The sequence below is a fragment of the Vulpes lagopus genome, chromosome 14, assembly GCF_018345385.1.
Source record: "Vulpes lagopus strain Blue_001 chromosome 14, ASM1834538v1, whole genome shotgun sequence".
NCBI classification, from domain to species: domain Eukaryota; kingdom Metazoa; phylum Chordata; class Mammalia; order Carnivora; family Canidae; genus Vulpes; species Vulpes lagopus.
In genome coordinates this window covers 14,309,045-14,452,306 of record NC_054837.1, presented here as the reverse complement: position 1 = coordinate 14,452,306, position 143,262 = coordinate 14,309,045, and the positions used below count along the sequence as shown (strand labels likewise).

The following is a 143,262-nucleotide window of genomic DNA, read 5'->3' as shown; positions in this document are numbered from 1 at the left end:
ACAACTGGAAACACTATATAAAGTATAAGCCCTTGTGGTCCATCCTCTCTCCCTCAGTTTCTTCTAGTGCTCAAAATGCTGTTACTTAAATAGTTAAGGGTGGTTGCCAGGGAGGTTGGAGAGTTGGTATTCAGTGGGGAGAGATTTTCAGGAAAAGATGAGAAAGTTCTGGAGGTGGATGGTGGTAACCGTTGCACAACTCCGTGAATGTACTTAATGCCACTGAACTGTACACTTAAGAATAGGTAAAATGGTGTTTTATATATATTTTCCCACAAGAAAGAACAAGTGGTATTACTTAAAGCATTACACAATATATGAAGTTTGATGGTGGCAGTATAGGTATAAGAAAAGGAAGCATTTCATTCCTAAAGTGATGGAGCCTAATCCCACTATGAGTGATGACCTCTTCTTCTGGGTCCTGGGAGAAAGCAAACCCTGCATCCCATAAGACATGTGATAGAGGATCCAGTACAGTGAGAAAAGAGACCAAATCCTCCTTTGTATACCAGGCTACCCCCAGGAAAATTTCTTTCAAAGAGCGACTCCTACAATAGAGAATTCAGGAAAAATTAATTTTTTAAGGAAAAATGGATTTATTTGTATTCTCTTTTCATGCCACAGCAGAAAGCACGAAAATGACATTCACTGTTTGAATTTCTTTACCAAATATTAAGTGGAACCTGATGTGTAATACAGTGATAGGCAGTAGTTGGTGCTTAATGGGCTAGGAATAATCCAGAAAGGAGACTGTCACCCCATGATGATGAATAGGCTTTGCCCAAGCTTGTTGCACACTGGGGCTTTTCTTTTCTGTGGGGGTTCCATAGAGATTCCCACAGATGATCCCACAAGACCAGAGCTATTTTCATAATAACACTGTCACTTGCTGAGTCATTCATTCCCTTACAAGTGTACGGTGGGATTCTCCAAGGCATCATTTTATGTGATGACTTCATTGTTCTGTCAGCTAATAGAACGTGTGCTCATATATTCTGTGCTTTAAGGATTTCTTAGTGTTGGGGCGCCTGACCTGGCTCAGTTGGTAAAGCATGCAACTCTTGATCTCAGGGTGGTAAGTTTGAGCCCCATGTTAGGTGAAGAGTTTACTTAAAAACAAATATTTCTCTGTTTTAATTCTTAAAATGGTAAATATTAACAGGTAAAACCCACAGAAACAGAAGTTCTCTGTGGTAGGCAGCTCTGGTGGCCCAGCCTCTTAGCGCCAAGGCGGCCCGGGGTGTGATCCTGGAGACCCCGGATCGAGTCCCACATCGGGCTCCCTGCATGGAGCCTGCTTCTCCCTCTGCCTGTGTCTCTGCACCCCCCGCCCCCGGTCTGCCATAAATAAATAAAAATCTTAAAAAAAAAAAAAAAAAAAGAAGTTCTCTAGGGTTCTTAAATTTTTGAGAATGTAAAAGGAGATCAGAGATTTGAGAACACTGAACTAGCATGACATCCCCACCATAAGATATCTCCTTGAGCTTCGCTGAGGGAAAAGTTAGCATCCAGGTGCCTGGGTGGCTCAGTCAGTTAAGTCTCTGACTCTTGACTTCAGCTCAGGTCATGATCTCAGGGTCATGAGATTGAGACCTAAGTTGCATTGGGCTCCTGAGAGCAAGAGCCGGGTATGGAGCCGCTTTGGAAATCTGTCTCCCATTTCCTTCTGCTCCTCCCTGCCCCCTGCTTATGTGTGTGCTCGTGCGCGCGCACACACACACACACACACACACACTCTCTCTCTCTCTCTCTCTCTCTCTCTCTCAATAAATAAATAAAGTTAGCAGAAATGAGCATAAACTAGAGGATCATGCAGAAATTAGAGGTGAATGTGTTGTCATGAAATTATTCTATAATATCAGTCAAAAAGAGTGTTGGTTCTGAAGTTCAAGTAATTTGAATAAAACGAATGGGTTGCTGTTGTCTATATTTAATAACAAATAATTGAACAATGAATTTAAAGAACTTAAGTAAAAAGGTCTGTCTCTCAGGCTTCCATTGCCATACCAACCTTCAGCCTTGACCTTCGATAACAGGACTTAATTAGGCCTTTGCTTAAGGCAAAAATGTGTGGGAACTTGGGTCAGGCTGCAGAGTTGTCTAAGAGCCTGTGGGTGTGTGTGGGGAGCTTATCTTTCAGCCTGTCCTTCTCATTGGGGTTTTTGGTCACAGACCTGCATTTCCTCAGGTACCTGAGTGCCCTGGTCCACGGGCCAAGCCCAGCTTAGCACTCTTGAGTAGGATATTCCTGTCTCCAGCAGGATGGTGGGACTGAAACCTGTGGTCTGACTCACTGTGGGAAAGGGGAGAAGGTGGCAGACTTAGCAGGGTCTCAGAGGCAGCTGCTCCCATCACAGGCATTGGCCTCCTCCAGTCAAGAAGTGCATAGGGCACTGTGACTACAGCACATTGCCAGGGTATCCCTGGGAGTCTCCTGTGCTTGGGGACACTTACTTGTGTCAGATCTTCTCAGAGCATGTTATCTGGGTCCACTTTTTTTTTTTTTTAAGATTTTATTTATTCATGAGAGACACACAGAGAGAGGCAGAGACACAGGCAGAGGGAGAAGCAGGCCCCCTACAGGGAGTTGGTCCCAGAACCCCAGGATCACCATCTCAGCCAAAGGCAGGGGCTCAACCACTGAGCCACCCAGGGGCCCCTGAGTCCACTTATTAGGTGGTTCTCAACTGGAGGTGTGCCTTCCCTCCCAGCCCTGGGGACACCGTGGCCAAATCTGGAGACATTTTTGTCTCCCTATCTCCCAGGAGGGATTGGGGGTAAGGGTTGGGGGTGCTTCTGACACTGAGTGGATAGAAGCCAAGGATGCTGCTCCACATCCTGCAATGCACAGGACAGCCCTCCCCCGCCCCCCCCCCCGCCCACACAGCAAAGAACTATCTGGTTCCGAATGTCAGTAGTGTCATAAATAAGCCACCCTGTCTTATAATGGACAAATATCTCCTGAAGAAGACCTTAAATTCCACTTCTTCCTCCTTCATTCCTTTCCCTGCCCCACTGCCCTCCAGTATAATGACAGGTTGACGGTAGCCTTTGTGGTATGTTCTGGTAAAGTGTGTGTTCCATGTTCGAGCATGTTTGTGTTTCCATGTGAGGAATGCAGAGAGCCTAGATCTGGAAGCTGTATGACCTAGGTGCAAATGGTACTTCTTCCACTCCGGTAGTAACAGGGTAACTTTGGGCCAGTTAATCTCTCTTTGCTTCCATTTCTCCATACCTCCCTCTGTCAATATAGTTGTGATGATTAAAAATAATGTGTGTCAAGTTTGGGGAATGTGTGAATTCTCCACTAAAATAATCAGTTTCCTTCCTTCTCTAAACTTGCTCCTACCAAGCGGATGGAAGTCCTTTTTCTAAGGTGAGCTGAGGTGGGTTTGTTGTTGGAGAGGAAGTTTGGAAGGCTCTTCAGATTTATTTTAGGGAATGCTTGGGTAAATACCTCCCATATTTGGTTAAAAAGGAAAGCAGGAAAGGAACTTAGTAAAAGAAATCAGATCAGGAGGAAAAGATTGGCATGATATGAATGGAAAAAGGAAAAACTCAGGGAATACCACTTTTCTTCTAAGGTCACGTGCCTGATGTGAAAATCACAAACTCTTAATTTGATGCTTTTCTTCTCTACCTAAGTCTTCCAGGAACCTCTTTGGTTAAAAGGCTATATTAAGCACAATACCTTTTTTTTTTTTTTTTTTTTTTTTAAAGTAGATCCATGACATTTTCAACTATAAAAGGCTAACCAAAGCCATTATTTGAAATCCACTGAGAGGCTTTAAAGGAATTTTGAAGATCGAGTAAGTGAATAGAACAAATAATGTGTCTGCCAGTCCAAGGAGCGCAAGGCTGCTGGCCACCTCCGTGGACTGGTGAGGAAGCCTGGCTCATGGACACTCCTCCTGGTCATTGTCCCCTCCAACTGAGCAAGGCTTTCAACTAAGCAAGGGCCACAAATGAGGCTGTCCTGGGAAAGTCGGGGTGGTGCTATAGGCCAGTGGAAAAGCCCATCAAAAATAGCTAATGTTCTTGTCAACTTTTGAGAGGCCATTTTAAAGTATCAAAAAATTAGAACCTAACATAATAAGTCATTATAATATGTCTAATCCCAGTCCCATGTCGGGTGACCTGAATCTCTCACACCTGATGGTAAGGCCCAAAGTCCCCTCTGCTCTCTATTCTCAGAGGGGTCTCGCACAGGCCTGGCCATATGTGTGAGTTAGCCCAAATAAGCGACAGACACTCAAATGTGTTTCTGGCCCTGTCCATGGGCATTTCACATTTTGGAGGCTGTCTTGATTGTAGCTGCATGTAATTGGTTTATTGCCCACTAAGCCCCTGGAAAGCCTGCACACCACGTTTGACCATTGCACATTATAGAGCACTTAGGTTGCACCTGCCCTGGAGAGTACCACAGGCCTAGGTAGAGATCCCCCATGGAGTGCAGAAGCAGGAGGAATTGGGGACATTGCGAAGTCCCAGCTGCTAATCTTGGTCACAAGACCATTGTAGGCTGCAGACAAATGCAGTTTATTTTCCTTAATCTGCCTCTTGTATTTGTTTTCTTACCATAAAGTACCATATTTTATTTGATGAAAGGTACCATTTCTGTACCATTTCTGTTTTGGTGATCTTGTTTTCCAAATCAGACATTGGGTTGTGTGTTCTGAGTAATGCTTTTTGTGCTCGGTCTTAAGTTTGAGGCAGTCTGAACAATCCTCCTGGGATACTGAAATACTTTAAATTCTGCATCATTTTTGCTAGTTATAAAAATAATAAGAGTTTCAACACATTCCAGTTCTAAACACTGCTGGATAAAATAAAAATCTAGTTAGTCTGAAGAACTCGGGCTATTTCTTGAGATGTATAAAGGCCCTGGGCTTTCACTGATACACATTAACCTAATGCTGACGGGTTTTCACAAATGTATCAACTCTTAAAATGAACCTCAGAGAAAAGAATGTGAAATATGCAAGGAACTTTTGTTACCTTGGCTTGATTTTTAGAAACTGAATTTTAAAGTCTTTAGCTTCAAAAGCTTTCTTTTTCATCTCTTTCATCTAGTAGTTTGGTTTTTAAAAGTGAGTTATTTTCTTAGTGTCTTTTCATTTTATTTTTCAGAGTTTCAATTGATAAAATCTTAAGTTTTTATAACCCCCTAATTTTAAAAGTATACCCCAAATTATACCACTCCCTCCCCCCCCCTTTTTTAGAGTGTAAGCAATGTAATCCTTTGACCACAATTTTTATATTCCTGGAGCGAAGAATAGTACCTAGCACATTTAGTAGTCACTCAGTAAATATTTGTTTCATGAAACAATTAATTGTGAGGAATTTGAAAAAAGAGAGGAAAAAAATCTTTGAGTATCTCCTTTAACACAGGTGATTGTGACTTTTAGTTTATTCCTTCCAGTGTTCTTCTCTGAGCCTGATTTCTAATGTAATTATTATGAAAGTACACACATCTCTTTGGCCTTTTGAAGTTAGTAATATATAGTAGTCATTTTACCAATTTGCTATTGTTTTCATAACCTATCATTTTAATGACTGCTTATTATGACAGTAGGACATACCATGATTTAGTTGACCATTTACCTCAGGATTCAATATTTAAATCTCTTCTGTTTTATTTTTAATCTCTACAGATAAGCCATACTGAAACCTTTATGTAGGATGAGCTTTTTTTTTTTTTCTTCTCTTTGAATTATTCCCTAAAGGTAATATTCGAGGAGGAGATTACAGATCAAAGGTTATGAACATTTTTTTATGACTCCTGATGCAAACAGTTACAAATTGCTTTCCAGGAAAGTTCCTCAGTTTACCTTGCTTAAAAAAAAAAAAAGGTGAATAATTTTTCACATAAACAATGCTAATAACATTGAATATTATCACTAATACTCTTTTTTAGTAATTTGAAAGGTAAAAATAGTATCTTACTGTTTTTATTGGCATATCCTTCATTATTGGCAAATATTAAACTCTAAGCACTTTTCCATCGACTAATTAAATTTCCTGTCTTGTGAATTTTCAGTTCCCATCCTTTGCTTATTTATAAGGATGGATTTTATGTAGATTTTTTTTATAGTGATGTATTCATTCCTTGTCATTTGGAGAATTTTTTTAACTGTCCTTCTGTTTTCTTATCTTTGTTTATTCGCTTAGCTTTCTTGGCGTGCAGTTTAAAAATTTTACATGATCGTGATTCCTTAATGATTTCTTCTCTTGCTGCTAAACTTAATTATCCTGTTCCCTCTCTGGCAAACTTAGAGAGTCATTTTTGCCTTTTCTACTTTTTCTGTGAGCACTGTTTTCCTTTTAACATATTATATCTTTACATCACTCAAAATTTATTTTGATGTATAATATCAGGAAATGTCTAAGTACAGTCTCTCAAAGTTCTTCTAACCCCTTTTAAGTCATTTCCTTCATTTTATATATCTTCCTCCTTAAAAAAAGTAATATACTCTGTTCTACTGAATTCTAGAGGAGGATCATATTCTGCATTATCTACTGTCGTCAAGCAAATGCTGTATCCCTTTTTGGGCCAGCACCATACTGTTTTAATTTTTGTTGTTTTAAAACAAATTTCCAGAGCTAAGTGAAATATGCCTATGTGAACTCACTGAGAAGAATTCATTGATAAATCACAAAGTAGAGGCCTGTTTATGCTATTCTTTAGACCAGGGAATCCTAATTAACCCTCATCCTCTCCCACCCGATACATCATATCCCTGCCCCAGCTCTATCAGTCTGGGGAGTTGCTTTCAGAATTTGTGTTCATGGGCAGCCCGGGTGGCTCAGCGGTTTAGTGCCTGCCTACAGCCTGGGGCCTGATCCTGGAGACCCGGGATGGAGTCCCGCGTCGGGCTCCCTGCGTTGAACCTGCATCTCCCTCTGCTTGTGTCTCTGCCTCTCTCTGTGTGTCTCTCATGAATAAATAAATAAAATCTAAAAAAAAAAGAATCTGTGTTCATTGTCATAATTGCCAGAATCAAGGTTCACTCCATTCCAGCATGCATACATAATTTTTATTTTATTTATTATTTTTGTTTTAAGATAGGCTCCACACTCAACGCAGGGCTTGAACTCAGGATCCCAAGATCAGGAGTTGCATGCTTTACCAACTGATTCAGCCAGATGCCCTAATGCACACATAATTTTTTTTTTTTTTTTAGGATTTTGTTTATTTATTCATGAGAGACACACAGAGAGAGAGGCAGAAACACAAGCAGAGGGAGAAGCAGGCTCCATGCAGGGAGCCCAATGTGGGACTCGATCCTAGGACCCCAGGATCACACCCTGGGCCGAAGGGGGCACCAAACCGCTGAGCCACCCGGGCTGCCCCAGACATTTCCTATCAGTAGAATCTTTGGTGTCAGGTATCTTTCACTCGTTGTTGTCAGGGTTCTTCCATGCCTCAGCAAGCATCAATATGTCATTTAAGTATATATATTTATTTATTTATTTATTTGAGAGAGAGAGAGCACACTTGCAAAAGTGAGCCCAGGCAGGGGGTGGGGCATTAGGAGAGGGAGAAGCAGACTCTCTGCTGAACAGGGAGCCCTAGGTGGCTGATCCCAGGACCCTGGGATCAGGACCCAAGCCGAAGGCACTCAGCCCACTGAGCTACCTAGATGCCCCCAGTACATAATTTTTTTAATTGCCAAATAATATTCCATTGTATGTTGTTTATCACTTGCTTATTTATCAGTGAATGGCCATTTAGATTGTTCCAACATTTTGATTATTAAGAACAATACTCTTGTGACCATTTGTTTACCAGACTTTGTGTAGGCATAGGTTTTTATTTCTTTGGGGTTAATAACTAGGAGTAGAATTCTGGGTCATATGGTAACTATGTTTAACCTTTTGAGGAACTGCCAGACTGTTTCCCAAAGTGGTCACACATTCTACATTACCACCAGCAGTGTACGATTTCTCCACATCCTAGCCAAGCCTTGTTATTATCTGTCTTTTTGATTACAGTCATCCTAGTGGGTATGAAGCGGTATCTCATTGTGGTTTTGACTTGTATTTCCCTCATGGTGAATGATGTTGAACGCATTTCATGTGCTTATTGAAAGTTTGTGTATCTTCTTTGGAGAAGTATCTATTCAGATCCTTTGCCCATTTTTTAAAAAAAAAAAATTGGTAATTTATCTATTGAGTTGTAAGAGTTCCTTATAGATCCTAGATACACATCCCTTATCAGATAAATGATTTGTAAATATTTCCTCCCATTCTGTGGGTTCTCTTTTTTACTTTCTTGATGGTGGCCTTTACTATGCAAAAAATTCTAAATTTTGACAAAGTCCATCTGATACATATTTTCTTTGGTTGCTTGTGCCTTTGGTGTCATACCTAAGAAACCATTAGAAGGCTCATGGTTTCACTGAGACCTCATAGTTGTCTTTACTGTGATATTCTACATGGTCATATACTTAAGGGTCTTCTGGGATTTGTAGTAAAGAATTTATTCTCTCTTTCCCTCTAGTAACTTAAAGTTAGCAGAGGGCCAGGAAGCATTGATCTCTCTTCATTGCTGGTCCTGCTTTCCTGGATACTTTGATTTTACCTGGGACATCTGAGCCACAATATCTCCACATATCCTATGGCAGGAGAAGGATAGACCAGTAGGCATGCCAGTGGTCAAGACTTCAGTTCCAGCTTAGTAGTTGAATGGCTGGGTTGAAAATACGGAAAGACAATGGAGCTACTGCCCAGCCTCCTCCTTTTTTTAGCTATTATAATAATGGTTCTGGAAGACATTGGCCTGCCACTTCCTAGAATCCCAGCAAGTGCCCATGAATGCAGATGCTCCTGCTGACCAGCCCTAGTGACCTGATTTCTTACGGCTTTAAGTTTATATTCCATCAGGTCTAAGTAGGGAAGACGAGACAGTCTATCAAAATAAAGGTAAAAGAGGTGCTGTTTTTGAAATGCTACAGAAAGGATGTAGGCGAGTGACAGCTGTCAGTAAGACACCCCCGCTGTGCTTTTGGTGCCTTTAAAAAGATAACAGCTCAAGGGGCCCGTTTTAGAATGTTCAATATCTAGCTAGTGTTTCCAAAATAATTTTTCTCGCAAAGGTCTGCTGATGAGCACCAGACTGAAAATAATTCCTCTAACTAACGGCTAGGCTCTTGTTCTCAGAAGGGGGCGGGCGTAGGTGCCTCTGGGGGTCACTGACCAGGATTCCATGCTCCTATAAACAGCGCCGACGGGCAGTGCAAGTCAGTCTTATGTTGGGTTCTACCCATAAACCACAGCCTGTCTGGAAGGTCTGACTTCAGGCCACTCAGCCTTGGCAAGTGTGTGCTTCACAGTGCCTGGCAGGGACGGGAGCTGATAGACAGGCGCACGTGGCAAGGGGAGATGGTTGTGCAGCCTCTTCACACTTACTGGAACTGAGACAGGTTTCCCAAGTTCTTTTTCATGATGCCAGAAGCACCAAGAAATTACCAAAAAAAAAAAAAAAAAAAAGCAGTTATTCTGGGTCATTCATATCATTCAAAATTCATCTAACACCCTGCAAATACTCTGTTGTTTGAGCATAGCATGTTTCCTGTCATACGGTCTATAGTTCTTCTGCCAGTATTATAGTACTGTGAGCTTGTATAACATGATTGTGATAAGAAATAATAATAATAAAAATAAGTTGAGTTGGCTACCATACAGATTTTTTAGTGGGCATGGAAATGGACTCTTCCCTAAAAGGTCAAAATAGAATCAGTTTGTTTCACAAAAGGATGACCTGTGGGATTGCTTTCAACTGTTAACACACTGCCCCACAAACTCCCCACCCCCACCAAAAGCCAAATGTGTTCTACACCCATCTCTTAAGAAGCAGTTGTATTATTTAAAGCTGCATCTCTAACCAGGCCCCACCCTCTTTATCCTCTGCACGCTTGTCATCTGTGCTCAGGTTGGGGCTCTCTTCTATGAATAAGAGAAAATAAGAAAATTGCCTGTTTTAAGCAATGCAGGTGTGTTTCAGAGATTTGGAGTTAAGAAGTCAAGTAAATATTTTGGCAGCCCAACAAAGGTAAGAAAGGGAGAGCGCACCTAATGGGCTTCTCAAATTACAGGCCTGTCCAAACACTGCCTTCCTCAAGAGACACTGGTCAGGGCCGGAGGCCACCTCACGGGGTGAGGGCAGCAAGGCGGGGCTGAGAAGCCCCTCACCCCAGCCCCTCCTGTCTCTGCTTCTGTCTCTGGTCCTGGCTGGCCCTAGGCCAGATGGGACAGTTGGCCTTTGATCCAATCCCACCCGATAGAAGAGATAGAGATACTCATCAGTAAATGGGAGATCTGTCCTCCTGCACAGATTCTAATCCTATCGCTTCCTCTTCCCAGGGAAGAATTCCCAGATAGCTTTTTTCCTCCCCCTTTTAAACCGGAACCCTGAAGAAACAAGGCACAGGGTCTCAGAAACCTGCTTCAGTGTAACTGCCTCCATCTCTGGGCCTGGGAGGCAGGCAGCTGTGAAAAGAGGGCCGGGAAACAGCACATCTTGGGGCCGCTGGTCTTTTGGGCTCAGAATCCGGGCATCCGTGTACAGCCCGAGCCTGGCAGTCTAGGTGGCTTCCCCGTTGCCTGATGTAAGAACACAGACATCCCAGAAGCAGGGAGCCCTGACCTGCTAGTGGTGTGTCTCCGTCAAGCTGTGCTTTGTGTCTCCTCTAACACAAGGGCAGACATAAAAGCTGCCTCTCTTCCTTGCCCTCCCCCAGTGGCTTCCACCGGATCACCTTGGCAGGGCCTCACCCGGGGAGGGCGAGCAGGCGGGCAGAGTGGAGGGAGGAGGGTGGCGGCTGCACTGGCGGCTCCTTTGATCACCTCCCGCCCGGTTCCAGGCCCTGCCGCCAGCAGGCCAGCCAAAGGCCTGGCTCTACTGATCTGATGAGGTGCTGAATAGGACCCGAGGGGCAATGACGGGAGCGAGAAGAAAGCCTCGAATGAAAAGGAAACCCCGTGAACCTGCTCGGCTTCATTGGCCAGATTTTCCTACCAGGGAGCCGCTCAGTTCCTGCCAGCCTGGGCTGCCCGCCCCTCACCCCCGGCCCCTCCTGTCTCTGCTTTTCAGACCCTGTGTGTGTTTTGTGTTTGAATCACGGCTGCTCTCCCTGGTTCTCAGGCTGGGAACCCACTGCGCCTGTTTCCATGGTCACTGGGAAGCTCTTAGCGCCATGTGCTTCAAAGAGAACCTTTCCCCTCCCAGCACTCGCTGCTGCCTGCCCCAGGCGGCCACACAATAAGCGGCTCCTTCGAGCCAGGCCTCTGACCCTTGCTTGCCAGGAGGAAAACCTTGCCTTTGCCGGCTGAGGCCATGTTACCTCACAGAAATACCCCTCAGCAGAGTGCGTGGATGTACACACACCCTGGCCCCTGGGTCTCATACACACCCTTGTAGGTTTTGATGGGATATGGAGATTATAGGTTGGTAAGGGCCTGGGAGCCTTTCTGAAATTAAAGACAAGAGCAAAGCCTAAGCCCCTTAAGAGATGGCCTCATCTGGGACAGAAGAGGGGAAAGAAGAGAAAGATTTAGAAGGGGACAGGAAGCGGGCCCAGACACCTTGTGGAACTTTTTCAGCTAGACACGGGTATTTAGGGCCCACAGAGAATGCAATCCAGGCAGGTGGCACTGGCTTCCTCACTCTGGAGCCAGGTGGTATGTGCTCACTCCTCCTGGGCTATAGATGCCTGAGCAGTGGCCCACCAGGTTTGAGGTTGGTTTTTGGTTGTTTATTGAACAGTGCTGAGGAATGAAGCCTCTCGCATCTGATTGGAGAGAATCAGTGGTTTCATGATCTTGCGGGGGCTGCTACATGATGATGCTGGAATTAAAAGGTGAATGTCCTGTGAAGAGCTTATATTTTAGATGCCAAGCCAGCTCCCCTCACTTGGAGCTCAGGGTGTTCATTTCTGCCTTGTTCTTACTGAACTACAGAGAGCATGTATGGAAAATCAGATGTTTCTAGAACTCTCTGCTTCCTACCATTCTTTACCTTTCGTAATACTTTGGTCATACCTCCTCTTTATCGTTTGCTCATTTTCCCCTTCTACAAATACTCTTTTCTTTTCTTTTCTCTTCTTTTCTTTTCTTTTCTTTCTTTTCTTTCTTCTTTTTCTTCTTTTGTAAAACTGTCTGAAATTGTACCTTTCTCACCTGTATACTCAGACAAGGAGGAAGGACAAATGAGGATGACACAATTACTCTAAATTAAAAAATGTTATCACCACCATATGCTGTTTGGTGGGCAGAGTTCATGCTCCACATCATATTCTTATTAGTGGGAGTTTAAGATCCTCAATGATTCAGAGACTGGCTAGGGCACCACAGCCATGTGTTGGCTGTGGAGTCAAGTTTGATGATCATGTGTGTTCTCCATGGAGTTGATGACTTCCTTCACTCCACGTTCTGAGCTAACTCCCCCAGATTTTTTACCTTAAACTTGACATGCAGAAATGAACAGTGGCATGATTTCGTTTGATTCTTTTAGGTGTCAGATGCATGTCTTAAAGAAATTAGGAAAGAAAGGTAAAGGGTCCAGATTCACTTGAACCTTTTGGGTTTTATATTTTTCCTTTCTCCCCAGTCAAGGCTATCTAACTTGGACATGGCTCTTCAAGGCTGAAGGAATGAGTACCCTTTTCTTTCTTTGTGTCCTTGGGACAGAGCTAAATGGGGAGGGACCGGGTACCACTGAGATCCTTGCAAGTGAAGAGTGCATTGATGATGACCCTAGATTTGAATGTAGTGACTCTTCAGAAGAAGGTTATTGGTTTTTCATCAGTCACACCAATGACTATTTTTTGGCAGCTTTACTAGAAGGATTAAGAAGTTGAATGTCCCTCACCACTTGCAATTGATTCCCCAGTTGAGTTCTGTAGCAGTGATAATCTAAGGGACCAATGTATCTTTTTTGTTAACCAAGAAGATTTATTTAGCTGTTGGGCTAGGCTTTGTAATTTAAAGGATGAATGCATGTAGGATGTTGAATTTACCTGATATTTCAAAACTACGGCTACCCAAACACTTCTTTGCCCTGGTTGCCCTGGTCCCTCAATGTTCAACAAGCAGCTCTGGAGTGTCCATGGTGGGCCATCATGGGGAGAGAACTGTCTTGGCTCAGACATCGTTTTCTCCTGGAATTCTCTCTGGACCAGTAGTGCATTAGCAAGGAAGGCTTTAACAAAGAGATGAAACTGAACTTTGAAGAATGGATGGGCTTGGGGGTAAGGAAAGGATGGAAGAGGAAATTACAGAAGCAGGGCCAGCAGGAGTAGAAATAATGCATGGTATATCCTAGAGCCAGTTAAGTTAGAAAGAGTGGCCTGATGGGGCTTCATGGTTTTATAAGGCAGAGAAGGCATTTCTAGGGAATCTTTCAAGACGTGTGCAGAATAGGAGTGTGAAGTGGAGCGGAGGGGAGCATGTTCCCAGCACCGGGAACAGGACGTGCTCAGGTCTAGAAATAGATTGCCAGTTTGGATATTTCTGTGATGTTGCCGTATATTGCTGTTCTATGGCAATTTAAGTAAAGGAGAGGGATAAAACAGTGTAATGTAAAATCCAAGAGAATTTTTACAGGAATGAGCTAAAGTGGTACTTGGTGGAACTTGCCCAGTCAACATAAAACATAAACAGGATTCCAGTTTTCCTTCTCCATATGCTAATTATTTTATCCTGCATCCTCCACTCCCCACAACAGTTCAGTATAAAATTGCAGTTCAGTATAGATAACTAAAAGTTACCATTTTAACCATTTTTAAGAATTACAATTCGATGGCATTAAGTACATTCACGTTGTTGTGCAACCATCACCACCACCCATCTCCTGAATCTTTCATCTCCTCCACTTGAAACTGTCCCATTAAACACTAACTCCCCATTTCCCCTCCCCTAGTCCCTGGCACCTTCCATTCTACTTTTTGTCTCTTTGAATTTGACTACTCTAGGTATCTCATATAAGTGGGATTATATAAAATTTGTCCTTCTGTATGCTTTCCGTTTAGCATGATGTCTTCATGGTTTGTCCACATTATAGCATGTATTAGAATTTCCTTCCTTTTTTATGGTTGAATAATGGTCCGTTGTATGTATATACCACATTTGTTTATGAGTCCCTTTGTCAACGGACATTTGGGTTGTTTCCACCTTTAGGCTGTTGGGATTGTGGACACAGATATCCAAATGTCTCTTGAAGACCCTACTTTCTTCTCTCTCTCTTTTTTTTAAGGATTTATATATTTATTTTAGAGAGAGAGAGTGAGCACAAGTCAGGGGAGGGACAGAGGGAGAGGGTCCTCAAGCGGACTCCCTGCTGAGTGCTGAGCCAACACGGGACTCAGTCTCATGATCCATGAGATCATGACCTGAGCCAAAACCAAGAGCCAGACATTCAGCTGGACTGAGCTACCCAGGCACCCCAAGAATTTCAATTCCTTTGGATATATATACCCAGAAATGGAATTGGTAGGTCATATGGTATTCCATGCTTAATTCTTTGAGGAATCACCATACCATTTTCCACAATAGTGGAATTCTCACCAGCAATCTATAAGGATTTCAGTTTCTTCACATCCTGTCAGCACTTACTGTCTGATAAGGTTGTTTTCTGGTTTTGTTTTTATTTGCAATAATAGCCATCTTAAGGGGTATGAAGTGGTTTCTCATTAGTTTGATTTGCATATTCCTGATGACTAATGTCGTTGAGCATCTTTTTGTGTGCTTATTGGCTATTTGTATATCTTCTTCAGAAGAATATCCAAACCCTTAGCCCATTTTTAAATCAAGTTGGTTTTTTGTTGTTGAATTGTAGGGGTTCTTTATATATTCTAGATTTTTTTTTTAAGATTTTATTTATTTATTCATGAGAGACACAAGAGAATGGCAGAGACACAGGCAGAGGGAGAAGCAGGCTCCATGCAGGGGGCCCAATGAGGGACTCAATCCTAGGACCCCAGGATCACACCCCAGGCTGAAGGCAAGCACTTAACTGTTGAACCACCCAGGCATCCCTATATTCTAGATATTATATTAACCCCTTCTCCAGTATATTATTTGCAGAATTTTCTTCTATTTTGTAGGTCCCTTTTCACTCTGTTGATAGTATCCTTTGATTAAACCAAAAGTTTTTAATCTTGATGAAATCCACTTTTTTCTGTTTTTTTTTTTCTTTTATTGCCTGTGCTTTTGGTCTCCTTTTTTGTGCTTGCTGATTAATTTGTCTTCACATAACTTTTTTTTTTTTTTTACACTTAGAAGGTTATACAAACATATCTTACTACCCAGCCTTGATTTGTGATTTATTCTTGTCCTGAAAATTCCAAAAAGGAAGAACAATCTTGCTTCTTGGGCCAGGCTCTTGATATGTTAGAAGATGTGCAGCTCTGGATACAGAGAATGATAGGAACTGTACAGAAGGTGCCCTAGGCTGGCCACAGGGGTCCAGCAAGCTGGCTACACTATTCTGTGGTGAACCTCTTGCAAATGGGGATCTCCTGTCTGCCTCCATGGCCAGCTGCCACTAGCCCCACGGTGTGAATGGCAAGGAAGTGGGGGCTGGCGGCTGGCTGGACTCCAGGATGCAGCCTTTGCTGGCGGAGAATCAAGGCGGAGGGGGAAAAACACTCTTGTGTATGAGAGAAATAATGCTAGCTCCAAAACCTATAATTCCCAAGTTTAAAAAAAAAAAAGAAAAAGAAAAAGAAAGAAAAAAGATTTTCAACCAAACTGTGCTTTTATCTTTGGATTCTGAATGGGAGATTGTTCACACAGCTAAGCTGGCTGCAGAAGCCAGGCCAGTTAAAACAATATGCAGGCAGCTCTACTCCAAGTAACCAGAAACTGTTGGCTGGAAGGAGCCTGAACCGAGGAACCAACCTGCTGGGAGAGGTTTTCCAAGTAACTCCAAGCAACGGCCTGAATGTAAATCCTCCTGCTGGGGAATGGCACTTTGGCAAATGAAGACCCTAATTAGAGATGGAAGGGTTTCTATTTTGTTTTTCTTTAATCCTTACCCTGGGGCCTTTGCAGGGCCGCCATGTCTCTGCTTGTGTGCAAAGAAATTTCCAGCTTCTCTTTGTAACAAGATCCTCTTTTGGGAAAGAAGCAACAAGCCGACAATGTGGGCCCACCACAGCCGGGGGACCCTGCCACCAGCTTAACCCAAAACAAAGAGCTTGGTCTGGGCCCGAGAGGCTGGGTCACCTGGATTGGCCGGGCGTTTGAAGTACTTGGCCAAGTTGGATCTTACACTGTACCCCACCCCCTACCCGCTGAGACACTTAAATCCATGCTTAGACTGCACATGAAATTTCTTAAGGCCCAAAGGAGAACAGAAGTGTGAACAAAATGTAAGTTAAGGGAGAACTGCACCTCTGGGGTTCCAAGGCCAAGGTCAGATTTGAAATGGGTGGCAGGGCCCTCTTACCTCTTCAGCCTTCCATGTGATTCTTTGTCTGTTCGACCTAGGCTGTGAAGTGGAGGGGCTGTGCTCCCTTTCCAGCTGATCACCTGTTAGTTCCCTAGATACCCACAAGTATCACATATGTGGAGAACCTGCATGCACCGGTTCCGTTTAGTTTAGCTTTGCTGTGAGTATATCATTGACTCACCCAGGTCTGCTCAAGGGCTTAGAACTGACTGTCTCTCTTTCTAATTTCTCTTTGGTCCTGGAAAGGCAAATGAGCAGTGTTCTCTGGGTCCAGAGTATCAGGCTGTCCATAAGTTATAGAACTAGTTTTAGGCAATTCTGGATTAAAAAAAAAAAATGAGTTTGAAGGGCCTTCTCAGCCTTTTAAGACAGTTATTCCTCAAGACTGCCATTATCCTTCACTTTGGTAAGTGTGGGAAGGGTGCGTGAGAATTTTGCGTGCCCGCGTATTTTACGCATCAACAGAGGGCTGTTAACTTCTTTGTCATTGAGTTTGCTACTGCTTACAGGATGCTTGTGCCCAAATGACTTCAAAAATTTGTGAGGGGAAATTACACACGTTTGAGTCACATATAGGAAGGATGCTTCTCCTGAGCAGCTGCTCCAGGCTGGGCTTGTCCACAAAGAGTTTCTTTTACTATTCACAAGTCTGTGAGTGGGTCAATACTCTACTTTAGAATGAATGCATGGAGTCTCAGGGGAAGAGACTTTAGCTGCAGCCACCACACATGGCTCCATCCAGGCCCCAGGGTAACTTCAGACCAGCTCTTTCTGGGCCACCTCTTTTCTTCTTTGCACATCAGTTCTGTCCTTTGAATTTAGAAATTGAGCCGAAAGATGGTAGTTGTTCCACTTTTGCATTGGTAAAAGGACAGATTCCTAACCAGTAGTCTACACCTGCCACCCCACCCACCCAACCACCGCTACTGCCTATTGGTAGGGAGCCCAGTGCTGCCAAAGAGCCACCCATTCCTGGTTGTCATGTGCTGGACGGATGTGTCCACTACATTTATTTCCCAGAAGTCCTCAGCTTGCTCATACTGCCTAAAGTTAGGTTTCAGGGAATCCCAGGATGTTTCTTTTTCAGCTCTATGCTTGTGGTTAGGCCACTACAGCTTTTTGGAGAAAAATGGCCCAATCTGTTTGCTGCCTGGGAAAACAAGGACCTTGAAGTGCTGTGACCTCAGTGCTAGTAACTGTCCCTGTTCCAGCTTCTCCTTGGTTTAATTTTCAGTGGTGTTTGTAGAAACTACTTAAAGTCATTGGAACACAGGTAGGTTGAGATATAAAAAAAACAGTGAGTTCCTAAAGAACAGTCTGGATCATTCCCTGTTAAACTTGTAATGACTGTGGGTTTGAAAAGGGACTCAGATGTCAAGAGGTGAAATCTGTTGCAGATTATTGGATTGCTTGTGTAGGCCATAAACATGATGACATAGGGTAAACTGAATAATACTAGATGTATCACATTGCTTCTTTACTATAGTAGCATGAGGACCTGGCAGGGTGGGGGTGAGTGGATCTGAGGGGCCTGGGTTAGACCCCACACCAATCTCTTCTGCAAGCAACCACGGGCATTGTGGAATATTGGTGGTAGTCCTTACCAGAACAGCTTAGCATTGTTAATAATGTTAAGAATCTCCCCATGCTCAGAAAAAGACAGTGCAAAAGTCTTAACTTTTTGTTACCTAAACATCTTTTCCCTGTATTTTTCCTTCTGTGGTCATTTCCATGTTGCTGTAAAGTCTTATATGACTTTATATGTCTATAGACACCCCAAGTGTTGCTGTGACAACACTGAGGACCCTAGCCCAAATCTTGCCCCCAGGAAGAGCTGAGAAATGCACTCTAATGACCAGTTTTTTTCTTTCTTTTGGATTATGGCCCCCCCCCCTCCTTCTTTTTAAAATCCTTTGTTTTTGTTTTTGTTTTTTTGAACAAGGCAATTAAAGGACACCTGGATGGCTCAGCTGGTTAAGTGTCTGCCTTAGTTCGAGTCAGTCAGGTCATGATTCCAGGGTCCTGGGAGTTGGGCTCCCTGCTGGGTAGGGAGCCTGCTTTTCCTTCTCCCTCTCCTGCTCCCCTTGCTTGTGTTCTTCCCCCCTCCTCAAATAAATAAATCTAAGAAAAATAATAATTGAAAACATGAACAAGGCAATTAACACTAGTAGCATATTTGATGTTACTCAATTATCTGAAGTCATTTGCTAATGCTCTGCGTTCTCTCAGCAGTTTCCCTCAGTAGCAGTAGCCCCTGGCCTGCTTGAGCATAAGGCCGGCTGAGGTGATATGATTGCTCATGTATATGGGATCCCTTAGCCACAGGCAGTTCAGCAGCAATACTGCCCAGAACTTCCGGGGGGGGGGGGCGGTTTGAGAGCTCACAAACCATCTTATGGCACCCCTCTCATTTGACAAAAAGCAGAGATACCCCCAGGCAACCAGCTATGCTGAAAGAGTACAATGAGCTTGACTCTAAGTGGACCCCTTTTGTAGCTCAGTGTAGAAGAACAGAATACATCTTTGGAATTCACTAACATGTTCATTAAGTACCTCCTGTATCCCAGGCCGTATGCTAGATGCTGCTGATACAGTGGTGACACTAATAGATAGGTTCGTGGCCTTGTGGGGCACACGGTCAGTAGAAGGGATGCAGAGGCGACCAGCAAGTGTATACATACCACCACATCCCAGGCAAGCTGCAGATTATGATTATGGTCCCTGCATCTTGAGACCAATAAACAAGAGTGAGAGGGTAAGTTGGGGAGTCTCTCTTTTTTTCTGCATGGGCTACCCAGAGTCAAGGTTCCTGGAAGAAAAGAGGGGAGACATTTCCATACACTTTACCACATCAGAACCTGCTTACCTGCCTCTACCAACTGTCATCTGGTCTTTAGTACATCTGCTTCATGAGATGTGCTCTCTCATTTCCTATTACGCCTCTCATTTTCCATCACACAGCACTTTGCTACCATATAAGTCCTATCTTTTAAGTAATAAAGCGGGGGCACTCAGTCTTACATAAAGTTAAATGCCTATTTTAGGTATCTTGTTAAATATTTCCTACTTGACTATTTTGTGACAAATTCTTTTAAACCCTCTGAAAGTTATGTAATATGCTGTGTGATGTAAAAAGATGTACATGCAAAACCTTTATTCTAATAATTGCCTAAAAGTTGCCATTTGATTTTTTTAATGCTTAATTATAGCCTAAGAAGTCCAAAGTGTAATTGAAAAAAAAAAAAGAAGAAGAAAAGAACATGTAATTGCAATCAGATTTTGAAGTATCGCTTTGGGTTGATACCCTTTCTTCAAGACGAGAAGGAAGGAAAAGGGGGAAAAAACGGATTAAAGCTAGAACAGGCTTGGCTGATAAGGGGTTGTATCTTATACTCCGAACTAAATAATGTTGCAAGAGGTCAACTGATCGTTACTAAATGATGTTTCTGTACTGGCAAAGGTCATTGTCACAGTTCATGCAGAGCTTCGCAGTGCATTGACCTCATGTTTGCATGAAAATCTAGACACTAAACTGACGAAGTGTCCTCCCAGCCTATGACAGGTGCATTTGAGCCTGTGAAGTGGTATTTGACCACCTAAGGAAGATGAACATGTGGAGACAGGTTGTAATGCGTTACTGAACTTTCTCTTTAGAAAAAAAGTGAATGAGAAAACAAGGGTTTGCTAGGGCAAGGGGTGGGAGCTCTAGCAAATAAAAGGTTATACCAGAACCCACTTCCTTTGTTTGTTCTACTAAGTAAAGTCTTGGTAACACTGAATAATTACAGTAGGAAAAGCCTTAATGAGGCCATCCTTTCACTTGTTCAATGAAGGTTAATTTAAGGGACTTAAATTTAAGAGTTAATTTAATGAGATTTGAGATACAGCTTGAATTTAGGGATTTTTGCAAATTACCTGTTAGAGGCGATAGAAACAGAAGTGTATTTGTTCCTTAATATGAGAGTGACCTCTTAGTATTTAAGAGTGATTACTGATTAACCAGGGAGTTTCAAATGAGATGTTTACATATTCTGATTTAAAGAACTTGCCCCAGCTGAGTGAGTGCTGGCTTAGGTTGGGGTGAGCTGTGAGCAGAGTGGGGCTGCTATATCAGAACATTGTAACTTTAGCTGGAGAAACTTCTGGTGAAGCTCCCCAGAGCATCCTAGGGGTTGTGCTCAGTGAGGGGTGGTAGAGCCACCTCTGCCACACATTTTCATCTAAGAGACTTGAAATGGGAAAGAAAACTAATACCTAGAAAGGAAGATTGTCTGCACCGTGTATTCTAAATAAACCTAGACAGTGGCTACAAATAATCTTTGCTGCCCAGCTGATAAGTGGCAGAGACAGACTCAGCCTACCTCTGAAGCCCACTCCTTTATTTCCATTCCTGAAGGTGGGATGTTTTCCAGGCAGAGATCTGTGGGTTTGCTAAAGGCCAAAGATGTGAGCCATTGGCCACTCAGGGTACACCTGCTCAGTGTTCTAAGTATAAATCAGTTGCCAACACTTCAGTTGGAAGATTTAAAAATCTACATTTCTACCTTCTCTTGGAAAATCAGAAGTTCTGGCAATACTGGTGCCTCACCCCTCTGGTAAAGATAACCTGAAGTGTATGGAAGCTGCTCCCATCAGACAGGTGTGCACTGTCTCATCTGCCACAGACCCCACCACACTGCTGTTTTTCTCACACTATGGCAGCAGTCTCACACTTGGCCCCTGGGGCTGCAGTTTGTGATCTCCATGGTATGATCTTAAACTGCTGGGGGAATACCATCAAAGTTGTCTGTAGAAGATTGAGTGAATCAAGTGTGAACATAAATCAATGCTCTGTGACAATAAATATGAAGAATCATCCAAGATGGGTTGGGTTAGCAGACCTTTATGCCTCTGATTTATGTCAATCACTGTAAGACCAATGTAGGGTAACCATATTATTTATTTGTCATTCAAGCTAGGACATGTTTGAGAATGGAAAGGGGATGCTATCATTTTTTCATTATGGTGGGGAAACAAGTGTAGAGCAGGGCTGTCCTGGCCATGCTAGGCATGGGACATATGGCCATCGTAGGCCTATGGGACATGAAAACAGGATGCTTATATAATCTTATCAACCAGGGTGAGTGAAGCAAGGATTCATAAGAGGGGCTCACATGGAGGCTATAGGGATATAGAGATGGTTCTGGAAAAATTGGGCTAGGCTTTCAGAGAAAGACTTTTAGGTGGGTCCTTGAGCATGAATAGAGCTTTGAAAGATAAAGAAAGATCCAGGAGAGCAGTTAAGGTAAAAGGCATAACCTAAGGCAAGGATGTTAGTGTCTTAATTGTTCAGAAATGGGCAACTGTGTGGCTAGAGCACACTCAGTGGCAGACAGTGGGAGAGGTGGTAGGCCAGGTAGACCTCATCCAAACTAAGTTGAGTCTTGAACATCAAAGTAGAGGAGTTGGAACTTGACTCGGAACAGGGCAAGAAGATAACTCTTAGCATTATTGTGTATGGGTTGGACCAGAACAAAAGGGTAGAGACAGGGAGGCGAAAGGAGAGAGCCTGCTTGAGAGTGACCCACTCTGGAGGTGGAACTGAGCAACCTGGGTGTGGAGAGAGGAGGAAGAAGACGGGTCTAGGCTCCCATCATGGCAGCGCCATTAATCTGAGGCAAGCAGCGCATGTTTGAGAAAAACTTGGTGACTGCTTTTGGTTGTGCTGAATTGGGGCCCTGGAAATCAAGAAAAGGGTCAGAGCTGGAGATGAAGTTTGGGAAGCCACTGGGTGGGAGTGTGGGTTCAAACCAAGAGTCTGAATGGGCTTGTTGAAGAGAGTGTGGACTAGGAAGAGAATGACTTCAAGGAAGACATGGAGCCAGGGACGAGGAGGAAAGTCAAGAAAAGAGACTGAGGAGGAGTTGAGGAGAGAGATGTACATTATAAACAGGACATTAGAGTCTGGGAATTTCCAGAGGCAAGCAGGGACCATGAAAGAGTCAGCAAAGGGAACCTGGTTATAGAGGAGAGAGGCAGGCTCCCGAGCACAAAGCCGCATGAATAGGGTTATGGAACGGCAAGGAGAACAACCCAGGCGAGGTGGCATGACCTCGTGGTGCTTTCATTTCACACAGGTGTATTGTTTGGGTTTTGCTGCCTAACAAGCTGTCCTGAAACTTAGAATCTTAAAAGCAGCAATCATTTTCATTTGTTCTTGATTCTGTGGGTCTGCTGAGCAGTTCTGGGCTGAGCCAGCATGGTTGATCTCTGGTCTGTGTTGGTGGTTCCTTGGGGCTTCACTTGGAACAGGTGTGCCCTCTTGACACAGAGACATGTGGTCTCTCCTCACCCAGGGGTAGCCCAGGCCTCTTCACATGGCAGTCTAAGAGTTTCCAGCAGCAAAAGAGGACCAGCCTTAGGCCAAGCACTTACCAAGCCTCTGCATGGTGTTTGCTAGTGAACCATTGGCCAAAGCAGATCATGTGACCAAACCCAGCTTCAAGGGTCATAGAAATAAGCTCCATCTCTCTCTTTTTAAATTTTATTTATTTATTCATGAGAGGCACAGAGAGAGGCAGAGACATAGCCAGAGGGAGAAGCAGGCTCCCCACAGGGAGCCTGATGCAGGACTCGATCCCAAAATCCTGGAATCAGGACCTGAGCCAAAGGCAGACGCTCAACCACTGAGCCACCCAGGTGCCGCTAAGCTCTACCTCTTGATAGAAGCATTGTGGCTGATTTTTTCAAGTCTACTCTAACAGGTGTGAATTTCTTGTAACACTTGGCAGGAGGAGCTATCGGTAACTCTCAATTGAGCCAGGAAGGATTGAAGATCACAGTGGAGCAGTTTACATTCTGATGACCTAATTATAGAGGAGATTGTCTCAGTTCTGCTCCAAATGAGAGACCAAGTGTAGGGGAAAACAATGACACTTGTATTCATGACATCAAGCTAAAGCGATTACTAAAGACATTGATATGCCCAGTTCAAAACTCAAATGTGAGGTCCTTCTCTCAGAGCAGTTTTGTCTGACTTGCAACAATCAACACCTCCTAGTGCTGTTACTCATTTAGGTCTAGATCAATGAGCAGTAATCACAGCTGCCATTAATTGCCACCTACCTCGTGCCCAAACTATGCCAAGCACTTTACATCCATGAACTATTTGAGCCCCTCAGCAACTTAGTGAAGTCCTATCACTGTCCCAGTTCTACAGAGGAGGAAACTGAGGACCAGATATGAAGTGACTTGCCTAAGGGCATCAATTTAGTAAGAGAACCAGGAATAAAAAAAAAAAAAGTCAGGCCAGTGGCTCCCCTGACTCTGAGCAGGGGAGTCAAGGCAGTAACAAGTGCAGAAACACCTGTGTGCACACCTCACCCCCTCCCCCACCCCGACATAGTCCCAGTCATCTTTATGTTGAGGTAATATATTCTCATGTGTACTGACCTACAATCTGCCTGCTTCCCAGAGTCCACACGGGCACTGTGCTACAGCTTTCCCTAGCCATTCACCCAGGTTCATTGAGAGTGGATTTGTTTTAGGATACTGAAGACAGTTTAAGAGCCTCAAAAGGAGGTATTACCTGGCTTAGTCTGGATAATTTTTTTAGACTGGCTTTAGAATTTACCCATATTGGCTAAAATTACCAGCATCACATGATAAAGAGTTCTTGGTGTCAGAATTTTGCTTTTAAGAAATTAGAGGAATAACAGAAAAATATTTGTGGATTCTCCCCATCTGTTTAAGTTCTATATTGAAGTATAATAGACATAGAATAAGCAGAACATATTTAAAGTATACAATGTGATACGTTTTCTCACACACCCACATCTCTCATGAAACCATCACTATAATCAATGAACTTTTCTGTCATTCCAAAAAGTTCCCTCATGCTCTTTTGAAGGTACTCCCACCCCACCCCTCTGTTCCTCACCAGTCCCCAGATGACCATTATTTGCTTTCTTGTCCTATAGATTAGTTGGAATTTTACAGTTTTATATGAATGAAATCCTACAAATATGTACTCTTTAACCTTCTTTCACTCAGCATAACTGTTTTGAGATTTATCTGTGTTGGTTGTGTGTATCCGTTTATTCCTTTTCTTCACTTAATAAATTTTTAATGAGAAAAGGGAATGCTGCTATTTTTTTTCCACTCTGAACTTGGGCCAGGACTCTTGTAGTTACCTACCAAATTGTACATTAACCAACCAATGCTAGTGATGAGTTAATCTGTAACTTCATCTGTTAGCTGTTAACATGACCCCCAAACCTAACCTCCTCTTGACTGTTAGGCCCTGATCCTGGGCACACTTCCTCTCCAGGCTAGAACCCAAGAGGGGTTTGGGGGGCGCCCAGGGAGCCCGGTATTTCTGAGTCTTGGCTAATCCCTGCCCATCATCTTACCTTAATGTAGCCTGTCTTCAAGATATCACAAGAATGGGGCTATGTGAGCCCCACAGCGTGAGCAGCACAATAGTTGGGGCTGGGTGCTCTGTGCAGCTCTGTGTTTCAGAAGTTTGAGTTATGCAAAAGGATGCACTTTGATAATGAACTCAATCAGTGCATTTGAAATTATCTTAATTTACACTTCTTTTCAAGATTCCACCTCCTTTCTAACTAATGTACACCTGTCTGCTAGCAAGTCCATTATAGTCAGCCTTCTTCCTTTCACAGGTCAGTTTTTTAAACAATTCTCTCCTTAAGTGCTGAGCTTTAGATCTCCCAGTACAGGAATGTTTGAGTAACAGCTGCTTAAAATAATACCCAAAATATTTATGTTCTTAGTAATGGGTGCTAGTTAAATATATTTTTCCATTATTTTTGGAAAACTAACATTGGATTCTCCTCTAAGTTTTGATTTTCCCCCCAAAAGAAAAACTTGGACGTGACAAAACTTAATGGACTCTAAAGAAGTATGGGGCAGGGTTGACAGGATGCAGTCAGCTCTGAGTTGAACGCCCTCCCCTGCTGCCAGCATTCTCTGACCTCGGGAAGTCACTTTATTTTTTGCAAATCTAGGATGTGGGACTAGGTGCTCTTTAATCCCATTCCAGGATTGAGAGGCACTTAATCGATTTAGATGGACCATAGTCAAGGTCACTGTTGCCTAACAGGCCCCCTCTGTCCCTCTGCATGAGGACTGCAGTGACTCTTTAGGTGGGCCTCATCCATCTCACTCTCTCTCTGGATTTGGTTCACTGGCCCTTTCAAATGTCCCAGGTACCTGGAGGGTACACAATTGGACTTGGTTATCCTCAGAATGATACCAGCCAGTTTCCCCGGCCTATCATAGCTGGGTGCCTGTTGAGCCAATATTGGAATGTTCTGCAACTATCTGCTTGTTTGGTGGTGGGGGCAGGGGGTTACATAGCACTTGCTATTTTAGCTCTCTCCACTTACCCACAAACCAGACTGCCAAACTCCTAGATCATAAAACAAAGCATAAGCACCTGGATCATGACCCAGCTCTTTTCCTGTTCTTCTTTTGAGACTTCCCCAACAGGAAAGGCTCTGGGTAATTGATAGAGATTATCCCTGATTCCCTTAATGTAACCTTTTTACTCTTTCCTTTTCCTGGGATTAAGCTGTTCCTTTGCAAGAAGTCCTTTTCTTAATGACATAGTCATAGACCTGTTATTGACCAAAGGAAGTGATCCAGCCCAACTCCACCTTCTGTGGCTCCTGGTCCCTTTGGTCTCTTTCATCCTAAGGACTTTTAAAGTCATTAACTGGGTTTTTCAATTTTCTGCACTGTTAAAGGTTATCAAACTATACTTTAAAATTAATCTGCCTTCTTGAAATAATAATTGCACATACATTTATAGTTGGATATGAGTGTCTATGCGGAGTAGATGCTCTAGCATTTGCTAAGTGAGTGTTCCAAGGCAGCATGCCCACACTGCTGAGGTGTGCCATCCATAGAGTGATGAGTGAGGTCTGACATAAAGTGGAGACATGAGGACCCTGTCAGCAGGCATCTTTTTTCCTCCTCCTCCTCCTCCTCCTCCTCCTCCTCCTCCTCCTCCTCCTCCTCTCTTTTCCTTCATTCAAGGAATATTTCTTGCTGTGCATGCAGGTCCCTACCATGACTACTAGTACTCCTTGAAAAGAAAGACTAGATCTATGATGAGTCTTTTTAGCATACAATTTTCCCATCATGATAGGTGTCAACAAATATGTGTTAAATTAATAAAGCCTAAGAAAGACTGCCAAATTAGGTGTTTGGCCTGGAAGTACATAACCACTCAAATGAATCTTATTGTGGGAGTCAGGGAACCCCCTTCTAGAGAAAGTGAAATTTTGGTCAGTGATCTAAATATGTCAGTAAACCATAGGGGCTGTGCGTAGATGCTGTGTTGTGTACCAGAAAGTAACCTGTGGGCATGCTGATTGCCACCAAGGGAAAGATTGGTTAATAAAAACAGTGGTCAGTGTTTATAGATGGCCTTGTGAGTGGACTGTGATGTGCAGTCTCCATGTAACCAAGCATTGCCTTTTGTGAACCTCTTCACTTTGTGGTGCTTGTTGTGCCTGCAGGGTCTGCAGCCTCAGCTAGCACCTTGTGTGCCCAGGTCCTGGCCAGCCTTCCCTTCTTCCACATTTGGGTAGCTTTGTCTCCATGAAGCCCTTCCTGACCACACCAGTCCATAACATACACAACCCCATCCAAGCTCATCTATTCCAGATTTGACTTGAGCACCCTTCAAGGCAGCCCCACACAGCCGAGCTCTGGATTCATTTGTTTCCCTTGCTTGAAATGGTCTTAACTCCATTTCTCTAAGTCAATAGATTGGTGGCTCTGCATGGGCACGGATGCACCCCCCGCCAAACCCCTTTTGTTCTGCAGCCCAAACACAGGGATGTGGATGGGACTACAAATCTAGGAGTAAGAGTACTATAGCTGCTGCTCCTGGTGGGGATGCCCAAAAGCATCCTTTCCCTTCACCTCTTGTCCTTTCTTGGCTCAAGGAAGGCCACCTTGATGCCTAGTCAGCTTTTCTCCTTCCCCTTCCATCATCACCACCGTTGTGATGACTATTGAGCATTAAGACTAGAATGCATTTGGAAGAAATGAGAGTTTTAACCTGGCTTTCAGCTTGCTGACCTATAGAAATGGGATTATAGGACTTGTTCTTTTAGTTAGACCTTAAAATGAGGCCTTTCTGGGTTTAACTCCTATTATGTTTTACAGCCTAACGCATGATCTCCACTGTTACATCTGGTGTCCCTTCTCCACCACACCCCCAGGCTCTGTCACTAGAATTGTTCCTAATGGCAGAAGCTATCATGACTTATTGGCAGAGAAGGGGATATTAGTTGACAATTAGCATCCAAGTACTGTGACTTGGTTAACTTCATTCAGAGTGTGTTTGAGGGCTTACTTGAAGAAAGCATGTGTTTCGTGAAGAATAGGACTTAAAATTGAAAATGGGGTCCTCGGGATTCAGGTCTTTTAGAACTTGTATCATTCTGTTATCACAGAAGACACTTCTATAATTTGCATTCTGTTGCTCTGTCTTGCCAGAGGGTAGAGGTCCATGTCTGAGGCCCTAGGACACCTGTGGAGTACAAGCCAAAGGGGAGGACCTCTACTGTGAACCCCAAAAGCTTGCCCCATATGGGATAGAGAATTGCTCTTGTGCCCACAGCCCTTGCCCCAGCATCTGTACCTCCACGGCATTTGCTGCCTTCTGGGTTCCAGGCTGGTCTAGGGGCTGGTGACCAAGGGTGCTTGGGATAGTCACTGCTCCCAAGACCTTTGATTGTGAAGGACCTAGGTTCCTGCTCTGGGGGAAGGCGGTATCATTCTCATAGCCAGAAATCACAAGGAGCTAAATTGTTTATTGCCTTGAAGTGTATTCTTCTTAACGAGAACTTTCCTGACATCTGAGTTAAAATGGCATAAATGGGTTTCTAGAAACCAAATAGTGTAACTGAGAAAGGAATCTGGCAATTCTGGAAGGGGAGGCACAAGAGAATGAGGAGTATGGTTAAGAAGCACACTCCCTGCCACCTTCTCTCCTCTGACCTCCTTAGGATCTTAGTCTCTGCGGTTATCTTGGCTGTGCCTAAGAATCAACCCAGAGAGCTTTCAGATTTTTTTTTTAAGATTTATTTTTTTAAGATTTATTTTATTTATTTATTTATGATAGACAGAGAGAGAAAGAGAGAGAGAGAGAGAGAAGAGAGGCGCAGAGACACAGGCAGAGGGAGAAGCAGGCTCCATGCCAGGAGCCCGACGTGGAACTCGATCCCGGGACTCCAGGATCGCGCCCTGGGCCAAAGGCGCAGGCACGCGAAACCACCACTAAGCCACCCAGGGATCCCCCCAGAGAGCTTTCAAACCTGCAGAGCCAGGTTCATCTCCAGCCCATTGCCCCTCAGTCTCTAGGGAGGGGTCTGCCGCTGTAGTTCTAAAAAGCTCCCCAGGCTGGGCTGACAGCCACTGTCTGCCTTCTGCCTGTTTTATGCCATGGCATTATTTCTTGCCCTAAACTGTGATGTTCCTGTGTGTATGATATGCACATCAGCTTCCAGAACCCTTCAGAAGGTAGAGTCACTGACTTTTGAGTGCCTGCTGCTCCATGGGGGAACTGGGCCTGCAGGAGGATCAAGCAGGGCATTTAGGCTCTCTTTCCTGGAGAAGAGAAGAATCTTGTATGCAGATAGTCAAGGGAAGGGCAGGTGCCCAGAAGAGATGCACATAGCATATGTGTCATGTCCAAGGAGGGAGATGGGGCCTAAATATGCTGGGCATGTTCTTATCTAGTCTCCTAACATCTCTCAACATCTGTGAAAATGTGTCCTCTTAGCATTATCCCCATTGAGCACATGGAGGCACAGAAAGACTATCAGGTCTGCTTACAGTCACAGAGATGGCAAGGTGAGCCAGGATTTCAGCTCAAGCTGTATGAAGTGACAGCTCCTCCCCCTCTCCTTGCTCCTTGGCAGTGCTAAAAAGAAGGTTGGCCCATCCATTCACAGGTCCCCTTCAGGCTGTATTCTTCCTTAAGGCCACCTTGGCTGGGAGGTGTCATCAAACTGATTGCACCCAGATAAGAATAGTGTGACTGAGGAGGGAGCTGGGGTGAGGGTGGAGGACTTGGGACTCTGCCCTTCTCTAGAGAGTGGGAGAGATTTGGTTCTTTTGCTGTTATAAATGATTTTGGTGTGAAGTTAAGAGATAATGAAACTGTATCATTCTGAAATTCTAACAAAAAGTCATAGATTCAAGTACAGAATACAACAGGGCACATGGGGGACTATTCTGAAACCACCTTGGTAGATCCTTAAGAAGTATATGGAGTGAAAATGGTATTGTTGTGAGGTTGCATTGGCTAAAACGGCAACAGATATAACTCCCTTGAATGAAATAGCCCCTCTGACAAAAATAAGCATGAGCTTTCAAGCAGCTAACCCCGTACAAAAGTAGAATTTTCCACCCTGCCACCCCTCTTTATGTCGACTATATGGGCTGCAAGACATTTGGAAAGGGAGTTTCAAAGACGAGGTAGTCCAAGTGGGTTAGGATAAGAGCCATCTGGAATTCCTTATAGGATTGGGAAGTACAATTCATAAGTTATTAATGGAATACTTGGAGTTTCAACATTCCTGTTGATAGATATGAACCACATCTCTATCACACTTGATTATGGAAACCCCTAGGATAACAAGAGTATTTCTGTAGCCTGGGATTTCAGAGAGAGGATGAGGTCACATGTCAGCTCTCTACATCATGACTTTGGGAGGTGTAACCTCTGAGCCTCCAGCTATAAAATGGGAGTCAACAGCTTCTCTGCTGCAGAGTTGCTGTGTGGAATCAGCATGCCGTTTGAAAGTATCTACTGCCTTGCCTGGTACATAATAGGTACTTTGCTTACTTTCCCTTCTTGGAGTATGATGCTTTGGGCCAATACTGTCCAGAGACCAGGCAAGAAAGGCCCTGCTTCTAAAGCTTCTGGCCAACAGGTGAGGAGTCCAAGGGGGAGCCCCCTTTTGAATCATTCCCAGGATCCCGAATTCGCCCAAAAGGAGTCAGTGCTGGCTTCCAGAATCTGGTAGACCTCTTCTCCAGGACCACCCACCTGGGGGCAGACTGCCCTGGGAGCACACCCCTCTTCCCAAAGAGGGTGGCCAGACCTTGGCCTTGAGGCTGGGGGGGTGGTTTACTTACATGTATACAAGCCCTCTCAAAATAGAGTGGGTCAGGAATCTGTTTTCTCCACAGTGACACATTCTGATGAGGAAGCCTAGAGAATTAAAGAAATGTCACTTGAATGTGACCTTTCAGGTCTTTATGAAGGTGTATATAAAGATAGAAGGGTAGCATATAGTTTATTTCATGATTTGTTGGTTCCTGTCCCAAGCCCCACAGATGTTAGGAGCAAGCCTGCCTCAGACATGCAAAAATTCTTTCATCCAGATTCTCTTCCTCCTAATACAAATAAGAAAAGCATATAATCAGAATAATCTTGGTTTTTCAGTTTACCATCTTTTTTTTTTTTTTTAAGATTTTACTTATTCATGAGAGACACAGAGAGAAGCAGAGACACAGGCAGAGGGAGAAGCAGGCTCCATGCAGGGAGCCCAACGTGGGACTCCATCCTGGGTCTCCAGGATCACACCCTGAGCCAAAGGTGGCGCTAAACTTCTGAGCCACCCAGGCGGCCCTCAGTTTACCATCTAATGCAGGAATGCTCAGACACTTTTCCTTTGCCCCATGGTAGGCATTGCCCCAGTGCTGGTGAGATAGCTTCTGGACCTACACCAGTCCAAGTGAACCAGGTGAGGGGCCCCAGAATGCACATTTGACAGTCATCCGGAAGGCTTCCTGCAGCTTGGGCTCAGCGGTTCTCAGCCTTACCTGAATTTTAAAACTAACTGGGAAACTTTTGGAAAAATATTGCTGACGGGGTTCCATTCCACAGAGATGAAGTAATCATCTCTAGGAGCAGGGCCGCAGCATGGTTATTTTTTCAGTCTTCCCAGTTGCCTCCTCCATGGGCCACTGATTAGAACCAAGTCTGCCCTGCTTGATGGCTGATGGCAGAGGTAGCCAGGAGCTCGGCGCTCGCCCTCAGAGAGCCTGTCCTCCATCCCTCCTAGCAGAGGGGAGGCTGAGGGTCCGTCTTCAGACTTTGGAGGCACGTCTTCAGACTTTGGAGGCACCGTTCCTGGTGAAGCCCAAGTACGCCACCTAATTAACACTTGTTTAATAACAAGTATTAACCTGTCATATGCAGAAAAGGGGGTGGTCCTTTTTAAAGTTTCTAGTTGCTGACTTTGGCCCTGAAATGGGACTTCTTGGAAACTCAACCCAAGATAGCAGCTCACAAGCTCTTCCAAAAGTTTCTGTGCCAGGCAGAGACATCTCATGAAACAACCCAACTGCAGACAGTTTTTCCATAACATCCAATCACCCAGCAGTGGCCATGGGAAGGAGGGTGTGGACAGGCTTCCTGGGTTTTTGGTGCTCCTTGTCAGGTGTTAAAACAAAGAGGATCATTGTGTTTCTTGGAACTGGTCTAAATGTCTATGTTTAAGATTAAGATCTGGGGTAACGCATTTCCGTTTGAACCCAGTATTTTCTGATTGTGAAAAGGGTACCAACCTGTGCAATGGCGCCGTGACATGGCCACGGACTCCAGCCTTTTCTGTCGGTTCCTTTAATTAGGAGAAATTAAGTGGGGCTGCTACATATTTTGAGAATAAATAACACTATTTAAATTTAGGCAGCCTTAACCACTAACTTAACCACTGAATTCTCGCTGCTACATGCCTCCTAAATAGATCAGCATAATCTTAACTAGGACTTAAAATGCATCATCTTCGTTCTGGAGCTCAGAACCAGCAGCCGACAGGAGCCTTTGGAGGCTTAATGACTTTAATTATGGCGAGAAATACCTTCCCCCGATGGGGAGGGGCGCTGCCGGCCTGGTAGGGTCAGCGAAGGCCGGATGGGAGCCCGCCCCCAAAGGCCAGCCCCCACTGGGTGGGGAGGGGGGAGCGTGGGGAAGCAGAGAGGGAGGGACCCTGTGGGAAGGCGTGGAGAAGCAGGGCTGGGGGGCGGGGGTTGAAGCCGGAGGGTGGAGGGGAGGAGGGACCCTGGGGGAGGGCCTCGGGGGCCTCTGAGTTCTGAGCTGTGTTTGTGGCTTTGGCACTTTGATCTCCTGCCAGCGAAACCTGGAAGGTCAGGCCGGGCTGCAGCCAAGCCCTGGAGCGAGGAGCCGGGCGGAGCGGGCAGGGCAGAGCTGCGCCACCCACCCGCACCCCCACCCCGCACCCCCACCCCGCACCCCCACCCCGCACCCCCACCCCGCACCCCCACCCACCTCCTCTCCCACTCCGGGAAAGCGAGCCTGCGTGGCTGCCCAGGCGCCCCGCCCCGCCCCTCTTCACCCATGGGGCCGTTTTGTCTGCCCATCTCCTTCAGGCAGTGGATTAGGAGCTCCGAATCATGAAAGTAAACTAGCTAACCACTCTACAAGTTTGGTTTGGTAAAATCATTTATGTTGCATACGCTTTAAAGAAAGCAGGTTATTTTTTAAGCTAGGTGCACCCCTTCCTCCCTACCCTGCCCCAGAGCAGCAGGTGATTGCTCTGGTGGTTTGTGGGTGTTAGGGTCGTTTCCCTCCGCACTTCTGACACCCGCCCCCTTCTTGGCACCGGTATTTTCTCACCGGTTGCCCATGTGCTCTGGTGTGTGACCTCATTTCCTATGGAATGAAAGGTTTCTGTAGGAAAACAGGGCACTGGTGAGACCGGCCTTGCAAGCCCCCTTGCCTGGCAAGAGTATCCCCTGTGGAGCAGTGACTCATGCTTCAGGGAACAGCAGCTGACCAGAATGATCAAGAGCCTGGTGCCTGGGTGGTCACTACTAAGTGAAGGGGGGAGTGCAAAGGAAAAAATGAGGAGGGAGGGTTTAAAATCCTCTTAGTGGCCTCTAGAGGGCGGGGCATAGAGGGACCCAGTGAGTGGTGCCTGTTTGGACTGCAGTAGGACCAGCCAAGAGACACAGGTGGGTGTCAGGCATGGCCAGTCTCTGGGATTGGCTGGTTGGGTCTCTATCCGTGTTCACAGTCCCTGTCCCTCCCTGACCACAGAGCAGGCCCTGCGGCAGTGGCAGCATGTGCCAGGCTTGTTCCTGGCACCCTGCATTCCTGGCAATGATATGCCTGAGGCTCAAGCCTTAGGCACATGTGTGTCTGAGGCATGTGCTTTGGTCTCATTGGCCCAAATGAGGCCATCATTGAGTTTGGGAGTTTGGAATCGGCCACCAGTTTCCCCTAAAAAGCCAAGCTTCCAGTCTTCGCACTAGGTGGCAAAGGCCGACTGGCTCACTTTCCCAAGACAAGTTCCATTTGGTGCAGGCCATCTTTCCCCACAGGTTTCAAGGGGTTCCATAGGCTCCAGAAGTCTCTTAGGCTCAAGAAAAGCCAAGGACTCCTGAGTGATAATGGGAGGAAACTGTGAAAAGCTGCATCTCATGCCATCTGTTCCTGTGGATTTGCCCAAGGGTAGTCATTTGGTGAGAGTTTTCCTTTGGTCAGAGTTCTAAAAGGAGCTTGCATTCCTCCAGAGAGTGGAAGGAACAAACAGTGCAGGCGCTCAGTCTTGTTTTCTAAAAGCTTTGACATCAGAGATGTGTTCACACAGAGGCCTGGGGCCTGATAAATATCCATGGTAAGGCAGAGCCGCTGCAGTCGAGGCTTCCCAGAGACAACGGCAGCATTAGAACTAACCGCCAGTAGGAGGCCCATCATGCTGCAGCAGAAGATGTGCCTGCAGGTAATAAACCAAATCCTGAAAGTGTCAAATACACAGAACCTCGAGTTCCAAGGAAAACAGACCTTTCTCAATTTTAAAAGTCAAAGGAGATGGGAGATCAGGTGGCCAAGAGCCGAGTTACAGTCTGTGCTTGGAGTACCAGGGACCCCAGTGTTTGATGCTAACCCCGAGGGCAAAAGCTGATCTTTTTAGGTTAATCAACAAACATTTCTTGGCCATTTACCCTGTGCCAGGCCCTTTGCTGGATTCTGGGAATTCAGCAGGAAAGAAGTCTGGCACATTGGCCGCCCTCTATCTAGTGAGGAGGCACTTTGAGTAAACAATTAGAGCATGATGTCATAAGAGCTCCAATGGTGGGCACGGTCAGGCCTCAGGCAGTGGCAGTGTGGAGGGAATAACACCTAAATTGACAAAAGTTTTAGCAGAGGTAAAGGCTAGCTGGTATGGGGGAGGTAGTGTGTTCCTCAGCAACAAGGACGCAGGCCATCAGAGAACTAGAAGGTCAGCCCAGTTAGACTTGGGGGTCGGAGCATGGAGTTTGCCATCAGCAGTGGGGAGGTCACGGCCTACCCTAACAGCAACACAGTTATTGGAGGAGAGTGGTACAGATCAGAGCTGTGATTTAGAAAGGCCCCTCTGCTGCTGGGTAGAGACCACACTAGGGTGGAAGGGGCAGCTGGGATGGGCTAGGGAACCCCCATGGGCAAATGTTGTGACTCATGGTGAGAAGTCAGGTGTCCTGGACAGGGGGGCAGCAATGGAGATGGGAAAACAATGGATGGATTTGGAAGATGGAATCAGCAAAACTTGGTAAGCAGTTGAGTGTAGAGGTGAGGGCAAAGGTTTAGCTTGGCCCCTGGAAGCCTAGGTTCTAGAAGGGTAGGGATTAGATAAAGGGTATGCCTACAGCAAGACCCCAGGCATCCATATCAGCCTGAGCAAGAAATGGCCCACAGATGCCCAGGACAGTGTGCTCTTCTTTGGAAATAGCCACAGAAGGAACTTGGGGACCTGCGTTGAAGCAGAATGCTGATGCCAAGTCCTAGGAACCATGCTCTGGGACTCTGGTGCCATTTGGGGTTCTCCACAATAATGGTTTCTGCCACTTTGGGTCACACTGCTCTATGAATGTATTGGAGGAGAGCTGCAAGTGAATGCTCTCTTGGGTAAAAAGAGATCTCCACACTCTGATTTCCTTTCTAAGCAGGATCTCTTCTGCCAGGACAGCAGCAAGTGTGTAATGACAGGCACTTCTAGAAGGTCTCATCTTCAATCTTTCTTAGGGACGTCCGGCACACAGTTGGACCTCTTAAGTAGTTGTCAAACTGAACTATGTAATTGGATGTTTTCATACCAGTAACCATCTCATTTAGATTGCAGTGTGTATTCTCTCTACTTGTCTTCCAGCTCAAAATGGAGATCTCTGTCATATCCTCAGCCTTCTACCTGTACCTTAGAGAGCAGGGCCATGAGTAAGGGGGGGTATTCCTCTTTCATTGGCGTACCACCCACCGTGGAGCAGTGGGTTCCAGAACATCTTCTAGAGAAGGGAGGGTGTAGACAGGAGTTGCTGCAAAAGGATTCTGTATCCAAAAAAATGGGAGATCCCAGGTAGATAAGAGCCTCTAGCACACTAATGTGCCCTGACAATGTCAGGGGTCACTCTGGAATATGCAGCATTTCTCTAAGGACACTGACCAAGAAAATCTCATCCTGTGATATATACTTTGGGAAAAGCTGCAGTAGAGACATGAGATAGCTGAGCCCATATTCAAAATTTTTTACCCATTTGCCCTTGGAATGAAATACACAGACTATTCCTTGTGACTCCCCAGCCCTCTTCAGAGAGGGCTGCACCTACATTGCTTGCAGAATGTACGCTTTATGAGGACAGGGATCTGCCACTTGCTGCTTCCTGCTGAACGTATCCCCGGGGCCTGGCACACATAGTAACTGGTTAATTACTACTGTTAACAAATAAATGAATACATGGCACTACAAATAGAATTAAACTCTGTTCCCACCTACTATGTTAATTTGTTGAGTATGAACCATGCCCAGGGCAATCTGCTTTGTGAGACTTTATGGGGCACACAAACTGGTCAGTGAGATCCACCTCCTGGCTCTTTTAGACTCTGAGGGCAGGCTAGCCCAGCACCCAGGCCAGCCATTTATATGTAAGATGTCTATACCCTTTGACTAAGCAAGAATACTTATAGCTATTTATTAATGATAGCTGCCACCAGGATGTGAGTATGAGAATATAAATATGGGACTGTTTATAATAGAGAAAATGTAGAAATCTGCTTAATGCCCATCAGGGAGATGGTTTTAAGCTCAAGTACAACCATAAAATTATTCCATATAATAGATTATTGTATATAATGGAATTCCAATATAATATGGAATATTCCATATAATGAAATAATATATGTAGCTGGTAAGAATGACATTTTTAAATACAAATGTGTATAATATTGTTGAATAAATTGTTGAGTTAAGGTAGGGGAGGTACAGAACAGTATGTATATACAATTTATTTTTAAGTGAATTTTGATATATAAGTACATATATGCATTTTATTCTTGCCAATATATGGCTTTAAAAAAACAGCATGGAAAAATAAAACGTAAACCACACTGTTAATGTTAAAATAAAGCTTGGTATATTGGGGGTAATAGGTCAGTTACTTTTTGCTTTCAGTTTCTAAATTATTTAAAAGTGTTCACAGTAAGCACATTTTACTTTTATAAATAACAAACATGAAAGATTGTTATATTTGAGAGGAAGATGCATCATAGAAAGTCGTAAGTGGCAGAAGAGAAATCCTTAGAAATATTAGGGCCCAGAGAGGGATATGAGCTGCATTAAGCTGTAGAGAAAAACCTGTCTTATGGGAGGGGTGGCACATGAACTTGACCTTGAAGAATCTGTAGGTCTGATCAACACATGGTAGTTCACACTGGAGTATCTTTCTGCATATGAAGTATATACAGAGAGTTACTCTCAAACTGACTTCCTTCTCCTAGCCAGCTCACCACAGGTCACTTTACCCAGAAGTTAAATGTGTTGACAAATTTTTCTTGTAATTTCTGCACCATTCTATTTTGTCACTACAGATAAATTAAGAATTGAGGGGGTATAAAAGGAGGGGAATTAAAAGCCTATGTGGATTGTATTATTACTCTTACTATAATCTTCATATTTTTTGGCCCTGGGCCTCCTCCCTTCTAAGGAAATTTGAAATGTAAGCCACAATTTGTTCAATGTAGCATGAATTATTATAATAAAAAACTGGAATAGTTCAAATACCAAAAATACATGAGTAAGTAGAGTATGTGAATGGGTATTTCACAGCTTTAAAGATGTCTACAAGGAGTTTTTAATGACTTGTTGGAAGTTTATGATAAGTGTAAAAAAAAAAAACCCACCAAACACAAAATCAAAAAAAGAAAAAAAAAAAAGCCACCTTGGAGCCCCCAAATATCAGGACTTCCTATAAGAGGTTGAAGACACAGGTCTTCATATCAGCATTAACCATCCAGTTTCCTTGGTTATCATGTGGTCAGGAGTTTGGGACAAAGATTTTTTTGTCATCTTTTGGGTTATTTTCGATTAAGAGATATTCTCTGAGAGATTTCCCATAATAAATATTAGGCACTGAGTCCACCACATCCAGTGCTAGACAAACATAAACAATGATGAAAAATGGAGTCTGTGCCCAAGGGCTGCTGGGAGTAACCAAGTCTGGGTGTGACTGCACACACTGGGGAGGGTGCCAGATCCATTCCTGATAGGAATTCTAGAAGTTAATTGAAACTAAAGCAGACTGGAGGCTTTGAGTTCAAGGTAGTAGTGGGAACTGAATGCCTCATTCCCGTCTGGAAATTCGAGACTCAAACATATTGATAGAAGCGCTTTCCGTAGGGAAAAACCACATCCACATTCAGGGAGCAGCAACGCAAGAGAATGGTGCTAGGCAGGCTTTCTTTCACTCAGAATAAACATTTATTGTATAACCATAGGAGACTTGCATTGTAAGTGCCAACCACAGTAGGACCCTGTGTCCTGGGGCTTGAAATTTGTACTTTGCAAAATGTAAGTAAGTGCGCAGATGTTTGCATTTTTGATACTTGTGTCAGTAGCTGTGGACAAATTCTAGCCTTGGGCCTTGCAGCCCTGGAAAGGTAAATAAGGGACCATGACAACCTTTGGTTCCACATTCTAGCACTGGGCTTCTAGTCACCTGCTGGCTGGTGTTGACCTGCCCACCTGCCCTTGCCTGACTGAGGCAGCAGAGGTGAAGAGGGCGGTGTGGGAGGGACTGGGGGAAGGGCATGCAGAGGGCAGTGATGGCAGGGAGGGCCTTGGGCTGCTTTGGGGAGGCCTTCCTGCTCTTCACATCCTTCTCATGCCCTTCTTTCCATGCCAGTCTGCACACAGTTCAAGGGTAACTGCCTTCTGTAACAGTAGTCTGGTTTACCCATGACCTTTATCTAGCCATATCCACCAGGCTGTGTCTTTTCCATCCTTTCTTTGAAACAGCCTTATCTTGAGAGTTTTGTGACTTTTATAGAGTTTCTGATGATCACAAGACCACTATCTCCCAACTATGTAATCTCCCAATCTATGGTTTAGATTTGTTTTGAAACAGTATTCAGGGACAGGGATGGGGGTGGGCACCTGGTGGCTCAGTTGGTTAAGCATCTGGCTCTTGATCTCGGCTCAGGTCTTGATCTCAGAGACGTGAGTTCAAGCCCTATGTTGGGCTCCACCTGGAGCCAATTTAGAAGAAAGAAAGAAAAAAGAATATTTGGGCCCAAGCTTGAGTAGGTAAAACAAAGAAATTATCTTAGATGTGAAGATTGGTTCAGGAATATGCCTCCTCTATTTTTAACTGAAAATGTGAGGCGAGAGGGAAAGTGTGACCAAGGTAGTGTTCTGTGTTTTTTAATTTGCTTTGGGAATAGTATAATAAATGTGTCCTTTTCTAAATCTGGATTATTCATGGCCTATTTTAAATCCTGAGCTGGCTCCTGACAGGCCAGTTCTCAACTGGGTTGACTCCCCTCCTGACTAGTCCTGGTAGGGGCAGGAAATACAAACTTATTTAATAGCAACTTCCATTAAAGTAAGTCAACTGTGAGAATTCTCATTTTCTCAAAATATTTGTACTTGGTCATGTCTGAGTCCGTTAAATAGGTATGTTAATTGGGTCTTAAGCACCTTATTCTTGACCTGCAGTTTTTACTATAGATACCAGAAGACACTTCAACCATCCTAGATTTTGTTTAAAATGCCTTTTGGGGATCCCTGGGTGGCTCAGCAGTTTAGCGCCTGCCTTTGGCCCAGGGCCTGATCCTGGAGTCCCGGGATCAGATCGAGTCCCATGTCGGGCTCCCGGCATGGAGCCTGCTTCTCCCTCCTCCTGTGTCTCTGCCTCTCTCTCTCTCTATGTCTATCATAAAGTAAATAAATAAATCATAAAAAAAATAAATAAAATACCTTTTAAAAAGTGCCTATCCTGGGTGGGTCATGCCCCACCTCCAGGTCCTTGAGCCTTCCATGTTCCTGTGGATCAGGGGAGCCTGGAAGCAGAAACAGCCACATGGCTGAAGCACTGCACTCCTGCAGGTCCTGCAGCCTTTCTTCTGCCACTGTCAGGCTCTCCACCTGCACCAGCATCCAAGCTGGAGGGGCTGGGTACTCCTGACCAGGACGGGTCTGAATGCACATTCCCTCAGGTGCTAGTTGATGCACTTGATGGTGGAATGAAAGACAAATAAAGGAACAAGGGGTCCTGTTTATTACCTCGTTTTTGATGCTTTTACTTGGGGCCCCTCTCCATCTAGGAAAGAATTGTGAAGACTAGGATATCACCTGAGTAGAAGACACAGCGCCAACTTAACTGTTAACTCTGGGGCCCATGAACTGTTGGCCTCCAGCAAGGGAGTCTGTGTCCCTATAGAGCCTTTTGGAGGAAGATGATGCCACATGGCCTCAGGCTTTCTCACTGTGCCATCATTTCCTGGAGGAAGGTGATGCCACATGACCTCAAGCTTTCTCACTGTGCCATCATTTCCTCTCTCACTGGAGGCGGGTAATAGGGCCACTGTGACCCTTACCCCATGGCTCTGGATAGCCCCCTGCCTCTCAGCTAAGTGGTCAAGATTAGGAATTGAAAGGGACCCTAGTGATAATCACAGAAGGCTTCCTCCTCCTCTTACAGGTGGGGAAACTGAGACTGGGACTCAGATTCAGTGACTTGCCCACCATTGGCAGCTTGTCAGAGGCAGAGCCAGGAATAGCTCCTGAGAGTCACTCCTGTCTGCAGCTTGCTGGTGAGGCAATGGGGTGGGATGGACAAGCGGTCGAAGGGACTTGAAATACATGGATTCTCCGTTCACGGAGGAGTCCCAGGGACAGAAGGACAGCTCCTGTGGCACACACCCAGGGCACCCTGGCTCAGCTTGGCTCAGCTCAGCTAGTTAGTTGCTGGGGACTTTTCAGTGCCCCTGAGGATGTGACAGTCCTGCTGCTTTGGTGCGTGGTACAGGGAATGGTCTTGTTAAAGCTGCGGGGTAAGACTGCCCTCTAGTGGCCTTGAGAAGCCATTGGTCCAGCTACTTTGTCAGCTAGTTAGGATCAGTGACATGTCCTTAGGCTGCCTCCCTGTAGTGATTATTCTCTCAATAGGAATTCTTCAATTCAAATTGTATTCTTCGTCAAGCATTCTGGTTCATGGAATTGATCTCTAAACACCAGTCACTATTTTCCCATCTTATAGGAGGTTTGGGGTTTTATTTTTCTTGTTGTTGTTCACCGCTCCCCCCCCTCAAACTTAGAGGTTTCTTAACTTCTCTAACAAGATTCCAGTTCCTAAAAGCAAGGGTTATGTCTTATGTCTTGTTCTTCCACAGCTTTTACCCTGTTGTCTGCTTAGTTGAACATGACGTTAGAAGATTTGTTGGGATAGAAAGAATCCTCCCTCAAAAAAGAATCCCACCCCTTTCACATTTGTTCCTAAAACAGTCTCATCGTGTCTCTCTGATCCATAGTTCCCCAAGTGGTTGGATCATCCGAATCCCTCCAAAAACTTCCAGAACTCAGTTTCCTGGGCCTCACTCCAACCCTGCTGAATCAGTCTCTGTGGTTCAAGCCAGGAAATCTGCTTTACAAACTTCCCAAGTGGTTTTTGATGTGTAGCCAGGTTTGGCAGCCAACTGCTCTAAATCCCCATTTACATTTTTTTTCATAGCTTTTCCCTCTGACAGCATCTCCAAAGGTCTTTGGCTTGTGTCAGTTATTTAAATTGACCATTTCGAGATTCCTTTGGAAATACTCAGTGTGCTGTCCTAACTGCAGCCCTGGCTGACAGAGGGAGGAAGAAGGACCACAAGAGAAGGACCAAAGGCATCTACTTTGGTTTGCCAGTGGCTCAGTGTTTAGAGCAGAAAATACTGAAACCAATACCTTCATGCTGACTGGGCAGGTTGTTGATTTGTTTTTAATGTTTGGCTGGATAGGAAGACAAAGGTGAATCAAGCACTGATTTTCACCTCGTCTAACAACTCTGGTTCTCAGATTAGCTGTACAATGTAGGTGGCATTGTCCCTTTTTTTATAGTGACAAGTTAGTAACTTGCCCAAAGTCACGGAAGTTGGTGACTGTCAGATTTCTGCATTCGAATACAGGTCTGATTTCCAAGGCCAGCTTTGGAAAGGTAAGAGGACCAAGAGTGCCAACCTCTTCTTTTTAACTCTGCCAGGCCAAGCGGGCAGTGCAGCGGGGAGCCACTGCGGTCATCTTTGATGTGTCGGAAAACCCCGAAGCTATTGACCAGGTAAAGTCCTCGGGCCACGCCATGTGGCAGCCTCCCCAAGAGAAGCACGTTTAGTTAGCTGGGCTTGTCACACAGGCATCACCCTCATTTCGGGGCTTTGCACTTGTCTGCTGGCACTAGAAACCCATGTTTAGACATCATTCCTACTCCATAACAAGGCCATTGAGAGGAGATAAGAGCCAGGAAGTCAGTGGTTGGGGGGCATTTTCAGAGACCCTTCTGGGCCTTCAGCCTGCCCAGTCTGTCCTAAAACAGGCTTCATTCTCAACTTTGTCCTTTGGAAGCTCCAAGGCTATAATGCTTGAAGACTTTCAAGATTTTCTAATGGTATTAGCTATTCTTTTGCTTCAACCTCTCCTCCTCATTCTTGCTTCTTAAAGCAAGAACGTCTTTTAACCAGAACTGTCTTTTCTTCCTCAGCTAAACCAGGGCTCAGAAGACCCGCTCAAGAGGCCAGTGGTGTATGTGAAGGGTGCAGATGCCATCAAGTTGATGAACATTGTCAACAAACAGAAAGTAGCTCGAGCAAGGATTCAGCACCGCCCTCCTCGAGTGAGCCTCCGTCAGCCCTGGCCAGCCTCATTCGGGCACCCTCCCTTTGGGCTTTTATTCCAGTCTTCTTTCTGTCTAAAATGCTGATATAGCCTAGGTTCCTACAGTTTAGATCAGACGTGAGGCTGGAGGCCAAGGAGAAACGTTACCCGTGTACCTTTATTATTTTTTAAGATTTTATTTGTTTGAGAGAGAGTGTTCATGAATGGGGGGAGGGTCAGAGGGAGAGTGAGAGAGTCTCAAGTAGATTCTGTGCTGAGCACAGAGCCTGACACAGAGCACGATCTCACCACCCTGAGATCATGGCCTGAGCCAAAATCAAGAGTTGGATGCTTAACCAACTAAGCCACCCACACGTCCCCACCCGTGTTCCTTTAGAGAGGACTCCAAAAGACCTTCCATAAATAGATGATTTTTTTAAGATTTTATTTATTTATTCATGAGAGATACAGAGAGAGAGAGAGGCAGAGGCAGAGGCAGAGGGAAAAGCAAGCTCCCTGTGGGGAGCCCACTGCAGGACTTGATCCCAGGACCCCAGGATCACTACCTGAGCCAAAGGCAGACACCCAACCACTTAGCCACCCAGGTGCCCCCAGAAATAGATGATTTTGTGCTAAGGTGTCTCTGATCTCTTCCATCTGGTGTTTCCTCTTGGTAGCCTCCTGTCTTTCTTTTTTTTTTCCATCCTGCCTCCTTCTGAAAATCTGAGGAGGATCAAAGGAAAGAGTACCCAGCTTCCCTTGTCTCCCTCCTTCCATTTGACCCAGACTAAAGAAAAAAGCCTGTACTTCTTCCTTCCTGGAGGGTAATAATTACATTTCAATAATTGCATTATTGAAAACCCCTAACTTATATTTGAGTCTGGAGCACTTAACTTTCTACTGAGATTGAAGTTTATGACTTCTAGGTGGTTGATGAATAGCGTTAAGGCTTCTCTTGAGCGTGTCAAAGGGACACTGCTGGCCAGTAACTCTTCATTGGCATCTTCCGCCTAAACCTCAGGCTGAAGATTCTGGGAACCTGGGACAGGTTATAAATATATGTGGTTTATTACCTTATCACAGATACGCACACACAGGATGATCCTTTTGCTCACACAAAATATCTAGATACCCGCAGCATTCAATTAGCAAAACTCTCTTCCTCTTGGCTAACCACATGTCCTAGATGAGGTGGCTTCCAGGTTTTTGGAGGCAGTGTGCCCCGAGGAAAAGATAAGAACTCAAAGTAGAAGGGATTTACAGAAGAACTGCCTTTGCTGGCTTCTTTTTAAAGGAAAAACGAGCGCTTTGGTAAATGTGACTCACTGTAGTGGAAGCTGGTATCTGTGGAAGCAGCATACAATTTTCTAAGTTGCTGTAAACCATTAATTATATGGTTAGTAATCACTGTTCCCTCAAAACATGACACTCACTCCTTTGTCCCATAAATACGATATTCGTGTTTATTTGGATGGATCTCTCCTACCAGTTACAGCAAACTTTGCGCTATTCCATGGGGAGCTAGGCGTTACGGTGGGAGTTCTCTTGACTGTGAGGAGGCCTGGCCAAGACTGCTGCACGCTTCCCCCTAGCCACACCATGAGGGACTGCCTGGGGTGGAGCAGACCCCCAGGTGTTTCCTGCAAACAAGGGGAAACATACTCGGGTTGCCCCCAACCTTATCCCAACCAGGGCTCACACAAGTCACAGGCAGAAGAGACCTGTGACTCAGTGTGTCTGTGTTCTGTTCCAGCAACCCACTGAGTACTTTGATATGGGGATTTTCCTGGCATTCTTCGTCGTGGTCTCCCTGGTCTGCCTCATCCTCCTTGTCAAAATCAAGCTGAAGCAGCGGCGCAGTCAGGTAATGCCCCCGAGCAGCCCGTGAGTGCAGATCCCCACCGCCCTGTCACTAGTGGAAGCCAGGGTGGGGTCCTGAGCTCGGCGGCCCTTTGCCAGTGACCCGGGAGTGGCAAAAATGGAGAAAAATGAGAGCAAAGCTTATCACCCTATGTCTTCTCTGTTCTAAAAGGGCCAGAACCACAAAGGCTGAGCACTGGGAGTGCTTCCATCTAGGAGCTTCTCTCAAGAAATGTCTAAATGTTAATACAGAGCCCTAGAGCCTTGCTCTTCAGATATGATCTGGACACCAGTGATGTCACCTGGGAGCTTAGTAGAAATGCAGACTCTCAGGCCATACCCAGACCTGCTGAATCTGAATCTGCATCTTCCAAGCTCTCCAGACGATTCTCAGTAAACAGGGTAGCCGCTTTTGTGCCCCAGCTGCCATATCACTGTGCTCATAGGAAGGCAGGATTTGGGAGTAGAGGTTGATGGAGAGGGTAAGTGGGAATGTAGACTGGCCCGTATGTTGCGTGACCCCTCAGGAGAGAGACAGTGGATGTTGGCAGGCAATCTGTCGAGAGGATCACCACCTTCTCACAAAGTGAATGGCCATCACCCCGATAGAACAGTGGCTGTGTTTGGCAGGCACCCATGCTCATTGTCTCATTTGCCCTCGGAGCTTTCTTCAGCGTAAAGAGGAGGAACCCAAGGCACGGAGCAGGTTAATAACTCAGAGTCTTGCAGAGTAGATCTCTGCTGGCACTGCCACTTGGGAGGAGCCTGGGTTTAAGTCAACTCAGGAGTCTGAAAAATCTGTGCAGTCTTAATTTCTAACATTTTTTCAAAAGTCTGACAGAGGACTAGCGCATGTCCCCGTGCATTGGGTGCCATGGCTCTAGGGGTGACTACCACTACAAACATGTCCTGGACCCTAACACAGACCGTAACACATTCTGCCACAGAACTCCATGAACAGGCTGGCTGTACAGGCTCTGGAGAAGATGGAAACCAGAAAGTTCAACTCCAAGAGTAAGGGGCGCCGGGAGGGGAGCTGTGGGGCTCTGGACACACTCAGCAGCAGCTCCACGTCCGACTGTGCCATCTGCCTGGAGAAGTACATTGATGGAGAGGTAATGACAGAGGCAGGGCCCATCCTGGCTGGGGATGAGGTGGACAGGTCCACAGAAGCACACACGACCTGGAAGGGTGGGGCCCCAGGTCCTTTTCACACAGCTTTGCAGGAGCAGAAGGGTTTTAAATGCCTAGGTCTCAAGGGGGTGGCCTGCGACACTCTAGCTCCTCTAGAAGTGGGTGGCCACAATGCAGAGATGCTTTCTCCAGAGGACCCAGCTTCCACCCATGTTATTTCAGAAATTGATCAGAAATTCATGGTAGGCCAGAAAATGTCTGGTGTTAAGAACATTGACACATATTGACTTAATCTTAGAATCCCTCTTCTGAAAACTGATACTTGACTGGAAGCAAACCTCTCCTGCAAAGCCACATGGAGCACTGGGTGTTTTTACTTAGGAGAGGAGATATGATGCCGCCCCCCTCCCTTTTTTCTTCTAGCTTTTTATCCTGAAAATGTCACGCCTTCAGGAAAGCTGCATGAGTCATACAGTGAATGATGTGTCCTTCACCTGGAATCACCATTTGTTAACATTGTGCCATGTTTGCTTAATCTTCCCAGAGGGAGGCATGCAGACACACATTTTGGGGAGTGGGGAACAAAGCACTTCAGAATCATCTACAGGCATTTGATGCCCCTTTAATGTAGGTGTTCCACTCCCATATAGACTGTCGGGTGCAAATGAGTTTTTGCAGTGGCCTTTAAGTTAAGAGAGTTTTGAATGGTCTTTAGGAGCTGACTGCCTATATTGCAGTCCTGGGCCAGGCAGGTTCTAGCTTTGTGATCTCGGGCAAGTGACTTCATTCTCTGTGCCTACCCTGTGACAGAGGCCCAAGACTGACCTGCGCTTCAGGTGATCGTGAAGGTTACAAGTAGAACCCTCCCACGGTCAGGAACAAGGTTAGGTATTAATTTCAACGTTATTGTACTGAGCTGGTCAGAGAATGAAAAAGCAAAGTAACATTAGCAAACTGTGGAGCAGGGGTCCTTTAGCTTGGGAACTCCAGAGGTGCTTGTACTCTAGAAAGCCCCATCTCCTCCTCTCTACATGGGCTGCTTTGTCATAAACCATGTTCCCTCAGGTGAGTATTCAGGGTCCAGTGAAGGAGAGGACAGGAGAGCTTTGCCTCTTTGCTGCCACACCTATCAATTACAAATCCTGGGCATCCTTTCTACTCATCCCCAGTTAGAGTGCCTGAAGGGAGTCACCACCCCAGAGATGCATAAGGTCTCTGAGGATACCTAGTCCTCTCTCCACATGCCTGGGGCTGCAGAAACTCTTGGCTTTGTTTTTCCCTGATGTGTGGAATGAATGTAAATGCCTTCCTCTGGCAACCAGAAAGGAGCCTGCTTCCTTCCTGAATGCTGAGGACTATGGTTGTGGCTTCTCCCTAGAAGCCAGACATGGGTACTGACTCCAGGGAGTGGTGTCCACCTGTTGCTAGAGGCGGGGAGGTGAGTGAGAAGGAAGCCACTGGCACTGCAATGAGGAACAAGGCTTCTTGATCCATGCTGGACTCCTCAGGAAGAAGAACATATGGGGCTGGAGGCAGGACTGCTCTCCACATGGGTCCTGCCTTCAGGCCACGGTGTCCTCTCTCCCTTCCTAGGAGCTGCGGGTTATCCCCTGTACTCACCGCTTTCACAGGAAGTGCGTGGACCCATGGCTGCTGCAGCACCACACCTGCCCCCACTGTCGGCACAACATCATAGGTAATTGTCATCTGCCTCCATTGTTGCTGAAGAGTCACTGTCCCTACTGAATGCCTAGCAAGAGTGTGACACATGCTGCAGACCGGTGAGCGAGAATTGCCCTCCAGACCTGGAAGGGGGGTGGGGGCTGGGTTTTGGAGTTTACTCAGTCTCCAAACCCTTAAGAGAGTCTGGCCTGAAGCATCGCCCTAAGTTCACATTTTGGCTTTCACAGGAACCAGCTTCCTGACCTTGAGCGAGGCATCTGGCCTCTCCAGGCCTTAGGCCCATAATCTCCTTAGCGGGAAGGACAGTGATGATGCCCCCATGCCCAATACCATGGGGTTGTTCCCATGCCACAAGAGGTGAATGTGAGGTGGCAGGGTTGTGGTGGCACTCCTGCATCACCTGTGGTGTTGGATGAGGGGGCCGGAATGCAGGACATACTCCAGATAGCTGGTTTTCTAGAGGGAACGTGCCTTTCATCTTGATATCTTTGTTGCTGTGTGCAAATTCCCTTAATGTCTTTGTCAGGCCAGGCTGAAGGGAGGTGTGCAATGGGCCCTTACAGGTGTGGCTGCCCTTCAGACAGAGAAGTGGGTCAGCCTGTGCCAGCATGGCCAGGTTTGGTGACAGCTTAGAAGGGGCCCAAGTCGTGAGACTGGGCACATGGGCACGTGACCAAGCCTGCTGCTTCACTATCTGCCCCCATTTATCCCTCCAGCCCCTGGCACTCGTGTCCTCAGCCCCGCTGACTTAGACCCCCCTACCCCCTTCTCCCCAGAGCAAAAGGGAAACCCAAGCGCCGTGTGCGTGGAGACCAGCAACCTTGCGCGCAGCCGGCAGCAGAGGGTGATCCTGCCGGTGCACTACCCAGGCCGCGTGCACAGGACCAACGCCATCCCCGCCTACCCGACCAGGACAAGCATGGACTCCCACGGGAATCCCGTCACCCTGCTGACCGTGGACCGGCACGGGGAGCAGAGTCTCTATTCCCCACAGACCCCCACCTACATCCGCGGCTACCCGCCCCTCCACCTGGACCACAGCCTGGCCCCGCACCGCTGCGGCCTGGAGCACCGGGCCTACTCGCCAGCTCACCCCTTCCGCAGGCCCAAGTTCAGCGGCCGCAGCTTCTCCAAGGCAGCTTGCTTCTCCCAGTACGAGACCATGTACCAACACTACTACTTCCAGGGCCTCAGCTACCCTGAGCAGGAGGGCCAGGCCCCCGCCGGCCTTACCCCCCGGGGCCCATCCCGTGCCTTCCCTCCGAGTGGCGGCGGCAGCCTGCTCTTCCCCACCGTGGTGCACATGGCACCACCCTCCCACCTCGAGAGTGGCAGCACGTCCAGCTTCGGCTGCTACCACGGCCACCGCTCGGTGTGCAGCGGCTACCTGGCCGACTGCCCTGGCAGCGACAGCAGCAGCAGCAGCAGCAGCTCGGGCCAATGCCACTGTTCCTCCAGTGACTCCGTAGTGGATTGTACCGAGGTCAGCAACCAGGGCGTGTACGGGAGCTGCTCCACCTTCCGCAGCTCCCTCAGCAGTGACTATGACCCCTTCATCTACCGCAGCCGGAGCCCCGGTCGCACCAGCGATGTGGGGGGCTCGGGCAGCTCAGGCCGGGGGCCTGTCGTGTGCCTCGAGGGCTCCCCGCCACCGGACGAACTCCCAGCGGCCCACGGTCAAGGTGCGGGGCGGGGAGAGCCTTGGCCTGGCCCCGCCTCGCCCTCGGGGGACCAGCTGTCCACCTGCAGCCTGGAGATGAACTATAGCAGCAGCTCCTCCCTGGAGCACAGGGGGCCCACTAGCTCTACCTCAGAAGTGGGGCTCGAGGCTTCTCCTGGGGCTGCCCCAGACCTCAGGAGGACCTGGAAGGGGGCCCGCGAGGGGCTGTCGTGTGCCTGCTGCTGCGAGCCCCAGCCCTCCACACTGGAGCCCGGCGTCGGAGTGGCCGGGGGCAGCACACTGTTCCTGGGCGCCCCGGGCGGGGAGGCCCAGCCAGGAAGCCCCCAGGGCCTGTACGGCCTTCACCCAGACCATTTGCCCAGGACAGATGGGGTGAAATATGAGGGCCTGCCCTGCTGCTTCTATGAAGAAAAGCAGGTGGCCCATGGCAGCGGAGGGGGCAGCGGCTGCTACAACGAGGACTGCTCGGTGAGCGTGCAGTACGCGCTTGCCCAGGAGCCCCCGCCCGGCTGCCACCCGGGGGCCCAGGACCTGAGCCAACGCATCCCCATCATTCCGGAGGATGTGGACGGTGACTTAGGCCTGCCCTCGGACTGCCAAGGGACTCGTGGCCTCGGCCCCTGGGGTGGGACGCCGGGCCCGGATGCCCTGCGGCCCCACAGAGGCCTAGGAGCGGCCTGGGAAGAAGAACCAGTTCTGTGCTGCCAGGCTGGGGTGCTGCTCTCGCCCAGCTGCCCTCTGGAAGGTGCAGAGGCCACCAGGGCTGGCTTTCCTGGTGCCCCCCAGGACACTCAGGAGTCCAGCATCACAACCACTGAGGCTGCAGGTGAGAGCAGGAGAGGATGGTGGGCCAGAGTCAGGGTTCTTCTCTTTCTCCGAGTTGTTTTCTAAGTGACTTCCTTTGTGCCCTCCACTTTATTTATTTTTTCTGAAGATTTTATTTGTTTATTCATGATAGACACAGAGAGAGAGAGAGAGAGAGGCAGAGACACAGGCAGAGGGAGAAGCAGGCTCCATGCAGTGAGCCTGACGTGGGACTCGATCCCAGGTCTCCAGGATCAGGCCCTGGACTGAAGGCGGCACTAAACCGCTGAGCCACCACAGCTGCCCTGTGCCCTCCACTTTAAATGCCATCTACACCTAATGACTTCTGAAGTTTTAATCCCTGCCCTGTGTTCCAAACCCATTAAGCTTCCTTTTTTTTTTTTTTTTTTAATGATTGTGTTTATTTATTTGGGAGAGAGAGAGCACAGTGGAGAGAGGGAGAGGGAGAAGCAGGCTCCCCACTGAGCAGGGAACCCGACATGGGGCTTGACCCCAGGACTTTGGGATCATAACCTGAGCGAAAGGCAGATGCTTAACTGACTGAGCCACCCAGGCACCATTGACCCCCATTAGGCCTTCTGTTTCTCTGAGTCTCACAAGCATCCCACCCTTTCAAGTCCACTGCAGTACTCTCAAATTCTTCCCTTTGCTTGCAGCCCCCTTCCTCCAGGCTCCCCACACAGATGCTCAGGCCCAAACCCGGCACTATCCCTGAGCCTACCCCACCCTCCATACTCCAGCGTCCTGGACTTCTCAACCTGCCTGTGAGGACCACATGGGCTTATTTTTCACCCTTGTCCTGAAAATCAAATCCCCCAAAAAATGAAACTTAGCAAACAACATGCAAAATCCAAGTCCAGAATTGTCATTCGATTCAGCAGACCTCATCAAATTGCTATAAAGTTTTGAAACATTTTGTGTCAGTAACAAGCAGTCCAGCACCTTTGAGTAGCACCACTACAGTTCCACTTCCAAAGTATCACTCTAATTTCTCTCTCCCACATTCCCACCTGCTGTCTCCCTGACCAGACCTGTTTCCTTTCTCCAAGGCCAAGGCAGGGGCCTGATGGATCTCTCACTGCTCTGAGCTTTCCATTCTGTATGGGAGCCCCAGTGGTCTTTTCATTTTTATTTATTTATTTTTTCCCCAGTGGTCTTTTTAGAAATACATGTCTTTACACCAGAAAACCCTTCAGTGACTTGCCACTACCTCTAAATTTTAAAAATGTAAACTTCACCCCTTTCTGTATGATCTGCCCCCTGCCTATCCCTTGCCTTGGACTACCTCCGGCTTCACTCACTTCCTTGCTACTTGAGCTTCCTGTGACCTCTATCCTGTTACCCCAACAATCCAAGTTCACTGCAACTTCCAGACTTCTCTGATGCTTCTCCAGATCTGAGCTAAAATCACACCCTCCAGCCTTGTCCAAGGTCACTGTCACACCCTCTATTTCCCGGGCTATCACAACCTGAGGGAGGGTCTGTAGGCTCTGGGAAGGGGTCTCCTCTGTTCTTCCCAGGGCCTGTACCAGTGACAGATGTGCATCTGTTGTATGTGTTTTCATGCTACCTAAGGGCTTCCAGAAGTCTCTGCACCTCCAGATGAAGGAAGCTGTCTGTCTAGCAGGCACCTGTCTGTCTAGCAGGCACCTGTGCCCCCAGCACAGCATGAGGAGCTCAGCAAAGGAGCTCTTGTTTTCAAAGCATACATGGTCCATGTGGTATTGTGAGCTGTCAATTCCTGAGAGCCTGTGATGCTGGGGATGGGCACCCAGGTCCCTTGCCTGGTCCCCATGCATTGTGCCCAGGGCCTCCAGGGCCAGTTCTGATTATTTTTCTCTCTCTCTAGGACAGAGATCTCGCCCAGCAGACAGTGGCACGGGAGCCTGAGCTCAGAAGGAACTCATACATGGAAATGGGGACTATATGGAGACTCCAAGCTCTGACTTCCTTCAGAAAAAAAAAAAAAAAAAATTTTTTTTAGCATTGACAAACACACAAAAGTGGTAATAAAGAGAGCCCTCCTTCTCAACCCAAAATGTGAGCCACCTGTGGCAAACTGCCCCCACCCCACCCCCATTAACAAACCAACAGACAAAACTTCTCTGAGTCCTTTGCCTCTTTTGATAACATGGTATATTCTGTTTTGTAAAGTGTGTGTGCTTGGGGTTCTGAGGTGTGTGGGATTGAGTTCTCTGCTTTGTTTTTTAAGATATTATATGTAAATGTAAAAAGTTATTTAAATATATATTTTAAAGAACCCTAACCGCCAACTTTTGCTGAAAAAGAAAAAAAAAAAAAGAAATCACTGCTGCATTAATTGAACCACATCGTGTAGATACTGTTGTCTCCCAGAAGGGAGCTCAGGCCTTTGAAAAGCTCAGGGCTACACCTGCCTTAGAAAATGAACCAGAAACTTGAAGTAAAGCTAGTTGATATGGGTACAAACTCTGAGGAACAATGCAATGCTGCCTCTTTCTTTCTTGTGGTAAATCCCAACGTACAAAGTTTCGGGTCTTCTCAGAAGCCATGCCTCTCCAGCCCACACCTGTAGGCAGCTGACGGAAACAGCTAGGAATAGGGCGGAAGGTCTGCAGCTCTGAGGAGCTGGGACAAGCCATTGCCACACAAGCCTCGGAGTGACAGGGACGATGCAGCCCAGCGTCCTCAGTCTGTCCCTTCGGGTCATCGTCTTAGGTAAAAGGACAGAGTTCACAGTCCTGAACTTGGACTTCCTGCCACTGGCTGCAGAAATGGTTGGAAGGGGTGTGTGGGGATGAACACCCAGGAGGAATGTGGTTTTGCAGCCTTAGTGTCTGGGCGGGGTGGGGGGCGGAAAGTGGTCTCACTAACCCAGAGAAGGGACAGGGGGCGCTAGAGAGTGCCTGCACACAGGCATCTGTGTGGGCACAGCCAGTGTCCTAGGGCTGCCTTCCTGGGGGGCCCCACGGGGTCAGCACCGAGCTCCCTCCGTTGGAGTGATGCATTTCCCATCCCATCCCCTATGGAAGCCCCGCTTCAGGGTTATTCAGCCCACTGCCTCATGGCTGAACTTGCTCATCTCGCCTGCAAATGTCTACTATCCCTTCTACCTAATGCACTATTATGTATTGATTCTCCGTGAGACAGAGAAAGAGACTATCAGATAGTTTAGACCCAAAGGGTAGGATTTTGTATATTTTTCCAGCCTTTTGCTGTTCTTGTTGTTAAGAGGGAGGGAGAGTTTTAAAACCCAAACCATTTTTTTAAAAAGATGTTTCCATTGTAAAAGGGAGAATCTATTTAAAGCTATTTCAGATCAGGGATTGTCATCCTTTTTGTCCAATGTACTTCTTGTTCTTAAAGGGTTTTTTTGTTGTTTTTTTGTTTGTTTTGTTTTGTTTTTTAAGAAGAAACTAATCACATTAGCCCCTTGTGTTCACTAACTCCTCTGGTCACTTTTATCCATTTATTGTCATCTGAAATGCTCATTTGCGGAATAGGAACCTCATGGCCTAGACCCCCTGTAGTGGGGAAACAGACTGCCCAGGCTTGCCCTTCAACAATGGTGATACCCCCTCTCCAGTAAGTTCAGGGGAAGTCAGTCCAGGGTCCAGATGAGAATGTTTTTGACTGAGAATCTCACTGTATCCCAATCCTTTTTTCTTTTTCTTTTTTTTTTTTTTTTTTTTTAACCCAGCCCGTGATGAGGACATTTAGCCTTCTAGCCAGGCTTTGACAGAAGGAAATTCTAGCATCAAATGATCAAGCCATTTGCCATTTAGGAACTCAGTGCAGTAAGATTTGCCCTCCAGCCTCTGAGGTATAGTCCTTTGGGGGCTGCTGCCCCCTGCCCCCCACCCCCGGCCTATGCCCAGCACACCTGTTGGCGAGGGTGTGAGAAGCGCCTAAGCTGTTGACATGTGATCCGGGCTGCCTTTATTTCTCAGGCCAGGAGTAGCAGCTGCTGAGGACAACAGCTTGCATTACGTGGTTTTAGGGAAGGGGGTGGGGGGTATGGCTTCTAACATGAACTGCAAAAAGCAGCTTCTCATTGTTGAGATTTTTGTTGTTTTGTGGTTTTGTTTTTTTGTCGTTTTGTTTTTAATGCCTTTGAGTGCACATTATCTCCTTTGTCTGAAACCATACCCTCAAAGTGGCTTTCTTTAGCCCAGTCTGGGAAACTACTCCTCAATAGCCTTAAGCAATAAATAGATGAGTAGATAATGTGGCTTCCACGGGGCTTATTAAAATAAATGTGTCCAATTTTCATTTGAAAGAGCAATAATTACAGATGGCAAAAAGAACATTTAATTTTTGTACTTTACAGGGCAGTAGAAGCAGAAAAGTGAAAATGTTAAAATTTTAAATATCAGCCATTGTCTTAAATTCACCAGACAGGGAGGTCACCAGAATATAGGAACAACTCTATTATTGCCTCACCATTTAAATCAAAAGAAATATCTTCTTTGAAGATTTTAAGACTCCAGTAATCATGACCTTTGTCAGTCGCCTCTCAGTGGTGTGTTGGGGTCATATAGCCTTGGAAACTGGGAGCATCACATTTTCCATTGAGAATCTGCACCATCACTGCCCACCCCCAAGCCAGATTGTGACTGTTAGGCCTGGTCCCCATGGCAGAGCCCTGGGTATAGGACAGCCATGTAAACTGCAGAGTACTGGAACCAGTTAAAAATATGGGGGTTTGGGAATTCTGATCAACAAGGTACCTCTCTATGCTGGCTCTGACTCTCTCAATCTCTCCCACCTCTCTCGAACCCAAGCCATTTTATAAAGCCCAATCTGCTGTCCCACCACTCAGACCCTCCCTTATGTGCTGCTAGTTTCTACTCAAAGCTCATGCAGGACTAATGCTTTTAAAATGAGGTCTAAAAAATAATTACTAATCTGAGTATTATTTTTTAAACAGACCTACCTTTTTCTATTCTTTATATAGACTCTATTGCGTTGGTATAACGACACTATTTTAAAATGTTTTGTTTTGTTTTTTATTTCTCCCATAGCACTTAAAAGATATTTTGTAAAGACTTTGCTGTAAAGATTTTGTAATAAAATGGTCTAAGGGCTCCTTCTCCAACATTACCATTTTTTTTAATGTTTTAAAGGCTAGAAAACAACTTATGTATATTCTGTATATGTATAGCAGCACATTTCATTTATGGAAATATGTTCTCAGAATATTTATTTACTAATATATTTATCTTAAGCCATGTCTTATGTTGAGAGCGTGACATTGTTGGAATAATCATTGAAAATGACTAACACAAGGCCCTGTAAATACATGATAATTGCACACAGATTTTACATATTTGCCGACCAAAAATGATTTCAAACAAGTTGTAGTCTTCTATGGTTTTGTAACAAATTGTACAAATGACTGTAAAAAAAAAAAATACAATTTTATCAAGTATGCGTTACATGTTGTCATTGCTCTGTATGGTAAAGATCTATAGATCCCACCAGGGAGAAGTTTGCGTGAAGCAATGCCTTTGACTTCCTCCTTGTTCATGTAAACATCTGTAGGATTTCCTCTCCCATTTACATAGAATTCGTGTTGTTGGGGTCTGGGGTGATGTCATGAGGGAGCATCTGATGGAGAGTCTGTGAGATTATGTCCTTAAGATGGTCATGGTTTTTCTGCTCAGCCCTATGTAGAGTGAGTGAGGGCAGTGATGGTCCACTTTTCAAAATAAGGAACATGGGCTGGATTTAAACTGTTGACTTCCTCTGCCTGGCCTTTTCCTACCTGAACGACTGAGAGACCCTCAAACCCCTATTAAGGAAAGGGAGCTTGTAGGGAAAAGACCCTAAGCATTTTAGCCCTCAAAATGACCTCATCATGAGAGTAGAGAACGGCCATCAGTATGAAATGAATCTCATACCCATTGGTCTTATTTCCCAGGGAGGAAGTTACTAATTTGTAAAGCACTCCGAGATTATGTGGAAGGTGCAAAGTGGTGTTTATTTTTCAGACATCTAGGAGAGAATATCCTAAGCCGGTGAGCTCCTGTTCCTATTTCTCGCTCTTTAACTTGGGCCATTTCTTGGGCACAGGCTCCTTGTGGACCTCCAGCTGCGTCCTGCCAGGCAGTGGGTCCTGAGCACCCTCGGGAGTGGCAGCCTGACTGTGCAGAGCCTCCCAGAGCTTCTGTTTGATGGCCTTGCCCAGCTCCAAGCTATACCTCTTGGGGGTCCCTGAAGGGTTCCACAGCATTGGCTCAACCACAGAGTGGTACAGAGCCCTGTAACTCTCCATGGGGAGGCCGTGGATGGTTAGCTTGTCCTCTGACAACTGCTGTCTCTTTCTGGTTTCAGGAAGCAACGCTTGGCCCTTCCAGGCCGCTGTCCCGGTGTCCCCGGGTAGTGCTTGGGTGGCAGCCACATGTTCAGCATATCTGCTCTCAAGATCTTGGCGGACAGTTACTTTTTTCTCCTTTGAACTTTCTTTACTCTGGCCAGGAAGAAAGCAGAGAAGTCAAAGCTAAAACTTGAGAAGGGAGCTCAGAATAATTATCTGGGATTTGTGTCCCAGACTTGGTTACAGCCACCACCAACATTTGTCTAGTGGGTTCTGGTTTACGGAATTCCTCATGGACGCCACTGCATGCGTTCCCCATAACCCTGTAAGGTCAGCAGGAGGTAGATCTAAAGGCAAGGAAATTGGAACGGGTTTGCCCAAGCCAGCAGGGTTAGAAGGTTCCTAAGCCACAGTGTCACCTACTGAATGCCACGCGGGATCTTACGTGTTTACTCTGTGCCAAGTTCTGTTCAAAAACCCTTTGCATTACATTAGCTCAATCCTCGTGAAACCCTATGGGGGAAGGACTGTCATTCCCCCATTCTGTACATGACAAAGACGGAGACAGGAAGAAGCTAAGCCCACGGTTGTCCTCAACTACAGTTAAAACGGCTCAGCTGGCCCCGTGGAGCGATGGGCCTCTGGATGCCAGGTTCCCCACGTCTAAGTTCACGGCCCTATCTGTGGCTCGCCTCCGGTGTTTGGGGGGGGGGGGTGTGCCTAAGGGCGCTGCCCATATCCTGGCTTTTCCCACTTATTTTCCCCCCACATCAAGTTCCTTTAGCCTGTGGTTATGAAAACCACTGTGTCCTGTAGAACTGGGCAGAGCGTAAGTAGCCCGAGCGCAGACCTGTGCTGTCTCCCTTGTGTCACCTTCCCCTGCATCCCCGTCCCCACCTCCACAGTCCTGTCTTTAACTTTAGGAATTCCTTCAGTCTGTATGAATCACTTCAGCAGTAAGTGTCCCTAGCTGACGCTTCCCTGTCCCCACTCCCAGGTCTTCTCCACCGGCAGCCACACGTACCTTGCCTATGCCTCCTGCGGGTTTCCTGAGCCTCGGTGAGGGTGAGCCAGGGCGCTGCCCCACCGGCCCTTTGCCCTTGGAAGTGATGGGGTTTCTTACCCTGCCCCGCTGCGTGGCTTTCGTTGATGAATTGTCCTTAGGCTTTAATCTCTTTGAAAGCTTTGCTTCTCCAAACTTGCGTGGTCCTGGGCAACACTTATCTTTCAGCTGTCGCCTGAGCACCAGCTTAATCAGGGAGACCGAACTGGCAATGAACGGATTCTTTACGACTTCCCAAGAAGAGGTGGTACCTGGTGCTGGGGACCTGATGTTCTGCTCTGAACACACTCTGGCCGCCCAGGGGCTGGCGAGAGCCCGAGCGTCCACATAGCAGTCCTGAAGCCTGGTGTTCAGTAAGATGGACCGACGGAGCCCGTACGTGGGGATGCTGGGCTCTCGTCTCACATAGATTGGATGCTAGAATTAGAAGGGGAGAAAAGGGAATGAAAACAAGACCAGTTCTCAAGCAGGGACCAGAAGGCCCACTTTGGAGGCAAAGTAGTAACATCTTTTTACACATCGTCCCTTCCACACAGCTCTTAGAAATCTATCCATCTGCTCTCCCGCTCACCCAGAGCCTTTTGTACCAAGTAGGGAAACACAGTCACAATGATTTTCAGGCTCCCAAAGAACACAGCAATGCTTGGGCTGGAAGCAGAGGTTTGGGAAGCATTTACAAGGAATCAAAGACAATTCCTGTCTGCGGGGACAGAAAAGGAATGGAGACAGGAATACTAGAGAGTCCTATAGGAGCTATAGTCACCCCGCGAGCTGCTGCAAGACAGAAATGATGCCATGTAAAGTTCTACCAAACCCTGAATACACTCTCTAACCAGACCACCGTGAGCCAAGAAGGGCCACTCGGCTGGAAATCCTGGGTTTCCTAAAGGCAAAAGCACAAGGTAAGTGATGCTGACTTCCATTCCTGGAACCAGCCAAGAACAAGGGAACAATTTGGATAGATTAGAATCACACACTTAAAGAGACCTGGAAAAAAAAAAAGAGAGAGAGAGAGAGAGAGAGACCTGGCCTTCTAAGAAATGTCATCTATAAAAAAATAAAATCACCTTACCATATTTCAGTTGCCTTAAATTTTATTTTAGCTAGCTTAGTTGGGGGAAGAAATATGTATTTTCTTTTCCCTTTTTCTCTTTTGCTTTTTTTGTTGTTGTTTTGCTTTGGTTTGTTTTAATATTTCTAGTCACCTATCTTTCTCTGCCTCAGTTATGTATGAGCAAATTGTAGTTTGTTTAGATTTTTGGCTCACGTGCAGACAGTTTTGAACCATTATCTCTAGTATTTGTGATGTCACTTTGGTTTGTGATGTGGGTGTGGGTGAGTGTTACATCATCAGATTTTATAGTTAAATTAGGCTGGAAGAAGTTCCATTTTGTTGTGCTTGCAGCCTCAGGAACTTGTGAACTTGCCCATGTTCCCCAGAAAGGCTTGGGTGAATGAGTAAAGTCCTAACGTCCTTAAGGAGCATGCTTTGCACACAATGTAGTCAAATATGCAGCCCATATTTATGGATACAGGTAGTGAGATAGACCCTTACATGTGCAAAAGTGGCCTTCTCCGTGCACATAAAGAAGGTACTGTTACATTCTCAGAATAGTTGCCAAGGTTAGGGACCAGAAATGAAAGAACACGTTCCTGCAACCCTGGGCACCTCTCCCTACATGTCTCTCCCCGAGAGACTACATGGTTTCTGGAATGCGGTTTTATTTTACATCCCATGGCAAATTCAGTAATTAGAGCTGTTAGCAGTGTCAAGGGCTTGAAACAAGAACAAAGACGCCTCTTCCTGGTAACTCTTGGGCAATGCCTCGCTCCTTATCAGGTGCTTATCCTGTCGGTGGTTTTGAGTTTTTATACACAAAATGCCAAAGGAGGCTCCCTCCTGAGGAGGAGGAGAGGGAAATGATGGAAAAACAGAGTATGAGTCTGGCAGGAGCTCCTGGAATCGTATGTGTTGCCTGTTTGATTTTTCTGAGTGTTGTCCCTGGAGTGAATCAAAGCCTGCAGGCAGACTGCACCGCAGGCCGCACCTCCAGGCCAAAGGCATCTGGACCTACAGACGCTTGGGAGGACAATGAGGCCCATTCAGTGGTGAGCCCTGGCCTCACCTCCCGAGACGTGGGTCAGTTTTAGAGCAGTGTTGGAAAAAGGTTTGTCTTTGGGAAGGGTTTGCGACTGTCTGGAGATTGGGCAGGCAAGCATCCTTCCAAAGCTGGTGAATCCTGGAGAGGTGGCACCAGGCTCTTGGGCTCCTGTCCGCCTTTGCTCTGCATGGCAGGGACAGAAGGGAAATGCTGGGCAAGACACGACTTCTAGGAGTAACTCTTCTGGTTCTCTTCTTCCCAGCCTTCCACCTCTTTCCAGATATTCATCTGTTGTATTTGCTTTCCTAGGCCTTTACTCAACGGCCAAGTGACACTGCTCAGACTCCGAGGAGGATGCTGAATCTCCCCCTTCGGGCACAGAGCTGTTCATGTGGATGGCAACTGATACACACTCTCACTTCAATCAAAACCTGCCTCTTCTCCCTGCAGTGTAACTCACTTGACTGACTCTACCCCAGTGGGGAACCCCCATGCTCCCTCGAACTAACCCAGGGTAATATGGCCTGTGCTATTTCTCCTACATCAGTAAAATTTGTTATTTAGTGAATGTTTGACATAGGCCAGGCACTGTTCTAGGCACTTCCCAAGCATCGTCTCATGAAATGCCACCAACAGTCTTATGAGTTTGGGCACTGTCACCTGCCCTGCTTTACAGATAAAGAAACTGAGGCACAAGCTGCTTAAGAACCATGCCCCAGATCCCAAAGCTAGTAACCAACAAAAGCTGGTCTCAACCAAACTCTACACCATGCTTGCTCTTAACCACCCAGAGCTATCACTGGTATGCTTTGCCTCTCATCTGGTCAGTCCATCCACATTCCATCCCCAGGTCCAGTTCTAGGCTTATCCTTGATATGAGACCTTCCTGGGTCGCATGATCTGGCCTGCCCGAGTTGACATCCCAGATCCACCTCTCCATGGGCAAGTGAATTCACATCCCTGAACCTTACTCTCCTCATCTGTGAAATGAGGATAGTAACTGTCCCTACCCCAGGATCACTGAGAATGAAATGGGAAATGCGTGTGAGGCATTTGGCTCCTGGCACATAGGAAGTACTCAATAAATAATCTTCTTATTAATATTATTTTCATGACCCATTTGCTCATCTGACCCTTTCTTTTCTTTTCTTTTTAAGATTTTTTATATTTATTCATGAGAGACACAGACAGAGAGGCAGAGACATAGGCAGATAGAGAAGCAGGCTCCCTGCCGGGAACCAGATGTGAGATCCCAGGACCCTGGGATCACGACGTGAGCCAAAGACAGATACTCAACCACTGAGCCACCCAAGCATCCCTCATCTGACCCTTTCTTGAACCCCTGTTGCCCATCGTCTGAGTGACATAACTCAACATTTGATATGTACTTCATCTCGGGTCTTTCATGAGGCCAAGCAATGAGCCTCTTGAAATGGGGAATGATTCTGATCTGACTTGGGTAGCGTAACATTTCTTTTCCCATGATCCACCGTCACTAACATTTGTCAGATTCCTTAACCTCACAGAAGTGGTATATTTACAAGAGCTACATTTCCCCCTGGTTGTAAGAGTTGCCAGAATATCTCATGCTTCCTGAGATGGCAAGAAAAGTGGGTACCTGAGGATATACTAAGGAAAGTGACTAGTCTTTAACAGAGATTGTTCCATTGAAGGTTGTCCAGAATTACAAAGTCAAGATGGAAAGACTCTATTTGGTCCAGGGTCCTGAAACTATGGCAAGAGTTTCCACCATTGGTGCCAACATTTGATCCAGAGAATCTGGGGTTGAGGCAGTAGGGCTTCCGTGTAGTCGAAAGGCCTGTTCCTCAGTATGATTCTCCAATGAACCTTTTTATTCTGCTGAGCTCAAGCTAAATAGACTTTATTTTCCACCAATCATTTGGAGCTGGACTTCCTGACATATCTAAACCACCACTTCTATTTGGAAACACATCTGCCCTTCTTTGATGCATGGCCAAGCTCTCCTCACCATATTTTTAGCTCCTATAATCTTTCTTCTTTTTTTCCTTGACTACTACCTTTCTTCTCTTTGATTCCTCTTTGCTCCTATTCTCCTTTTGGAAGGTCAGTCAATAAAGAGGAAATTGAGCCAATTCATAATTATTCTTGTCTTCCCCCTTCATGCCCTGCCCCCAAATTCTAGTGGAATTTAGTTGTTTTTAATTTCCTCAGAAGATGTTTTAATTTTAACACCCAAGCAGTAAACTTCCACACCCATGTGGGAACATATCTGAGGTTCGTGATGTAGAAGGTTTCAGAAAGAAGAGAAAAACTTTGGATGAGAGAATTTGAGAAGATTCCTGAACCATGATGCAAACTCAGAGGACCAGTGATTTAAACCACATGTGCTGCACACACACCTATCATGGGCCAAGTATGTGAAGTGAGGGTGCCCTGCCCACCCTGCCACCCCTTTCCACCAGCTTCAGTTCTCAGACATGGCCACCTGGATGCCCCACAGACACCTCTAATTCATTACATTCAAAACCAAATTCTTTCATTTCCCTGATCCCCATCAGAACAAGCAAAACCACTACTTCTCTTGAGTTTCTCATCACTAGCTTTCTGACTCAGAAATCTGAGACTGGATTGGTAACAGTACGGTGTTGAGCCAAGCCAGAGGCTAAAGATCTTGTTTTTACTTAAAATTTTGATATTTTGCTCAGTGTGAATTTGGGGGGCGTTTACTTATATTTTTATTTTTATTTATTTATTTTTAAAAAAAGATTTTATTTATTTATTCGTGAGAGACACAGAGAGAGGCAGAGACACAGGCAGAGGGAGAAGCAGGCTCCATGCCGGGAGCCCGACGTGGGTCTCGATCCTGGGACTCCAGAATCACACCCTGGGCTGAAGGCAGCACTAATCCGCTAGGCCACCAGGGCTGCCCCTACTTATATTTTTAAAGAGATTGCATTGAAATAATGTTTATGAAATAATTTTAATATATTTTACAATTTATTAAATGATATTTTAAAATAAATTTTAATTTTTTACAAAGATTTTATTTATTCATTCACGAGAGACACACACAGAGGGAGAAGCAGGCTCCATGCAGGGAGCCCGACGTTGGACTCGATCCTGGGTCTCCAGTATCACACCCTGGGCTGAAGGCGGCGCTAAACCGCTGAGCCACCCGGGCTGCCCGATATTTATTTATTTATCTTGATCACTGAGTTTTAAAAAAAAATGTGCCTGAGATAAATACCTCACTTGCCTCACCCTAATGGTGCTCCTGGACCACTCAGTAAGTATTTGTTGCCAGAAGCCCAGAAGGACAAGTAGGCAATCCCCCAGTGTAGAAATGCAGTCCTGGAGTCCCAGTGCCTGGGTTTAAAGCCCAGTTCCCCCACTATCTGACCTCTGGGTAAGCCATTCAACCTGTCTGCATGAGGCGTGTGGCGAGAGTACCTCTCTCCTGGGGCTACTGGGAGCCTTGTGTGAAGTGTGACAGCACACACCATACCCCTGCCCAGAGTTTAGCAAAGTCCTCCCTAAACGTTAGCTATTGGTGGTATTAGAATCGGGCTCCTTATCCAGTGCTCATTACACAATGTGGTGCCTTTTGAAGCGAAATTATTCCTACTGGAGTTTCAAAGATACCAGCATCACCCCAACTGCCCCAGCTGAGCTCTCCTGGCTTCTTGGCAAACCCTGCTGCCCTCAGAGGAATCGAAGGGCTTGACTGCAGAGCACAAGTGAGCAAAGCAGACAGATACCAACATTTTCCTGGAGGCCCAGGGGCTACAGTCAATGTCCTCACTCTTTCCATGAAATAAATCCGCTAAGCGACTGAGGCATGCGAAGCATTGAAATGAATACCTTTGGCTGCTTCTCGCCAGGGGCCGGGACCACGCAACTGAGCAAGCGACCTTGAGCTGTTAAGCGCCCTGACCTAGACCCGCTAGGCTATATTTGTAGCCTCTGTACACTGTTTCCATCACCTGTGCTGGGCTTTAAGCTAGGAAAGAGGGGAGGGAGGTCTAGGGAAGGCTAGAGGGATGTTTCTCATAGCAGCTGGTGGGGGCAGGGGCTTGCACACCATAGCTGAGTCCTGTTGTACAAGGCGGCTTCATGGGTATGCAACCTGTGTGGTGTCCTCAAACTTAGAAGGGCCACCCCACACTTGGTTTAATGCTCTGTTGTTGCCATCTTGAAGTTCTTAATCGTTTTTGAACAAGGGGCCCCACATTTTCATTTCTCAGGGGCCCTGCAAATTGCATAGCCCATTCTGGCTGTACACAAGGCCAGGAGAACCAACTGAAGGGAGGGGCTGGTACCCACTTAACAGGAGGGTTTCCCTGCAGCCCGCAGGACAAGCTGTAGCTCCTATCATGAGGCATAAATCCCCAGACTTGTCCATATAAACCCTATTTTGAACCTCTTGTCTGTGCCTTCCTATTTTTCCTATTTCCTCCTCAGAAAGCAGGATGAGATGCCAAGGAACCTCGTAAACTGTAGAGAGCTGAGCCGGGCTTTGCTCAAATGTTTCCCCACAGTCTGTTTAAAACAGTTCACAGAGCATCCTCTGTCAAGATCATTTTCTTGTCTCTGTAAAACTTCTTGCTCTCTGAAATTCACATTATTTCTAGGAGAAAGGGATCAGTTTGTTGGTGCTCTGGGTGTGTCCCTCACTGAATGTTTGTTGAATGCAGGAAGGTTCACCTTTATTGAGTGTCTGCTTTGGGCGGATGGTTTCACCTGCGCGTTCTCCCTTCATTCTCCTTCAGGGTGTTCCTCCTGCCTACGCCTTCAAGGACGCATTACAGGTGAAGAGTTCTCAGGTCCTGCTGGGGAGGCTGGTTTGGGAGATGGAAAGGGTCCAAGGCGGTGGAGAGGAGAGGGTGAGCTGGAGACACTGCAGTCAGATGCGGAGGATGAGGGGGAGTAGGGCACTGGGTGAGGGGTGTCCCCTTGAACCCCTACGGAGCCCAGAGGATCCCTGAACTCGGGAAAGAGACAATGAAAACAACGAGCGAACAAGATTCTTCTTGCCGCGGCTCTGGGTCGTGTGGGTGGAGAGGGACCAGGATTGAGAGGCCTCGTGGGAGGTACCCGCACCTTTGGGGCCCGGCCCTGGAAACAGCTGGGGAGCAGGTTGTGTGGGGGGGGGCAGCCTCTGGAGTGGGCGCGGGGCGCAAGGGCCGCGTACCCAGGGTGGGCCCCGGAGCCCGCGGGGAGGGGACGGCCCCAGCCCGGCTCCGGGCGCGGCGAGTCTGCACACGAGGGCAGAAGCTCCCGCCGCCGCGCAAGGCACAGGCCCGCGCTTGCACGCCCGGGACCGGGGACTTGAAAGCGGCCGGCGCGCCGCCCGGACCTGCCCCGAGGGGCGTCACCGTGGCGCTTTAGGCGGGAGCAGAAGGAAACTCCTCTCTGCCCGGGGGAGTGCGGGGGAGGAGGAGGCCCGGGACTAGACCCAGAGTGCAGCCGGGGGAGACCTTGCGGGCCACGGCGAGGGCCTGCCACGCGGGGTCCGAGAGTTTCCGCCAGGCGCTCTCGAGCCTCAGTGTCCCAGTCTGCAAGAAAGCATCCTTGCCCCGTCCACTTCCAGACTCCGTGGGCGCTTTACTTTCTTCTATCTCATCAAGTCTTGAGAAGATTTAAACTATTATTATTTTTATTGTATATTCCCATTCTGCAGACGACTGAGGCTCAGCAGAGCAGGAAACTTGCCCCACTTGACAAAGGACGTGCGAGGAGATTCGGAACCAGGGTTCAGTACGCTGCCTCCTTTGCGGCTGCAAGAACTGGGATGGTGGAAGGGACTCAGCATTTACTAAGCTCCTACTGTGCGTGTGTGAAAGTGTCCACGTACTGCTTCGTTTAGTACGAACCCTTTGGGAGTATGCTATCAACGCCCCCATTTAACAGATGAAGAAGCGGAGATAAGAGAGCTTTTTTTTTTTTTTTTTTTTCTTACACCCGCCCAAGGTCTTGCAGGTGACCGAGTGGAATGTGAACCGGGACAGACCGACTCCAGAGCGCCCTTTTTTTTAAAACCACTACGTTGAGCCAAGCAGGGAAAAGCGGTTTGCAAACTGCTGTTCTGATTATTACCCCTGCGGTTGAGCTCGCGTGTGGGTCACGACCTGAATGAGGGTGGAGCAAAGGTCACCGGGCGCCCGGCCTGCTCCCGCCCCGCCAAAGCTCCGCGTGGGGACTCGGAGGCGGAGCCCCGGACCCCGCCCTCACCTGCTGGCCCCGCCCCTCAGTCGGACCAATACCGTGCTGCGTGGGGGCGGGCACAGGTGAGGACGGGGCTGTGGGCGGGGCCTGGAGCGTGAGCGGCAGGCGCGGCGCGCGCACCGGGAGGGGAGGGCGTGCGCCCTCGGCTCCGCCCCTCGGGTCTCGCGGCGGAGCCGGGCGGGCCCCGCACGGCCGGGGCGGTGGCGGCGCTGGGGAGGGCGGGCCGGGGCGGGGCGGCCGGGCGGCCGGGGCGGGGCCACGCCCGAGCCCCGCGTCCCGCTCCCATGGCCGCCCCCGGCTCCCCACGCTGCCCCCTCTCCCCCGGGCCGCGCCCCGGGGCCCCGCACTGACGGCCCATGGCGCCGCCCGCCGCCCGCCTCGCCCTGCTCTCCGCCGCGGCGCTCACGCTGGCGGCCCGGCCCGCGCCCAGCCCCGGCCTCGGCCCCGGACCCGGTGAGTGAGCGAGCCCCGGCGCCCGCCCTGCGCCGAGCTCGCCCGAGGGGAGACGCGGGCAGGCCCGGCCCCCTAGCCCCTGCCTCCCCGACTCCTTCCCCCGGCCCCTCAGCGACGCCCCCGGCCGGGGCGGTCCCCGCCTCAGCACCCCGAGCTTCCCCCAGCTCCCGGCCCCTCAGCGACGCCCCCCGGCCGGGCGCCCCCTGCCTCAGGACCCACTCCCGGGACCCCTCAGCCAGGCCCCTCAGCGGCGCCCCCCGGGCCGGGCCGTCTCCTCAGCCCGAGGACCCAGGACCCCCCGCTCAAGTTCCTCAGCGACTCCCCCCGGGCCAGGATGCCCCCTGCTGCCCCGGCACCTCCCGGGACCCCGTCCTGTCTCTCAGCGGCGCTCCCCGCCTGGAGACGCTGCCTCGCCTCCCCGAGCCCCTCAGGGACTCCCCCCGGCGGGGATCCCCTCCGCCCGCTCCGCTGCGACGCCCCCGCGCCTCGGGGCTCCCGAGCCCGTGCGGAGGCGAGCGCGGCTGGGCGCCCAGCCCCTCTTCCCCGTCCCCGGCTGCGTCCGCTTGCCCGACGCTGTAATTTCTGCCTGGAGAGGAGAGGAGTTGACTTGCTCGCCCTGCAAGAGGCAGGTCCGTACCCAGCCAGGACGCCCCTTCCTTACCTCCGGGGCCGCCTTGAGCCTCCCCAAGCCCAGGTGCGGGCCTAGCTCGGAGAGAGGAAGGAAGGGGTAATGGGAACCCCCCTACAAATCTTAGGGTGCGTATCCCGAAGGTGCACTGCAGAGCCCCATTTCCCAGGTAATCCCACACCTTAAACAGGGTCACTCACTCCCCAGGCCAAGGCCAAGGGCAGGTCTTCCGAGGTGGGGCTCTGGACTAGGGTGGAAGCTGGGACTTTACGTAGCTGCCATACACACCCTTCTTTGCAGCAGCAAGAACTCTTTCCAAGTGAGGAGCAGGCACGAGGGCGTTGTCTGGCCCAGTTACATTTCTGTGCAGGTTGTTTGGGTGTTGAGAGTTGGGCCTTCGTGAAAGGGGCGGGAAGGGTTCATTACCGGTTTGCCGGCAGTAGGAAAACCAGCTGAGGGTTCTCCACCCAAAGTCACAGACTGTGATGTTGGAAAGACAGGGTTTTGTTGCTGAAAGAAAACTCAAGAGTTGCTTTGTTTACTTAACCAGCTTGGATGAGTGAAAAAGATAGGACTGGGTGTTGTCATTTACGGTGTGACTTCAGGCCATGACTCAGCTGTCTAAGCCTCAGTTTCCTCTTCTGTAAAGGGAGGAAAATGAGAACTCCCTTTGCTTGTTGTTTCAAAAATTAAATTATATACTTCAGCTAACACCCACATATAGACGGCAGTCAATAAACATATTTTAATAATACTTTTTATAGTGCCTCACAGTTCACCAAGTGCTAGACACCTCATTTGCCCTGAGAAGGTGCTGAGCTTCCAGTCTGATTAAGCCCTGTAAAAGGCAGAGCTTGGCTTTAGATCAGCAGAAGGGGGTCTCTCCAAGTATTGTAGACCTTAGGCTCAGGAAGTGGTTTCTGAGTGATCGGCAGATTTCGAGGGGGCTTCTATAAAAACTGCTACAGAAGTTTGATCACTTCTGCTATTTGCTGTATGTCAGGAATGAAGGAGAAACTTTCCGAGAGCCAGGATATGTCAACATAACTGTAACCTAGTAACCCCTTAGCTCCACTTTGCCATCTGTGTGGTCAGGATTTAATGTCCTCTACAGAGACAGAGGTATGGGTGGAAATAAACTGGTTCGCCTTCTGGAAAGGGCAGAGTCATAGTTAAGTGAGCCAGCTCTGCTTATGTTTGTTAGAAGGTGGCATCCTCTCCTCGGGCACCTTTGCTTTGCCAGGAGGGGTCAAATGTAGCAACTCTTAGGCAGTTGGAATCGCAAACCCTGGTGTACTTTTATTTAGGAGTCTGAGTTAGGGACAAATAAATAACCATTGTGAGACGATTTATGATAAGTAGCCCACGTTTCTGCCTCAGTAAGCTTCACCAGCAATTTTTCCTATCATCCAGGTATACCAGGGCTTTAGTGACTCTTTTTTAGTTCCAGAAGCAGTTTTAGGGAGATACCACATGGTCTAAAGGATCACATCCTGTCTCAAGACTGCCTACTAGCTTTTTAAATCCTTGAGGATGTGCCAAACTTGCCATTATATATTTTTTGATACTGTAATTTTCTCTAAAATTTTGTGGATGGAAAAAATTATTTCAATACTTATATTCTGCACAATTTTATAATATTTAAATTACTGGTGGTTTGCATTTTTGAATGCTGACTTTATAAAAACAGTTAGCTCATTCCCCGTCAATGCGAGTTCTAATTACAGCGTATAACCAACCCCAAATGATTTCCCTTCTCCTCCCCATTCTTCCTTTGAGATTCTCTTTTCCTTCACAACTGATAAGGAGGAAGACAGAGGTTGATGATAGACTCTAGACTCCCTTTTCAAGGAGGAACGCTGCCAGGGCCATAGGGCTGATGGGCTCTCTGAAGTGAGCTCCCATCTGGAATTTACTTACCTGCAGGGGAGAGCCTAGAGGTAGGAAGACAGAAGGCTGGGTAGAATTGTGCTATTTGAGTTTTCCACCGAAGGCAAGCTACCTGCTTGGATGTTTCACTGCATTTGGGGGCTGTTGAGGTATGCATCAACAGAGCTGCTCAACTCAGGTTACATTTGCTGTGAATACCTTTTATGATGCTCATTTTCTTCTAAATCCTCATGTAACATTCATCCTGTTAGCTAGTAGTATGTTTATCATAAAACCCTATGAGTTCAATGAACAGTGAGAGCTTCCTACTGTACAGAGTCCTGTCACTCTTAGAGATGTCATTAATGTTAGTTTACCTGATGCAACACAGGGGCTGATAGGAATAGAGTGAATTTAGCTTTCCTGCTTTCATGTTGACCCGTTATTTTTATGCTGTGAGTATTTTAAGAAACACAAAACTGTCAAAACTGACGTGATATCAAAGAACTCTGATGTTTTTATGAAAATTTGTTTTGGCCCCTAAACAAATCTTTTTTTTTTGTATTTATTTATTTATTTTAAAGATTTTATTTATTTATTCATGAGAGACACAAAGAGAGAGAGAGGCAGAGACCCAGGGAGAGGGAGAAGCAGGCCCCACACAGGGAGCCTGATGTGGGACTCGATCCCGGGTCTCCAGGATCAGGCCCTGGGCTGAAGGCATTGTTAAACCTCTGAGCCACTGGGGCTGCCCTAGACAAATCTATTTAAATATTTAAGATATGGGATCCCTGGGTGGCCCAGCGGTTTAGTGCCTGCCTTTGGCCCAGGGCGTGATCCTTGAGTCCCAGGATCGAGTCCCACATTGGGCTTCTCCCAATGGCATGGAGCCTGCTTCTCCCTCTGCCTCTCTCTCTCTCTCTCTCTCTCTCTCTCTCTCATGAATAAATAAATCTTTAAAAAAAATATTTAAGATATGCATGAGACCCTTTATAAATCTGAAAGCAAAAAGAAGTTCCATTTAGGCTCACTACTAATAAACAGCAAGTTGATGTTTATATATCTATAGTTGGTGTTCTATATCTGTACTTAACATAGATACTATGATAATATCACTATTTAGCATAGTTGAAGCAACAGCAATAAATGATAAAGAAAATGTATTGCTTTAAATAGTTTCACAATGTACAGATTAGGGTAATTTTTTTGGTGATGGGCAATATAGCATCTTTAGTTTAGAATTGGGGTCCTGGGATCCCTGGGTGGCGCAGTGGTTTAGTGCCTGCCTTTGGCCCAGGATGTGATCCTGGAGACCCGGGATCGAATCCCACGTCGGGCTCCCAGTGCATGGAGCCTGCTTCTCCCTCTGCCTGTGTCTCTGCCTCTCTCTCTCTGTGACTATCATAAATAAATAAATAAATAAATAAATAAATAAATAAATAAATAAATAAATAAATAAAAATACCTTAAAAAAAGATTTTTTTAAAATTTTTATTTATTTATGAGAGAGAGAGAGAGAGAGAGAGAGAGAGGCAGAGACACAGGCAGAGGGAGAAGCAGGCTCCATGCACTGGGAGCCCGACGTGGGATTCGATCCCGGGTCTCCAGGATCACATCCTGGGCCAAAGGCAGGCGCTAAACCACTGAGCCACCCAGGGATCCCCCTTAAAAAAAAGAATTGGGGTCCTGTAATGAGACTCTAGGTCAGCTGTTGGTAGACATTTTTTGTAAGGGGTAAGACGGTAAATAATTTGGGCTTTGTATGTAGGCTCTGTACTGTCTGTCCATTACTATTACTCCATTCTGACATTTTTTTTTAAGATTTTATTTATTTATTCATGAGAGACACACACAGAGAGAGGCAGAGATGTAGGCAGAGGGAGAAGCAGGCTTCATGCGGGGATCCCGACATGCGACTCGATCCTGCAACCACAGGTTCACAACCCAAGCCAAAGGCAAATGCTCAACCGCTGAGCCACCCAGGCGTCCCTCCACTCTAACTTTGTAGGGCAAAAGGCAGCCAGAGACAAATATAAATGAATGGGCGTGGGTATATTCTAATAAAACTTTATGGACAATGAAATTTGAAAATTTCATATAATTTTTATATGTCACAAAATATTATTCTTTTTATTGTTTTCAATCATTTAAAATTTTAAAAACCATTCCTAGCTCATGAGCTATACAAAACCAGGGAGTGGACCAGATTGGGCCTGTGTACTTTTCCAAGTCCTGCCCTAGGTCCATATGCATTGATTTTTTTCCAGTGTTCACTGGTCGGGAAAGGTGAAAAGTAGGATTGTTTTTGGTGAATAAATGAACCCTTTACATTTTCCTATTATAATTTTAAGAGACATACAGGAAAATTGGTTAAAATGGTAAATTTTATGTATATTTTACCACAATTTAAAAAAAAGATGAGGGGAAGTTCATGCACATACATTTAGATCCTTAATAATAATTTAAAAATGCTTTAAAAAGATTCAGTATGGTTCAGTGTGTGCTACATACAGAAAATAATGTCTGCCTTGGAACTGGCCCATGGTTTGTTCAACTATGCAGATGTTGCTTTGGAGCAAACGATTGAGAGATCTGTTTCTCAGAGGAAAGCCCAGGCAGCAGGTGGCACCAGCCTGAGACACAGAAAAACAGCCAGGAAGATTTAAAAAAAAAAAAAAGAAGAAGAAGAAGAAGAAGAAAACAAACTTCTATCACTTTCCTAAACAGTTGCATTTTATTTCCATGGTTCTGTCGTCATTTTTAAAATGGCCTTAAAAAACAACAATGTGCTTAGCATGGCTGATTATTTTGTTTTAATTAAAACATTTTTGAAAAAACAAAATGAAGCATTCAAACATACCAAGTTGATTGTGTCTGTACTGTGGAACAGTTAATGCAAAACACTTGAGAGAGGCCGGAAGTTTGGATTTGTAGCCTTTGCCTGAGTTTTTGCCTCCTCTAGGACAACAGAGGAAGATATGAATGTGTCCCTTAGAAAACTACCTGTGGAATTGTGTTTTTGTTTTTGTTTTTGTTTTTTTACCTGTGGAGTTTTTAAGATGAGATCTCCAGCCCCCTGATGCCACTTAGCAGGTTAGTTTCTGACTGGCTGACTGTGCAGCCCCTGTGTGGGGCAGAACAATGGCTGACATTCCTTCCATATTCAGTTTGATCTGGAGAGTCCAGCTGGAACCTGGAAGTGTTAGACCGGGAGGAGCAGCCCTAGTTCACTCTGTATTTCCCCTCTCTGTTGTCTTCAGTGTCTTCTCAAGATACCAGTGGCTTCTTCCCCAGACATTACCTCTGAGACATTATCCTGGATTCAGACTGAAAATAGAAAGGAGAGAGGCCATTGTGGAAATGGAGGGTGGGTGCCCATACTTGTCAAAAATAGACATTATACAGAAATTTGCCTTCTTCTCTAAGGAAATCTCTCACTCCCTGCCCCCCCCCCCCCCCAACCCCTTTTGGTTCTTCTTCCTAAGGAAATACCTCCCTAGCCTGGACTTGCAACAGTTTATTTTTCTTTTTACAATTTTATTTTTAAGTAATCTCTACACCCAGTGTGGGGCTCGAACTTACAACCCCAAGATCAAGAGTCATACGCTTCACTTACTAACCTAGCTGGGCGTTCTGGACTTGCAACAGTTTGAAGAGAAATGAAGTTAGGTGCTAGGAAGCACCTGGCAGACAAAAGATTTTAGGCCACCTAACATGTAAGGTTGCCTTTATTCATCCTAATTACAACAGGACCCTCTAGGGGCTGCCCCTCTGTTAGGCCCAGCTTCTAGTTTCTCTTGCCACTGATTTAATCCTTGGCAAGTCGCCAAAGCATTAAACTTTTATTGTTCAATTTACCACAAGGGCGGGCCCTGCTTCTAGTGGGCTGAGGAGGCTGCAGCCGTTTCCAAACCCGAGTGTCACACCACATTAGCAACTTCAGACTTTGAGGGCTGGATTTCTTTCAGTTTGGTTAGATTCTTGGTTAAAACCAGAACAGTATACTCACACTCAAAGTCTGAAAGCTAGGAAATAGTAAAAACAGCATAAGCAACTTTTAAAGATGATTCAAAATGGTTGCAGCATCAGCATGTAGAACTAACTCTGCATGGTTTCTTTATGCCTTCCAAACAGATATGTTAAATGACTGTCCACGTTCCTTGGTGGCCTAAAGTTACATGAAAACATGGCGACCAAGTGGTCCTCTTCTACAAGGTAGCGATCATTAACCAGTGCCATCACAGTATGTAAATTACTTGCTGCTGTTCAATCTATAAAAATTCGTCTTCAAAGAAGATTATTGGGCTGGTAAAAATATTTTTAATAATGACCACAGAAGCCATATTTGTTTTTCTTTGATGTTCTTTTGAAGACTCTTCTGGTTTTAATCAGATTGTTCCCACATAAAATACAGTGGAAATCTACAATAATAAAATCCCTATTCCTATGTCTATGGGGAAATAAACAGGATGGGGACTGTCCTTTTAAGGGGTTTTCCCCTTCCCTTGCCCCAGACTCAAAGCCTCTATTACTGGTGGGTGTTTTGGCATCAGTTAAGGGCCTTCAATCCTTCCCTCCCTCCATGTTTTGCTCTTTCATTAAAGTGTTTCTGTTGTCTAATTATATCCTTTCAATCAAATTAGAGACTGCAGCATCTGGTGAGGGCCGTAACTGCCGCCATCTGCACCTCGTATATACAGGCCTTTTCAGCTGAGAATCACTCAACTTCCAAATGGCAGGAAGAGATTTGGAAAAAGTTTAGTTGGAAGGGAGGTTAACTTAAAAGGAACATCTTCAAAGGCTGGGTATGACGCCCTGCTTGCTATGATGTGTGCATAGCCATGCAGAGCTTCATTGGTTTGGCTCACCAAATATTCTTCTCTAGCACTTGTGGCAGATGAAGGGTTTTTGATTGTCTTAGCTGAAATGACTAGGCCTCTTATCCTTATTATGGGCTTAAGGGGGCCCTGGGTGAGCTGAGAATTTCTCCCTTGAGAAGAATCTTTTGTTACGTGACCACTGGTTAATGGATATAACACTTTCTGTTTATTTGACCATTTCTTCTAAATCAGTGGTTTCAACTGGAGGAGGTTTTGCCCCCTGGAGACATTTGGCAATATCTGAAAACTTTTTTTTTTTTTTTTTTTAAAGAGAGAGAGAGAGAGTAGGGGATGGCCAGAGGGAGAGAGAGAATCTTGAATAGGTTCTAGCTGGGCGTGGAGCCCAACCCCGGGCTCAAGCACAACCCTGAGATCATGACTTGAGCAGAAACTAAGAGTTGGATCCTTAACTGACTGAGCCACCCTAGGCACCCCAAAAGATTTTATTTTGAGAGAGAGAAAAATCATGAGTGGGGGAAGGGGGAGGGAGAAAGAGGGGATCCCAAGCCAACTCTCCGCTGAGCTGAAATCATGAGTGGGACATTTAACTGAGTCACCTGGGTGCCCCTAATATCTGGAAACATTTTTGATTGTCACAACTCAGGGTGGGGTGGGGTAGGATTTGCTACTGGCATGTAGCAGGTAGAGGCCAGGGATACTGCTAAACATCTTACAATGCATAGGATAGCCCTCCCTCATTGAACTGTTTGGCTCCAAATGTTAGTAGAGCTAAGGTTAAGAAACCCCATCCTAATTGTATTATTCTTTTGTACTTCCCTTCACTGTGACGTAGGAGAAGGCAACTCTAATCAACATCTTGTTTCACTCTTAAGAAAGTAGACTCTTTATTATCCATATCTGAATTCTCAAGTAAACATTTCTGACAGTGTTTTGGAAACCTAAGTGGCATAAGGATGTCTGAGATTCACCGTGTTTCTACTCTCCCTAGAGTATAATTGCCAGATTAAATACTAGACATTCAGTTAAATTCAAATATCAGATAATGAATATATATATATATATATATATTTATAAATCTGTCTCATGTAGTATTTGGGAATAATTACCTTAAAAAGTTGTCACTTTAATCATTTTTATCTTGGGACCAACTAACAAGTGCCTACCACATGCCTACAGTATGCCCAGCATCTCTGACTAGGACTCGTTCCTGTGCCAATTCATAAAAGACCACAACTTTGTTGCTTTAGATTTTACTTTAAAGATGTGCTCTAAGGATATGCTGTTGACCTGCTATTCAGTTCCCAACTCAAGAATTCTTATATTATTTGGCCATCCCATATCAACCAAGGGAAGCTAAATAGCCCACAGCCTAGCTTCCATGGAGTGTTGGCTGCCCTCCAGGGCTCCATTATATGGGAACTTTCTTGCTATCTGAAATTAACAATAGGGCATAGGCAATACTGATGAAACTTGTCCAGAAGCTGGATTATGTCAGTTTGTTTTATCCCCTTTAATACTAATTGAGAGTTTCAGAGAGTGTGAAATAGGGTTGGTCAAGAGATGGTGAGGCAAAGTGGATTTGTGCCAAGTGTCTCCTTGCTTAAAGCAAACTCAGAATATAAAAATGTATATTTTCATTACAGAGGGGGTTGATTATCCCTTTTACAAATAGCTTTGCCATGGATTTCCTTTTAATAGCAGATTTCTCTGGTTTAAGTAGCAAGTACTTGATTTACCTACTTTCCTGGAACTTCTCATACTCTCATAGGTCATTGCTAGGTAAGTCATGATTGGCTAGCCTAGAGTCCTGAGTTGGTGAGGTAACCAGGGCACTCTAAATATGTTTATAATGCATTTCCCCCCCAATTTCCCCATATACTTGCTTCCTTCATTCAGCTAATATTTGCCAGTCACATTCTGAGTGGTCTGTACTTGCTATTGATACAAAGATGAGTGAGGTGCTAGTGGAAGCAGGGCCAGATGCTTCTTGAGCAGTTAAAGTTCAAGGAGATCAAGTCTGACCAGGCTGTGGCAGCATGCACTGAGGGACGTGTCTTAGAGCCCCCAGTTCCGACAGGAGTGTATTGCTATCTGATCTAGACACTGACCTTTCAAGTAGTGTTCCATCTTTTTGTCTTGTTTTTGTTTCCTTTAGAGTTGATTCATAAGGCACTAAGTTATTGTCCATCAGAGAACTGAATTTTGTGCTTTAAAACATAAACTTCCTGTTTCCTTATGTGAAAACTATGTTTATTGTGAAATTTCATGATTGAAGTAGATCCATTTGTACTCAAATATACGGATAGATACCATCATCAAAGTATGATACCATCACCAAAGTATGTTCTGGTGGTATTGGCAATAAAATCCATGTTTAATTCATTAAACTTAAGTTCTGAGCTGAGGACTTCTGTCTGAGTGTGTCCATTCTTTCACTGAGGCTTGGCCTTATCTCTCTGTATATGTTATAGAGCTAGATTCTTCCTCAGAAGCTATCTTTTGGTCTTTAATCTGATGATTGTATAGTTTTTTTGTTCTTTTTTTTTTTTAATATCCTAAAGCACTACTGCATACTTGATTTAAATTTCTCAAGCACTATTGCATTTTCATGGTGACTGTTGCTGGCAGAAACACATGTCCTTCACAGTGGCAACCATGGCATGTTCTCAGGTGGGTCCTGCCTGGGTAGGAGTGGAGCATATTCAAGATGAGAGCCAGATGGGGAAAAAAATGGTTGGTACCCAAGCAGCACTGCATTCTGGGTTGTTTTTCAGTTTTTTATATAACTAACAATAAGGACTCCTCTCTACAGTGTTTTCACCAGTCTTCTGAAGTTAAACCTCTGGTCTTATATTTACAGTAGGTTCAGTTTTCTTGGAATAGTCCTTTTTTTTTTTTAAGAACTTTTAAAAATTTTTTAAAAATATTTTATTTATTTATTCATAAGAGACATACACACAGAGAGAGGCAGAGACACGGGCAGAGGGAGAAGCAGTCTCCATGCAGGGAGCCCAACGTGGGACTCGATCCCGGGTCTCCAGGATCAGGCCCTGGACTGAAGGCAGGCGCTAAACCGCTGAGCCACTCAGGGATCCCTATAATGATTATTTTTATAGTAATTCTACTTTGGGCAAAAGTACAGCTTGTTCTATGGTCATTTCAACTGTTTAATACATATCCCCCCCAAAAAAAAATAAAAAAAAAATACATAGCCCAAGAACATGATATGTGAATGTCTGTCTTGAATTTAGATGACTAAATTTACAGCTGATTGAGTTTGTTTACAGTTTTTGAAAAGAAACTAAGGTAAATTAATTATAAAACATGTTTTCACAGTATCCTTTAACAAATTTTTATTATGGGAAATTTAGAACATGTGCAAAAATAGAAGAATGTAGGGAAGTCATGTGTATCCATGTCCCAACTTTCATGATTATCAACCATGGCCAATATTTTTTTTTTAAATCTTTTTATTTATTTATGATAGTCACAGAGAGACAGAGAGAGGCAGAGACACAGGCAGAAGGAGAAGCAGGCTCCATGCACCGGGAGCCCGACGTGGGATTCGATCCCGGGTCTCTAGGATCGCGCCCTGGGCCAAAGGCAGGCGCCAAACCGCTGCGCCACCCAGGGATCCCAACCATGGCCAATATTATTTCATTTGTACCTTCTTCATCTTCCCAACTAGATTATTTTGTAACAAATCTCAGACATACCATCTTATCTGTAAGTATTTCAATACGTATCTCTAAATGAACTCTTTTCAAAAACATAGTAACAATACGTTACCATCATAACACTTAGAAGAACTAATAATAATTCCTTAATGTCATCAAGTATTCAGTCAGTAATCAGTGTTCAAATTCTCCTGGTTGTCTCATCAGTTGTTTTACAGTTTAACTCGGGATCTAAACCAGGTAACAAGAGTCTCTATTAACTTAGAGGATTCCCCTCTTTTTCTTTTTTCTTTATAATTTATTAGTTGAAGATGTGGTTTCTTTTAAGGAAGAAAGAGTACTTAAGTACCTTTTTGATGGATTCAGGGCCCACATTGAAGGTGAGTTACTTTTTTTTTTTTTTTTTTTTTTTTACCAAAGAATTGTCACATGCATTAGAGAAACATGTAAAATTAGAGAATTTTATTTTATTGTATTTTCATAAGATTTTATTTTTAAGTAACCTCTACACCCAACATGGGGGTTGAACTCAGAACCCTGAGATCAAGAGTCACATGCTCTAATAACTGAGCCAGCCAGGTGCCCTAAAATTAGAGAATTTTAAGGTTGGAAGAGATTTTGAGCTATCAGTACACTCCAGTCACATCATCCTAGATTTTTGAACTTCAGTTCCATTATGATAGAATCTTGAAATTTGAGTTTATTTTATTTTATTTTATTTTTTAAATTTGAGTTTAAATTGAAGGGATATTGAGACCATCTGTCTCAAGCCCCATTGTTTCACAAGTGAAGAAACAGGCCTCAAGTGTCCAGGTGATTTGCTTAAACCACACAGTGTCAGCTAGTTATCTGGTGTCCTTTCTCTTTACATACTGTGTATACTGAGAACCTCCTTCCCCAATTATCCTTTCTCTAGTCTAGATCTGATAACCTATGTCTATATGATCATGGGAATCACTGCTCTTACCACAGCCATCTTGAGGTAGGAAAATGTTGGGTACTACTGCCTTCCCACAGTCATGTGTCTCTTTACTCTTTACTTCAGGGCTCCATATAACTGAAATAAGCATTCCTGTAGTGCTTTTGAGTGTCTGTGTGCAAAAGGCAGTTTTTCCCAGGAGCATGAACTTTGAAGATGTACCTACAAGTTCCCAGTGGACACCAATCTATACCAGAAATCCAGCAGAGTAGTAGTTGTGTTGAGCAGACATCTGACAATACTGTTATATTGCCCTCCAAATATTAAAAGGAGCTTTTTCCACATAAGCCTTGTATTTCTTTTTTTTTTTTTTAAGCCTTGTATTTCTATAATTCTACTCACTTACTAGCTTTTAGAGATATTTTTAAAGGAACAGAAGATATTCCCATTGGAAAATGTTTTTACTGTCTTATTTTAAGATGCCATAATTGAGTTTAGTGTTTATTGATTCATGTTGATTCCAAACTGGGTCAAAACCAACTGAATTCTTCCAACATAGAATCACTAGAGATGCTGATGTGGTCCTTAACAGACACTTAACTTTGATGAATTAAAAACAGCAACTCTCACAGACATCATGAATAGAGATCCAACTAGTAATTCTACCAGAAAACTAGGAATATTCTAGAGTCACTATGAGAACATTTTTCTGTTTCTCAATAGTATGGTTTCAGACAAATAGTGTAATTAGAAATGATCTAGTTTTAGAGACTCTTTGAGAACATATTCTTCAACTTTATTAAATCTTATCAAGGAGCAGAATGTCATTTGGTTAACTGCTGCTTTCCTACCACTGTCTCATATGTCAAGTTTTAATTATTTTAAAAGAATGTCTCATTATAATGTTTTAAGCATGAATTTTAAAAATACTGTGCATGTACAAGCTGGCAGAGTTAAATTGCCTGGGACTGTATTAACTTAACATTTTCCTTACTTATAATAAGTACAAATATTTCTTTTTAAAGATTTGTTTATTTATTTTGAGAGAGAATACTTGTGTGTGCAAGCAGAGGGAGGGGCAGAGGGAGAGAGAGAATCTCCAGTAGACTCCTCGATGAGTATGAAGTCCAACTGCGGGTTCCGTCTTATGACGCTGAGATTATGACCTGAGCCTAAACCAGGAGTTGGACACTGAACCAACTGAGCTACCCACGTGCCCCAAGTACAGATATTGGGTCATATAATTCATTAGAACATATAAACAAAGATGTATTTCATCACACTTACAATTGATATTTTGATTAGGAAAAATTTATTTACTTCATTATGCCTCCCCGCCCCCAACCTTACTTCTTATTCATTGAATGCGTGGATTCAGCACAGAACTCACACTATATATATTTTCTATCCTGATGGTATCCTGATGGTGATGGTACCCTGAAAACTTTAAACAGAATTACAATAGGATGAAATGCCTATCTACTCTGATTATATTGCCTTGTATAGATAACTATTTTTGTGGACCAGAATGAAATATATGATCAGGATGGTCTCAAATGTATAATAAATTTGATTTTTTTAAAAAAAATTATAATTACATAATAATAATAATTTATTTGGCACCTATTTGCACATCCTCCAATTCTTCCAGTTGCCCTGAGCTGTGGTTAACCTAATCCCCCATTTTATAAGTGAGGAAATGGAGGCTTAAAGAGGTTAGCTGAGTACCTGTAGCTTGTAAACCAAGTAAGTCTCCCTAACCACACTTTCCAAACTGTACCACATTGTTGTTAGAAGCTTTCCATGCAAAACAGTATTCGATTTAAACTATTCCATAACCCTTGAAATTAAATATTCAATCCTATAAGTTTCTGTGTGTGTCTGTGTATTCCTTAGCTAACACTTATTTAGGGGGTCCTTAGACTTCATGGATCTTGGGGCTACATAGAAGGTCTTAAGAGGTTCCATGAGTGCTTCTGAAATTGTAAATGTTGTGTATGTGGTATTTGTTTGAGGAGCAGGTCCCTGTTTTTCATACAATTCTCCAAGAGGTAGACTGACTTTGAGAATTTTAATGTGGAAAATAGTTTTTGGTATTTCTAGGTCTTCTATAGCTCATGCCTCTAAAATTATTGAAATCTTCAAATACTTTTACATACAGCATGTGAATATGTGAGATCCTATGGATTTTGAGGTATAAATATCAAAGTTTAGAATATATATGACATCAGGTATTTTCTTATTAACCAACCCTTCGAAATTCCAAGCATAACCAACAATAATAGCTTTAAAAGAGAAAGCTCCAGCTAGCTTTTATTAGCAATGAAGGACATTGAGCTTTCACCCAAACATGAAGTCTTTGCCTACAGATCTTACTACCATGGACATGACCTCCAGGCCTTCATGGGGTAGCAGGTCCTACAGAAAATGGTTGGCATAAAATCATTTGCTCAAGATCCTCAACCACAGGTTTGATTATCCTAATGTGATTCTACTTATCTCCAGGGAATTTTCAATAAAATTAGCATCTCCAATTTAAAAAATAAATGTCATATGCCATACTTTGGAGAATTTTGGTGATAGAGGAAAAGATAAAGAATTACCAACTTAGAAGGGTGGAATTAGTGTTCTGGGCGCTCTGATGCCAGTCTCATCGAGGAAGTTTTCTGCTATATTGCTAAATTTCTGTCAGGCTTATGTTTAACTTGAGGGCTGTTTCCATTCAATCCCCATAACAAAACCTTCAGAGTTCTCCCATGGAGGGATAGGGTCAAACAGATGAATTCTGTAAGGTAATTGGGATCTAGCCAGAGAAAATGAGGAAATAAAGTTTCCTCAGTGTTCACAGTTTATTATTCCTTCTTCCTCCGACACCTTCTCCCTAGACTTCCGAGATGCACACACTCTTAGCTTTTCTCCCACTTCCCAAGCCGTACTTTCTCACTCATCAGTGCCAGGCCCTCCTCTTTCCCTGCCTGAAATGTTGCAGGGCCCCCGGAATCAGCCCCAGATGTCTTCTCTCTCCATACACAGTAATCCTGTTCTCTCCACACATCCATGCTGTTCCTGCCACATTTCTAGCTCCAGTCTCTCTTGGCCTCTTTCCTTAGCTCCTGGCTCATCAAGCCATCTACTTCCTGTGTATCTCCACCCAGTGTCCTGAAGGGTATCTAAGATTTAACCCATCCACAGCCAAACCCTGGGTTCCACTCAAGGTACTCTGCCCCTCTTGTGCCCTCTCCATTGTAGTAAATAGCATTTCCTCTCAGGCCCATGTCCTTGGGATTCTACTGACTCTTCTTTTTCTCAGACCCTATATTCAAAACCCCAGCAAATACTTTTGGCTCTGCCTTCAAAGCACATCCAGAATCCAGCCACTTTTCACCACCTTTCAGCCACCAGCCTGGTCCAGGCCATCCTTTCTAGCCCATCTTTCTGCTATAACCACCTGTTTGATCTCCCCACTGAGTTCCTGCCTCTCTAAAGTTCTTCCTCTACCCAGAAGCTAGACAGTTGTTATAAAAGATAAGTCAGATCATGTAATTTCTCTGCTCAGAACCCTACACTGGCTTCCCTTTACACTCAGAACAAAAGCCAAAATCTGATTTATGTAATGCTCTAGACCTTGTGCATCCTGACCTGGCTTCTCTCCTCCCCCTCCTCTTCACTTCCCACCCACTCACCCTAATCCTGGTTAGAGGAGCTGCCTTTTAGTTCCCCAAATTTGCCAAACACGCTGGGGCCCGCAGGAGTCTTCCATTTGCTGTGCCAATTGCCAGTACTGCTCTTCCCACATTGTCTCTATGGTTTTGTTTCCTCTTTTTTTTTTTTTTTTTTTTTTAAGATTTATTTATTTATTTATGATAGACGTAGAGAGAGAGAGGCAGAGACACAGGAGGAGGGAGAAGCAGGCTCCATGCTGGGAGCCTGACGTGGGACTCGATCCTGGGACTCCAGGATCGCGCCCTGGGCCAAAGGCAGGTGCTAAACCACTAAGCCATGCAGGGATCCCCCTGTTTCCTCTTTTTGACCTCATCCCTGCTCAAATGCCTCCTTCTCTCCAGGCCTTTTCTGGCCCACCCTCTCTATTTATTTATTTATTTATTTTTTAAATTTTTATTTATTTATGATAGGCACACAGTGAGAGAGAGAGAGAGGCAGAAGGCAGAGACACAGGCAGAGGGAGAAGCAGGCTCCATGCACCGGGAGCCCGACGTGGGATTCGATCCCGGGTCTCCAGGATCGCGCCCTGAGCCAAAGGCAGGCGCCAAACCGCTGCGCCACCCAGGGATCCCTCTTTTATTTATTTTTTTTTTTTTAATTTTTATTAGGCCCACCCTCTCTAAAAGAGAGCCCCTGCCATTCAGTTTCCATCCCCTTACTCCATTTTTCCTTATAGTATTCCTCACTATCTGGTATGAATTTGATTGGTTTGTTATAAGTGTGGATCCCCTGTTAGCGTGTAAGCTCCATGACTGCAGTGTTCACCAATATAGCCTTAGTGCTGTGAACAGTGCCAGACACATGGTATGTACTGAATCAATACTTGTTGAATGGATTAATAAATGATATTCTAGATATGAGATCTATCACCTTTGCTCATTCCCTTTCACCGAATGCTTAAATATACAGCTGGCCATGTGATATTTTATTTTTATTGGTTTAAGCCATATCTTACTTATCTAGCTAAAGCTTATATGTCAGTTTTACAGCAATAGACAATAAGGGAGGAGGGGTCCTTGCTATGCCCTTTGGTATTGTGATGAAATCAAGATGCGCACATCACTTTAATCCAGAATATTCACACTTGTTTTCCTTTTTTTAAATTTTTATTTATTTATGATAGAGAGAGAGAGAGAGAGGCAGAGACATAGGCAGAGGGAGAAGCAGGCTCCATGCTCCAGGAGCCTGACGTGGGACTCGATTCCAGGTCTCCAGGATCGCGCCCTGGGCCAAAGGCAGGCACCAAACCACTGCGCCACCCCTGTTTTCCTTTTTTTTTTTTTTCCACAATTGACATGCACTGGGCAAACCCATTAAAAAAATAATCATAAAATATGGTATATTCTCTATTTCCCTAATGCATCTGAGAAGAAGATTTGAGTCTAGGAGAAACACTGAAGCAAACAAACCTGCACTTTGCTATTCCCCTCTCAGATGCCACATTATCCCCATTCACAGGACTGACAGGTGTGGATAGCCACCACATTCTTTTGTGTTACAAATCAAGTCATCTGAGCCTCTGGGAACACTGACCCCACCATCCTGCAAGTTGCTATCTATTCCTAAGGCCTTCCATTGGGTGGCTGGCCTTTCTGGCTCCCGGGCAACCCTTCAACCACTTGTGGTTGGAGATAAAAGATGTATTAACACATAGCAATTAAAATTCTAGCAATCGGCAAAAGATTGGCTTGATGCAGTTAGAATCATCTAGTCTAGTGTTTCCCAAGCCAAATTACTTAACAGAAGCACTTAGGCAGATTTTTAGAAATACAGGTTTCCAGGTCCCACTCTTACTCTGGAGTCGGGAGTCTCAAACTCTACACACACACACACAGAATATTTCTTCCTGTCTAGCAGATCATATATATTTCTAGTGATAATAAATGCTATGAAGCAAACATGAAAGACAAAAATCTAGGAGTGGAAATGGTGAAGATGGGTTTTCTGAGGAGGTAACATTTAGTCTGCATTGGGAGGTATTAGGGGTAGAACATTTGGGTAGGAAGTAGTATGGTGTGTTTAGGGAATTAGAAACAGACCAGTGTGGCAGGAGCATAGCAAGTGACTAGAAGAGCTTAGGGTGCCGTGAAAGGAAAGGACTGGGGCCACATCACTGAGGCTTTGCAGGTAAGGATGAAGTGTTTGGGTTTTGTTCCCAGTGCTTACATTTTCCTGGGAACTTTGAGCACCGTGCAGAGAACAGATTGAAGGAGCATGGAAATAGAAGCTGTGAGTTCTGAACAAGGCTCTACTATCCTCTGATGGTGAGCAAGACTAAAATGGTGGCACCTAAGATGGGAAAGAGAGGGCATTTTCAGGGTATATATTTTAAGAAAGTCAACAGGATTTGCTGATGAGTGGGAAGTGTAGTAAGGGAAAGTACGGGGAAAGCAAGGATGATCTGAAGGGGTCCTTTTAGAGGCACTGTAGGGGGTGGTTGAGTGCCCCAGTTGCCCCAACTGTAAAATGGGATATTGAGGGATCTCCCCACCAGATTGGTAGGGAATTGATATTTATAAAACATTTAGAGCAGAGCTTGGCACATGGTAAAATACCACATAAGCGTTACTGGTGCTGTGGACAATGGCAATTCATCCAAGGTCGCACAGCTGGCCAGCAGCAGGTCCAGGACAAGAAACCAGAGCTTTGCCTCTTGATTTGGTGTATTTTATGCTACACTGAGCTGCCTCCTTTGAACTTTTGTATTTATGCACACTCTGGGTAGAGTGTTTGGTTGTTTTGGTACCTGATGAGTTGCACTGACTGTAACATATGAATGTCACACCAAGCATGATAAATTGCTATGATGTTCTGTGTGGCCTGGAAATCCAGGTTATTTTGGTTGTCCATAAAACCGTGCTATTCCAGACAAAACAAAGGGCCCAGATCGAGGGAGGAAGGAGGTACAGGAAGAGAGATGGTTTGTGGATAGATTTTAAATATTAAAAGAAATATCTTCTAAAATGTAGATGTGCTCATGTTGTTCACATGCTTAGGTTGGAGCAGGCACATGCACTGCTCTGGAGACAGGGCTGAGTCCTTCATACCGGAAGTTATAGGTCAGTGCATGCCAGGGGAAGGAAAGAAAGAAAACTGAGAATGTCAGTGTAACTCCCCCAGATTGTCAGGTTCCTAGTGATACATCTTAAAGAAGTGTTTGAAGTATTTCTATCTGTCAGTTTCAACTAAGCTAATTTTTAAAAATTGCTCTTTGTACTGTGCCTTTCTCATGAACCTCTGTGAATTTAATGCATGCAATATGTGGGGGGAAATCCTATCAGCCTCAGTTCCCATCCCCCCCAAAGTCTGAGAAGCAGATTTTAGAAGCACATTGCTGCACCTGCAAGGATTTTGTCATTTTATTAAACGGACCTGAGATAATATTCAGTGTGTCTTGTAGGGAGGAATTTCGGAAAGAGGTGAGAGAAAATGCCAAGTTGGCCCCTGTTCCCTCTTGTTAACTATCTATTCTGTTGCATCTCTATCTAAAACGGTGTTGGGAGGACTGTTCTTCATTACCAGGGAATGTGAGTCATTCCCAGACTTGTGTGATTGGGATTCCAAAGCGTTGCTGTATCCGATGGTCTTATTAAATCCAAGTGTCAGTGCAGCCTTTCAGACTGTAGGGGAGAGCTCACTTACAGCTGGTGACCTGGTTCTAGTTACCACACAGAGACACTGGCGAGACCAGTGCCCCCCTCCGAGCACCCAGAATCCCTTGTGATGGCTCTTACCAACTGTTCCCAGATTTGGGGGTTTCCTGGTTCACTTCATGGGCTTCAATACATTTCAGCTCCCTGTTTATATCCTAGTTGGGATCTGATTACTTTAGGGGAAAAGTATCCGTAAAGTGTCTGTAGACAAGCTAGTGCCAAGGCTAGCCCAGCATTTGGAGGGGACTGCATTTCAGATTTACTCAGCCCTAGCAGTGTTAATTTCGTGGTGTCCAGGATCTAGCAAGACGTTATCCATTTTCAGCTGAGTCCAAACAAAACAAATAAAACATCGACCAGAGAGGGAGGAGACTATGGATGTTGCCAGAAAATTAGTTTTCCCTGTCTTTTCTTTCTCCTAGAATGTTTCACAGCCAATGGTGCAGATTATAGGGGAACGCAGAACTGGACGGCGCTACAAGGCGGGAAGCCATGCCTGTTCTGGAACGAGACTTTCCAGCATCCATACAACACTTTGAAATACCCCAATGGGGAGGGGGGCCTAGGCGAGCATAATTATTGCAGGTAAGATGGGACCACACAGTACTTTATAAAGAAAATCTTTGACCTTCTTTTCCAGTCCCTTCCAGCATAGCTCACAACTACGGAAAGCTTCTTTGTCTCCTCTTGGCCTACTCAGAAAGCCTTTCTTGTTACTATTTTAAAAATCTTCCTCCCACACCTTGCTTGTGTGTGTGTGTGTGTGTGTGTGTGTGTGTTTGTGTGTATGTGTGTATATACATACATATACAGAGTCTACCACTCTTTTCAACTGGGATTGCTTTGATACAAAGGCTTTCAGAGCTCAGCTTTCCTGTATAATCACTTACATGTCTCTTGGGAAGGGCTTTCTTAGTTGGCCCTATCATCAGTGGACAATAGGTAGCAAAGCTTTCTAAGCTACTGTGAATGTGGTGGTCAAGCAGAGCACCATCTGTGGTCCAAACCTCCCTCTGCTTCTGAGCAAAGGAAGTTGTCCTACATTATCCCACCTCCTGCTAGCCCACAATAACCTTGCTCTGGGAGCAGCTATAGCCATCAGATTTGTGATGTTTCTTTCCTTAGAATAAGGTGTTTCTTTGGTCTTAACCTCCTATCTGACTCTGGCAGACTCTTCACCTGAGATCTTCACCTGAGATACAAGAGTCTGGTAACTTCACCTGAGATCCAAGGTGCTTCAGATGTGTACTTGCAGTTTTCCATGGAGATGATCCATGACTTTGATTAGATTCTCAAAGTTAGCAGTGATCCAAAACAAGTTAAGAATCACTGGTCTAGGGAAGCCCGGGTGGCTCAGTGGTTTAGCACCACCTTCAGCCCAGGGCGTGATCCTGGAGACCTGGAATCGAGTCCCACGTCGGGCTCCCTGCATGGAGCCTGCTTCTCCCTCTACCTGTGTCTCTGCCTCTCTCTCTCTCTCATGAATAAATAAATAAAATCTTAAAAAAAAAAAAAAAAAAGAATCACTGGTCTATAGGGACAAGAGCAAAGAAAGATTCTAAGCACTTTCAGTTATAGCTACATTTTAGCTATTTATACTCAAGATCCTGATAATGTGACTCATGGTTCAGCACTGTGTCGAATTTAGTTATTATTAGGACAGGTACAAAGGCAGCCTCTTGAGCCATCAGGACAGAGAGAAATAATCACTGAGCTACACTGTGAGCCATATGCTATGTCCCTGGTTCTACCAGTATGTTGGAATCTCAACCATGGTAACTGTCAACCCAGGTGAGCCACCATATTCATACCTGCATTGCATGGGCCACACTGTTTACCCTCTCTCTCTGTGTACCTTTGCTAACACTCCAGGACCCTTGTGGCTGTCTTGAAGTCCCAGGCCTGTCATCCAGGTTACCCCTGTGCCTATAGCTCTCTCCTTTACCTCTGCTCTAATTTGTTGCAACTGGCCATTTCCCCACAGTTGCTGTTGGATTATTTTTTATTTGTTACTATAAAAATGTTAAAAGCTTTTCTAAAAAAATTCTCAAAAATTATAGATGAATATTGCTTAAATAAAGTCTCTCATTTGACATCTTTCCCCTGAAATCCTCGGCAAGCCCCATTTCCCAGAGGTAAGAGTTCGTATTATATTACTTCACATTTTGCTATCTGTTGCATTTTATTGTTAAAATTTACACACACTCAACTCATTCTTTTACATTTTACTTTCAGAGTTATACATATTCATTAAAATATTTTTTGCATAATTAAAGCAATTAACCTCACTCTATCTCTGGTTTCTTTCTTTCCCTATTGCTATTCATAGAAATAGTTGGGTTGGGTTGGGAAGAGAAACCAGTGTTTGGGATTTTTGTGTGTTTGTTTTTACATGTTACTTAAATTCTTGTTCCAAAGTGTCTCTTGGTAGTGGGCTACTAGTTTATGCTATTATTCGGTTGCTTTCTATCAAATACGACTTCTAAGAAGAGCTCCTTGGGGGACACCTGGGTGGCTCAGTGGTTGAGTGTCTGCCTTTGGCTCATGGGCGTGATCCTAGGGTCCTGGATCGAGTTCCGCATTGGGCTTCCTATGGGGAGTCTGTTTCTCCCTCGGCCTGTGTCTCTGCCCCCCTCTCCCTTTCTCTTTCTATCTGTCATAAATAAATAAATAAACCTTTAAAAAAAAAAAAAAAGAGCTCCTGGATTAAGCCCTACTTTAAGGTAAATTTTAAATTTCCAAATAGGTTTAATTCCTATGAAAAAGAAAGTCTTTTCTCACAGATTAGCACCCAGCCCTACACAGGCTCCCAGAAATGCACATAGTTCTCCACTTTGAGAGCCTGGAGGGAATCATCTTTCTCCTCAGCCCTGGCCAGTAGCAGCCTCTCCTTTGACTTGATGGAATGTACCAGACCTGAACTACCAGTTTCTACTTCAGAAAAAAAGGGAGGCCGAAATGTTGATTCTCATCACATCAGTGAGTCCAGGCCTTTTGTTTTTGCACTGCTGTGAAATCCAAGATGAATTTGCTTATTCTTTATTAAGCTATTCTGATGCTTTTCAGAATGGTTTTGACATTGATAACAAACAGTTGTTTTCTAAGGTCTTTACCAAATACTACATCAAAGCTGGACACCGAATAGAGAGAGGAAGATGACAGTGAAAAACTGTTTAAAGAAGGGCTTTGTACAAGTTTTCCTGCTTTGATTTCTCGGCTGACATCCGACACCATGTTTGTCTTGTGCTCTGGTGCCAGACTCATCGCAGTGGAGATGTCTGCGAGATGGCGAGTGATGGGAATGCACTTCTCTGAGCTCGACGGATCTGGATTAGAGGGGAAGGCAGAGGGACAGGGAAGAGCAGAGTTGGCGCTGGCACCTGCCTTTGGGCACAAAAACTGAAAGGACCCTTTGTGCTTCAGGGCGGCTTATCTTCTGGGCCTCACAATAGGCTTATCCGTCTCAGGCCTGATAGGGGCGGCCCCACTGCTCCCGCTGCAGGGTCTTTATGCCCAGTTCCGGACTAACCGGAGTGTCAGGTTTCCAGTGTTCTGAATCGAAAGAAAGGGAGCTGAGAACACCGAGGAGAGGCAAGGCTTTTCTGTGTGTGTGGTAACCCTGGCTGTTTTGGAGTCTGTTTCAGAAGGATGGCTCATTATCATCAGGGCACTCTTGAGTTAAAAAACCTTAAAGAGCATTTTAGAAATGTGAACTAAACCTTTAAAACATATTGCTGCTGCATCAGAAGTTGGTATCAGGATCATAGGAATGCATGTTCTGACTAAAACTGGCTTAGCTTTCTTTCTTTCTTTCTTTCTTTTTAAAAAGATTTTATTTATTTATTCATGAGAGACAGAGAGAGAAAGAGAGAGAGAGGCAGAGATATAGGCAGAGAGAGAAGCAGGCTCCTCACAGGGAGCCCGAAAAGGGACTTGATCCCTGAACCCGAGATCATGCCCTGAGCCAAAGGCAGATGCTCAGCTGCTGAGCCACCCAGACATCCCTCTTCTTCTTTTTTAAATAATCTCTACACCAATGTGGGGCTTGAACTCATGACCCTGAGTTCCAGAGCTGCATGGTCTTCAGAGTGAGCCAGCCAGGTGCCCCCCCCCTTTTTCTCTTCAAAAGAAATAGCACTGAGATACATACCAATTATTAGAAATAACACAGAGGGATCTCTGGGTGGTTCAGCGGTTGAGATCTCTGGGTGGCTGTCTCTCTGTGTCTCTCATGAATAAATAAATAAAATCTTTAAAAAAAAAAGAAATAATACAGAAGTTGACAAGTTCCATTTTGGTAAACTTGAAAAACAATGAACCAGTTGACTTAACATGACAGAAATGTTACTTGTGTGTCCTTGCCCCGACAGAAATCCAGATGGAGATGTGAGCCCCTGGTGCTATGTGGCAGAGCACGAGGATGGTGTCTACTGGAAGTACTGCGAGATTCCTGCTTGCCAGAGTAAGGCTCTCATGCACCCACTGCGGGTTTCAGGACACTGAGCACCGAGGGTACAGAGTGAAAGGCCACTCCCAGAGGGCAGGTTGTTCAGGCAGGTGGATTTCATGAAGCAGGTGAAAGGAGAAGCCATCCTGGGCTGAGGATTTTCCTCCTCTTGTTGAGGCTTTTCAGGAATAGAATGCCTGGTTTCCCTAGGACCCATTCCCTTAATGGATAAGTCCACCCAGAATTTCTAATTCCCACTTAATTTCCTCATGTGGATTCATTCATGGATAGAGAGATGGCAAGGGCTCAGTAGAACGCCAGGAAAACAAAACTACCTCACGCTTTAGGGAATGAATTGTCTAGATTGAATGAAGAATCCTTTATAGACAGTAAAACTAAACTATGACACTACTTATTTGCATTTGATGCACTATCTCCCCTGAAAAATGATATTTGGGAAATACCTCATTGATCCCCTCCAACACCAGCGTGATTGTCCTTTTCCTCATGTTAGCATAAAGATGTTCTGTTGTTTTTCATGATAACTCATACCTCATCCCTCTCTACTATGAAAAACCCAGTTTCTTTAGCCTTTTACTCCAACGCCTGCTTTCTAGCTGTTGCCTTCATTTATTTGTTTATTCAGTGTTTATTATATACAAGGTACAAAGGTAAAAAGATACCGTGACCCTTAGGGAATATGTGCCGTGGCAGGGATTCTTTGGAAGATACTTGAAAAAAAGGTAGGAAATATTATAGGAAGGCTTAAAGTATAGAATCCAAAGCCAGAACTGGAAGGAGTTTATTAATGTAGTGTTCGTCAGATCTTTTTTTCTTTCTTTTTTGAGAGAGGGGTCAGAGGGGCAGAGGGAGAGAGAGAGAATATTAAGCAGGCTCCACGCCTAGCATGGAGCTCAACACAGAGCTCAATCTAAGAAGCCTGAGGAAAAAAAAAAAAAAAAAAAAAAAGCCTGAGATCATGACCTGAGCCAAAATCAAGAATCAGATCCTTAACTGACTGAGCCCCCGTAGTATCTCCAAATATGCCAAGGGGAACAGGTCTTTTTAGTTACTAGAGCTGAGGAAAGGGATCGTGCATTCATAATAATTCTACCTGGGTTGTTTTTTCCATATTATTTATCCTCACTCCTTGCCCTGCCACCTTCCTCACTCCTCAGGAGGACTGGAGGCTGTGCATATAGAGTGATATGGGAAGTCTGCGGGGGATCTGGGACCTCTAACTCAACTCATGCCCACCACAGCAGTCTGAATTCTGCTGCCTCATGGGGAAGGGCCATCCCCTGAACCAGTGCTGCAGGCCCCACCACTCACCTTCCAAAAGTTAAACTTCCAAATGGTACCGCTGCCTGGCAGTGAGGCCCTGGCCTCACTATCCTTCCAACCCGAGTATGCCTTGATTCAGTCCCAAAATTGAGAAAACAGTAAAGACCAGCAGAATGGGCTTTTGCTCAGTCTGCTTAATCAAATTTTTAAAATGAAAAACATCTCATTTGGCTCTAGTTATGTAAAGAAGAAAGGGGCAGGGGGAGAGGAAAGCAGATTTTCCTCGGTCCATTTGTTCTACACAAAGATAGTCTTTTACTACTAGCCTATGTCATTCTCTTAGGAATGGCAGAGAGGGGATTTCAATCTGGCTGCTTTTATTTGGGAAGATAATCCTGAACTTGCATTTATAAAATATAATTTGGGCCAGTGGGAACCGACTCATGTGGTCACTGAAACTAACTTCCAGAAGAGAGAATTACTGAAAAATGGTACAACCCATCTAGTACCCTTCTAATTCCTGATATTTGCAGGATGTGCCTTACTGTTCCAAAAAAAAGAAAATTAAATATCATTTCCTTTTTTATGGTCCTTTAGTAGCCTTTTCAAAGCTTCTAAAGTTGGCCTTGAAATGGTCTGGGTAGGGAGACCTACAGAGGTTAAGAATGAGAGCTGGGGAATACCTGCTTTGAGGGTGTGGGGGAGGGAACAGTGCCTGGCTTTGGTTCTTTGGAAAACCCTTCCGTTCACTCTTTGGGCACCAGGGCTCCCCATCTAGCTGAGCCTCACACCTAGAAAGTCTGGCAGAACATTGTGCTCCTTAGTGTGTCTGAAAACTCCTGTGCTGTGTGAAGCAAGAGACCTTGGTAATTGCCTAGTGGACTCGATGGAGATACACCCTGCCTATTTTAGGCCAGTTTTGCCCTATTTCTGGATGTGGAGTCATAATTTTCATGAATAATACTAACCCTCTGTGTGAAGCCCACTATTCATGATTAGCATTGAACTTGTACAGGAAAAGGCCTGTGACATGATCAGATTCCTGGAAAGTTCATATCTGAATATAACAGACCCAGCAGGAGCCGGGGGAGTGGATGTTTAGGGACAAAGCAGAATGTGGTTGAATGGCTGGCCATTGTGTGGAGACTGGAATCTCTGCCTGTCGGCATGTTATGGACAGAGCTAAGACAAGCGGGAAGGCAGTGATGAAGTATGATTCAAACAGGGGGCAAAGAGAAACTTGAACTGTGCTCTTGACCTATGGAGCATGGATCAGAACTTACTGTTAACAGGAGAACAACTCTGAGGTAATTGAATTTGCTCTTCAAACCACATGTGCCAGTATGTTTCTCAGAAACCCCATGTTCCTACTGCAGACAGAAAAAATACAGATCATTAAAAGCAAAATTTCAAAGTCATCAAGGTTACCATCCCTCTAGATCCTATCCTCTACAACTCTGAGGCCTGTTGATTTGGCTCTTGGGAAAACCATTTAGCTTAATATCTGTTCTTTGCCTGTCTCTTTTTTGTTAAATAATCATCCTACTATTCTAATTCCGATTTATTTCATTGCTTTCAAAGGACATGCTTGAATGGACCTCAGCATGGCTTTTGATTTGTTCTATTTTACCTCTACATTCTTTATAAAAGTTTGGTACAGTTTTGTAAAAGTTAAGTAATCTAGTTGTGAGATGGAGGGAAACCTGCAAGTGGCATTTAAAGGCAAATATAATTTCCTTCACATAGCCAACGTGTGCCTGAAACCATGGGCATGAGTAATTTACCTTCTCATTGCTGAGAGTGATTTTTTGTTTGCTATAAAACACTCACTTGATTTCTGCAAACTCATTTGCAGAATTTGAATTATACAAATTCATCTTTGAAATAGGGAAATTTGAACATGGAGTATTAGATTATATTAAGCATTACTGTTAATTTTATTAGGTATTATAATGGCATGATAAAATTCTTAAGTTGTTTGAAATTATAGATACATACTGAAATACTTGTGGTTGAAATGATAATATATCTGGGATTTATTTTAAAATGATCTAGTCTCCCAAAGAGTGAATGAGTCAGATGAGGGAAATAGATGAAACCAGATTTTTTTTTTTTTAAAAAAGATATTTGTTGATGCTGGATGACAAGAGGCTCATTATTCCTTCCTGCTTTTGTGTGTGTTTGAAATTTTCCACTATAAAAAAGAAATTCTAGGATATCTTAAAATTTTATAATATTTTAAATACTTCAAAAAATATGTAATTACAATCTTCAAAGTATCTGGGTTCAATGTGTAACATGATTAACCTATTAACCTAAATTGTGATACTTTTGCACATAGCTCACAGGTATCTAAGTTAGTTTTGTTTTGTTTTTTTAAGACTTATCCATTTATTCATGAGAGACACACACACACACACAGAGAGAGAGAGAGAGAGAGAGAGAGAGAGAGAGGAGACACAGGCAGAGGGAGAAGCAGGCTCCCCACAAGAGCCCAGTGCAGGACTTGATCCTGGATCCCAGGATCACGACCTGAGCCAAAGGCAGCCGCCCAGCTGCTGCACCACCCAGGCATCCCTCTAAGTTAGTTATTGAAGTGAGTGATTAGGGGTACCCAGGTGGCTCAGTGGTTAAGCGTCAAACTCTTGGTTTCGGTTCAGGTCATGATCTCAGGGTCATGAGATCAAGCCTCGAGTCAGGCTCTGTGCTGGCATGGAGCCTGCTTGGGATTCTCTGTCTCCTTTTCCCTTTGCCCTTCACCCCCTTCCTCTCTAAAAATATAAGTAAATAAAAATAAAGTTAGTGATTAAAATTTTAGTTATGAAACTTATTAAAACTACTAAAGTTATGGGACGCCTGGGTGGCTCAGTGGTTTAGCACCTGCCTTTGGCTCAGGGCGTGATCCTGGAGTCCAGGGATCGAGTGCCACATCGGGCTCCCTGCATGGAGCCTGCTTCTCCCTCTGCCTGTGTCTCTGCCCCTCTCTCTTTCTCTGTGTCTCTCATGAATAAATAAATAAAATCTTAAAAAAAAAATTAAAATTAAGTTATTAAAGTTGAAAATCACAAGGGGTTTATTACCAGCTGTGACAGATGACAGTTTTTAAGCTCTGACCATATGCCATACCTTGTACAGCTCAGGGGACACAAGGATTAGGTGGTCTATAGCCTGTGGGAAGCAAAAACAGACATATAGACAAATAAGTATATGCAAGATACTCTAATAAATGAGATGAGCAAAAGTTTGGGAACATTGAAGGAGGAGTGTCTGTCCTGGGATGGTGGGAGGTAGGGGCTACTGGTTATCAAAGAGGGTTTTTGGGAAAGGTGGGATCTTGGGCTTCTCCAACTTTAAGTTTCCTTATGAAACTTATGAAACTGTAGTAGTACAATCATAGGGATCTTATTAAAATGCAGATTGTGATTCAGTAGGTATGGGGCAAGCTACAGACTCTGCAGTCCTAACCAGTCCTGGAATATGGAGATGTAGGATCACACCTGAAGTAGCCAGGTTGTGGATGTTAGGGTTGGGTGGAGTAGGGAGGGCAATGGGGGTAAAAGGAACAGTGTGCATGCATGTACACACTGGTGAATTCCTAGGCAAAGTCAGTGTTGCTGAGATAGAAATTTTAAGAAGGAAGGACAAGAGATGAGGTCTGAGAACAATTAAGTGGGGCCAGATAATGGATGATGGTCTTGTGGTCTGGGTATGGAGCTTGGACTTGCCCTGGGAAGACGGTGATAAGGCTGAAGAATATGGAGTGTCAGAAGGAAATGTTTCTCATAGCTTCTCAAGCTTCTGTGTTAGGGATTTGGGGTAGTTTCTCCCTCTTAATCCCTGAGAAGTTCTCCAGAGATTGCATCATTCACACACAGGAGTCCTAAGAGGATGCCAGCCACAGCACTTCTACAAAACGGGGCCTTTGGTGACTTCACTGGCTGAAGTTCCTTTTAATTATGTGACACCCTGACCTTGTTAAAACAAATTTCTTGTTCCTTACAAAAATGCTCCCAATCATGACCCTTAATATGAGGTTTTAAAGCTATGTTCAGAGCTCTAGTAAAAAGCCAAGGCACTTTGGTAGTGGTGGTCAAGGAAAATGTTTGGTCTCTGTTAGCACTTTTCGCACTTTAATGTCAGTGGTGATGCTGGTATGTTTTAGCTTTTATTTCAGCTACGTTTGAATACCTACTACGCATAAAACACTTATGGGCAGCCCCCGTGGCTTAGCGGTTTAGCGCCGCCTTCACCCCAGGGCGTGATCCTGGAGACCGGGGATTGAGTCCCATGTTGGGCTCCCTGCATGGAGCCTGCTTCTCCCTCTGCCTGTCTCTCTCTCTGTCTCCCTCTCTCCCTCTCTAGTAAATAAATAAAATCTTAAAACAAACAACACACTTATATTCACATTACCTCATTTAACCTTTCCAGCAGTGCTGTAAAGCAGGTGGTGTCCACTTCCCACCCACCATTGTTTGGATGAGACAATGAGGCTAGAGGGTGATCGGATGAGAATTTCACTCCAAACTAAATTGGATTTGGGTCTAGGGCTCCTAATGGCAAGACTGATGCCCTTTCCTTCCAGTACTTGAAAACAGCCCCATTTCCTTTATTTCCTTGAAAATGGGGGCCCTGGGATGGATCCAGGCTACTGTTGAGGTCATTCTTGAGAATTTTCTTGGTGGATTGTTTGGGAATTAGAGTTTGAAATTCTGATAGTATGCTAAATTATTAAGAGTGCCTTTTTGACATTGTGGAAACCAAAGGATTAAGTCAGTGGCGACAGAGGGTCTGCAGTTCAAGCTGTTAGCTCTAAGTCATTTTCTTGTCTTCTTTGAGTTTGGGAAATCCCAAGCCCCAGGAGGACAACAGGCTGTGATGGTATCCAGGAAGCATTCGCTGCACAGCAGAACTGCTCTGTAGGATATTGGGATGTCTCCGCGGGTGTTCCCATCCCAGCTGTTCTCAGCTGGGAAGGGGCTCCCTGGAGTTGTACCCTTGGCATGAAGCACTGCATCAGCAGCCTTGCCCAGGCCTGGGGGTCTTTCCCAACACCAAGTCTTCATTGCATAGGGTGAAGTTCACCTCAAAAGAGATACATCTGGGTGCATCATTAACACTTTACAGCTAAACAAAACCCCAAACTTTAGCTAATAGCCAAAGCAATATTGAAATGAACATTAATAATATAAATTATGCAGACTCGTTTTTTGCACCTCTTCTCTCTGGTCATTACAATTACTTAGCGTGTTTGTTGCATTGAGTCCTTTTAGATTAGCATTAAATTAGAGTATGTCAGAATCCTGCTTCATACTGTTCATTCTTGCTTTATGTGAGTAGTTTTGTTTTCCCAACCAGACTAAGCTGTTTGAAGACAGGAGCAGGGGTAGCTCTGGAATTTCTATGAAGGAGAGACTTAAGGTGGCAAAGGAGACTTCTCTTGAAGCTTCATTTGAGGAGCAAGTGCTCTCTTTTTACATGGCTGCTATGTTTATTTATGGAGGATGCTGATGGAATCTAGGGTGGCTTCCCCTTCCAAGCCATATATTTTAGCAATCTCCCAAAACACCTACCACAGCAGAGGCCATAACAATGCTAATTAAATATTCTTGATGGTGTGATATCATGTCTCTTCCAGTAAGAAAGACAACACAAATTACTGGAAAGAATGTGTATGTCAAAGTCACATTGGCTTAGGTTTGAATCTTAATCGTTTCATGGCTTTTGGCAAAATGACTCTCCTCTGAGCCTTGGGTCTCCTCATTTGTGCTTTTTTAGGATTCTTTTGAAGAGTCAATGGGTAAAGTACACACAACCCTAAGTTGGGAGCCCAGCCCATGGTGGGCATGGAAGTTCTAGCAGGTGTTATGGTGGCCTGTGCTTTCCCTAGGGAATGGACTGCTGCTGCCATGTTCCCACCATGCAATTCCTAAATAGGTTATTCCTAACCTGTGTGTTATTTCTGTCCATTCCTTTTTTATCTGACTAGCCATGGGCTCAGTAGCGTGCCTCAGCTGCTGCGGCAGCCACTCCCCTGGGGCCTGATGTGGCACTACAGTCAGGGAACACCAGAGGCCCAGCATTTGTTCTCACAGTACAGTTTTATGGTTTCAGATCTGGCGGATACTCGATTGTTCTTTGTTTTTGGCAGTAGATATTATTTAATTTTCCATGAGGAAAAAAAAGACTTTCTGAACCAAATGGACATTTTCCTCAATGACAGATATATACTGTATTTCCAAAATGTTCTATTTTTTTAAATTTTTATTTATTTATGATAGTCAAAGAGAGAGAGAGAGAGAGAGAGAGAGAGAGGCAGAGACATAGGCAGAGGGAGAAGCAGGCTCCATGCACCGGGAGCCCGATGTGGGATTTGATCCCGGGTCTCCAGGATCGCGCCCTGAGCCAAAGGCAGGCGCCAAACCGCGGCACCACCCAGGGATCCCCCTCCAAAATGTTCTAAAGCACAGTTGGGTAAGTCATACGAAAAACTTAAAAAGGGAAAACCATTCAGATCAACAAGGATGATTTTACTGAAAACCTTTATACACTAGCACTTGCCTATAAGGAATATACATAAACATAAGAAAGAATCCCTACTGTCAATCTTATGATATAATTAGGAATTTGAGTTATAAACATGGGAAGAAATTGGAGACCAGCCTACCAGTTACATAAATATGATTGAATTAGAGGATGGAGTACTGTGAGTTTTTGCAGAGGAGAGGGCTCTTGGTAGGGTTGTGGAGGTTGGAGCCATCATTACAGAGAAAGGTGGATGGGGCTGGATGGATCAGGGCATACCAGGTCAGGGAACAGCCTGAAAGGGACTTGGAGGAAGGACCTGGGGTTTTTAGGGGTGGGAAGAGGCTGGGGACCACATTGCCCCAGTAGAGGAGTGGACAGGGAGGGACCAGCTGAGGCCTGAAAACTAACTCAAAAGCCAGAGTTAGTGAGTTGAAGACTGACACATGGAAAGTCCTAGTTTAGGAAAATGAGCCCAGGGTCCATTTACAGGATGGATCTGAGGAAGGATATCTGGGGAGGGGAGGCTGGTGCAGACTTCTAAATCCAGGGGATCAGGGTCTGAGCTGTGATGGCAACAGTGAGATAAGACAGGAAGGGTTAAATCCAAGATACATTTAGGAAGAAGACAACTTGATGACAAGTAGAATATATAAGGGATGAGACAGCAGGAAGAGTCAAAGATGACTCTGTGGTTCCTTGCCTGGGATATTTGTGGTGTCCCTGAAAAACAAAAGTTCAAGTCAACAAACTGAGCTCTTCTTCCCAGAGACACAGCTGTATCATTCCTCCTGAACTTGGACTGACTTTTTGTCAAGTAAGGTGTTTCAATTGTCTGTTGCTTCATAATAAGCAATCCCAAACCCTTGTGGCTTAAGACAACAGCTTATCATTTCTTCTGCTCATGTGGGTTGGCTGAGTTTCAGTTTGGTGGTTCTTCTGCTACTCTCATCTGGGCTCAGTCAGGTGGTTGCATTCCTATGGAGGCTCTGCTGGGGCTAGGACATCCAAGATGACTTCCGGCCTCTACCTGGGGACCACTCTTTCCAACATGTGGCTCAGCCACATGGTGGCTGGCTGGCTTCCGAGAGAGGAGGCAGAAACTGCCAGTCCTCTTAAGGCATGAACTCATAAGTCCACCACGTTCTGTCAATCAAAGCAAGTCACAAGGCCAGCCTAGAGTCAAGGACAATGGAAATTGATGCCAATTCTTAAAGTAGGTGGCAATCCACATGTATGGGGAGGAGTGAGATTATTAGAGTCTCCTTTAGAGACTCTCTATCACATTAAATTACCAGAAATTAAGTTTTGGAGAAAGAATTCCCACCAAAAGAGAACTACCACTGTGATACATCAGGGCTGTGTGAGAGTCAAAATCCTTAAGAATTCTTACTACCTTCCCCTGAAGGTAAAATTTCACAGGGGAAGAAAAGTCTATGTTTACTTATTTATATGGACAAGTTGATAGGAGACTCAGAGACATGAATAGTGCTGCTTTCAGAATTAGTGTGACTGACAAAGGAGAGCTGGTGTTTAAAAAGAAAAAAGTATAGTGGGGCCATATTGGGATAGGACTTGGACCAAGATGGCAGCTGCCAGATCCAGTATGGAAGCTGTAGATGGACATGACAGAGGACAATATGTTTTGGTCACTGCTCAAGGCTGAGAGTGGATGAGTCTACACTTAACCCATCAATTCTCTGAAGGAAGTATTTGAAATGATTTGTACTCTGATAGGATACCAGGGGCATCATCTCATATGAACTTGTTCCTTGCTCTCATGGAGGGAAGAAATCAGCCACTGAGACAATTGTGAAGTCCCAGGGGCAGAAGATGGTCTCAATACAAGGTTTTTTTTTTTTTTTTTTTTAAGATTTATTTATTTATTCATGAGAGACACAGAAAGAGAGAGGCAGAGACATAGGCAGAGGGAGAAGTAGGTTCCTTGCAGGGAGCCCGATGTGGGACTTGATCCCAGATCCTGGGATCACACCCTGTGCCGAAAGCAGATGCTCAACCACTGAGCCACCTAGGCGTCCCTCAACACAACACAATGACTTAAAATAAGGTTAAATGACTTAAATTAAGCAGAGTCACTGCATTTCATTTCTGAAGAAACAGATTTTACTTATAAGAATGTAAAAGGAATTCTACAGAGCTGGGGAAGTTTTCCAAAATGCAAGATAAGAACTTTGCTTCTGGTTTCTTAAACAAATATCCCAGATCTGGTCAAAGCACTGGAATAGAAAACACAGTAACAGTCAGGACTTCTTATATAAATTGCCATCTGAAGATTTGTATTCAAATTGAGCTTTTGTTGTAATAGGTATGCTTTCTATCTTTGTCAGGAGTTATTTGATTGCCAGGAATGGAACTCACTCAAGTTAACTTGAGCAAAAAGAATTTATTGGAAAGATATTGGGAGTATATTGCCGAACCCCCAACCTGCGTCCCCAAAACCTGGGAAGAGAGTACTCACTCTTGCCATCTCTCTCGGGGGCCACATGGTCTCCCAGCTCTGCCTTTCAGGATGGCATCCATTCTTCTTCGTCTTTGTGGACCAGAAGAATCAACTCACTCTTCAATTCAGGTGGCCCAAAAGCTGCTGGTTGCCTTAATCTCTATTTACAGAACCCTGTAAGTCCAGTGTTTGCAGTTCATTAACTGAAATCCCAATGATAGCTTGCTGGGAGAGAGAATCTCCTCGGCCTTACGGAAGTCAGTCAGAGGAGGTATCCTTTAGCCTGTTCCCATCCAGCAGCAGATCCTCTCAGAAGGTGCCACAGGCAATATGTGGCCCTTAGAACAGTGTTGTTGGCCACAGAGACTCCCATGGAGGTGTACATAGCACCTTCACAGTGAAGCCACAGTTTTATCCAAATGTAAAACGTAGTCAGCCTGCCTGGATGCTTCTTCCCAGCTTTTCCTTGTGATGGTAAAAGAGCAATAGTTCCTGAATTAATCTGAATAGAGGACCATTTCCCTTTAGCCACCTCTAAAACTTTTATCTCTGTCAAGACCTCTAAATATCTGAAGAAAATGTTGCTAATTAACTTTGTCATGCGTTTTAAAGCATCAACTATGATAAACGAGATCTGTTTGTATTTTAAGATGATTTTTTAAAAATTGAAAGTGATGAAGCCTCTCTGGTAAGAGAAAAAATGCATGACCAAGCCACAGGACTTTAAAGTGGTCTTGAAAGTAAAAAGGAATTTGAGAACAAATATCCTTTTTCAAATTGACTTTTCCTCCCTGCTTCTGGGAAGAGCTAAGGGTGGGACACGGTCTGGAAATGCACTCAGTTGGCCAGTAATGCTTTTGAAGAGTACATGACGTGTCTTCTCCGGCGAGACTTCGAGCCACACTTTCCAGCGCGAGTCAGAGGGCAGTGGCACCCCTCAGAGGCTGGCCACTGTCTCAAAGGCTGGCCTCGTGGCACACTGAGTGTTGAGGGACTAATGTGTTTGAGAAGTCATTCTTTAATCTTACTTCCGTTCAGTTCGCCAGACTGGTCCTATGAGAAAAGGGAACAAAACCACAAAGTGAGAATCTGCCACCCCAGAGCTTACTTGTGCTCTCTGGTTCCATCTTCTGTGCCCCCATGGAAGGCCCTTAACCTCACCAGCTGGTGATTTCTTCTTTGTCACATAAAATAACCCCATCCGTGCCTCCCTCAAAGAGCTTTGATTCCCATGTGAGATGCTTATGTGAAAGTAGACTGTGTGCTCACCAGATGTAAGAGATCGATGCTTTAATAACTGGAATTAAACCCAGTTTTTTGAGGTGGCTGCCTTTGACTTTTTCTTTTAACTCAATGCTATTCTAGTTTTCTTTTTCTGAGCAAGTTGTTTCTGTTTGTGCAGTGACTGATGAAAGTCCTATTATATATACAGTTGGCCCTTGAACAACGGAGGGTGAGGGGCACTGACCCCCTGCCCAGTCAGACATCCACACATAACTTCTGACTCTCCAAAAACTTAACTGCTAATAGCCTGCTGTTGACCAGAAGCCTTACTGATAACATAAGCAGCCAATTATCGCATACTGTGTATGTTACATGTACTATATACCGTATTCTTAAAACAGAGTAAGCTAGAGAAAAGACAGTGTTATTAAGAAAATCATAAGAGAAAATACATGTACAGTCCTGTCCTGTAAAAAATCCACATATAAAGTAGACACGTGGGATCCCTGGGTGGTGCAGCGGTTTAGCGCCTGCCTTTGGCCCAGGGCGCGATCCTGGAGACCCGGGATCGAATCCCACATCGGGCTCCCGGTGCATGGAGCCTGCTTCTCCCTATGTCTCTGCTTCTCTCTCTCTCTCTCTCTCTCTCTCTCTCTCTGTGACTATCATAAATAAATAAAAACTTAAAAAAAATAAATAAAGTAGACACGTGCAGTTCAAACACGTGTTATTTAAGGGTCAACTATAATGATAATAAACACTGTTTATTCAGCATATATTATCCTGCCAGGCTTTGTGGTGTTTACTTTATTTGCATTATCTCATTTTAATTCTCCAAAGAATGCTTTGAGGCCATACTGCTCCTCATTCCACTGTTGATGAAACCAGGGCCAGAATTCATCCTGGGGTCTGACTCTAGAGCTCACATTGGTGATTTTTTTTTTTTTAAGGTTTTATTTATTTATTCATGAGAGACAGAGAGAGAGGCAGAGACACAGGCAGAGGGAGAGGCAGGCTCCATGCAGGGAGCCTGACATGGGGCGCAATCCCGGGTCTCCAGGATCAGGCCCTGGGCTGAAGGCGACCCTAAACCGCTGAGCCACCAGGGCTGCCCTCACATTGGTGATTGCTGTAGAATGCTCACTACCCTTCAGAATATTGCTGCTGAGATGTACTGAGATGTGAGCATGCAAAAACAAATGGATGCCAGAAAGTAAGGAGCCTAGAGGCTCTCTCTCTTTTATAAACTATTTGTTCCAATTTTTCACACAGTTCTAATAAGCTCGATAGTATCATTGTAAGCCCAAGAAGCAGCAAATTAAGAAGAGAGTACACAGAGACAGTAGCACAAAATAGATGTTCTGAGATTCCTTCTAGTTCCGATGTTCTGAGGGCTCAACAGCCTCGGCGGTAACCAAGGGAACAGACTTAACTATTGAAGTCAGACACAATAACGCAAAAAAAAAAAAAAAGCACACCAGGCCGGGGCTGTTTGGTGAAGCACATTTGATGACCTCAAGCCACCAAGAGAAATTTAAAGTAAAAAAAAAAAAAGAAATTTAAAGTGAGTTGTTTTTCTTTTTTTAAGAAATAGCTAATGCATTTTAGAAAGTTTCTTTCCAAAATGATGAGAATAAAACTTTAAATTTTCGCATTAACCTTTATGGAAAACTGTTATCTTGAATAGTGTTTCTAATAGCCAAAAAGGACCACGTGAAGGCAGGAGTCAGAACCAGTGGTCACTAGCTTTAAGTGACTGTTGTTATGCAGGTTGGCTCTTCCTTTTACTTACACCTTGCTCTATTCCTTTACTGCCACCTAAGAAGTACCTTTACCCACTCATTTGGTGATTCCAGCTGGTGATACAGAACATGCCTGTGCATCTAGCGTACAGTTTTAGAGCACTGGCTCTGTGACTGGGACCTTACTAGGCCCCTGGAATACGATGGTGTGTGGAAGATAGAGTCCTACCCTTAAGTCATTCATGGTTAGTTAATTGGGGAAAGAGACACATGAACAGGTGTTTAGAATCAAGTGTAGCCTAAGCTGCTACAGAACTACACAGCAGGAGCATATAACCTTATTTGCAGGGTAGAAGGATGCTCCCCAGGGGAAATAGTGCTCAGGCTGCAATGTTAAGCAGGATAGAGTTTGAGTTTTTTTAAGCATAAATTGCCCCACAAGGGGAATTTTATTGATGGCACTAATTTATTTCCCTCTTGAAAAGAACAACTGCAACCAATTGAAGTGAACATAACCTCAAGATTTTATGTCTTCATAACAAAATATGAAGCTTAGAACTGGATCGCTTGGCCCTTTCTCTTCTTAATTCCTCCTAGTTCAAAATGCTTGCATCTCTTAACAGCCAGGATTCCCTTAGATCTGCAGTTGTGCTCAACACATTCAAGCCTTAGCACAATCTTCTTTGTAGTTTTAGCCTTTTTCCATAAAATCAGCTTAGTCTGCCCACCATAGCCACTCTGCTTCCTGTCATAATGCCACTTTCCCTGGGCATAAAGAGAATCTTTGCCTTTCTTGTATTGTGTCACTTTGTAGGGTTAGTGCTCGCCATACTTCTTGTAGAAAGTCCAGTGGGTTTTAGAAACGTTCATCATGTTTGCAAGAGTGCTATCGGCACAGAAAGAGGAGAAAGTATTCTTTTTTTTTTTTTTTAAGATTTTATTTATTCATTCATGAGAGACACACACAGAGAGAGGCAAAGACACAGGCAGAAGGAGAAGCAGACTCCATGCAGGGAGCCCGATGCAGGACTCGATCCCGGGTCTCCAGGATCATGCCCTGGGCCAAAGGCAGACGCTCAACCGCTAAGCCACCCAGGCGTCCCATGAGAAAGTATTCTAAGCCAAGGAAAGAGCATGTATGAAAGTCCAGAGGCCAGAGAGGAATGTGGAGTGGGGAAATTTGCAAATACACTATTGTTTAATTTGGCTTTCATCTAGAGCATGAGTTGAGGGATAGAGAGAGCGGTTATACTAAAGGTAGAGAGGAAGGGGAGTGAGGAGCATAGATTAGGTGGGGCCTTGTGTACCATGTGAGAGAGTTTGGACTTCATCCTGAGGGACTTTGAAGGTTTTAGGCAGGGCCCCTGTGTACCTCTGCAGCTTACTTTTCCCTTCTCTGTCATTGGTCACCCTTACTCTTTTTGTTCTTGCAAAGGCCAATGTTGTTTCTTCCTTTCTTTCCCTTCCTTTTGCCTGGAATATACAGTAAAGATTATTTTGGTTGCAGTGTACTAACTAGATTAAAATAAGGGTGCACCTAGAAACAGGGAGAGGATAGGAGGCCAATGCAGTAGTCTAAGTGGGAGGAGACAGTGGCCTAACCTGGGGAGGTGGTGGTGGGTCTGAGAGAGAGATATGGACAAACATCTGCAGTATTTGGGGAGGTAGATTTCATGGTATCTGGCAAGTGATTGACTTAGGCATGACAAGCATGATTCCTCAGGCCATTGATACTCAGATGGATGGTGCTGCAGCATGGTATAGTCTGACTTCCAGGGATCTATCTCACTACCCCATTGGAACATAAGCTGCCTGGATTTGCTCATCAAAACGTGAATGAAGCTTATAAGTTCCAGCTGCATTAATGCAACCCATAGCCTTGTTTATGTCTAATCTTAACATTTATGATTATGTGCCTTGGGCTTTCTATAAACTAATACATAATAATATGCTTACTTCTGATCATAATAGGATAAATGAGACAAAAATCAGAGTAAATGACCAGGATGATGATGATCAAGTAGTTCTTATTAAGAACTTTTGAATGCATGCCTTGGGTTTCCATATGCAAGTTCCCTTTAACATACTCGGCTTAAAAAAAAAATATTCGGCTTATAGGATATGTCCCTGACTAGAGATGCTTAACTCACTGCATTCGTTTAAACTCTAAAGCCTAGCCATTCCCAAGCCAGGCCGCCACTGAACACCAGAGTCCTACTGCCTAGAGCTTTTCCATTTACATTTGCCACTATAGAGATTTGGTTTGTTTCCAAAAGATGCATTTTAACATTTGTGTGGTGAGCCACATTTGTTTTATTTGAACCATGTGTGACGCAAGGGAGAAGGGTAACCACTTGGCTGGAGGGGGAAGGGTGACTCTTGGGGTTATCAGGGGTTCTTCCTGCCAATTTAACAGGAACTGGTTAGATATTAGGTGATAGCAGAAATTTAAAAGTATGTGTATATACATACACACAGATACACACATATATTTTTAGTTTTATGTGCCAACAGGCTAATGTGGATGTAAAGCTTGTTAAACTGGACCATGTTGTTTTCTAGTCTTTTTTTTTTTTTTTAAGATTTTATTTATTTATTCATGAGAGTCACAGAGAGAGAGAGAGAGGCAGAGACACAGGCAGAGGGAGAAGCAGGCCCCTCACAGAAAGCCCGTCGTGGGACTTGATCCCTGGACCCAGGATCATTCCCTGAGCAGAAAGGAGGCTCTCAACCCCTAGCCACCCCAGCATCCCTTTTTTTTTTTTTTTTTTTAATTTTATTTTTGGAGCACCTGGGTGAATCAGTGGTTGAGTGTTTGCATTTGACTCAGGTCATGATCCAGGGGTTCTGGGATTTAGTCCTGTATCAGGCTCCCTACAGGGAGCCTACTTCTCCCTCTGCCTATGATTCTGCCTCTCCTTCCATGTCTCTCATGAATAAACAAATAAAATCTTTAGAAAAAACTTTTTAGGGACACCTGGGTGGCTCAGCCATTGAGCTTCTGCCTCTGGCTCTGGGTATGATCCTGGAATCCTGGGATCGAATCCCACATTGGGCTCCTTGCATGGAGCCTGCTCCCTCTGCCTGTGTCTTTGCCTCTCTCTCTTTGTGTCTCTCATGAATAAATAAAATCTTTAAAAAAACAATTTTTTTAAGTAATCTCTATACCCAATGTGGAGCTTGAACCCTACAACCCCAAGATCAAGAGTCAGACACCTCACTAACTGACCCAGCCAGGCGACCCTGTTTTCTAGTCTTAAACATAAAGAAAAATGCTTTTTAGGAGCTTATATGTGACTCATTTTGGAATTGGATAACATGTAACTCTTAACTGACCTAGAAGTGCTTCTAAGGCCAGGACTCATTCATGTCTTATTATATCTTCAGTTACATAAACTGTGAGGAGCCAAACAGATAAAGTAAGGGAAAGAGCTTCATTTGATAGTGGAGTGATTCATAAATTAATAACACATGGAATACTAAGGTCTAGAGAGGTTGATTTGTCCATGGCCCACAATTAGTTAATTCCTTCATTCAATAAATGTATTTAGTATGTATTATGTAGGTGTATTAGTTATCTATTACTGTACAGCAAACTATCTTGGAACTTAATTACTTAAAATGATGCACATTTATTGTCTTATTTTTTATGGGTCAGGAAATCTAGACGTGGCTTAGATGGGTCCTCTGCTTCCAGGTTTTTTACAAGGCTATAATCACAGTGTCTGCCAGGACTGGGGTCTCATCTGAAGGCTGCAATGGGGAAGAATCTATCTCAAGCATGCATAATTGTCAGTAGGATTCAGTCTTTGCAGAAACTAAAAGTCTTGGTTTCTTGCTGGCTGTTAGCTGAAGGACACCCTCAGTTCCTTGCCACATGGCCTCTATGACAGAGTGTATTGTTCTATCAAAGTATATAAGCCAAGAAGGCGAAAGAGAGTCTACTAGCAAGACAGAAGTCACAGTCTCTTGTAACCTAATCACAAAACTGGCATCCTATCAACCTTGTCACATTCTGTTGGTCAAAAGAAAATCACTAATCCAACCTACATTCAAGAAAGGGGATTTGGACACCTGGGTGGCTCAGTGGTTGAGCATCTGCCTTTGACTCAGGTCGCGGGGGAGGCCTGCTTCTCCCTCTGCCCATGTCTCTGCCTCTCTCTTTGTTTCTCATGGACAAATTAATAAAATCTTTAAAAAGAAAAAAAAAAAGGAGGGGTTTCTGTGATGGCATGAACACCAGGAGGGTAGCGATCACTGAGTCCCATCTTTGAAAGCTGTCTACCACAGTTGATACATATATTCAGATTTCTTTGTTCTCAGATACAGCTTTTTGTTTTTTACTAGACAAAACCATCCAATTATATGGTTGTGAAACACTAGTATGTTCACTAGGCTGAATAATGGCTTCCCAAAATGTCTATGTTGTAATCCCTGGAATCTTCTAATATGTTACCTTATGTGGCATTAGGGATTTGCAGATGTGATCAAGTTAAAGATTTTGAGATGGGGAGATTATCCTGAATTATCCAGGTAGACCCAATGTCATCACAGAGGTCCTTATAACAGAGGCAGGAAAATCAGAGTCAGAGAAGGTGATGTGATGCTAGAAGTAGAGAGGGACAAAAGGAAATACGAATTTCAGTCTGTAAGCTTCATTTAGTACTTCTGACCTCCTGAACTATAAGATAATGAATTTATGCTGTGTAAAGCCACTACATTTATAGTGATTTTGCAGCAGCTATAGGAAACTAATACACTCATTGAAGGCACTTGGGGAAACCCACTTATGGAGTTTTTTAAAGAATAAGGGGAGGGTGAGGCCTGGGTGGCTCAGCAGTTGACCATCTGCCTTTGGCTCAGGACGTGATCCTGGGTCTGGGGATTGATTTCCACATCTCCCTCTGCCTAAGTTTCTGCCTCTTTCTGTGTGTGTGTGTCTGTCATGAATAAATAAATAAAATCCTAAAAAAAAAAAAAAAAGAATAAGGGAGGGGTGCTTGGTGGCTCAGTTAAAGGGTCCAACTCCTTGTTTCAGCTCAGATCGTGATCTCATAGATTGTGGGATTGAGCCCCATGTCAGGCTCTGCACACAGCTTGAAGATTCTCTCTCTCTGCCCCTCCCCCTATTCACATGCTATGTCTCCTTCCCTCTTGCCCCCCTCTCTCAAATAAATAAATAAATAAATAAATAAATAAATAAATAAATCTTTAGAAAAAAAAGGAAAAGAAAAGAAAAGAAAGAACGAACAAGGGAAGGCACAAGGCACAGGATAAAGGGCTTCCAAGGGCTTTTCCTGCCCTCTAGGGACTCTGAAACGTAATTTACGTATTGCAGCTTCTCTATTTTGGGGAAACTGTTCCTAGTTCTCTTCAATGCTCAATTCTATCAATATTGAACAGATTAATTAAAGGTGAACCTGGGCCTCACATACACTTCAAAAGAAAACAGAAACATGGCATTTGCCAGAGGACACTTAAGACTTCCATTTTTAAAATTTGTTGCTTATTATTTATGCGTACCTTAGGAGTAGAAATATCAGCTGAGATGAAAGTACCTGGCACAAATTGCTGTCCCTTCTCTGTGTTTCACAGCCAGATGTTGTGAAATTCTTTTCTCTTTTTTCTCCAGTGCCTGGAAACCTTGGCTGCTACAAGGATCATGGAAACCCACCTCCTCTAACTGGCGCCAGTAAAACATCTAACAAACTTACCATACAAACCTGCATCAGTTTTTGTCGGAGTCAGAGGTTCAAGGTAATGATTCTATGGTTATTTATCTATAGAAAAGCATGAAGATGTAAATACATTCTGCCCAGAGAACTTAAAAATATATATACTTTTTTTAAACTGTCAAACCATGTAACTATTTTTCTGCCAAAGGAAGAGTGGGGCTTGGCATTCAGGAATGTGAGGCAGCATTCTTGTTTAAAGACAGGGAGAGAAAAGAGGAAAATCCCAATATCTGTATCCCTATTTGACCTCTGACAGAGTTATGTATTTCCTCATGCCCTTGAATGTTATGAGCAGGGACATCTCTGGCTCCACAGGGGATAATAGGCCAATGTAGTGGTTATTTCCTTGCTATATTAGGGACCGTAGCCTGGACAAAATACTTTCTTTTTTTTCTGTCTTTTCCTCTATCTGCAATTCACTCCTTGCCTATAATGGTTCAATAATGGTGTTGTTTCCTATATCTTTCCTTCTTTCCTTCCTTTTTCCTTCCTTTCTTTTGTCCTTCCTTAATAATTCAGTGAAAAAGCCATTAATCAGACCCAAGCAAGGAGAGCAGTCAGGGCCTTTGTGAAGCAGGTGACTTAGCGAGGCAGGTGGCCCAACATGATGGATTGGTTGCTTGCAAAGGGTTTGAGCATATAAGTAAACATACTGAGGATAATGGGAGCCAGATTTCTCACTGTTGGAGAAAAGAGCCAGGGAAAACCAAAATGAAGCCTATAGTGTTGGACAGGGATTGAAGTTATTAGTATAGTGTATGGTTTCAATATAGAGAGAGACAGATACGGAAATAAATATAAACATGTTTGTAGGTCTTTGTGTGTGTTTGTATATACATACAAATTTCTTATCTCTGTCCACTGGGAGGACCTGGGAACAGTGACACACATTGCACAGAGCACACTTAGTGCTCAGATTTTGGTTTCTAGATATTATTCTTCATTAAATAAGAATTAGAGCTCCTTGGAGAAAATTGCTGATTCTAGAGCTGGTCCTGAGAAAGTGCAAGAGTAGCCTGAAGCATGTTGTACAAGAAAGTAAGGGATGGTGGGGGCTTGTCAACAGGACACAGGAATCAACTGGAACAGTTTCCACTGTTTAACTACAGTATAATTTGAACTTCAAAACAAAAAATGGTAATAATAAATATACCCCTTCTTAAAATGAAATAAGAATCCACAAATCCATACTGATACAAATAAATAAGTGAACAAATGAGAAGAAAGGCATTTTCTTTTTTTTTTTTTAGAATTTATTTATTTATTTATTTATTTATTTGAGAGAGAGCAAGAGAAAGCATGAGTGGGAGGGGAGGGGCAGAGGGAAAGGGAGAAGCAGAGTCCCTTTGAGTCCCTGAGCAGGGAGCCTGATCTGGGACTTGATCCCGGAGTCCCAAGATTATGACCTGAGCCAAAGGCAGACACCCCTAACCAACTAAGCCACCTAGGCACCCCAGAAAGGCATTTTGTCATAGGAGAACGCCACCTAACAAATGTAGAAGAAATGATGGAATTAGAAAATTCTCCATTTGGCAACTGTCATAGTAATAATTAAATCAGAGAACAGATATCAAGGTGTGCAAATATTCCACAATCTGACTATCAAGAGCATAATATCACTTTGGTGATATTTCTGCCAAAATGCAGAATATGAATCTAATCATGATGAGACATTAGGCAAACCTGAAACAAGAGGCATTCTACAAGATGACTGGCCTCTATTCTTTGAAAATGTCAAAGTTATAAAGGTCAAGAAAGGACTGACAAACTATTCCTGATGGGAGGAGACTAAAATGACCTGACAGTTAAGTACTTCTGCAATCCTGGATTAGATCTTTTTCTCAGGATTCAGGCAGTTGCTAACCTGAATGGAGGTCTCTAGGTGAAAGGGATAAAGAAGTTGTTTGTATTGTTCTTACAACTCTTCTGTAGATTTGAAATTATTTTAAAATAAAAAAACAGCCAGAGCATTTGAGAAAACACAACACCCATAATGAAAAAGTCATCAGCAAACTAGGAATAGAATAGAACTTCTTCAACCTGATTAAGAGCAGCTTTCAAAAACTCAGGGTGCCTGAGTGGTTGAGTTGCTTAAACATCCAACTCTTGATTTCAGCTTGGGTTGTGATCTCAGGGTCATGAGATTGAGACCCGAGTCCAGCTCTATGCTGTGTGGAGCCTGCTTGGAACTCTCTCCTTCCTTCTCCTACTGCCCCTCCCCCCCAAAATAAAATAAATCTTAAAAAAGAAAGAACAGCTATCAAAAAATCGAAAGCTAATATCATATTCAATGGTAAAAAGTTCAGTGTTTTCTACTTAAAATCAGGGAAAAACAATGATGCCTGTTCTCATCTCTTCTATTCAACACTGTACTAGAGATCCTTGCTAATGAAATAAAGCAAGAAAAAGGCATGTAGATTAGAAGGGAGGAATTTTTTATAAAAAATTTATGGACAGGGGATCCCTGGGTGACTCAGTGGTTTAACACCTGCCTTCAGCCGAGGACATGATCCTGGAGTCCCAGGATTGAATTCCACATTGGGTTCCTTGCACGGAGCCTGCTTCTCCCTCTGCTTCTCTCTCTCTCTCTCTCTCTCTCTCTCTCTCTGTGTCTCTCATGAATAAATAAAATCTTTAAAAAAATTATGGACAATGTGATCATGTATGTAGACAATTCTACATAATAGCTGGTAGAAATTATAAGTAGATTTATCAGGGTTGCAAGTTATAAGGTCATACACAAAAATCAGCTGCATTTCTATGTATTAGCAGTGAACAATTAGAAAATGAAATTTTAAAATTCCATTTACAATAATCAAGTAATCTCAGAATTAACAAAGGATATTAAAGACCTATATACCAAATACTACATAACATTGCAAGAGAAAATTAAAGAAGATGTAAGTAAATAGAAATACAGCCATTGTGGGGTGCTCGGGTGGGTCAGTTGGTTAAGTGTCTAACTCTTGATTTTTGGCTCAGGTCATGATCTCAGGGTTGTGGGACTGAGCCCCAATTTGGGCTCTTCACTCTGCTAGAGAGTCATCTCTCTCCTTCCCCATCTGCCCCTCCCCCTTCCCTGTGTGCACGTGTGCGCACGTACGCACATATTCTGTCTCTCTCTGAGGTCAATAATCTTAAAAAAAAAAAACAGACATTGTTCATGGATTAGAAGACTTAATAGTGTTACAATGTCAGTTTTTCCCAGATTGATTTATAGATTCAATGCAATCTCAATCAAAATGCTAGTTTTTGAATGTTTTGTTTTGCTTTTAAGATTTTATTTATTTATTTGAGAGAGAGAGAGAGCATGAGCAGGGTGGGGGGGAGGGGAAAAAGAAGAGGGATAAGCAGACCCCCTGCTGAGCAGGGAGCCCAAAGCGGGGCTCAATCCCCACAGCCCTGAGACCAAGACCTGAGCCAAAGGCTCACCAACTGAACCACCCAGGTGCCCCTCAAAATGATAGGATTTTTAAAAATATTGCCAAGCTGATCCTAAAATTTACATGAAAAGGCAGAGAACCTAGAATAACCAAAATAATTTTTGAAAAAATCAACTTTGGAGGACTCATCCTGCCTGATCTCAAGACTTTCTATAAAGCTATAGTAATCAAGAGAGTGGTATTGGCATATGAATAGTGGCATAGATCAGGAGTTAGCAAACAGTGATATGTGGGCTAAATCCTACTACCCATCTACCCAGTAAATAAAGTTTTACTGAAACATAGCCACACTCATTCAACTACATATTGTCTATGCTTTTCATGGTACAACAGCAAAGTTGAGTAGTTGAGAAGAAACTGTATGGCCCACAAAGCCAAAAGCATTTACTAGTTGACTTTTTATGAAAGAAAAAGGCTTTCAACTCCTGCTATAGGTATCAATGAAACAAAATAGAGTCCAGAAATAGACCTGCACTTACACCGACAGTTGATTTTCAACAGACATAAAAGATAGTCTTTCAACAGATAGTTCTGAAGAAAAATAGGAGCTCTTTGTGAAGAAAAATGACCCTCTATCCTTACATCACATCATAGACCAAAATTAACTTTAAATTATACTACTGAGGGACACCTGGGTGGTTCAGTGGTTGAGCACCTCCCTTCGGCCCAGGGCATGATCCTAGAGTCCCGGCATTGAGTCCCACATCGGGCTCCCTGCATGGAGCCTGCTTCTCCATCTACCTGCGTCTCTACCTCTCTCTGTGTTTCTCATGAATAAATAAATAAAATCTTTAAAATAAATAAATAAATTAATTAATTATACTACTGAAAAAAAAGCTATGGTACTAGCATTAGGATGGGTATGTAGACCAATGGAATCAAATTTAGAGTCCAGAAATAAGCCCATACATTTATTTATGGTCAGTTGACTTTTGACAAGGGTACCATGATCATTCAATGGAAAAAGAATAGTCTTTTCAACAAATGATGTTGGAACAATTAAATATCCACATGGAAAAGAATGAATTTGGACTCCTACCTCACTCTGTATTTAAAAATTAACTAAAAAATGAACCAAAGACCTTAATGTAATTAGTTTTAGCTATTAGAAGGAACTCTTAGAAAGAAACATATAAATATGCATGACCTTGGTATTAAGCAATGGTTTTATAGTTATGATAATTAAAGCACAAGTAAGCATGGATTCAAAATGTACAACTTTTGGGTATCAGGGATACTATTAAGAAAATGAAAAAGCAACTCACAGAATGGCAGAAAGTATTTGTGAATCATATCTGAAAAAGGATTTAATGTCAATATATAAAGCTCTCTTACAACTTGACAATAAAAGCACAACTCAATTAGATAATAGGGAAATGATTTAAATAGACATTTCTTTGTAGAAGACATACAAATGGCCAATAAGCATATGGAAATATGCCTATATCATTAGTCTTTAGGGAAATACAAATCAAAACCATCCATGATTTTGAGATACCACATCACACAATAAATAACCAATGGCTGTAGTTAAAATTTTTTTAAGGATAAAAACAAGCATCAGTGAAGAGGTAGAGAAATTGGAACCCTCATACATTGCTGGTGGAAATGTAAAATAGTGCAGCTGCTATGGAAAACAGTTTGGCAATTTCTCAAAAAGTTAAACATAACCTTATAAACCAACAATTACACTCCAACATATATACCCAAGAGAGTTGAAAACATATGTTCACACTAAAACTTGTACAATAATGTTTGTAGCAGCATTATTTAGAATAATCCCAAACTAAATAACTCATTGTCCATTAACTGGATGAACAGATAAATTAATGAACAGATAAATGAATTGTGCTACATCCATACTGTGGAATACTACTCAGCAACAAAAAGAAGCTATAGTAAGACATACTGATACACACAACAACATGGATGAATCACCAAAACATTATGCTAATTGAAAGAAGTTAAACACAAAAGACTACACACTCAACTCAAAATGGATTTTAGGTCTAAAATGTAAAACTGTAAAACGTTTAGAGGAGAAGAGGGGAGAAAATCTTCATGACTGGGGTTTACCTGAGTTTAGGCAGAAAGTTCTTAGGTTTGACACCAAAAGCATGATCCGTTTAAAAAAATTGGTAAATTTTAATTTGAATTTCACCAAAATTAAAAACTTTTTCTCTGTGAAAGATATTTTTTAAAGAATGAAAAGACAAGCCATAGCCTGGAAGAAACTCTTTGCAAATCACATATGCAGCAAAGGACTTATATGTAGAATACATACAAAAACTCTAAAAACTCAATAGTTAATTTTTTTTTTTTTTTTTTTAATGAGTAAGGATGCCTAGGTGACTCAGTCAGTTAAGCATCTGCCTTTGGCTCAGGTTATGATCCTGGGGTCCTGGGATCAAGCCCTGTGTCAGGCTCCCTGTTCAGCAGAGTCTGTTTCTCCTTCTCCCTCTGCCCCTCCCCACTGCTCATGTGCTCTCTCTCTGCTCTCTCAAATAGATAAATAAAAAATAAAAATGGACAAAAGGCTTAAACAGATACTTCACCAAAGAGTATATACAGAGGGCAAATAAACACATTAAAAGACATTCAGACACTGAATGTCTAGTGGTCTTTTAAACCACTAGAGTGATACAAATGAAATCCACAATGAGATACCACTATACTCCTACTGGAACAGCTAAGGTATGGGATGTCTGGGTGGCTAAGTGGTTGAGCATCTGCCTTCAGCTCGGGTCATGATCCCAGGGTCCTGGTATTGAGTCCTGCATCGGGCTCCCCATGGGAAGCCTGCTTCTCCCTCTGCCTCTCTCTGTGTCTCTCATGAATAAATTAAATTAAATCATTTTTTTAAGTGGCTAAAATAAAATATACTGAGAATAAAATGTTGACAAGGATATGGAGCAACTGGGACTCATGCATTCTTCTTGTGAATGTAAAAGGTATAGTCACTCTGGAAAACAGTTTGGTAGTATCTTATAAACATACATTCACCATCTAACCCAGCAACCCCATTCCCAGGTATTTACTCTGGAGAAATGAAGGCTTATGTTCACATAAAACTATACACAAAGGTTTATAGCAACTCTATCCATAATCATGAAAAACTAGAAACAACCCAAAGGATTAACAACTGGTGGCATATCTATGCAAGGACTTACTACTCAACCATAAAAAGGAGTGAACTATTGATACATGCACCACTTCGGATGAATCTCAAAGACATTGGCTGAGTGGAAAGCCAGTCTCAAAAGGTTACATACTGTATGATTCCATTTATATGATGTCTTAGTCTATTCTGGCACAGTAACAAAATTACTGTAGACTGGATAAATAAACGTTTATTTCTCATAGTTCTGGAGGCTAGAAGTATAAGATCAAGGTTGTTGGCAGATTTGGTATTTGGTGAGACCTTGCCTCCTCATTCATAGATGGCTGTCTTCACATGGCAGAAGGAGCTCTCTGGGGTCTCTTTTGTAAGAGCACTAATCCCATTCAAAAGGGCTCTGTTCTCATGCCTTAATCACTTACCAAATGTTCCATCTCCACATACCATCACACTGGGAGTTAAGATTTCAACATATGATTTTTGGGGGAACATAAACATTCAGTCTTAGCATGTGATATTCTTGAAAAAAACAAAACTATAGTAACAGCAAACTGATAGGAGGGAGAAGTATAAAGTGGTGGGTTCGAGATAGAAAGGTTATTGGGTGATGTGCCTATTCCATATCTTGATTTTAGTGGTAATTGCACAGATCTATACATGGATTAAAATTTATAGAATTATATACCATATAAATAGTTTTACCATATGGTAATAAATAAAATGAAAAGTTTTAGCGGGGCCTGTAATGAGTTTGTGGTGAGGACTAGCCATAAAGCACCTACTACCTGGCACACGGTAAACATTCAAAAAATGTTGAGCTGCTATTATTGTTTCAAGTTAGTGGGCTTCCACCCAATACTTGCCTTAAAACTTACTGAAGGGGCGCCTGGTTGGCTGTCAGTCAAGTGTCTGCCTTCAGCTCAGGTCATGATCCCAGGATTCTGGGATTGAGTCCCATATCGGGCTCCCTGCTCAGCGGGGAGTCTGCTTCTCCCTCTGCCTTCCCCCACTTGTACTCATGATCTATCTCTATCTCTCTCTCAAATAAATAAATAAATAAATAAGATCTTTTTTTAAAAAAGAAAGTATCTTTTTAGGGGATCCCTGGGTGGCTCAGCGGTTTGGCGCCTGCCTTTGGCCTGGGGAGCCGTCCTGGAATCCCGGGATCAGGTCCCGCGTCGGGTTCCTGGTATGGAGCCTGCTTCTCCCTCCTCCTGTGTCTCTGCCTCTCTTTATATGTATGTCTATCATGAATAAATAAATAAATCTTTTTTTTTTAAAAAAGTATCTTTTAAAATAATGAGACAGAGAGAGAGAGAAAGAGAGAGAGAGAGAGAGGCAGAGACACAGGCAGAGGGAGAAGCAGGCTCCATGCAGGGAGCCTGATGCGGGACTTGATCTCGGGACTCCAGGATCATGCCGTGAGCTGAAGGCAGACGCTCAACTGCTGGGCCACCCAGGAATCTCTAAATAAAATCTTTAAAAAAAAAAAAAATCACTTAAGTACAGTAGAGATGCAAGCAGTAAAAGAGATGCTCACTGAAGGGTAAATATAGTTATTAATAGTGTGTAATGAATGTCAAGGGAGTGGAGCTAGGGAGAGCCCTCAGAAAGAGGGGCCCAGGAGTAAGGGTGGAGGCTGATCCTTCCAGGCTCCTTCAGGCCACCTGACACTCCCGACTGACACTTACCAAGTGCTGTTTCTCTACTGTGACAGTTTGCTGGGATGGAGTCAGGCTATGCTTGCTTCTGTGGAAACAATCCTGATTACTGGAAGTACGGGGAGGCAGCCAGTACTGAGTGTAACAGTGTTTGCTTCGGGGATCACACCCAGCCCTGTGGTGGCGATGGCAGGATCATCCTCTTTGACAGTAAGTATGCCCTTTGCCTGATACTGCCCAAGACACAGCAGCACTTGTACCAGAGGAACATTATGACCAGCCTCTCTCTCTTCTTTTCATTCATTCATTCATTCATCCACATAGCAATACTTACTAAGCACCTCCTGCAGGTCAGGAGGACTCTGACCAGACTCTGGGGATACAACACTGACCAAGAAGATTCAGCTCCATCCTCTAGAAGGAAGGACAGACATTTAACAAGTAATTAATTACACTTGTGCCATGTGCTCTGAAGAGATGAGGCCTGTCATGGGATACTTAGGCAATCTAGAAAAGATGACCTTTGCAACTTAACATTGACACTGGTACAGCTGTTCAGTGTCAGCCTTAAGGTCCTCTTGTTTTAATTGATTTCCAAGCCCTGCAGTGTTTTCCTTGGCATTTGGGATCTTATAGTGATGCAGCTGAGAAGAATGCATATGCTTAAAGTTGTCTTTCTGGGCCTGATCCTGAGTGTGCTCTGACCAGCCTCCTCTGACCCACCACATATGTGAGATGCTGGCTAGGGACAGGGTGCACTATGGATGGGATATGAATCTGGGACCTTGGCCTCTCCTGCAGTGGTTCTAACCCACTGTCCCAGTGGTTCTAACCACTGGACAACCTGATCCCTCATCACAACCACCACCACTACCACCACCCCCGCATCCACTCAGTAGTAGTGAGACTTTGTGAGCCTTGTGAGCCACAATACCAACGTAGCACCAGATTTTATTTTATTTTATTTTATTTTATTTTATTTTATTTTATTTTATTTTATTATTTTTTTAGCACCAGATTTTAAATTGTAGAAAATGGATTGTCAGAAGTGAGACAGACAAAGGGAAAGGCTTGAGGTTACTAAGATACACTATAGAGACTATAGGTCTTTGTTAGTCATTAAGGTAGAGTAGATATACTACTGACATCTTAACCTGATAGAGTGGCTTGGTTTCGAGCAAAAATGTCATGTGCTATGTTAGTTTCCTAGGGTTGCCATAACAAATGATCACAACCTGGGTGCATTAAAACAACAGAAATTTATTCTGTCATAGTTTGGGAGGCTAGAAGTTCAAACTCAAGGTGTTGTCAGGGCCATTCTCCCTTCTGAAGGCTCCAGGAAAGAATCCTCTGCCTCTTTCAAGCTTCTGGTCATTGCCTGCAGTTGTTGGCATTCCTTGGCACGTAGCTGCATCACTACAATCTCTGCCTCCTTCTTCACAGGGCCATTGTCCCTCTGTCCATCTGTGCCTCTGTGCCTCTCTGTACCTCCTTATAATGACATTAGTCATTGGATTTAGGGCCCTCTTTCATCTACTATGGCCTCATTTAATTTGATTACACCTGTAAATACCTTATTTCCCAGTAAGGTCACATTCACAACTACCAGGCATGATTGGACTGGAACATGTATTCTTTGGACGACATAATTCAGCTACTACATATGGTGACGTAAAGCAATCCCAGGCTTATAACTGATCTTTTCACAGGTTATAGCTTAGAGGTCATCAGAAGTGTGTGTTTGGGCAAAGAACAGGGGACGGATTGGCAAGCAGAATGCATATGGTCAACTGTTGGTCTTTTTAGTTGAGTGTGCCTGCTGGAGACTGCCAGTGGCTCCCTATACATCCTGTTATGTCAAGACAAATAATTGAGTTCCTCTGTTAAAGACTGAAACTTGGCTAATGTTTAAGAATGGTCGGAAAATAATATGCCCTGCACTTCTATTTAAGTTTTTATTTCCAAAGTCCATTATTATAGAGGGTGCTGTGCGGCAGGCTCCCGTGAGGCCCTGCACGGCCGCCTGGACACCGCGGAGGGGACACGTGGGTCACCGTGTGTTGCCGCAGGTTCCCGCGGGGTTGTGGGGCGGTGGGCTCGGCCCTGCCCCCATGCAGCCTGCCCAGCCCCGGCCGCTCCCCTGGACACTTTGCTGCCCGCTATGGGGGCGGGACCGGCACCTTCCAAACCCTGCAGAGCAGACCTTCCGTGGTGGTCCTGTACCCCAAGTTGCTTCAACTAGTACTTCAGCATCACCTGAATACCTCAGTTGCTTGAGGACACACGTCCCTCCTGAGCACCAGGCCACCTGCTTCCTGAATGTGCCCCCTCGCAAGCTCTCCGGTGATCTCAGACCCAGCACCTTCCACCGCGGGGTTGCTCCCCTGTCCTGTGTTCCTGACCTCACAGGATGATAACGTTCACCCACATGTCAAGCCTGAAACACTAGTAGTCATGCTTCAAGTTATCATCCTCATGTCCGGAAAGTTCTTATGTCATTTATTTTTAAAGCCCTCTACATTTCTTAACCTGAATTACTGCAGCTGCCCCCATTGCTCTGCAGTCCATCTATATTACCACCCGGGCAGTCTTTTCAAACTGGAGTGTTATTAATGTTCATTTCTCTGTTAATAATTCAATGTTTTCTGTCCAAACCAAACAATGTTTTCTGAAATCCAAACCTTATGGAATATACTTAGGACCCTGGTCTATTTGACCTCTTGTTCTCCATTTTTCCTGGGATTGGACTCTCACCAATACTGCACACTTCATTCCAACCACACAAAATTACTTGAGTTTTCAGTACTAGCCATAGTGCTTCATGCATCACCATCAGTATTTCTCAACCTCCACAGTACTTACATCTTGGGCCAAATGGTTCTTTGTTGTAGCTGACTGACCTGTGCATTGGAGAATGTTAAGGAGCATACTCGACCTCTGCCCACTAGATGCCAGTAGCTGACCCACCCCACCTGGTTTTGACAAAACAAAACAAAACAAAACCTTCAGCTTTTACCAAATTTTCCCTGAAAAATAGTCTACACTTGCAATCAACTGATATATGCATTTACAAATGCTTTCAGTTTTGCCTATGTTCAATAGATGTCTAATAGACAATCCCAATTTGAGAATAGGTGAAGGAATGACAATAAAAATAAAACAAATCCACAAAGTGGGTCATTTTGCAAATAACTAATCTTATCTCTTCAAAAATCAATGTTACTTACCAGATAGAACAAATCATTAAAAATTTAAAGTGAAGACTGCCAAAAATGGTAAATATGTGGATAAATATTAAATATTTTACCTTTTTCTAAAATAAATTCTTGGTAGCTTGCTATTTAGGCAAAAGTAATACCTAAGTATGATGATATAATAAAAAAAATACAGCACATATAGAAACAAAATGTATTACAATAGCATAGAAGGTTGGAGAGGGAGATGAGATAGGTTGTTAGAGGTTTTTACAACATAAGTGAATTGGTATCATTTCAGGGTAGATAGTGATAAGTTAAAGATGCAGACTTGTGATACTGTGATTTATAATAAGAAATTTATATTTCTCTGTCCCATTTCTGGCACAGAGCTTCTAAAACCCTTGGAATTTCCTTTTTTTTTTTTTTTTTTTTAACCCTTGGAATTTCCTAAGTGATGAGAGTGATCAAGGTGTCTTTTGTTATGTTAAATCAGGTGACTTTAGAAAGCACCTAGAGAACTCAGCCACCTGCTTAGAATGTAATCAGAAGGTTAGAATTTACAGGTCCACTCTCCTCAGTCTCTGGGAGGGAGAAGGGCTGGAGGTTAAATTCATTACCAATGACCAATCAGTATAATCAATGATGTCAATGTCAGGAAGCCTCCATAGAAACCCAGAAAGACAAGGTTGAGAGAGCTTCAGGGTTGGTGAATACATAGAGGTTCAGGGAGATGGTGGATTTGGAGACAGCCTGCAAACTCTGTGCCCTTTTCATATAACTTGTCCAGTTTCTCTCATTTGGCTGTTCCTGAGTTCCTTTTATAATAAACCAGTAATAAGTAAAAAAAAAAAAAAAAAAAAAAAACAAAGTCCATTATTATAAAATCCTCTGCCTTGACACCCTTGCCCAGGAGAGTATGTTTGCTGAGCTTACAAATTGCCTGGTCTACTATTAAGTGAAGAAAGAAAGGAAATAAACATTGAGTACCTAGTATGTATTAAGGCTCTATATAAATTATCAATTTATACAAATTAGGTCCTCCTGGCAGCCATCTGAGGAAGGCATTATGATCATCACTCTAATTTTACAGAAGAGAGTCCTAGGACATGAAGACGATAAATATCTTGACAGGGCTCACAAGCCATGGGATTAGACAGTAAACAGAAAAAAAAAAAAAGGCAGGGTGTATGGGTTCGCTACCTGTTTTTCTATTTTAAGCAGAGCATAGTGTTAATTTTTTTTACTGGAAAATAGATGTTGGTGAGCATATGGAGAAATTGGATCTCTCATACATTGCTGGTGGAAATGTTAAATGGTACAGCTGCTCTGGAAAACAGTCTGGCAGCTCCTCAAACGTGAAGTGGAATTACCTTATGACCCAGCAATTCTATGCCTAAATATATACCCAAGAGAGTTGAAAACGTATGCTCACATAAAAACTTGTATGGGAATGTTCACAGCAATACTGTTCACAATAGCCCCAAAAGTGGCACCAACCCAAATGTCCATTGACTGAATAATGGATCAACAAAATATGTTATAACCATACAATGGAATATTATTCAGCCACAAAAAGGAATGAGATACTGATGCATACTACAACATGGATAAACCTTGAAAACACGATGCTAAGCAATAGAAAACAGACACATCAGGCCAAATATTTTATTTTATTTTTTTAAGATTTTATTTATTCATGAGAAACAGAGACACAGGCAGAGGGAGAAGCAGGCTCCATGCAAGGAGCCTGATGTGGGACTCGATCCCAGGACTCCAGGATCACACCCTGGGCCAAAGGCAGGTGCTAAACCGCTGAGCCACCCAGGGATCCCCAGGCCAAATATTTTATGATTCCATTTATAGGAAATGTCAAGGATAGGCAAATCCATACAGATAGAAAACAGATTAATGGTCATCAAGGGCTGAGGAGAGAGGAGCCGATGAGAAATGATTGCTTAGTAGGTATGGGTTTTCTTGTTGGGGTGATAAAAATGTCCTGGAATCAGATGTCAGTGGTTATACTGCACTGGGACTATAACACATACCACTGAACTGTATACTTTAAAATTGTTGGGATGGTGGATTTTATATCAATATCAATCATTGGATGCCTGGGTGGCTCAGCGGTTGGATGTCTGCCTTTGGCTCAGGGTGTGATCCCGGAGTCCTGGGATCAAGTCCCACATCAGGCTCCCTTTATAGAGCCTGCTTCTCCCTCTGCTTATGTCTCTGCCTCTCTTTCTCTCTGAGTCTCTCATGAATAAATAAATAAAATCTTTTAAAAATTAGAATACCTTCATATGATAATCTTTCATTCATTTAGCACATTTTTATTGAGTGTCTGTTGAGCACTTGCTGTGTGCTAGCTTGGATGCCAGGTGCTCTTGTTTATTTTATGTTATTTAATTCTCACAACAGCCTGTTGATAAGAAAACTGTGGATCAAAAGATAAAATAATTTGTTCAAGTGAATAAGAGCCAAAGCTAGGATTCAAACCCAAGTTTGCCACAATTTTTCTCTTTTTCTTTTTTTTTGTAAGATTTTTTTCTTTTTTAAATTTTTTTTTATTTGACAGAGAGAGAGTGTGAATGTGCACAAGACGGGGGAACAGCAAGCAGAGAAAGAGGGAGAAGCAGGCTCCCCGCTGAGCACAGAGTCCTATGCAGGGCTCCATCCCAGGATCCTGGAATCATGACCTGAGCCAAAGGCAGACACTTAACTGAGCCATCCAGGCGCCCCAGTTTTTATTTTTCTATTTTCAGCAGCTAGAATCCCTTTTACTAACAATAATAAGACAGGTCATGATAACGGGTTCAGTCTAACGCTCCAAAAGCATGTGAACAGAGTTCTGTTCAGTCAGTCAGGGTGTCAGTGAGTTCCTTCTGTTCTCCACACCTTGCGGAAGGATGCTGCAGGCTCCTCAGCTCTGGTGGCTTTTACTCTGCGTTTGTGCCTCAGCAGACAAACTATGGCGGCAGCCGTCTGCTCAGTCATCTTTGCCACATCAAGTAATTTGTCATGGGGCATATGGCTGATTTTCCGGCAAGCTCTCATGAGCTCCTGGAGGATGCTGAAGTAGGCCATGCACTTCAGTACTTGTATAAATGCAGCACTGACAGAAGCTTCAGAGCATCTGCTGCCCCTAGAAGTTAATTTATTGAATTAACAAAACCAAATAAAAGATCAGAGAGGCTGGAGTCAATGGTAGGTTACAGAGATGGCCCAGGCTGACCTCTTAGGTCCTTCTCAGCTTCTAGGCACTGAAAGAAGTGAGTCGTGTGGACTGGTCCTTACTCTGTAACATTGGTTGAGCACTTATATCTTCTTAGGGCACTGTGCTATTTACTTGCCATGCAATCCCTCCCTTAATTATAATACTGTGAAGCAGGTACTATGATCCGTATTTGCCTAAGGAGGAAACTGAGGCTCGTAAAAGTTCAACAGCTTGCCCAAGGTCCCATAGATGGAGAGCTTTCCCTCGTGGAACTTATATTTTAGTGGGAAGAGGAGAGATTAATAGTAAAAAAAATATTGAAGGCCTAAGGTCCAGTAGGTTCTGACTGTTAGGATTGCGTTAGTAATTGTACTTTATAGACTCCAAGATGCTACATCATTGTATGTATCACTGAGGAAAAAAGTATTTCCAATTAAACAATGACATGCATTGATTGACAGATGCTTTCCAGTTTTAAAGATTAAAATATTCCCCTTAGAACCGATGAAATACGGTAACTCTCTTCTCCTTTTCTGGGTGCCAATCCAGGGAAACCTGATTCATGGCTGGGGCCTATTTGATTAAGGTTTATTTCCTGAGGCATGCCAGTATCGTTCATGTCTAGAAGCAGAGCAGTCAGCTGCATCTGGGGGAGGCTAGCTGTTCCGGCTGATGCCTGAAGTCTATTCCTGAAGAAACTGACCTAGCTGATATTGAGGCAGGATGGAGGTGCTATATCAAGGAAGGCAGGGGGGACCCTGACTTTCTGCCATTGGATGTTTTGCCCAGGGCTATCCCAGGGCCTCCACCTGCCCAGATTGTATATGCAGGCTAATCTCCCCTGCAAAAATAAGATCCTGAATATATTCTTAAATTTCAAGTTTTCTGTCAAATTATCACTGAATTTTAATAATCTGGGGATCCCTGGGTGGCTCAGCAGTTTAGCACCTGCCTTTGGCCCAGTGTGTGATCCTGGATTCCCGGGATCAAGTCCCACATCGGCCTCCCTGCATGGAGCCTGCTTCTCCCTCTGCCTGTGTCTCTGCCTTTCTCTCTGTGTGTGTCTCTCATGAATAAATAAATAAAATCTTTTTAAAAATTTTTAATAATCTGTTGGAGATGTCATGTGTTTGCTCTCAAAGTTGCTGAACTGAATCTGCTGTCTGCATGGCACACATCTGGAAATCGAAAGTTCTAAGTTTAAGGTCTGCCTTTGCTGTTGAAATATCAGTTTAGGGACGCCTGGGTGGCTCAGCGGTTGAGTGTCTGCCTTAGGCTTAGGGCCAGATCCTGGGTCTAGAGATTGAGTCCTGCATTGGCCTCCTTGAGAGGAGTCTGCTTTTCCCTATGTTTATGTCTCTGCCTCTTTCTGTGTGTCTCTCATGAATGAATGAATGAATGAATGAATAAATAAATAAATAAATAAAATCTTTTAAAAAAGAAAGATCAGTTTAACCTGAACATTCTTTACAAATAATAATAATAATAGTATAACTAATACTTACTGAGCTTACACTATGTGCCAGATCCTACACTAAACACTTTATATAGATCAACTCCTTTTAATTCTTATAAAATCACATACAGGAGAAACTATTATTATTTTCATTTTATGGATGAAGAAACTGAGGTATACAGAAATTATCTTGTTCAAATTCAGTTAGGATGTGGGAAAGTCAGGATGATTACCCAGGGAATCTTTCTCTACAGCTTTCCTTTTTAAAAAATTTAGGTTTATTGAGATGTAATTTAAATAAAGTAAAAATCACCCTTCTAGTTGACCAGTTTGATAAGATTTGACAATACATACACAGTTAAGATACAGAACATTTCATCACCTCAAAAAGATCTCTTGTCCCCTCTGTGGTCAATCCTCTCTCTGCCCCCAGCCCTTAGCAACCACTAATCTCTATTCCATCTGTGTAGTTCTGCCTTTTGAAGAATGTCACATAAATGGAATCAAACAGTATTTAACCATTTGTATCTGGCTCCTTTCACTTCATGTAATGCTTTTGAGATTCACCTATGATTGTTTCCACAGATCCTTCTTGTTGCTAAGAAACATGTCTTTGTACAAATATACTACGATTTGTCATCCATTTATCCACTGATAGACATTGGTATGTCTATCCATTGATAGACATTGTATGTGATAAAGATGCTGTGAAGCTGCTCTTAACCTCTATGCACAGGTGTTCGCATGAACATGTGCTTTCATTTCTCCTGAGTTAATACCTGGGAGTCAGATTTCAGGGTCATACACGAAGTGCATATTTGGCATCATAAGACACTGCCAACTGTTTCCAAAGTGGCTACAACATTTTGCATTCTGACAAACAATATGTGAGACTTCCAGTTGTTTTACATCCTCTTCTGCCCTTTGTAGCCTATTTTTTTAGTGTTAGCCATTCTAGCAGGTGCATAGTGGTAAATCATTGTGGTTTTAGTTTGCATTTCCATAATCATTAGTGATGTTGAACATCTTTTCATGTTCTTATTTGCCATCCCTATATTCTTTTGACCAAAAGAAGTTCCTTTAGTGTTTTCTCTGATGCAGGTCTACTGTCAGTGGCTTTCTCAGCTTTTGTTTGAGAAAGCCTTATTTTGCCTTCATTGTAGAAAAAATGTTTATGCTGGATATTGAATTCTATGCTGAAAGTTTCTTTTTTTTCTTTCAGTATCCCCAAAATATTCCTTCATCTTGTGGTTTGCACAGTTTTTAGAGATGTCTGCTCTATCTTTATTCCCTGTGTATAATCTTTTTCCTTCTTCTGCCTGCTTTCAGGATTTTATGTTTGTTTTTGGTTTTCTACATTTGACTATGAAGATGTGTCTAGGTGTGTTTTTTGTTTTGTTTGCTTTTTCATTTTTGTTTTAAAATTTATTTGCAAAAAAAAAAATTATTTGCTTATTGTTTCCTGAGAGTCTTAGATCATCTTTCATTGACTTTGGAGCATTCTTAGGCATTATCTCTTCAAATATTTTTTCTGCCCCCTTCTCTTTTTCTTCTTCTCTTTCTGGAGTTCTAATTCTTAGATCATTTGATATTGTCCCACAGGTACTGGATGCTCTGTCCTGTTTTTAGGGTTTTTTCCTCGCTTCTTTTTTTTTTCCTCAGTGTTTCATTTTGGCTAATTTCCATTGACTTGTCTTCAAATTTATTGATTCATCTTTGATATTTTATTTCTAGCATTTACATTTGATTCTTTTGAGTTTCCATATACCTCTGCTATAATTTCTAATCTGTTCAGGCTTATTGTCCATCTTTACCACTAGATCTTTATTGTATTAATCATGTGGCCCCTAACAGGTCTAACATCTGTATCATTATTGAATCTGATCCTATAGATTGTTTTATCACTTGATGATAACTCCTCTTTTTTTGTTGTTCTTGCTGCTTTTTTCCTTCCTTGCTTGCTTGTTTTATGTATAATATTTTGTTCAATGCCATATACTATGTGTAGAAGAACAGTACAGAATAGAATTTACACCTGGAAATGGGCAGGCCAGTTTAGTGTGGGGATTGAGCCATTATATCAGGAGCTGAGCTGGGTTTGGGTATTATTATTTCTGTCTTTACCCTCAGTGCACACCAGGCTTCAAATTATTCTAGCAATAGACTTCTGTTGCCTTGTGCTTAGTGTGGGGCCTGGGATACCAGGGTTTGGTTTTTTTGTTTTTTTGTTTTTGTTTTGTTTTGTTATTGTTTGTTTTTTTCCAGTGTTTGTATCCCACCCTCAGCTTTGAGTAGTTCCTACATGCCTTTGCCAAAGAAGGGAATCTTTCTCTGCACTTTCCCCTCCTTTAGTGGTAGACTGCTGTTGCCTATTACTTGGTGCTATGCTCAAGGTGAGCTGAGTGGGGTTCTTGGGCCTCCTGCCTCATCTTCAGTCTTAGGACATTATAGGGCCTCAGAGGTGGGGCCTTCTCAGCATTCCCACACACCCCCTCCATTGCCAGCATTCAGACACTGCCTTGTATCTGTGGTGGCTCTCAGGAAGGAGGATGGTTTCCTGCCCCTCCCTCAGGAGCAGCAGACCTCTACTTTACATCTGTGCAGGATCTGGGGTCTCAGGGTGACCAGGGGCTGATGGTTTTTCCCATCAGAAGTAGTGGATCTGCCTGGTTACTTTGGCAGGAAGGAGAGAGTTTCCTGCTCCCTCCACAGAGGCAAACAGATTTTGTTTCTATCCCTCCAGTGGCCCTGGGAGCAAAAGGATTTGTTGCTCCTCCCACAGCAACTTCAGGCTCTTGCCTCTTTTGAGAGGAAGCAGGCAGGGTTTCACACCTGTCCCCCAACAACAATGGAGGCATCCTGTACTAGTGCCACCAAGGAGAACTCATTGGTCTCCTTCCCTATCCTAGTTATTCTTGTGAGCATTGGGTGGAGACCTGCACAGAACTGCTTGAAAGTGAGTTTAGACTCCTGCTGTGTCTAGGGCCCCTGCTCATTCTAGATTGAGAGGCTAGCCTACACTCAACCTCTTAGCTCCTTTCTTCTTACTTGCTTTTTTGGTGGCCACCTCTTCCTCTCATGGTCTGTTAAAGATGAAACACTTTGTGTGGCCTGACTCTCCTCAGAGGGGCTTCTTACTTTTTTAGAATTAAATTCTCCTAGTGGTCTTGACACTTTAGCTTTCTGATGGATGAAGGAGAGACATATGAGCTTTTTTTCATCGTTTGGATGGAAGCAGCATTCTATTCTCTTAGTGCTATCTACACACCAAAGGGAAGTGGAACTCCCCTGAAGCCTGCTTTTTGAATCCCAGTCCTGTACTTCCTCTCAAGGACTTCCATTTCCAAGACCTTGTTTACACTTTACTGATAAGTGAAGTGGTTGAATCCCCTTCCTAGAACCCACGAACAAAAAGGGGAGTCCAGGGAAACCAAATGTGCTTAATGCAGAGTGATCAGAACCAAGTGTTTCCCCTGTGCAGAAAGTCACTGCTTGTGCCACAGTTTGCTGCCTGATAAATATGTGCAGCCCCCCTTCTCTTTTCGCAGCTTTACCTCATCAAGTGCCTCTGTGCAAAAAGGCCCCAGTGTTTTCATGTGTTTCATCTCATCTATCCTCATGCATTTGTGTGATACAGGAACAGGTGGTGGTCTCTCCATCTTCCAAACTGAGAGAGGCAGGAGTTCTGGAAGTGAAGTGCAGTCCCTCGGATCACATAGCCCAGCTGGTTCCGGACCCAGACTCTCTGACTCCAACCCGGCCCCTACATAGGCCTAAGCACTGTGCTGTGTGCTAATTCTAAGGTCTCCAGGGCAAAGAAAGAAAGAAAGAAAGAAAGAAAGAAAGAAAGAAAGCCTCCAGTCATTTGTTCAGGGTTTAAGCTATTCATTCTGTGATTTGATCCTGAAACATAAGACAGTCAGGTTTTATAGGTGAAAAACAATATCGCAAACTGGATCATGTTATGTAGGAAGAGTTTTGTCCATAAGAAGTTGGAAAGTGAGCTCTGCGGCTGTGCCACGCTGAGGGCCTGTGTCCTCTTGTCTCCCACAGCTCTTGTTGGCGCCTGCGGAGGGAACTACTCGGCCATGACCTCCGTGGTGTATTCCCCTGACTTTCCCGACACCTATGCCACGGGGAGGGTCTGCTACTGGACCATCCGGATTCCAGGAGCCTCCCACATCCACTTCAGCTTCACCTTGTTTGACATCAGGGATTCTGCAGACATGGTGGAGCTGCTGGATGGCTACACCCACCGCGTCCTGGTCCGTTTCAATGGGAGGAACCGCCCACCTCTATCCTTTAACGTCTCTCTGGATTTTGTCATTTTGTACTTCTTCTCTGATCGCATCAATCAGGCCCAGGGATTTGCTGTCTTATACCAAGGTAACCCTTTCCAGCCTCCTTGGGGGCCCTCCGGGCTGCGCCTCGCACTCACTTGCAACTGTGGTGACCCGCAGGCCTCGGGTGGGTCTTGATGGGGCTGCAAGTCAGGAGCTACCTATTCAACTTGCAGATTTTCCCACCCCCATTTTAAAACTTGCATACTTTTTGTGATACAGAAGAGCCAACACCTGTCAATTTCACTACTTTAGTTGTTCTGATGACAGTTTTCATGGCAGGGTTGAAAGCATTTAAAGAAGGAGCTGAGACTGATAGAACGCTTTTAAAAAGGTCATTTGGTCCATCCTCCTGCCTCTTGATATCCTACCCAATCCCAAAGGACTAGTTTCCCATCTTTCTTCAAACCCTCCTAAGAGACACTGGGCTCGCTCAGTCGGAAGAGCATGTGACTCTTCATCTTGGGGCCATGAATTAGAGCCGCAAATTGGCTGTAGAGATTACTTTAAAAAAAAAAAAAAAAAAAAAAAACTTTAAAAAAGAAAATCCAAAAGAAAAAGAAAAAGAAAATCCAGGGATCCCTGGGTGGCTTGGTGGTTTGGCACCTGCCTTTGGCCCAGGGCGGGATCCTGAAGTTCCGGGATCAAGTCCCGTGTTGGGCTCCCGGCATGGAGCCTGCTTCTCCCTCTGCCTATGTCTTTGCCTCTCTCTCTCTCTGTGTCTTTCCTGTGCCCTGGATGTTGAGGGCCTCAGGAAGATTTCAGTCAGCACATGCTACAGGAAGTCAGAGAGAGGAGACCTTCCTGCAGGTAGGAGGAACAGTCTTGAGACAGCTAAGATTTGGGTCAATAGGTAGGAAAGAAGCATTATGGGCAAAGAGCGCCATAGCTGCAAAGGCGCAAGGAAAACAAGAAAGCATGTTCAGGTGACCTCAAAAGAGACCAGTCAAATGGTTAGAAGTTAACATCTCCTCCTTCTGGTTTTTTCTGGACCAGAGCCTGATAGGTTCACCTTTGGGACCAGTGGGATCAGTGGGGAGAACTGCACATAGAAATGAATCAGAAAAAAAAAAAAAAGAAAGAAATGAATCGGAAAAAAAACACCTTTTCTTCATAGACACTGTCTCCTCCTCCAAAGTTCTTTGTTGTCTCCACCAGCTCTTCCCCCATCTTAATTTCTTTGATCTTACAGCCGTCAAGGAAGAGCCACCGCAGGAGAAGCCCACTGCCAATCAGACGCTAGCTGAGGTGATTACGGAACAAGCCAACCTCAGCGTCAGTGCAGCCCGGTCCTCTAAAGTCCTCTACGTCATCACCACCAGCCCAAGCCACCCACCTCAGACTGTCCCAGGTAGCAGTTCCCAGACACCACCAAAGTGGGTGGAAGCCATGGGGCTTGAGCACAGTGTTCTTGACAATTAGAGAAATAACACTCTTCCCAGACAGGTTGTAAGTACTGGCTCTGTGACTGTCCTGGCCTTTGGGGGACACTTTCTCATTAGCTTGATTCCTTAGTCCTTAGGAGAAAGTGCTCACCAACAAAGATCCAGTATGTGTGCCTTTTGTACTTGTGATTAATCAGCTAACCCAATGTTTTCCCACTTTGAAGATGTCTTTCTAGAGCTCCCAAGTTGCAGCTCCCTAAATTCACTGGCATTTACAAGATATTCATTCATTCATTCATTCATTCATTCATTCATTCATTCAAAAGACATGTAAGTGCCTCAGAGCTACCAGGTGGTATTGTACGCACCAGACTATAGGATGAACCAAACAAACAGCATCCCTGCCCTCCTTTGGCTTGTAAGTGGAAGGAGAAAGAACGAAGCAAAATAACAGATCCGACAGTGACAAGAGCTAGAAGAAAAGTTCATGCAGGAGGGGTAGAGGGGAGTAATGGTCTGTGCTTGAAGCTAGCTAACTTGGCTGACTACACACTTCCATATTCTCTTTTTTGCTCAGGAAGGTGGAGCCTTTATGGGCCAGAAGAGCTGTAAAGTACCAATAGCAATGATCTAGCCTAGGAGTTTTCCTCTGCAGGACCCACCTAAGGTCAGGGAGGAGAGTCCTCTAGTGCATGCTCTGCATTATTTGTTTTTATACCCTGGTGGGATTTCACAGGTCACACATCTCATTCCTCAGATAAGGAAACTAAAGCCCAAAGAGTTTATGTAACTCATCTGTGATTACATAGTGAGTTTTTATGGTAAAAATGCAGTATATACCACTCCTTTCAACTCCTAAATTGAATGCACTTTGGGCCACACTGCCTGCTTCTCTCCAAGAGGGAGCTCTGGAGCAAGGTTAGAAGCCCTGCAGCTTCTTGCCAGCCCAGCTCTCAGCTGCATTTGGTGGCTGCCCCCACCTGCAGGGGGCTCCTCAGCCAGACCTGTATCTCTGAGCTGCCAGTGCTCACTCAGTGCTTCCAACAGACCTCTTTCTGAAAACTGAGCTCAAACTGGTCCAAGAAACCCTGTCTTTTGCACTTGCAGGATGGACAGTGTATGGCCTGGCAACTCTCCTCATCCTTACAGTCACAGCCATTGTAGCAAAGATACTTCTGCACATCACATTCAAGTGAGTATGAGAGAAAGCTGCCCCATCCCAGGAGGGGAAGGTTCAGAACTCCTTTTCTACTGTGCTTCATTTGTCTGGGGATTCTAAAGCCCTCAGTCCTGGGCAACATAAGACAGTGTACATTCCTCATTCTCCATAGAGTGAAATGTACAACTGGACAAATCTCACCAAGGTCTGAGGGATTGTGTTTGCTCCTGGCGTATGGGATATGATTTCAAGGAGGATTGATACCATCTGGGCATAAAAAGCCACGATTTCCAATTTTGACTGGCCCCTTAAAGAGATCCTCATATTAGAGCCAAGATTTCTAAGACACAACCATGCATATTTCCTAATGCCTTCTAGAAATTGGGAAACATTCTTAGGAAGAGAATCCTAACATTTTATTAGCTATTATTTAAAAACAATTAAGAAAGTTCATCCTTCAATTCTGACTGATATGGAAAAAAAATATTTCCTTCCCTCAATTTGCTACTTGGATTCAGTAGTTCTGCCTTCCAGGAAAGGAGGCAATTATTTATGCTACTGATGTTTGTGTGCTTCCAGAGAAGAGCTCTGATTTTTTTTTTCTAGACCCCTACTCTGTCTTTCCAGTGGCTCCCAGTCCACATTCTCTCTGTCCTCCCTCCCCAGTTTTATTGAGCTATAATTGATATGCAGGCTATCCATATTTCAAGGCCTTTCCTGAACATTGTTGTCTTATATGGCCCACCTTTTTCCTGACCTGTGGCCCTCTGCCACAGCATTTTTAATACATTTAATACATTAAATGTCTGCTCCTCCATTGCTCTATGAAGGCTCTCCTTGTAGGCCTCTCCACTTTACATTTTTCAGTGGAAACAGTGTTGTTTTTAGTGTTTACTGAGCTCACTCTCATGCCGTGTGTGTGTGTGTGTGTGTGTGTGTGTGTGTGTGTGCGTGTGTGTGTGACAATTCACACAGTCTGGGAAAGCCTTTCAAGTGGAGCAAGAGAACAGGAGGCTTTCTGTAGGGCCCAGCACCTCACCATACACCAAGGCCCTAAAGTGCATCTCTGACTCCCATGTGACATTGGAGTCCCTCAGCAGCTTCCCTGCCAAGCAGCCCAGGGTGGTGACATGTGGGAGAGGGGCACATATTGGCAGTAAAACAAGACCTGCTTCAAGCAGAGAGATTTTGGCTTTATCTTATGTTAATCAAGTGGGCCTCCAGGTAAATATAATTTGAAGATAGAGTTCTATTTAAAAAGAAAAAAAAAAAACAAAAAACAAGAATTTGAAGACTCATCATCTCTCAGGCCATCTCCTTCCAGATCTGAATAACTTTTCCAGTTAGAAAGTTCTTTGTTATACTGAGCTCGAAGCTGTGTTGCTGCATTTCCATTCCACTGGACACATTTCATTCCCATAGTTGTCCTTCAGACCTCCAGAGGCATCTGTTCGGTCTTTCCTGAGCCTCGCTTCACTGAATGCCCCATTTCCTAGGTACAGGTATCTCAGGAGATGGAAGGTTGTTTTGGAATATTTGTTGCACTCCACTTGAAACATGAAGTTGTTTTTGCTTGACAGATCCCATCGCGTTCCTGCTTCAGGGGACCTTAGGGATTGTCATCAACCAGGGACATCGGGGGAAATCTGGAGCATTTTTTATAAGCCTTCTACTTCAATTTCCATCTTTAAGAAGAAGCTCAAGGGTCAGAGTCAACAAGACGACCGTAATCCTCTTGTGAGTGACTAAAGGCTGCCCCATCTGTGCCCAGGACAAGAGTCCCTCCAAGCTCAAGGCCGCTGGAGCCCCGTGGTTTCCTGATTGCCTCTCCCTGCCTCTCCCTGGCTGCCTCTGCAGAAGTGCCGTCCTATGGGTTGGGAAGGGACGTCCTGCTGTGGGGGCCAGCCTAGCCTGGACTTGCCCTACTTCATCTCTGCACTTAGGAGAGAGACCCAAAGTCCCAGGGTCTGGGCCCTCCCTGTTCTTCTCTCTCTCTCTCTCTCTCTCATGTAGAATGAGGGCATCAGGACAGAGGGGCTGAGATGGCAGAGATGGTTGTGTTTGGCACTGGGCTCAGGTACCTTCTAGAACGACTGTAGGGTGGTGAGTAGGTATAGTATATGCTGAGTCTTGCTTGCTTATTTTCTGTTTTGTCCACACAATTAGCTTTCTCTTGGTCTTTATGGTTTAAAACAGGGAGGATTCTGAGGTTCTCTTGGGGCTTGGCCTGGTCCTGTACTCCCTAGGCATTAGCACCCCAAAGCATAAAGAGGGCCCATACTCTATGCTGACTCTGGGTGTCTGGTCTCTGGGTGTTGCATGAGGATGGGCCTCTTCCAACCTGAGAGAGCCTGGGAATTGACCCCGGATCACATCAGGCCTGTTATCTGCCACACATGGGCTTCTCTCTATAGCTTCTTTCCATAGCTCAATGATTACAGAGCAAGCCTGCAGAGTGGTCATATAAAACATCCATTCATTTTTCACTCAACAGACTTTCCCAAAAGCTTTTATAGGTGCTCAGTGACCCCTTGTTGTACCGGATCGCCTGGCCTTGCCGCTGTGCGGCTCATGATCCGGTGGAACCTGAGGTGGGCCATGTCTTTCTGTGATTCTCTGACTCTCAGTTCAGAACAGGGAGTATAAATATTGTGGCTTAGCCATTAGGTGGCATTAGGTGAGACACAGGTGCCAGCAGTCCCTCCTTTTGATGTCACTCATTTTAAAAGAAGATGAAAAACCACCCCACAGCCTGTGCTCTCTGTGGCCCTCTCTGCTCCTTTTGTATGGGGACAGAGTGCCGTCTGGAATAACTCCGTGGGGAGGGCGAGGGCCCTTGTCCCTAGCCAATACTGCCCTGCTCTTCAGACAGGGAAGAGAGTTGCAGAGTGGCATGAGGACTGAGAAGGAGGCTTTGGGAACTGGAGACCATCGAGGATAGGCCTCCTAAGTTGGAAAGGTACAGCTGCAGTGGCTGCCGGTTGGGAGGAAGAGCCGTCTCCAGTTTAGAAGCACCCCCATCAGGAAGTAGGCTTTGTCAACAACAGCTGAGAAGAGCAGCCTGTGCCTCTGAAGGCCGGAACTGAGCCTTTCTCAGACCAGGACTCTCCCAGAGGCACCCCGGCCTTGGGCCTTGGGCCTCTGGCCTCACAGGTTCCCTCTTTGGAGCACGTTGCCCACCTCCCCCAAATCCCTAAGCTACTGCCTGCTGCGGCCTTTTCTAGGGTTCCGGCACACTGGCGACCCATGGGCACCTGTGCTCCCAGAAATGTGGAGGGCCATGCAGGGCCGGCTGGGGGGTGTCTGCAGGGAGAGGTGACTCCTCGGCAAGCAGGGTGTTGGGAGCTGGCAGGCAGAGGGGCACAAGAGGGTGGGGAATGGGGCAGGGGCGCTGCCCCGGGTACCAGGTGAGTCTGCTCTGGGCACAGAGCTACTCAGCACTGTCTTCACACTTTGATCTGGAAAGGGGATTACTCTGGAACAGCTGTCCACAGGCCTCTGGGTTTGGAGACAGAGGCCTGTCCCACATGACTGGAAATACACTGACATGTGCAGTCTCCCCACTAAGCTATTCCTGGCTGTTGTGGAATCTCCTCTGAACCAAGTGTCAGGTGTGTGCAGTCACAAAGGGCCCTATGCCCTGAATAGATCCATTCACAGCACAAAGGGAATGTGGAATTTAGCCCTAGGAGGGGGTCGCCTGGCCGAGGGACAGTTGTTCAGCTGCCTAGGGCTTCCTGTGGCCATTGACCTTTAGGGCATCCCGTGAGCCCGCCCGCCTCACACAGCCACTGTGTTGTCTGAGTGTGCAGCTGGAGCAGCCCATTCTAAGCCCCAGGAAGTGCTGGTGATGCCCCAGTGCCCTCCTTCCTGCTGGCCCTGGCACAGCCCACGGCCACCAGAATTCACTTACTGTCCAGGGAGCAGCCCCAGGACACCCAAACCGGCCTTGGGACAGCGCTGGGGGAGAGGCCATAAATCGTCCCAGGCCCAGCCTCCATAGACACCTTAGCCTTGGTCAGGCCCTGGCCCTGGTCAGAACCTGTCAGCATCACCCTGCAGAAGGTCCCCTGTGGCTAAGTAAACACCTGAGGAATAGACTGTCCCAGAGGAGGTGAGGTGTGCTCCCAGGGAGCACCATAGGGGGCCCACATTTGGTCTTAAGAAACTAGTTTAGAGAGAAGTGGGGAATGGAAGGGCTGGAAAGCATGCCCCTGAGGAAGGACATCACAGATCACAAAGCAGATTAGTAAAGATGCAGGGGAGGGACTTTGGGGACCCCTATGGCCTGCCACTTTGAAAGCATCCTGCCCAAAGCCTCTGCCCTGAGGTGACAGTGAGTGGTGTCTCTGGGCCTATGTGCCCTCAGCCCTTCACTGCAGGATCCAGGCCCTGCCTTCTCAGCGTGTGTCGCTGACAAGGGAGGGCTGTGGGCAGCCAGCCTTGCTGCCTTAACAGTAAATGCCTGCAGCCAGCTGTGAACGTGCTCTCTTAGCTGCTTTTCACGGTGTCCTTGGCCCCTCAGGAAGGCATATGGCACCCCATGTTCTTCCCCAAGTGCCCAATCACTTGCAGAACAGAGAAGGTGTAGGCATGAACCTCAGGTGTCCTCCACATCCCTCTTCCTTGTCAGAACAGGGTTGAGGCCTCTCTCTGGGTGTAAGCAAGGTAACAGGGCTGCTCTAACTTCTGAAGTTAGAGACTCCAATCAACCAGAAACCCACAAAGATCAAAGCACCAGCAAGTACAGCTGTTCTGGCCTGCAGGCCCAACCCATCCAGCACCCCCACTCGCCCCATTGTCAGCCCAAGGCGGGAGCTGTCCTGAGCCAGCCACTGGCCAGGCTGTCTTGACACATCAGCGGGGCACATAGGCCATCACAAAGCCCTGTACGTCCTGGGCACTTAATCTTCATGAGCACTTAGAAGTGGACAGCCTCTGAGATCCTGTCTCCCATGCCTGATGAGGCCATCCCAGGTCCCCAGAGAGCCTGGCCGGCTCCCCACTTCATAGCCAACTGCCACCCTCTAGGGATTTGGATCTTCTGTTTGGTGTTCGATGTCTGCCTTTGTTACTACCTTGGGAACTTTTAACTTTTTGATTGTTTCCTCTGGTGTCTTTGTTTACCTTCCCCACTGTTCTACCTCCTGGCCAGGTCTCTCAGCCTAGCTGCCCTGGCGTGGGGTATTTCTCAAACCTTCCAGCTGCAGCTGCCTCCCCCTCAAGCTGGACAGCTCAGGGGTGATGATGGGCCTCACCCGCTGCCTGCAGACCCCAGGGGAGCCCATCTCACAGGCTTCTGTGTTGCCAAGTTGAACATACTCAACAAGGCAGAAGTGGGGTGTGGAGGAGAGTCTGAGGTAAATCTGCTTCCGAAAGGATGTGTCTTCAGGAGCACGTAGTGGGACACCCTTTCCCTTCCTGCACAGGGAGCTGCCGTCTTGGGGTTCACGCAGCATCAAGACCTGCCCATATCCAGACTCACCTTCCCGCAGGGATCTTGACTTTGGATGACAAGGCTTTATTTGTAAATATGCTCTTAATATGCAACTTTGAGAATAAAATAGAAACATCATGTATTTTAAAATATAAGATGAAGTGTGACGCACTGTATACAATTTAATATATATTTTTAGGATTTTGTTATTTAAGAAAATGGAATGTAATGGTACTTAACTTTTACAAAAGAGAGAAAAATGTTATTTTTACTGTCTGGAGAAAATAAATATTCTCACTGTTGTAGAAACAGCGATGAGCCCTAGCATGTCGTTTTTTATAGGGGTGCTTCCAGAGCCCCGGAATGAGGGGGGAGTCGTGTGCTGGCAGACCGTGTGCTCCTCTGACGTCTGTGCAAATGCCAGGCCTCACAGTTTGCTCCGTTAGTGCCCCCAGATCTCCTCAGGTCTCATCAGAGCTGTGACCCGCAGTGGATCTTCAGCTGGGCGGTTCTGAGGAGTTGGAATTACAAGTGAACACACTTCGGGTGTGGTCATGGGAGGAGGAGGGGACTTTGGGCTCAGATAGACCTCGGTCTGAACTGACCTTGATCGGGTCTGTCCGCTTCTCGGTCTCGGCTTCCCCTCCTGTAAGATGGCACTGTATCTGTGCCTCAAAAGGTTATGAGGATTAGGTAAGAAATGTATCTAAAGTGCTTATGTGATTATCATGTGATGTGGATTTCATCTTGCCTTTCGGTACCACCAGTTGGTCCTCACCCACTCCTCGTTGACAGCACTAGTAGACGCTCTACCTGTGAGCTACATGCTCCTGCCAGGCGCCGCACACACAGCCGAGCAACCATTTAGTGGCTCCAGTCACCCCTGTTTCACCCATGAGGAGACAGGCTCAGAGGGGAGCCAGGGGTAGTGGTTAGGAGCACAGAACTGGAGCCGGCCTGCTGGGTCCCAGCTCCCACCATTCATTCACCGAGGCCAGGGAGTGTAAAACAGGCAGCCTTTGAAGGGTTTTGGCAGAGGAGTGACATCAGATTCCCAGTTTAGAACGATTTCCTACTTGATTTAGGAAAAACAGTTGGAGTGGAGTAAGGCAGAGGGCGAGGAGCCAGTTAGGAGGCTGGGAGAGATGCAGAGGGCCTGGCTGTGGAGAGAGAAGAGGCCTCCAGTGAGAGACAGCACGCCACACGCATAGGCCAGGGCCTTGGGCTCACACCGCAGCTCCATTACTTACCACGTGACCTGGGGCGAGGGACCCAGCCCTGTGTACCTACTTTCTCACCTGTCGGCCAGGGATATAGTATGTACCTCATAGAGTTGGGATGACTTACCTATAGTATATTTACAGAAAATAGTAGCTGTTCCCTGTCATTCTAGAATGGAGGGTGGGGGCGGTTAAGAACAAGGATGATGCTCAAGGATTCTGACTGGGGACTGAGGGGAGGAGAGAGGGTTCAGTTTTTGAGGTAAAGATTATATGTGGCACCAGATGTGAGAGAAAGCATGCTGGGTTCTGTCCAGACTAAGCAGAGTGAGGGCCCTGTAGGACGCCGAGGCAGCCTGAGACCCACGGAGGATCAGGCCCAGAGAGCACAGTCCATGGAAACGTGGGCACAGACAACATCCCAGAGTCTGAGGCCATTCCAGAAGGCTGCTGAGGACAGTGTCTCAGGATACCCTCTGACAGGTGAGGAGGAGCTTGGGCAGGACCAGGGGTGAGGAGGCAAGAGAGGGGACAGCCCCAGACACCCAGCTTTTAACCCAGCTGGTTCAGGCACACACACACTGCTGGTTCTACAAGCCCCAATTCCAAATTCTCCGGAGGGGATCTGCCAGGTGAGGCAGAAAAAGAGGCACAGGCCAGTGCGACCAGGGAGCATCGTGCAGACACGTCTCTCAAAACATGCCAGGATCACTTGCCTCGGAATCCCTGATGTGCTTGTTCCAAATGCAGGTTCCTGGGCCCCAGAATCCCTGGGAAGCTTCCTGAACGATGCCAGCGCTCACTGAAGTTGGACAGCCGTTTTAATCTGTTTGAGACGTTGGGTCAGCAGTCCCCTTCTCTTTAGGAAGCGACTGCTCACACGCGGACGGCTGCCCCCTCAGCCGCAGGCAGCATATTTGTTACTCAAGTGCAGAGTGGATCACTCAGGACAGAGAGGGGTAGGGGAGAAGAGGCACAGCACAGCGGGTATTCCAGATACTTCTCCAGAAGGCACATCACCCTGACATGGAGCCGGAGCCCTCCCGTCCCGTCGTCCTCCCCCTCGCTGGCATGGGCCCATGCCACCAGCCGCCAGCCCTGACAGCTGCTGCGGCTGTCACGACACGAGCACTCCATAGGGCCAGCTTCACTTGAGTGTTTATCTTCCCCCCGTTCCTGGAAGCTCTTTCCTGAAGGAGAATACTGTGGATGGCGGGTGAAAAACAAATGCGGTGACTTTCTTAGAGGCAGGCCGGCCTGCACACAGAAATGGATGCAGCCAGAGCAGGCAACTGTCCTGCCTAAGGCAGGCTTGGGGGACAGCCGGCCTGGACTCATCCCATTGTTCTTCCAAACCTGAGAGATGCAGACATTGTCCGACCCGCCAACCCACCCACCAGGAGCTAGCACCAGGGCAGCATCAGCTCCTCCTTTGTCCGACAATCAAAGGCTCCCTTTCCTGTGGAGATGAAAAGGGCTGGACAAGAGTGACCTTGTCTCCAAGTGTGGAAATCACATGATCGTCTCCTCTCCCCACTGGGCTGTGTGTGCCTGAAACTACAGACAATCTCTGGGACCCAGAACTGGGAGGCTTTTGTTCCTCTGTGGCAGGGTTGGGTCCCCATGGGGGATTGTTTTTGCTTGGTTGAAAGGGACACTTTGGGGATAGAATATTTCGACCTCAAGAAGCAGCAACATTTGCTTGTAGCTGGAAGTCTGCATTTCTGGTCTCCAGCTGTTGTCTGGAGCCACTAGGCCCCAGCAGAATGGAACTGTGCCTGGCAACCAGGGGCAGGCGGCACCAGGCTGGGCTGGCCAGGCACCAGCCCGTGTCCAGGAGGCCCGTGTCCAGGACAGCCCGGCAGCAAGGACGCTGGCGGCTCCCCTCCCGGGGGTGGTCACTGGGCTCCAGAATCAACCTGCTAGCAGCCTGATGACTGGGCTGGAGGATGGCTCCACAGAGAAGCACTTTAGGGGGAAAGGAGATCCAAGCTTAATGTCCAGAGTTAACTCCTCAGGGGAAAATCAGAAAGGGCTGTGAGAGCCAAGGCTTTTGCAACTGAGGAGCTTCAGATTTCACGAATTTCACTCTCAGGGATGTTTGCCATGGTCCCCGTTCAAACGAGGCCACTGAACTTTGGAAAACTTAATAGGGGCCTGCTACTTTGCACGCTGGTGGTGTGAATATGTTTAATGAACACGCGTTAGCTGCTAGCACCAAAGATAAAGTCGGATCAAGAGCACTCAAACCTCAGATTTGGCCCAGTATGGGGCAGCTTTTTGATGGGCCTGGAGTGAGCTGAGGAAAGAGCTTTCCAATGTGTAAGGATAATAATAATGATGGTGGTGATGATCATAAAAATGATAGCCAGAGGGGATCCCTGGGTGGCTCAGCAGTTTGGCGCCTGCCTTCGGCCCAGGGTGTGATCCTGGAGACCCGGGATCGAGTCCTGTGTCAGGCTTCCTGCATGGGGCCTGCTTCTCTTCTGCCTGTGTCTCTGCCTCTCTCTCTATCTGTCTCTCATGAATAAATAAATAAAATCTTAAAGAAAAAGAAAAAGAAAAAGAAAAAAAGACAGCCAGACACTGTGCCTAGCACTTGACAGACAAAATAGAATTAACTCATCTTTGGGACAAGCCAACCTGTGAACCAGAAGGTGCTGGGTCCAGTGGAGGCCAGAGCCCACATCTGCTGGCTCCGAAACCAGGGCCCCTTACTCCAGTCGCACTGCAGGCTTCTTGTACCCAGACAGGGGCCCGGGCTCTGAGGGACACCCTGTGGCCTCCAAGTATCTCCCCATCGTGAGTGTCACCTCCAGAGAGCCCAGGGATAGTACAGATCAATTTTCCCAGAGCGAGGAAGGAATCAGACCTACACTTCTTTACCTATCTGACTCACAGACCCCTTTGACAATCTGATGAGTGTTATCAAGCCCCACCTCCCCCCTCCCCCCGAAGTCCTCCCACCCAGCTACAAAAATCTGCATAGAAAATCTGGAGATTCCAGGGATACCCCCCTCCTGCAAAACCCTTCCATGGGCTTCAGGTTTAGAATTACTCCGTTAAACCATAGGCAAGTTTACCTAAAAGTTAAAATTAGACTGAAAGAGGACAGACAACAAGAGTAATAATAATAATGGACACGCTTTCCTGATCACTTATTAGTGTCCAGCAACCTTTTCTGCCAAATAATAACTATTTTAGGCTTTGGAGGCCATGGGGTCTCTGGCCTCTGACACAACTACTCAACTCGACCTGCGCTGGTGGGGCGGCCTCTGGTTGCCAGAACCACAGCCCCTCTGCTGGGATCCTCAAGGATCCCATCCTGCCCATCCGGGAACTGTCTGCACAGTTCCATGAGTGGCAGGGACTGGTCACACAAGCCCACGAGGAAGCAGCCACAGACAGATGTCATATAAATAAATGGCGGCTTATGTTCTTTTTAAAAGACTTCTTAAAAATTTATTTATTCACGAGAAACACAGAGAAGCAGAGACACAGGCAGAGGGAGAAGTAGGCCCCCTGCGGGGAGCCCGATGTGGAACTCGATCCCAGGACCCCAAGATCATGCCCTGAGCCAAAGCCAGATGCTCAACCGCTGAGCCACCCAGGTGCCCAGCACCTTGTGTTCTGACAAAACCTAATTTATGGACCTGAAACTTGAATTGTATATAACTTCCATGTCACCAAATATTCTTTCAATTCCCCCTCCCCCAAATTAAAAACTGTAAAAGCCAGTCTTAGCCCGTGGGCCCTACAAAGCAGGTAGGAAGCCTACAGGCCGTAGTTTGCTGCCGCCTGCACGATGCTGGGCACTTTCCATATGTCTGATTTCGCGCTGATGACAACGGTGTGGATCAGGCCTTGTTTTTGCCCACCTTTGTCACATGAGACCACTGAGGCTCGGAGAGGTTAAATAACTCCTTGAAGAAGCACAGGAGCGGCGCCTGGGTGGCTCAGCGGTTAAGCATCTGCCTTCGGCTCAGGGCGATTCTGGAGTCCTGGGATCGAGTCCCCCATCAGGCTTCCTGCACGGAGCCTGCTTCTCCCTCTGCCCATGTCTCTGCCTCTCTGTGCGTCTCATGAATAAACAAAATCTTAAAAAAAAAAAAAAAAAAAAAAAAAAAAGAAGAAGCACGGGAGTTGGGACTTGAATCCACCCCAAAACTACCTGCTTGCCTGAGATGGCTGAGTTTGAAACTGTGGAGAAAGGGAAGAGGAAGTGGCTGGTGGAGAAGGGGGGACCCTCATGCACGCAGCCCTCTGGGCCCTGGGAGTAGAAGGGGGAGCCAGAGAGGGACCCCCTCCTCCGGCATCTGTGCTCAAATGCGTTCTGCACTGCAGGGGAGGGCGCTGGTTTCCTGAGCCGGTGCTCAGGGACAGGGCCCTCAGCCCCAGGGGTAGCTGGTGACCGGCACATTGCTTTGCGCCTCCCAGGTTCTCTTCATTATAACCAATTTGCCAGGCTCAGCAATTTTCTGAGCTGGAACCATCGGCCAGACTTGCAGCCAAATGCTTGGCTAAAATCCCTTCCCCTTCCCCTGCAGGGAGCCCTCCTCTGGGCAGGATTGCCTTTCCCCGCCGTCCCGTGAGGCGGGCAAGGCCAGCCCTTCTGCCTGCCGCCTTGCTTGGCCGCAAGTTCCTATCCTCACTTCAGAGCAAAGGGGGAGACAGAATTTGTTTGACTTTGTCCGACTCCCTGCCTTCCCAGCTGACTATCAGCCTTGGGGAAACCGACTGCAAAGGGCAGCCGCTTCCCTGGAGCTCTGCACCGTTTTTTCCAGGCCAGCCTGTTATCTGCAACTTGGGCCCAAGGCTTTGGAAGGCTCTGCTCTAGAAACACATGCCCGCCGGGGTGTTGCGGGCGTGAGGGGTGACAGGTACCGGAGGCTGGGGCTGAGGACCGTGGCAGCTCGAGGGTTGACGTCACACCCTGGTGCAGGTAACTGTGGCCAAGCGACCTGGCTTCACTTTGGAAGACATGATTTCCCGTCAGAG

General features: G+C 45.0%; 3 protein-coding genes and 1 pseudogene across 4 annotated transcripts in view; 2 read left to right on the top strand and 2 right to left on the bottom strand.

The window, feature by feature from the left end:
- The window catches only part of ZNRF3 (zinc and ring finger 3), a 156,821-nt gene extending 101,625 nt beyond the window's left edge, over window positions 1-55,196 (top strand). Inside the window, exons 3-9 of the mRNA XM_041728615.1 lie at window positions 41,996-42,070; window positions 42,491-42,622; window positions 44,357-44,467; window positions 45,411-45,578; window positions 47,191-47,293; window positions 48,057-49,787; window positions 51,636-55,196. Of these exons, the coding sequence (XP_041584549.1) occupies window positions 41,996-42,070; window positions 42,491-42,622; window positions 44,357-44,467; window positions 45,411-45,578; window positions 47,191-47,293; window positions 48,057-49,787; window positions 51,636-51,676 (2,361 nt within the window). The 3' untranslated portion in view covers window positions 51,677-55,196. The remainder of the gene's footprint in view (window positions 1-41,995; window positions 42,071-42,490; window positions 42,623-44,356; window positions 44,468-45,410; window positions 45,579-47,190; window positions 47,294-48,056; window positions 49,788-51,635) is intronic.
- A 603-nt stretch (window positions 55,197-55,799) lies between these two features.
- Window positions 55,800-59,367, bottom strand: C14H22orf31 (chromosome 14 C22orf31 homolog). The gene is made up of 4 exons (XM_041729297.1): window positions 59,274-59,367; window positions 57,981-58,072; window positions 57,109-57,564; window positions 55,800-56,237 (listed from the first exon to the last, which is right to left on the bottom strand). Exons 1-4 carry the CDS (start codon window positions 59,365-59,367, stop codon window positions 55,800-55,802), a joined length of 1,080 nt encoding a protein of 359 aa, XP_041585231.1.
- A 6,390-nt stretch (window positions 59,368-65,757) lies between these two features.
- KREMEN1 (kringle containing transmembrane protein 1) lies at window positions 65,758-137,357 on the top strand. Of its 2 annotated transcripts, none has more exons than XM_041729233.1 (9): window positions 65,758-65,909; window positions 85,642-85,804; window positions 89,590-89,681; window positions 108,532-108,656; window positions 116,913-117,066; window positions 128,777-129,109; window positions 130,256-130,414; window positions 131,556-131,640; window positions 133,188-137,357. In XM_041729233.1, exons 1-9 carry the CDS (start codon window positions 65,813-65,815, stop codon window positions 133,354-133,356), a joined length of 1,377 nt encoding a protein of 458 aa, XP_041585167.1. In that variant the 5' UTR covers window positions 65,758-65,812; the 3' UTR covers window positions 133,357-137,357. The 2 variants fall into 2 exon arrangements, with proteins under 2 accessions (XP_041585167.1, XP_041585166.1); XM_041729232.1 differs by having other exon boundaries at window positions 130,256-130,417.
- On the bottom strand, window positions 103,452-103,772 carry LOC121475704 (annotated as a pseudogene).
- Window positions 137,358-143,262: the final 5,905 nt, after the last annotated feature.

What these genes read in the sequence shown, in the direction of transcription:
- C14H22orf31 (XM_041729297.1), bottom strand. Translation starts at nt 59,367, where the DNA reads ATGCTTGCCTGCCCAATCTCCAGACAGTCGCAAACCCTTCCCAAAGAC. An exon ending in ACTGACCCACGTCTCGGGAG is followed by an intron (nt 58,073 to 59,273) that starts GTGAGGCCAGGG and finishes GGCTGGTTCCAG; the next exon opens with GAATGGAAGTCAGCATCACT. An exon ending in TCTTGGCTCACGGTGGTCTG is followed by an intron (nt 57,565 to 57,980) that starts GTTAGAGAGTGT and finishes TTCTAATTCTAG; the next exon opens with CATCCAATCTATGTGAGACG.
- KREMEN1 (XM_041729232.1), top strand. Translation starts at nt 65,813, where the DNA reads ATGGCGCCGCCCGCCGCCCGCCTCGCCCTGCTCTCCGCCGCGGCGCTC. An exon ending in CGAGATTCCTGCTTGCCAGA is followed by an intron (nt 89,682 to 108,531) that starts GTAAGGCTCTCA and finishes TTTTTTCTCCAG; the next exon opens with TGCCTGGAAACCTTGGCTGC. An exon ending in ACCTCAGACTGTCCCAGGTA is followed by an intron (nt 130,418 to 131,555) that starts GCAGTTCCCAGA and finishes TTGCACTTGCAG; the next exon opens with GATGGACAGTGTATGGCCTG.